The sequence below is a fragment of the Clytia hemisphaerica genome, unplaced genomic scaffold (genome assembly GCF_902728285.1).
Source record: "Clytia hemisphaerica strain Z4C2 unplaced genomic scaffold, Clytia hemisphaerica genome assembly, whole genome shotgun sequence".
Lineage (NCBI taxonomy): Eukaryota > Metazoa > Cnidaria > Hydrozoa > Leptothecata > Clytiidae > Clytia > Clytia hemisphaerica.
The window spans coordinates 498,869-643,047 of record NW_027104206.1 but is presented as its reverse complement, the minus strand read 5'-3'; the positions used below and the strand labels follow the sequence as shown (position 1 = coordinate 643,047).

The window sequence follows — 144,179 nt, the reverse complement described above, 5'->3', positions numbered from 1 at the left end:
ACGATGAACAAAACCTGTCAATCTTTTTTTTCATTATAACGTAGACATCAACGACAAATTCTTTCTTCACATCAAAATTCCCATACAGTACAAAGTAGGATGAGGTATTGATTGAATTATGATGATTTTTTAACGGGATCTCTCACTGTCAGTGGGCTTAACGAAATCTCTGAATTTTTGACATTCTTGTTGCCTTATAATGTGAATTTTGTCATTCTTTTTTAAGATGATGTATTTTAACTGATGATATTCTCATGTTCAAAATCATTTATCTGTAATAGAATAGTCAGTGTTTCGAACATTTGCTTTGTGAAGACGGAGCTTTGGTGTGTTTTTGTTTGATTTATAATTGGAAATGAAATTTCAATCATTAGTGACTGATAGCTGATAGACAGACGCTTCAAATTTGTTACTGTAATTTAAAGTATGAAGAAGTCTACGGTATTAGACATTTTAGCACTTCCATTGCAGATGCAAGTTTTTAGTTTAAAAGTTCAATAAATTATCAAAAAACTTGCTTTATTGGTTCGTTTCAAGAAATGCTATAAGCCTTTCCCAAGAAAGATTTAAATTGGCAACTGAGTTATTTATTTGCTGCTCACAGATACAATCATGGCCGAAATATATTGAGAATTCCGGCAGATTCCGGTTATTTTAACGTTTTTCAAGATTTAAAGTTCCGGCGAGAAAGTCGATTTTGGATCTCTTTAATTTAATCGAATATTTCAATTTGGGAGGGCTTGGCAGACTTCCAGGCTATAGTCCCAGGCTTTTAACTCAGAGGTAAAACTATACCCTTCCAACCTACTTTAGAACACTTACAAATCGATTGTGGTTTCAAAACTTCCTGGGGAATTTTTTTTTCTCATATATTATGACCTTGATTGTAGCTTTTTGTATCGCATTTGCTGCTGCCTACCGAAGGTCATATAGTAAAGGCAGTAAAGCGCAGTACTATTTACCATGTGGTTTTATTATCTGTTTTGCACAATCAATTCCTCCACACACTTGATTAAAGGATAATAGCTTGCCAGCAGTTTTTAATTAAAGCTGTTAATTGTTGTTTTTGCTTTTTGTAATGAATGACTTTGTGTTTGCGGATTGTTTGACAGAAAAAAGTTGTTGTTGAGTTTATGGATGGGTATGTGTCTTCTTTTGGTCTATAGCCAGCAGCCAGTTTTAAAGTAACGTCGACCATTTTAGTTGGAGTTCCTAGAAAGTCTTGCTGGTGTTACTACTTTTTGATTTACTCAAAGCTTTAAATTAGAAGATTATCAGTCAGAAGCAACCCAATATTTCTTTAGCCTTTAATGGGGGGGGGGCTCACGGTTGCCGGTGAATGGGAATCGGCCCTTTTTTTGAACGGAGTATCGGAATTAGTCTCTCTGTCGGAGACGGAGAATTGGGATATGTTAGTACAGAATAACGAAATTTAGCAAAAAGTTTCCCAGAATTACGGAAATTGTTGTTCTTTTTCAGATGAATTTAAAAAAATCGGGGAAAAACTGGTGGAACTGTGGAACTGTGGAACAGTACTACTGCCCCTGAACCCCCTCCCTTATAGGACTTTTGATGTTCTAAGCTTGATATTCGTCCAAAGAAGACTAGTACAGTCTATTAAAATTTCTTATAAAAAAAGACACCAATATGGTTTTTAATACTCTATATTATAAGTCGGATGATGTTTCATTGACAATACATGATTTTTTTCTGTAAAACGTCCTTTTAAACAAATTATGGTTTATGTGAAAGTAAAAGGGTTTTATATTTTAAAGAGACTTGATAATTTGAGATGATATGTGAGTGTAGTGATAAAAGAATTATAAGGTGATGGATTTGGTACACCAACAATACTTTAGGCTGTAAAAATTATTGCTTTAATCAAAGACCAAGGTGTGGTAAAAAAACTGAAACGAAATCTAGAATTCAACCTTAACTTAACTTTAATTTTTGTTTTTTTACAAAATTTAGTACGTATGTAATTCAAACACAATTTTGTCAACATCTAGGGCCGGCTCACTAAAGTGATGGCCAAGTGAAGAAATGTGCCAAAATTACTGGTCTCTTTTTGTTTTATTTTAATAATTTTAAACAAACCAAATTGTGTGTAATTGAGGCAGATTGAGGAGGTGCTGCTAAGAAAAGATTCTGACTGAAGAAAAGTTTATAGGAGGACGGTTTTTGACTAGATTTGACTTGGATGGTGATAAAGATAACGTAAAATTAGGAGCGCGAGAGTTAAATATTAACTTTTCTTAGTTGTCTGGCATTGGCTGTCTGTTTGTTATTTTCAAGGTTGTTCAAAATTGAAGTATGGTAATAAAAATGTTATAAATACATCTGATGATCGTCTCTGGCGTAAAACAGTCTGTAATGTTTTAATTTTTTAAAGAAAAATAAATTTTGAATTTAGCTCTACTTTGGTATAGAGCACTTTGTCAACATAAATTATTGATGTTGTTGAAATGTTTGTAATCCATGAGGTAATCCATACTTTTTCTCATGGATGCCATGTTGAATTTAGAAAATCATCATGCCACGTGCTTTTGTGAAACCAAAACTGTCGTGACTATGAGGAAATTGGTTTTTGTAAGAAGTTGATGTGTGGAGTGGATACTTAAGTGACAAATAAAAACAACATATTGGTTTCTTTTCGGTCATTCAGGAATTAGCGGATTAGCCTAGAAATCGTCACTGAAACATTCAAGGATGGAAAACGTGTTGTTTTCACGATATCAAGATTTGTATCTTTTTAAAGGAATAACTCGGAATAATAATTGATTATAACTCGGACTAAATTTTTAAAAATTTGAAATGACTCTGATTAAGTCGTTGAAAATTGGGAACAACTCGGACTAGAACGTTGTAAAGGTAATGTCAAGTGATTTAAGAGTATATTGAAACGATTGCATTGTTAATACTTAAGTAAAACTTTTAGTGTTGATTAAAACCATTATTTTTGAACTTTTCAACATAATGATCTATTTGTTCTTGCAGCATACAGAGCCCCGGCTTGAGCGCTGTAATGCGAATTATTGTAAATCCTATTGGCCTGATCATGAAAAATATTTTGAACTCAGATTATTGTTTTATGTAGTCTATCTTTAGTCAGCTTCAACAATAACTCATGGACAAACAACCGAGAAAATCTTCATTTTTATTGTCTTGGTAATAAAACGAGGGCACAAATTTGATACCAGAATCTGTTTCAGACTAATTCACAAGCTTTCTCACTGATGTTCCTACGTAAAGGTTGTTTTAAAACTTTTCAAACGTGTTTAATATGAAGTGTTTTGATAAGATTGATGACACTGTTTGTTTTGGTTTTCAAAAATAAATTTTTCTCTACTCTGATTTCTTATTCAAATAAGTTTGTTGAGCTCTAGAGCTTATAATACTTTGAAAGAAAGAGTCTTGTTTATACTCTGTGATGTTTTGTCAAATAGTAATGTGAAAGTTGTCGGATATCAAATCAGGAAGGAAATTTTTTAAATCTCTCTTTAATGGCAATAATTGCTCTCATAAAAGTTACAGTTGTTTTTGTTTCAAGAAAGAAACCTTTATCAGCTATAGGTAGTCAAGGAGTTGGTACCTCTTTTTACTCCTATAACATTAGAGCTATTGATGTTGCTTGAGATCCGAACATTGGTTCCTGCCTTACATTTTTTATATTTGACGAGGTATAGTTACTCATAATCAATGATTACTTTTCAGGAATAAACAAAAAAAAACGAAAATGATCAACTCCGAGATGATCAGAATGCTTTATAAATACATGGTCATACTCAGTACACTAATACTATACACACAAGCACAGACACAGCCTCGTTCCCAGCCAGAATACCACAGCGCATGCGCACCAGTTCTCTCATACGTTGAGACCAATCCAGATCACAAATTCGAACCGTTGGTCGTCAAACTTCATAGATGTGTCGGTAAAAACCGGGGATCGTCATCCCGGAAAGAATGCGTACCGGAGACTATGGAAAATGTAACTTTTTATGTTGATGATTATTCGGGAAGGTTTCCACCCCCAACGGCTATTCTATCGAACCATACATCCTGCAAAGAAAAATGTCGATTGAACAGTTCTGTCTGTAACGAGAATCAATCTTGGGACCAGTTTGATTGTTCTTGCACATGTGCTGTCCAAAGCCCTCCAAAATGTGAGGACCCTCTTTATTGGGACAGTCGCCATTGCGCATGCGTGTGTCCGAAACAAGGACGGCCCAAACAGTGTAACAAATTCAAATACTTTTCTGAGGATTCTTGCGGTTGTATTTGTGAACCAAAACGTGAACGTAAATGTCGCCGTCAAGGGCAGTTTTTGGATCCAGATACCTGTTACTGTACGCAATACCCGCCCTACGTTGAAGCACAGGAAGCGTTCGATTGTAGTCATGAAGGCGTGATATCTAAAGTTGGACTTGTACTACTAATCATATTTGAGGCATTTGCTATTGTCATCGCGTTCGTTATGTACCGTAAATATTGTGCTTCCCGCGCGCCTTGTAACCGCCCCAAACATTATCAACACGCGGACGATACCTTACCTGATGATAGATCGCTAGATGGGAACGAACATGATAAATACTCTATAGATACACCAACGATAGGTCTGCAATCAGGACAGATAGCTCTAAAACACAGAACGCAAAACACGAACAATAACAAATTATATATTAATAATGGAGGTGCTGGAAAAACGAGCTCTTCTTCTTATGATGTTTTGATTAAAGAGCAAAGTACTGAATATCTTCATGACCAAACTGAACCATATGATTGGAGACAGAGTTATAAGGATATGGTCAAAGTGTGATCACGTCGTTACAACGTTGTAAAAACTCTATTAGATTCAGTAGAAGGCTTTTCAGAAGTTCATTAAAATGGATGTCATATAGATAAATACTATTTGATAGAACCTAGACGTTTGATGTCAGATCGCCCTGATTGGTGGGAAAGTGCATTATATCCCGCGGAAATTGTGATCTTGATACAAAAAAACAGATGCTCTTAGAATGGCATAATGGTGAAAAAATGTGATTTTAGTACCCATAGCAAACACCTAAGAAAAGTAGAGTCGCTCGATACCTCTGTTAAGTAACAGCCTTTGTGGTTGGTCAGGTGACAATAACAAATTGTTTGAATGTAATTCATAGCTATTTGCAAAGGTCGAAATTATGATTTGATTTGATAACCTTTCCAACTAGTACACAACAATGCATTGGCATTAGAAACATGTGTTCTTTACGCTTTGTCCTAGTTGGGATCGAATCTCTCAATACATAAAGTTTTAGATTTAGACCTACCTAGTTGGTACTGTGGTACTGTACATGAGTTAGACCTCAATAATCATTTAAAAATCAACTTAGAAAATCAGTCAATTCAAAGATGACGTCTAAAGTAGACAGGCAAATGTATATACATTTTCTATCAAGTAATTAATAATGAAGACATTAATTATAATATACTCTGTAAATTTTACTAAAATAAATTATTTATTGAGATTATCATATTATTATAAATCAGTATTAGTGTAGTAATATTTTCATAATTTGATTCTAGCTTTTGTTCGGTTTGTATAAATTTTTTGAAACAAAATAAATATCAATATTAATTTAAGACGAGAGGTGTCCTTGATTTTACCAAATAGCACATGCAATGCAGTAGCTGACATTCTCTCTAATGGATTGGTGCTCATATATTACCCTCCCCACCATCCAAAGGCCTTTGTCGTGCGTAAGCAACACTCTACTCGGCGGATGCGAAGCCAAGTGACGGCTAGTATTGTTCTAAAACTCTTTTAAAACATATTCTTAAATTGTTCCTAAGTACCATCGTCAATTTGTGAGCATCTTGGTGTAGTTTTATAAAAGTTCTAAAGCATGCAAAGCCTTTCGATATTCTTACGATGTTCTTAAATTATTGACCTGGGAGCCTGATGTTCTTATATACTTTGCTTAAAACATTTTTTATAAGAACATGCAAAATTTATGAAGCCTTTGGATGTTTTTAACTTTTTAAGTTTTGAGGCTAAAGATTTTATAACATGTTCTTATTTTCACCATTTTATAAATATTTTTGTCAATTTTCCTAAGAAATAGGGTATTTTAGAGTCTGCAAAGCTTTAAAATGTTCATAACTTGTTTTTAGTATTTTGGCCATCGAAGCCTTATGTTCTTGTATAGTTTGTCCTTATAAAACAACGTGTAAAACGGGTACGGGTTGGCTTATTCGCAAATTCATGCGTACATTTTGTTTGTCCCGTTTGTTCATTTTTTTTCTGGAACATCTGAACGGTATCGGCAACACCCAAGGAAGGTGTGGTCCAAAACTCATGTACATTACTACAGAACTAAGTAGGTCTTAATCTAAAACTTATTTACTTTTCATTTTCAGATGATCTAGACGATCCAATCGTCTACACAAGATCACTAAAAAAGGGAATAGTTTAGGAGAGGCGTGATAAATTTGGGTGGAGTAAGTATTGGCGGAGATGTCTACAGTGTTCCAAGACTCTACCGCCACTTTTTTTCCCGTAAACCGCCCTGACTCCCTAACTCTTTCCCGAGTTTACTGGCCTCTAAACGGACGATAGCATCGTCTACAGATGATCATCTGATTTTCCCAACAGCCTGAATATCTAACACCTTATCTTTATGCGATGCTATGAGAAAATTCCATACCATCATACCAAAATTTTCTTGTCTGCGAATCCATTTTCTTAAAAGGAAATTCTTTGCATTCTTCAAAGAAATTAAATTCCATTGATTAATCGTTATGATAGGTAGGGATTATGACATCACAGTGCTTACGCGATCAATATCAAGATTTTTTAGCTGACTCACACAGGATACAGAAAGCGACAGACGGCAAAGTAGTCGCCCCCTGTCTTGGAAATCTCTACAAGAATGATTTTTCCTTCCCCAAAAGCTTTTAACTTTATTTGATTAAGGATTCTTAATTATTGATAGGGAAGAAGAACTTTTTGCCGGTCCCATAGGTCAATAGTAGCTTATTTGGGTATCGTCACAACAACAATTTCCTTCGATTACCGTTGGAAAGAAAAAGGCTTTTAGCGAAAAACTAAAGTTAATCTCATTACTTTGAAAAGTCTTACACTTTTTTACGCCCACAAGTTTTACGCCAACAAAGGTTAAAAAATACTCATAATCTTGAACTTGCTCATTAAATAAAAAAACCTAAAAACTTATCCTTCACTCGAGTATAGAATAATTGTAATAAGATGGAATTTCCTTGTTCATTCAATACCGGTTGTTTTTGCAAAAATAAATTAAGTTTTTAGATCATGAAAATCCCTAATATGCTTTTTAATTTACAAGTTATAAGCCATGTTCCGTTTTTTTTTGGCACACTTTTTGACAACTTTTCGTTAAAAATGGCTGTATTTATACCTCACACAAATCCTTTATCTTTAAGTGAATTGTACGAAATGACTAGAAAAAATTTTGATATGTTTGTCCACCCGGACAAAGTGAATTTTGCCCGCCCCCCCCCCCGGACAAGCATCAGTTGACCCTCCGGACAACCCAATTTACCCCCTGGACAAGGCAAATTTTGATGATTTTTCGCACCCCCCCCCCCTGGACAATATATCCTCCACCCCCATGTAAAGACATTTTCTGGACGAGCCCAATTCAGGGAGAATGGTACCCTTCTGGTAGATAGTTATCGAAAGAGGAACAATCGCAACTGGGGTCGTAAGAGTTGCCAAGATAAGTTGATACATCATACTTTTTCATGTTTTTTGTTTTCAGGTGAAGAACTATATCCTGCATGTTTAATGGCGTTTCGGTTACCATCACATCCTTCTCCTTGATATATCAGATGTTGGCATGTTTCCAGTCACAACTTCGCAATTGGCTAGAATGTGAAAATATCTGTCCGTGTGTGTCTGTCTGTGCCATAGATATCTTATATAAAACACTAGATAGAGCTAATCTGTATTTCCGAAGCAACGGCAGGTGAAGCAAAAAAAAACCTAAATGGTGTGAAGCGACGAGGCCAAAACTAGGCTCGATCAAGTTGGTGGCACCGAACTATGGTCTACTTATCAAAAATGGCGGATTATTTTGCTTAAGTTAGGAACGGAGTAGCTCTATCTAGTGTTTTATATAAGATATCTGTCGTCTGTACATGTCCAAAATACTTTAGGGCCGCCTAAAAACTCCAAGAACGGTTCGATCATGGTCTTATTTTTCTAGGAAATTAAGGACTCTTCCCTCGGACCAATTGCTTAGGATAGTTTTAGGACCTTGTAACGAGTTGGTGATTTGTAATGTTACGTCTCGTCTTGGACGCAGAAAAATGGATGTTTTCTAAATTTTAAGATTATCTCTTGGGTTAATTTTTAGGGACAGGAACCCTTTTTTTTGACTGGAACCTGTACCCTAGTGATTTTTTTAGGGTTAATTGGACCTACCCCGGTGGGGTGGAGGTCCTATAAATTCACCTCTGTCCGTTCGTCCGTCCGTCTGTCCGTTCGTTACCAGCTTTTCTCGAGATTGAATCATAGGAATCATCTGACTTTTGGTACAAAGGTGCAAAATGGTGGTGGCCAAAATGTGACGGAGCCCGATTTTCGGAAAAAAAAATTTTTGGGCCAATTTGGGCCAAGAAACGGCTAAAAAACGGGTTTTTTGGACTTTATGAAAAATTGGATCATTAATTTTTTCTGATTTTTTACATGAAAGTAGGGTACCATCATATGTAAAAGATGGCTCTAGCAGATTTTTGCAAAAAAATTTATTTGGCTTAAAAAACGCATGTTTATCTTTAAGAATCACTATTAATAAGCATACATTCATGTTCTTAGTCAAATTACTCAATTTTTTTATGAGATAGATGTTTTTTTTCTCATGAGGGCTTACCTTTGAAGCAATTATGTGTTTAGACATGAAATTTTGGTTGCTTGGCGTGTTTCTATAGAAAAACTGGCCAAATTCGATATTTTTTTATAAGCACATTATCAATTACTTAGGTATTAGCTTTTCTCGAGATTGGCTCTTTCATACTTTATGATTTTTTGCACAAAGATGCATAACTATAAACCCTCGAATGTGACGGAGCCCGATTTTCGAAAAAAAATGTTTTTGGGCAAATATGGGCCAAAAAACGGCTAAAAAAGGGTTTTTTGGACTTAGTGAAATATTGGATCGTTGTTTTTTTCTGCTTTTTTGCATGAAAGTAGGTAAAAGATGTGTCAAGCAGATTTTTGTAAAAAAAGAACTTTTCAGCTTAAAAAACGCATCTTTATTTATAAGAGTCACCATTAATAAGCATACAATGTTCTTAGCCAAATTACTCAATTTTTTGATGAGATGGATGTTTTTTGCTACCGAAGTCTTCAATATGAAAGAATAGTTCAAGAGCATGAAATTTTGGTTTCTAAACGTTTTTTTTTTATAAGAAACAAACGACTAATTTGTGTCACTATTTGTGTTCTGAATGATTGTTTAATGTTCATATGCTCACGTAGATATCAGTTATAAATGTGTTAAATGCATAACCAGGTAGGTCCATAAAAGTATCACTTGTCTGGACCTGAAAGGACCTAATGAGGAGGGTTTCGCTTAAAATGGTACGCTTTATTAATTGTTTCACACGGTCTTTTCATCTTTGACAATCTTTTAATCTGTTTCTACCAATCAAACATTGATATTTGTTTGAAATTTTGCTTCTTTGGTTTATCTTTGAAACCTGGAACGAGATCTTTATAGCCATCTAATGATACTTTACTCTTAGGTTCCAAATAAACGGGGGGGGGTTCGAATAAACGGGGGGGTTGGAAAATTTTATAGATTTTAATAAACGGGGGGGGGCCTAATTGCCGGGGGGTTGGAAATTGTACTTCTAAAACCCAAAAATAAGGTAAAAATAGGCTAAAATCAGGCTATTTAGAGCAAAATAAGGGGCCTTCTCTTTGACAGCTGAAAATATTCTTAGACATTAATAAACGGGGGGGGGGGGGTCTTAATAAGGTCCGGGGGGGGTTGGAAAATTTTCGAAAAATTAACAAGCGGGGGGGCCCGTTTATTTGGAACCTAAGAGTAATCGGATTAACTTTCTGCCGTTTCGCGAAATTAAAACTTGCATAAACACGCGAGATTCCCTACTTCCAGCACAAAATTTTTTTAATCGCATTTTCTGCGGAGAAACCAGTCCAAAGTCTCCATTTGTGGCAAAAATAGCTATTTTTCAGCTGTTCTCAGGCTTATTTGTGAAATGAAATCCACGCGAAATTCTTCAAAACTGTGACTCGCGAAATTAAATCCAGAAAATTTCGCGATTTTTTTCACTCGCGAAATTTCATCTCGCAGGATTTAATCCGAATAAAGTACTTGACGTCATCAAAATGATGTCTTGAAATTGATTAACCACTGAAACTACAACCTTGCCCATTTTTGGAAAACAATAGGGAGTCATTACCTTAAAACGGAAAGTTGGAAGTTTTCGTCACTTTCGCCGAAGTAAAAACGGATTTTTCTTCATTCTTCAGAACACAAATAAAAAAGAAAAAGAAATAAAAAAGAACATCAAGAAAAACAAATTAAAAACAGTTAAGATGGATTCAACTACGTTGGAAAGATATTTTGAAGAAGCAATGATTTTCTTTTCAAGGACGGACGTGGTTATAAGTGTTTTCACCACGTTGATTGTGTCATTTCTGACGTTGCGTTACTTGTCCAGTAAAGAGGGGATCGAAATCCAAGAACTGGAATATAAAATACGAGTAAGAAAGGTAAGTGCAGTATCGCTATTCCTTTAAATGATCATTGCACTGAGATGCATACAGTCATGTAAAGGTCACACCCAGCCGGTGGCGTACCCAGATCCACATGTACAGTAAACGCACGCTTATTCGAACTTCTACTATTTGAATCTTTCTAGAATTCGAACTAATTCTCAGTACTCATCGAGGAAAAACCCTCTTAAACACTTTCTATAGTTCGAATATCTCTGTGATTTGAAAAAATAAGGCTCTCGAGTTTGAATTAGCGAGAGTTAACCGTAAAAAGATTGCACTGAAATGCATACAATCAGGAGAACGTCACACCCGGCCGATGGCGGAGCCAGAACCACACATATAAATTTTTCAACGGGTGCCAACAGCGGCTTCACCCGTTTGCAGATTAGCTGCTCAGAATCAAAGATTCTTTATTTGCTAATTTTACTGGAACTTTGAGGTTGGATGAATGAATGCAGTTTTTATTAAAATTTCGATGAGATTGACAATTTATTTTTTGAATGAACATTAATCAGCAGTAACCCAGGATTGATTTATTATATATTATTGAGAATCCGTTGACCCAATTGTATACAAAACCAGCAATCATTTGGTACTATTTTTGCTATAGGTTCACCAGTTAACTCCTATCTCGTCATATGTGGAAGAAGTTCATTTGACTGATTTAAAGAAAGAAAATTCGTGCTGAGGATAAGTTTAAATAAGGCTCCCTTAAAATACCTTTTTTCCAATTTTCAGGATGGTGAAACTGAAGAAAATGAAGATAAAGACCAAGAAAATAAAGAGAAAGAGGAAGGTAAAACGAACCCCTGTCTCGTATAATATGAACTCTGTTTCAAACACCCATGACTGTACTAAACGAACCCCGTTGGAAAACCTCTGTTTCACCATTATTGAAAATTAACACCCATCATTATACTAACAAACAATGCCTGTCTCAACCACCCCTGTCTTCAAAGAACCCTGTTTCCAATAACCCTGTCTCCAATAACCCTGTCTCAAATGAGTCCTTCTCAAGCAAACCCTGTTCTAGATACCCTTAAAACGGCCCTTTCTCAAACGGTTTGGATAGAAATGATGAAATTCAGACGATACCTAAAAAAAGATATGAACAAAGTGTTATCCTTACCAATAAAGTATAAGCCCGAGGGGCTAGAATCGAATCTCCTTGGTAAGATTTGAAGCCAACAAATCCTACCAAAGTTGCGCGGCCTAGCGTGGCCTGCCTGGTTTTTACACAAATCGCAGATTGAAATGAAAATTTACTGCTAAATTTCGAAAAAAAGTAACACTCGAAAACAAAAGAATTGCTAGATTCAAAACTGTCGTCAAAAATACGGCGCATATAAGGCTTCACTTTTTCTTGCCTGAGAAAGGTTAGAGATTCGATTCTAGCCCTTCGGGCTTATACTTCATCGATCCTTACCCCACGAAGACATCAAAACAGTATGATTTTGGTTCAACAACATTAAAGCTTGTTAACAAGGAGTTAACGTGATAATTATTCTTTATTTTACTTGTAAAATTTCGAGCAATAACGATAAACAGAGGAGATCAAACGAAATTTTGAAAAGATGTTTGTTTATTTTGTTATTTTGACCCTTTGAGAGACTATTTTTCCGATGTTAAACTCAAAACTACCAGATTTTATGACCCTTTGTCGATTTTTGATACTTCGTAATTTTGGGACCCTTTCAGAGACTCATTTACTTTCAGAGACTTTCGAGGGTTTAAAAAAGGGACCCTTATATATACCTGGCACCCATTTTGCCCAAGTATCCCCCGGAGGAGTTAACGGTTATTCTTTTTTGTTCTCCTGCAAAGGCTTAGGGGGTAATGATGACGATATAGAGGAGATCAAAAGAAATTCGGATTGTGAAGAAGATAAAGAAGAAGAAGACGTGGAAGAATTGAAAAGACGCGTCAAATTGTTGGATTCTGATGACGTCGAAATGATCAAAAAAGGTACCTTATTATTAACTAATCAAGTATTGCACCCTAGTGCAATGGTAGAGCATCCAGCATAGCCCCCGGGGTAGGGGGCTCACTTTTTTGCCGAAAAAGGCTTTTTTGAAAACTTTCAGTTATTTTTTCATGAATTCTTTTCAAATTGACTCTAAAAAGGTCCTAAAAAGGTCCTAAAAAAGCGCTTTCCCCTTTCAACCCACTCAAAATTCAAAATTTACCCAACCGGTGGGCAACATCAATTTACTCCAATATTTAGCCCCCTCACTTCAGCCCTCAAGCTTGGGGCCCTGGCATTCGGCTACGGTGCGCAAGGAGGTCGTGGGTTCAATCCCCAGCCGGGTCATAATCAAAGACTTTGTACTTATTACAAAAATCATACTTGATGCCTCTCAACTTGATGCTCAGTAATTAAGAGAAAGATCAAGAGTAACATGGAGAATAAGTGGCGCCCTCTCCTACCTTCGGGTAAATAGCTATCGAAATAGGAGCCTTCTGGTTGCCTCTGACTGCGGTCGCAGACTTACTTACTAATCAAGTATTTAAACGCGGGAAAAATGAGTGCTGCAATTCATTGACGCGAAAAACAGAGTTTTCGAGAATTGCCTTGGCTAAAATTTTGTTACGGGAGTGTAACCAATTTGCGTTAATAACTTTTGTAGTAAGGTACCAAAGTGTAAAGATCTAGTTACTTCATTTTAGGCGGAAGGCTTTTTACCTTGTTTTCCCTCAATTTTTGACGATTTTAGCCCTTCCGTTCCCAATCGTTTCATTCACTGATAAATAAACTCGCTAGTCAAGACATGCGGTATTCCTGAAATGCTTCTGTCCGCGTTATTGATATCCTTTATATTGAGCGATACTCCTTTTGAAAAAGGTATTTTTTGGTTTTCCTTTGAGAAGATTCTGTCGTGAAAGAAGTTCTATTGCTGGCAGACTGAGAAGAAGACGGTTTTTCGATTGCTTTCGATTCTTCTAACCTTGGCAATCTATGTAACACCAAATCTCAACTCTAACTCATTTGACCAATTTCAGGTGCTCACCTCGACACGAAAGACCCGGCCGCAGTGAAACATTACGTTCAAGAAATGCGCTCCATGAGCTACAAAGGAAAACAACTCGATGATACTGAAAAAGAACGAGAAGAAGAGTAAGTTATTAGCAATGCTGCTTTTTGCCTCGCTGCATAGCAAACTAATCGATGGGAGCAGCTATATTCAGTTTGCTAGGTAACAGGTACGACAAAAGTGGAGGAGGAAAAAAAGGTTCTATTATATTCTATTTCACCCATTGCAACTGACATAATATGATATCGTAGTTTGCACACACCATCTCTGGTATGTTTTGGTATAGGGGGTGCGCAACGTGTAGAAAATTTCCGTTCGAGAGTCACACCCATATTGTGTTTTTGTCTTTTAGAAACTTTGATGTAAGTTTTAGAGGTCTTTTAATTTCATTAGGTTCGAATTAAAAATTTGAATGGCTAGAGGGTAACACAATCATTCAATCGTAACCTTTTTAAGAAAATTGAAACAGGTTACCACAGGTTACTCTCGGACGGGAATTGTAAATACACGATTAGCATCCCCTATATCAAAACATATCAGAGGAGATGCCTGCAGCCTAAAGAGAGCGCTCAATTTTCCCTTAAGAGTGCCGCGATCCATACCGCTCTGTTTTTAATTGTATCCCAGCCGAAAAAAAGTCCAGATTGGTATTAGTTTCAAAATAGTGAGAGCTACAATGTTCTTCGTGTGCACAGACTTGTTAGAAGCAAACTAACTTATTGAAATGTTCAATTAGGTCTATAAGATCACAAAAACGAGTGGTAAGAACATTTTTTGACAATTTTGATGGTCCCCATGCGACGTCATCACTTTTGTGAGGCTTGAAAATGAACGTGAAAATCAATATTTGAGAAGCTATAAAGGAAAATAGCTCACAATTAAAAAATCATCGAAATCGAAAAATTTTTGTTTCATTTGAAAGAGGAGCGGCTAGGGAACAAAAAATATCACTACGGAAAACCTTGAATTTCTCCTGGATGTTTTTAGAACATACTGTGGTGTCTCTCACTAAAAGGTTTGTCTATATACTGTAGTTCTAAATATTTTTTTCCATATTCTAATTCTAGAGTAAGACAACGTCAACTGGCGCAAATCTTTTCACTGATGAACCAACAAAAGGAGAAGTTTGGAGAGACCAGCATTGATGACCTCAAACAACAGATGAATATGTATCAATAATGGATAGTGGTGCAAGATATTTATTTGACTCGTTTAGTCGTAGTTGTAGACTATTTTCACGGTCAAAACTAATGACGGGTAATCAGGACCACTACTCTCGGGTACCTAATAGCCGGGGGGTTTGGAATAAGCGCGGGGGGGGGGTGGTGGTGGGAAAAAATGTCCTTGGTGGAAAATTTTCGAAACGGAGGTTAATACAGCAGAATTAGGGCAAAAGAGGGAACTTTCAAAAAAGTTTTCTAAAAAATCAATAAGCAAGGGGAGTTGGAATAAGAATGTCCTGGGTGGAAACTAAACATTTTCGTCAATCTAGCTCTTGGTAGCCCCCTAATTACTGTACTTTTAGATTCTGTTTCGAATTCATCATGGGATTTCACGGTGCGACTGTTTCAGCCTTAAGTTTATATGTTAACGTGTTTTAAATATTGTAAATACATATTATTGTTCCAAACATTTACTGTAAAAAAAATTTAAGCGATTTTATCTATTTAAATATTTTATTTTTCAAGTTGCAAACATGACTTCGGCTATGCTTCAATTATGTACACAAATTGCTTATTGTCAATGTTAAAACTTTGTTATAGGGGACGTAGCTGTCACCGACAGCAAAAATTGCAAATATCCATAATTATTTACAAAGTATCGACACTGAAATACACTCTGAAACACTGACAGCAAAAGGTCCTTCACATCGTCCAACCCGGCACGCACCCAACCCCCGGGGGGGGCAGCCAAGCAAAATGACTGACGGGTATGTGCGGGCACTAAGGGTGTATTTTTCAAGGCATCCGAAATGCACTGTAAGGGTGGGTTTTTTCCCGCCTGCGCTGTAAGGGTAGAAATTTCAGAAAATTTTTGAAAAATCTAGATATTTTGACCAAAAATGCTAGAATTTTGACCATTTTTTGCACGAAAAGGATAGAAAATTTTGGGGAAAATGCACTCTAAGGGTATGATTTTCACTGATTTTTGCTGCACTGTAAGGGTGCAATTTTAAAAGCCAATTTTTGGCCCGCACATACCGTCAGTCCGCAAACCCAGTGCCCCCCCCCGGGACCCAACCCCTTTATTACCAGACCAATGTTTTGACTTTGGTTGTCATATGAAAACGATGTAAATAATTCTTGTGTTTTCAAAATTGCGTCAAAACCATGAAAAAATGACGAATCTTCAATTTTCGTTTAACCTCACGTCACATCCTCGGCAACGTAAACACGGTTTTTTGTTATAGGAAATCGTATTAAATTTTTTTTTGGAGCCTTCGGAGGTTTCTTAGTTTTTTTGAGCTTATAAGAAAATACAAAATTTTTGTATTATGATTTCATCAAAAACACTATAAAAGGTCTTTTAAAACGTTTACACATCAGTAATTAATAGGTAGAAAAAGACTTGATTGCTTATCATTTATTTCGTCTTTTGTTCGAAAACTTTTTATTGTTTCCCGCGTGTTTTCTACTCTATAAATCATGGAACAATAGGCTTTTCACAGAGCTTTGAATGGCTTCATGAATAATAGAATGTTTTGATCACGTGATACAAGCTTTGCAATGTGGGATCTTCTATTTAGACCACGTGGCTCAAAATAGAATGTTCTGTGCGAGGTGTGCTGCAAAATGTCTTTAATAAATTAAATGTGTACGGTACAGTTTATGAACAAGCAGATAATAATGTAAACATTAGAGATAGGAAGGTATTACGTTGTAGAGAAAAAATGTGTTGAATTTATTATTAAAGAATTGGACTTTGTTATAAAGTTGGCACGCGCATTCGAGAGCTGCCACACTGGGATTTGTTTTCTATAGCTCTTCAATATTCCAACTGTGCTTTGATTTGGTTTTGTTTTGATAAGGAAATTCACAAGAGGGGCTCGTTTCGTATTTCAATGATTTTTTTTATGGTTTACATGCGAACTGTAAATATTTGACACTTCATTTCATGGTTTAGAAACAATAACAAAAACAATGGCTCAGCTTTGGTTACATTTCTACGAATTCATGTTCTTGTTTTGCTTATGTTTTCATGGTTTGTTTTTGTTGGCAAATGGAGCTTGTGTTCCTGGATGTAGATGCTCCAATTGGGATTTAAACACACTGAAATGTACCTCCGAAGTTGGGCTGACGGAATTTCCATTGGATCTTGACCCAACCATTCAGTTCTTGTGAGTTTCAATCATATTTTCTAGCTAGGAGATATCATCCTCCCTCCTAAAATCTTTATTTCTGAGGTGGTATATATTATGATGGGAGAGAAAGACTTTGATCCTGACTGCCTTTTTAAAGTGACCCATTTAATTGCACTGCTCGATTTTTTCGACCATCATTTTGAGCCTGAGATTGTATCTATCTATATATTTCGTACTAAAAGGTCCTAGGACCCATTATCCGTACATTTTAAAAAAAAGTTTAAAAAAGACTCATTTTTGCTGTAAAACCCTGTTTTGTTTGTGTGAAATTTGAGGAAAATTTGAACTATACTTTTGATTTTATAATGAAAAACAAACAATGAAAAATTCATGAAATTTTGTTTATTTGAAATCAAGGCAACAGTGTTTGCTCTTGAATAATTTTCATTTTCAATTTTCATTTTGCTTTTGTTTTCCTTGCGTGTGTAAATAAATGTGGGCCTTTCGAAATCAACTCTCAGATAGAGTGTAAAAAGTTAAACGAGTTTTTTTGTTCTTCAGAGTAACATTTTGAGTTTGATTTATGTTTATAGTGGTCATAGGAAAGGTCAAAAAAGGTGTGAAAAATATGTCTGGAGCGACATTTTTCTGAAAAACTCGAGCATGAATTTTCAATGCATTTTACACCTTTTGATTATGTTGCTTTTACAAAGTATACACAATGCCTCAAATAAGTTTCGCAAAAGACCATTGAATGATTGATTTTATCTTTATCCTGAAACTGATTTTCAAGAAATTTTTTGCTATTCATTAGATATTTAAAGATATATTTCCTCCTTCTTATAAAATATCGCTTCACATTCACAATCTATAGCAGCGCCATCGAATCTCAATGAGATAGAATAGGACTCATTCACCTTTCCGTTAACGTTATTCATGTTATTGAAGGCGTTTATCTATATTTCCCTTCCATTACTTCCCTTCTCACCCCCAAAAAATAAGAAAATTTCATTATTATTATTATGCCTAGAAAATTTCATCATCAGTGATAAGAAATTTATCAAAATTCTAAGTCATTGAAATTGATTTAACATAAATAATTCAGTATATGGGAACAAATCATTGATTCCCTCGCACTTCACGAGAGTGAAGACAAAGTAGAAATATCATATTTTTTTCTAGAAAATTGCTTCTAGAAGGTATAGAATAAAGTGTGAATCCTAGATATGCTCCTAAACATGATGTACAATCTCCAAATTTATACCACCTGCAGTTTAAAGCTGAAAGATCTCCTTGGTTATCAATAGATTTATCAATTTAAAAAAATTAATCCCATTTGCTGAAAGTAGAAAAAAATAATGTGAAATTAATTGACGTCGGTCAGCTGTTGATGTTCATTTAGAAATTAAGCAAATCCTGTTTCGATTTTACATATCCAATTCAATGACAGAAAGCCAAGTAATACAAAATGCCTGTCTACAGTATATTTGTCTTTCTAGTTAATAATGAAGATATTTTATATGGGCATACACGCTTTTTTTTATAAGAATGGTTTTTTTTCATTTCATCATGGATATTCTTGACTTTTTGGCGAAAATCATCCAAAAATATTCTTACGGTATTCTTAGGTTAATATCGAAATTGGCAATCTACAGGTTAAAATGCATTAAAAGTTGCATCCTTGCATTAAAAATGGCATTCTTGCATTAAAAATGGCATTCTTAGGTTCAGTTGCTAAATTCCATGATGGTGATATTCTTACCATATTCTTAATTTTTTGGCCATTTTCATCATGGACATTCTTATAAAGTGTATTCTTATATAAAAAAAGCGTGTAGTGTTAGAGGACTGGGCGTGAAGCTATATTTGAAAATGAATTCAAAAGTTTCTTTCCTCATCTTTCTTCCCATAATATTTTTTTAATCCTTTTTCACGCCAGGTTTCCGTTTTGAAAACACATCTGCTAAAGTAATATGGAATTTAATTTGCCTCTCTTGAAACCCAAAAACTTTTTTAATCCTATTTTGCCAACTTTCAAAGGAACCTTCGAGACTGGATTTCAATTATTCTTATGGAAAACAGGACTAGAATGATTTAGCTACACCTCTGTCTCGCTCAGGGGAGAAATGAATCATATCGCTAAAAAAGGAACGACGTACATATAGAAATATCAACGGAAGACCTTTTATTTCTTTCAAAATTGTCATCATTTATGGGCGAGAACCTGCCATCCCTAATAACACTATTCAACAAGTTTTCCTACTGGTCCATTGATAAACTACACGACTTCTGCTTTAGGGTATAAGAATAATGGTACATTGAAAATTGACTCAGTCAAGCAGAGGGAAAGGCAGTTAAATTTGCTAACAAAACTTTCGAATCCAGCCAAGTTTGCATTGATTTTGTTTGTATACAATTTACAATAAAACTGTTGTCTTTTGAAACAGCGGTTCCTTTGTACTTTTTCACATTTCAGTTTGTGAAGGTATTGATTTCCAATTCACAGTATCCCCAATTTTGCTTCTTTTACTACAATCAAACCGATATGCACACCTAACCCGCTCTTTCAAGCTAAGCATAGGAAACCCTGGGGCGCACGAATAAGAACATATTCACACCTGAATTTGGTGTCCATTATCAAAACTCGTGATGTATCGTTTTTAAAAGATTTATAACTTTCTCAATCGCCAAATTTTGTGGCTGTCTCAAAACTGGGGGTGGGTTTCCTTCCGATGACGTATATTAGTTCATTAGCGAATTGCCAGTAAAAGTTGGTTGAAAAGTATTTTTAATAAAGAGAAGATTGAATCTTCGTGATTCAGTTCACCGATTTCTTTTTAATCTTTGTTCGTCATCGAATGAACATGGTTCAATGATTCAGAAATTTTTTCCAGGGGTCTGATATGATGGCATAAATTCTTTTACTTGCGAAAGGATAAAGCTCAGGAGAATGATGGAATTAAAGTGAATTTTGCCAATGTTTCCATTAATTTTAACTTTCTCTGGCAAGGTCGTACTTACTCCCTTTCCTGTTTCAATTTGTCCTTTACGATTCTAAAAGCGCTGATGAAAATACGTTTGTACCACGCCCATAAATAAAATCTTATGAAATTTGCTCTGGGGGACGAGATCGTTTCTTTTCATTAAAATGACTCTTTAGCGAAGTTATTTAAGATGTCGTAATTTTTTCTTGTTGTTTTTTCATAGACGGTTTCCTGGGAACAAAATCGAAGAGCTACCATCAAATTTGTCATCCATCGTCCCTGACCTACAGAAATTGTAAGTTTCGCTACACATGTTATATTGGCCTTTTCCAGAAAAAAAATTCACCCCCACTGTTGAGGATATTGATTTTTCGAAGTATCGAACCCCTGGATATCCTACTTTATTAGTAAAGACTTAAAGAAAATATCCACTTTTGAAAATATGCTCAACCCCATGGACATCCTCTCTCCTAAAGATGCTTACCCCTGAATATCGTATTTTTTATTTGAAAAGACACTTTACCCCCTGGATATCCGCTCCCTTGTAGATATTTAACCCCCTGGATATCCAATATCCTCAATAGGGGGGCACAGACTATTTCTGGAAAATCCCATTCGTATGTTATGTAACCTGATTTGTTGACAAAAAACTTATAGCCATTATTGTTTCCATATTATTTCGACATATCACAAAATCTCAAAATGTCTAAGGTAAAGATTTGACGTCAGAATGAAAACTTTTACCCCCAAATATTTCTCATGGTCGTCTGTTTGATAACATAGATTCTCCAACTATCCAGTGTTGAGTAATTTGTCAATCCGGCCCAACGTATTAATTTTGCGGGCACATTATCGAAATGACTTTGATAGATCATAAAAAAATTATGGGTTAATTGAGCATTTTAAGAGCAATCAATTGACCTTCAATTAAAATGTGGTAAATTTACTAGTTTTGTAATTAGTGGCTTGCCCGAACAAGTTTGACTTCCATCAACAACCGTCAGCTAATGTTAGTCAAAAAAATTTTAACACAAAAAACAACTTGTATTAATTCTTCCTCCTTGACCCAGGAGTTGGAGTTGAAACTTTCAGTCGTACTTATGCTTGAACAAGAATATATAAGATATATTCTTGCTTGAAAAAGTTTGATACGCGCGGCTGAGATTTTACTTCATGAATTCGGGGTCTTTCTAGGTTAAGGCATAATTATTCAGCTTTGATTTTATGGAAATGTCAATATTAATTTTACTTGAATTTTTCTCAGGGATGATCATTTTGATTATTCTAAGTCATAAAAAAACAATTGTTAGATATATTGATACAGATTTATAATCCATCTTGACAAATGCACGAAAAATGCGCGTTGGTGGTATTTTTTAAGTGTTCGTGAGGTATTTTGTAATTTATTTAACACTGATGTGCGACATACCTTACAAAACTCGATTGATATCATTATTACGATATCCTTATCTATTTATTTCTAAGCATAATCTTTCATCGCGTATATTTTTTTAACGCACTTAATGAACATTATAACACAACCGCAGTAAGGCTACTGAACTCTGTACCTAAGCCTGAAGATACGTTGCGAAACTTGATTGATACACTTCCTGATAATCCGAACACATTCAGCTTCTCTAAAACCACCTACTCGGGCGTAAGAAAAGCAATCCTCTCACTCCGTAATGATTGCTCCACCGGACAAGATAAGATACCTTCGAAATTCTTAAAACTTTGTATTAACGAAATCACCAGTCCAATTTGTCACATAATAAACACTGCAATCGAGGAGAACGTTTTTCCAAACCAATGGAAAATCTCGAAGATCACGCCTATTCCGAAAGTCGATGAACCAAGTGAACCGTCAGATTACCGACCGATATCCATTCTCCCAATCCTTTCAAAAGTATACGAAAGAATTCTAATGCTTCAAATGGTCGATCACATCGAATCCCGTAAACTTTTATCCAACCACCAATCTGGATTTCGAAAAGGACACTGTACGATCACAACATGTATGAAAATCAAGAGTGATATCATCAAGGCGATGGATAGTGGTGAAGTCACTCTTTCTGTGATGGCCGATTTCTCGAAAGCATTTGACACAGTCGATTTCGAAATAATGATTGAGAAACTTCATAAACTTAACTTTTCAAAGTCTGCATTGCTACTAATGGCAAGTTACCTATCAAACCGTCTACAATTCGTACAGATCAATGACAAGGAATCGAACAGACCACAGTGGGCCCAGAGGTGGAAATAGGGAAAAAACGAAAGTTAAAATTTTGCTTTAATAATATGATTTATGGAATCTTGAATAAATTTCTGATAAGATGCCAAAGTTTCAAGTCTGTATCTGATCTGTAACTCAAGTTATGTGGCTCCAAAGTTGACTGAAAACCACATTTTGATGAAAAATCAAAAAAAGTGAAAAATGCATATTTTTGAAGATTCTGATCTAAATTCAGCTTGTAAATCAGTTCTTTTGTGTGATAACCTTTAGAGACATTATATTCTAAAGGGAAATTGCTTAAAAGTAAGTATAAATATCCAAGAACGAGAAAAAATTCAAATTTTCAGTCAAAATTCTCATCACGAAAATGCTTAAGGTAACCACAAATGTCCAAATATCTCAAAAACCGCTAAGTGTCACATATCAAACCATATATGTTTTGAAAACTACAGACGCTAACCTTTCCAAAAATGCTGGAGTTTCGATGTGACACTTAGCGGTTTAAAAGTTCAAATTTTGCCTGCATTTTCCAAGCTACAAATCTCAATTTTCATGAAAAATCTCAAAAGAAAGTCAAAATTTGAAGTTTACTATTTTCTAACTCATGTAATGTGACCCTAGAGCTCTACTAATGCCTTAATAATACAAAAAATGTAAGAAATACTATCTTGTTGTTCTCCCACTCCCTATTTCCAAACTTTTGTCCTTTGGGCCCAGTGTGCAGACTTACCGTACTAAATGGTGTTCCCCAAGGAAGTATCCTCGGCCCTGTTCTATTTAATATCTACGTTCATGACATGTCAATAAATACTGATGCGGAGTGTATGCAATATGCAGACGGCACCAGCCTGTATCGTCATACAAGACCCCAACACCTCGTAGAGTGCACTGAAAAAATCGACAACGACATCAAAGATCTCCAGAGATGGTCGAAAACCCAGAATCTTCTATTCAATTCGAAAAAGACGAAAACCGTGCTATTCTCGACACAACAAATGGCCAGACGACACCAGTTTGAATACGAGATAAAATCGCTTGACGAAAAAACCATCGAACGTGTCACAACATTCAAACTCCTCGGTATAACGTTTAGTGAGGATATGAAATGGAACGCTCATATAAAAAAAGCCACGTCTAAAGCATATGGTACACTCAAGTCACTTTGTCGTATCAAGCGCTACCTACCTTACCATCTACGGAAGCAGCTTGCAGAATCGCTTGTATTGAGCCAGCTCGACTACGGCAATGCTCTTTTCATCAACGCACCATCCTACCTCATCCAGCAGATGCAGCGGATACAAAAACGCAACCGCCAGTTTCGTGAGAGGCCGCTACTCAAACGTATCAGACGTGATCTCGCTGAAATGGCTACCAATACGCGAGAGAGCAGAATTTAGCATGGCTAAACTTGCATGGAAATCCATTAACTCTAATAACTGGCCAACTTTCCTTCCGACGGAAAAAATGACACCTCGAGAAGGTTTGAGAAACCCTGTTCACGCTGGCACAATGTTGGCTTGTCCGAATATTATTATGGGTAGTTTTGAATACGACTCTTCGCGTATATTCAATGGACTTCCCCAAAAATGTCGGGATGAATTAGATTATAACATATTTTGTAGTGAAACTAAAAGGCATTTTTTGGATCAAGGTCTCGCTAGGAGCCTTGTATGAATTTAAAGTATTTTCATGTCTTGAATCTCAAAGTCCAGCTATTTCCTTGGGATTTTACTCTGCTCATGACCTGATAACATAATAGACTTGCGAGAGTTTTAACTTTGTGATAACCAACTATGCTATTCTTTACGATCATCAACTATATAACAACATACTTTCTCACTTTTAATAAATATTTCATTATTTAGTATTTTTTTTTATATTGCTTATCGTTTTTAGCTGGGACGTTGCCACATCTAACTCCAAATCCTTTAACGCCTTGTATCTCTTAGTCATTTTCCATCGTATTGATTAACTATCCCTATTCCGTAGCCAGTAGCAGTAGTTACACTCTGGTCATTATTCTTTAGAGCAACTATCCCCTATTTGTTTAATTATTTGATTTTAATTAGTTTTGAGTTATTCTAATGATATTTTATATATTTACTACTCCTGGACATTCTGCAATTCCAAGTCATACTCTTGTGTCACTCTTACATCCCTCGTCAATCGTATTTACTCTACTAATTTCCTAGATCTAACAGCCTACCTAGCGTCCTGGTCTGGTTGTACTTTATTTTACTGTCCATGGAGGAATTAGTTCTATTAGTTGTTATCAATAGTTGTATCAATTTTGTAGTATTTTATAGCTTAATCTAAATTCAAACTTTGGTTTTACACCGGTCTTGCACAAGCCACTAGCACTCTCTCTACTTTTGCCTAGCTGATATTACTCTACAACGGTATTTGATCGAACGTACTTGGCTTTACCAACTTTTAGCCTTCTAGTCTCTAGTTACAACCGGTCTCAGTATTTTTAATGAACATCATATTTTTTATACGCTACATATATATTTATCATACACGTTTTTTTTTTTATTAGAACACTTAAAATTTGGCTGAGCCTGGATGTGCTTATTTTTTTAGCAATTTTCAGCCTTAAATGTTCTTAAATGCGTTCTTAATTTTTCAGACTACTCTAAATCGACAATATCATGCAAAATAAAGAGCATATAAAATTGGTACTATTTGGACAATATTTGACTCTCGATTTTAGAAAATCCATGCCTAAGTTGGGTTAAAACTGCTTGAAAAGAAGAAAAATTGTAGTTTCTTGTCATTTTTTTCCAAACTGAGGCTGGGCATGTTCTTACGATGTTCTTAATTTTTCGACGAATTTCAGCCTAAATGTTCTTATAAACTGGGTTCTAATAATAAAAAAAAACGTGTACTCAATTTCCAGGTGAAGAGCCAATTGTAAAACTTTGGAAATACTGTGAAATATATCGTTATTAATTATTATTATTATTATTATTTCTCTAACTTTCTCACTCCATTCAAATTCTCAAAAACAATTTTTATATAGTTTTCGCCGAAAATACTTCGGGCTAGAACAACAAGAACGACTTTAAAGCATTCGTAAGTAAGTAAGTAAGTAAGTAAGTAATTTATTTGTCCTAAAAAGCGAGACGAGCGACCACACTCATAGACATAAAGCTAAACTAAGGAGGTGGCCGCACGATATAATTACAAGAAAAGCTAAGAAAAATAAAGTTGCTAAGGTCTTACTAGTAACAAAGTGAAATAAAATTTTTTATAAAATAATTTTCGAAAAATTGGAAAAAAATAAAATAAAAAAAATAAAATAAAATAAAAACTAAAATAAAAAAAAGAAGAAACTATTGAAATTTAAAATCAAACTCGAAAAAGAGAGGGAAAAAAAAAAAAAAAAAAAAAAAAAAAATAAAATAAAAAATTAAAAGATTAAAAAAATTAAAAAAACAAAAACAAATCAAGTGTACGAGGAAAGGAAATATAATTTACTTAAATCTTTAAGACGATCCAATGCTAGTGTAGACGAATCATCGAAAGTAACGAAATCTTGAATTTCATTCCAAACCAAGATGGATTGGTATAAAATTGAATAGTTACCATAAGTCACTGTTTTTACTTCAGGTATTTTTAAAAGTCCAGACTTACAACGGATTACTTCATGACGGTCTGTATCATTTAAACGTTTGTACTCAAGAGTTTGTATGAGAGGAAGAGGTAATTTTCGATTCAAAAGTTTAAAAATAAAGAGAATGTTAAGGTATTTAACAAAATCAAAAAATGAAAGAAGTTTAAACTGCAAAAAGAGAGGAAAAGAATGAGCACGGAAGTCAGAAAAAGACATGATTCTGAGAGCTTGTTTTTGAAGAATAAGAATTCGGCGGGCGTGGATGGTTTGGCGTTGCCCCCAGATTTGCGCTGCATAAGATATGTGACATTGAAAAAAGAGAAAAATACATGAAGTTAATGTTTTCTTGTCGACATAATGCCGAAGTTTACTCAGAGCTCCATTAGCTCTCTTTAGTTTATTACAGACAAAATCGATGTGGTGTTTCCAGTTCAGATGTTCATCAATATACACACCAAGGTATTTTACAACTTTGCTTGGTCTGAGCCGATGCCCGTTGATTTTAATTTTCAAGTCGTATTCGATTTTCTTACGTATTGGACGAAATAATAAGAGCTCGGTTTTACTAGCATTTATAGAGATTTTATTAGCTTTGAGCCAATTCATAAGAAGCTTCAGATCAATATTAGCTTGTTTGGCGATCGGTTTCAAAGATTCATTCGCAAAAAAGAGCATAGTATCATCAGCAAACAAACTGACAAGAGAATAGCGAAGAGCAATATGAAGATCATTAACATAAAGGAGAAAGAGTAGAGGACCTAAAACAGAACCTTGGGGGACACCATGTTGCATGTGTTTAGAAGAAGAGTTTTTACCAGAGACTGAAACAAACTGTGATCTTTCAAAAAGAAATGATCGAAACCATTCAAGAGCTTTCCCACGAACCCCATAAAAATCTAGCTTTGTAAGATTTTGAAAATTCATTTTATTTCTTCTGCTTTGTCAGCGTAAGAGGCGCGCCTGCTTTTTAATTCTGAAAAAATTTGGAAATTACACACATCTGTGTATCTGAGTATTTGTAAGCTTTTGACCATAAACATGAACAAAAAAAGCCTTCTTTACAACCACCAAACCGTGCCGCTCCATTTATCACATGACCGCACTGTATTTTCACAAAATTAGATTTACGCGTGCGTCATGGTGCGCTAATACTAGATGTTTTGATAACGCTTGAACCAAAATCTTATCTTACCATGATGTAACTTAAATGAGTCTTTAAAATAACACAAGCCGTGGTAAAGATAAAGTATACTACCTCAAATCTTATTACTTTGATTTTTGAATAAAGCCGGTTTTGATTGCTGATCGGGGTTTAATACCCTTTTGGAACCAAAATATTATGTTAACGGTCTTGTTTTATTATTCATGACGCCTCATACCGTTCGTAAAGGTACTGTCGCTGAAATCATGTTCTTATATTTTCACCCTCTTTAAAAGTAATCACTCCTTTTTATAGGGATAATCTATTGTTCCCTGTTCATGAAATGGAAAATTTAACGTTAAAAATGCATCAGCTTGTTTGTTTGTATTTGTCATAAGAGAAATAACACATACCGAAAACCTCAGCAAATAAAAACACGAGTAGTTCGGATTTGTTGACAGTTTCCACATTACTCAAAACCACAACCTAATCGATCTGTTTTTACTCGCTAAATGTCATTGAAAGATAAAAATGAGTAGCCTCTTTAACACCAACTTCCACAGAAATTGATCGGTATGCCCAGTATGACAAGGATTTCCTTTATGTTTTATATTTTAGAGACTTGAGTAGTAACAAGATGAAAAGTTTGCCGGACAAAACTTTCGCTGGTTTGAAAAAGCTCAATATGTTGTAAGTCTCATTTACTTTGCGATTTATACCAAATTTTACTGTTCGTGTATTTTTTTATTTACGACGTCTAAATAAAATCCATGTATGAATGTTGAGACAACGCTCCGTTTCAGCTAGGAAATTTCCTGCAATGTTCGTTTAACCTAATTCATGATATGCACCACTGGAGAGTCTTCTCAGAACTTTTAAAATCTTCCACCCAATACGTCACTTAAACATACAATAGAAAAAGTGACGTAATGGTTGGAACAAAAACAGAAAAGTTGCATAACTTCATGAAGTCATTGCAGTGGTGCATATCATGAATAGGTACTGTAAATTCATTAATATCCCGAGACTTAAAAGGATTCCAGAGAAAGTTATCTTTGAATCTTACCGTTATTTTTTTCATTTCATAGATCATTAGCAGACAATGAATTAACAGAACTCGGACAAAACATCTTTGAAGGGAACGAAAATACAGGGAAATTACTTATGTAAGTACTTTGAATAAATCATTTACAGCCAAAACTAAATAAGATTCCAGAGAAAAAATTAAAAGAACGTGCCACTGGCATCATACGAGCTCACTCATCAATTATTTCGGTCATGTGCCGGTAAGCCTTGAACATTGGAACATTGCGACCCATGCCTCCCTTGACCCCGCCGAAATAATAGAGATTGGCTCAGATTGGCATTTTTTATTAGTTGGGACGCATCTGAAATGCATATGAAATTTTAAGTGGCATTTCATTGGTTAAGAACACAATGAAGGACGCGCACGTTTGCCAGAGTTCCATAAAGAGTGTCGCTCAAACTTTTTACATGGAGAGAGTGGAAATCATTTAATTAGATTTTAGAATTCGGAAGTTTGATCTGAGTTTAGCATTGAACGGGGCTAACCATTGCGCTTTGATCCCAATTTTTCGAACAAAACTTCCACGCTATTGGTCAAAAGAAAAATGAAACAATTCCATTGGCGCAGGTCTATGATGTGACGTAACGGTTGAAAAATATTGAAATGTATTCAACTTTTTTTTCGAGCGCGTGCTACATTTTTATTACATAATCTTTTTCCAAGCAAAAAAGATTGAAATCAAAAGGTGCGATCGCAGTGCGCGCAAATGGAGACCGGCTATTACAGCATCAGCCACATAGCCGCTTGTAGCTTGATCTTCTTTTTTGAGATATTTGTGATGATTCATGGACCTCAAACAATGTACATTGCATAGTATGAACCCCCCCCCTTTTTTAAGGGGGGATCCGAGTTTTCAAGGAAGGCTTTATAGGGGGGGATGGGCAATTTTCCAGTTAAAATGGGGGGTTTGAGCTTATAGGGGGGGATCAAATAAAAATGGGGGGGGATAGTAACTTGTTGTCTTATTTCTTATTTTTCCTAGTTTTACTATTATTAGTTTACTGTTTATTTGCTAGTGTTTTCAAGTTCATTGACTATTGGTACGAATTCACACTGAAAAATATATTTCATTCATCAAAATTCTTCCCCAATACTGGGAGTACAAATTATATGCTGGGGGCTCGGACCCCTGTAAATGGTGCGGGATCAAAAAAATTTAAAAAAGGGGGGATACCTTTATAGGGGGGGGATGAAATATTAATGGGGGGGTTCAGACCCCTCTGCACACTATGCATTGTATATCTTTTTCTTTTCATAGATTATTATATGGGAACAGGATATCGAAAATTCATCCAACAGCATTCAACGGACTTCAAGCTGACCTCACACTGTAAGTTGGCAGCAATTAGGGGCTTGTGTATTACAAAAAATAGTATTATAATTATGCAGTCAAGGGATAACTCAAGTCACTTTCTATTTGTGCCCTTGCCATGAGCAAGAAATTAGAGAGGTCTGGTATGGAATTATCTCTCACAAACATAAGTAGGGCCTTCTTTTGGGGGGAGAGATCATTCCATCCCGGCCAAGCCTACGCGACGTAGGCGGTCGTAAAACTTTATCATTATTATTATTATTCTTTAATTGCTCAGCCACTAAGTAGATGTGAACTGATATCCATTTGCTGACTATCTATCGCAGTTAAAAAATTTTTTGCATTCCATTCGTTCATTTATTCATTCGTTCAGACGTTTACAACAGAATTTGTTGAAAGAACTACATAAAGATACGTTTGCTGGCATACGTAATGTACATCACATGTAAGTTCACTTTCATCGGGGGTTGTAATGTTTATTTGTTTAAAAGATATCATTTGCTTACACATCATTTGCTAGCCAGTGCCTTCCCACAAACCAAATTTTTTCTTTGTTTTATACGATAAAAAAGCGGTTTTCGTCTAACGGATTAAAATCATTTGCTTACACAGCATTTTTTAAGCAAAAGAAAGGACAACTTTTTCTCCCATCCGCACCTCGCGAACATAAAATTTGAAAATTTTATTTTTTGTTTTTTTTCTGCTTTGTCAGCATATAAATGTGCACATCCTTCATAGTTTGTTAGTACCAGAAGTAATCTGACATAATTGTGTTGTAGATCTGGTCGTTCATCGAGTCGACTTAAGTGTCTAAAAAAATCTTTCTTGGGATGAAAATGAAAACCTAGTAAATGGCGATAAACCACACGCATAGAAGACATTATGTTTCTCGTAATCCCAGAAACAGTAAAGATTTCTATCCCTAAAATATTTGCTGTATTTTTCCCAATAGAAATCTCGGTGACAATGTGTTGGAAAGAATCGATCCAGGATTATTTCGAGATCAACATCATTTATTTTTATTGTAAGTCTATTTTTCTCTTCTATAATATAAATGAAAACCAAAAGTGCCGTCGGAATATTGAAGGTGGTGTTGCAAAGTTTATATACTCTCGGGTACCTAATAGCCGTCCCCCCCCCCGCTAATTAATTTTTCGAAAATTTTCCACCCAGGACATTCTTATTCCAACCCACCCGCTTATTAATTTTTGGGAAAATGTTTTTGAAAGTTCCTTCTTTTCTCCTAATTCTGCTGTATCAGCCTCCTTTTTTTCCAACCCCCCCGCTTATTCCAATCCCCCCGGCTATTAGGTACCCGAGAGTATGAGAGAAATGAATTTGAACTTTTAAATGTGTGCTAGTATTCTACTTAAAGGAAATACAGCAATTTTTAATGTTTTCCTTTATCATTGTTTCTCTCCTTTAGAGATTTAGACGGAAACAAGTTAACAGACCTGCACATAGACACATTCAAATACACTGAGAGCCTAGAAACACTGTAAGTTTACGCTATTAAATCTTTTTCGTAACCACGGATAATCTCGATGGAAAAGTAGACGTATCATTGTCCGTTACAGGAATAGAAAACACAAAAAATATCTTTATGAAGAATTTACAGATAATGGCTGAAGTGGGAGAAAAGTTTCGGGGTGGAGTTTTTAAGAAACTGTCAAACTTTACCGCTATAAACTTGCTCCAGCCACAAAGCAATTCTTAGACCATCTATTTTTTCTTATTGTCGTCGTAAAAAACATAAAATTGTTTTGACTGCGTCGTGTTAGATGTCAGTGTTAAAGCCATTCTATTGGTTACATTCAAGTGTTACGTCACTTTTAACCAATAGAGTGGCTTCATTCCGTTTCGGAGCTTAACGGAACCGTCACGTGCGAACATGGTATAAAGGTTTACGGCTCTATGCCTGTAAGGGTCTGTTTAATCTGCAAACCATCATGCTGGCGGAGTAAAAGCAATCGAAAACTGTCAATAAATCTATTCTTTTGTTTAGAAATCTGGAGGGGAATTTGCTGGCAACGATACCAGATGATTTGTTTCGAAATAATATTGCACTCAAAGAAATGTAAGATAATCATTATTCAACTCTGTGACATTGTTCGCTTAAGTTAAGTTAATGGACAAAATTTTAGTTAATGTACGACTCAACTTGTACCGTTCCGGGGGTTATTTTAATAATAAGCACCAGGCCCTGCCAGGTCACAAATTTCCGGGTCTTCAATTCTTCAAAGTCAAAAGGCATGGCTTGTTCACATTCGTCCAAATTTTTTGAAACCTTTAGATGTTCTTTTTGAGTTTTAAGCCTGAAAACGTTCTCAACATGTTCTTATTTTGACCATTTTGTGAGGATTTTTGTCCATTTTTCTAAAAATTGGGTATTTGAAAGTTTACAAAGCCTTAAATGCTCTTAACATTACGGCCATGGAAGCCTTATGTTCTAAAATAGTTTGTTCTGTTAAGTGACACGCACCTGACCGCGCGATTACGGTCGAAAAGGTGTATTGACGGTACAGTTTGGAACCCACTTTGCTTTCTTCTCATAGAAATTTACGTGATAACAAGTTCACAGAGCTCCCAATTAACCTTCATCTACCAGAGAAAGTTGAGACAATGTAAGCTACTTACCAATTATTTTCATTTATCATTTCATAAATGCTCTTAAAATGTATGTAGTCCGTGTTATATTATCTTTTATAACCATGTTTTTTATAAGAACATCCAAAAATTTTGAAGCCTTTTGATGTTCTTAACTTTTTGAGTTAGAAGCCTATGTTCTTAACATGTTCTTATTTTCGTCATTTTTGAGTATTTTTGCCCGTTTTCCCATGAAATTTCTTGTTCTAGAGTCCGCAAAGCCTTAAAATGTTCTTAACTTTTTGGCCATCGAAACCTTATGTTCTTATATAGTTTGTTCTTATAAAGAAAAACTAGTATGGTAAACTTTCATAGGCATTTTTCTCTAACTTAGCGTTTAGTGTATAATGTACATCCTCTCACAATCCTATTTAACTCTGTCTCAAAATAATTTGCGGCTGAGACAAAAAATGGCTGTAACTTTTGATAGAATTTGAATGAAGTTGCGATTTTGTGCTTGTTGAAAAGATATTTGTGAGTGGAATATTATCAAGCAAAAAAATTTGAAAAATAAAAAAATTAAAATTAAAAATACAGAAGAAAATCTACTTCTTGTAGAAATGTGGTATAATTACCATTTTCACAAGAGTGATTCTTCAATCTTTAAAAACCATTATCACTGTGAAAAAAATTTAAAAAAATATTTATTCAATCAAAAGATATCAAACAAAGTTTGTCATTGGTCGATTGACAAAAGGTTGTTTTTTTGTCGTTTTTACTACTTTATAGAGTCAACCAGCAATAATTTTTGTTTGATATCTTTTGATTGAATGAATATTTAAAAAAAATATTTCCACAGTGATGATGATCAAGATTGAAGAATCACTCCTGTGAAAATGGTAATCATACCACATTTCTACCAGAAGTTGAATTTTTTCTTCTTTCTTTTTCTTTTTTCTTCAAATTCTATCAAAAGTTACTGCCATTTTTGTCCCACAGCTGCAAATTATTTTGAGACAGACTTCAGTGTTTTCAAATGCCAGTCTTCGAAATCTGTATTTGGTGAGGCTTTCCCCAGACGAGATGATTATTTTTAAATTAAGGCCAATTGAGTTCGTTCTGCTTTAAAGATTTGGCAATTTACTCTCTTTTTCAATTTCTTTTCAGTTCCTTCTCAGGAAATCCTCTATTATGTGATTGTCCCCTAAAGAAATTATACCAGAACGCCGACTACGTTTCAAAGTATAAAGATCTTGATGACGCCATCTGTGCAAACGATCCCGACAGAGCAAACGTCAAAGCATTTTTGACGGCGCTAAATTGCGGTTAGTAGGGTGTTACTTGCAAGTTAGATTACTCGCCCCCGTGTATTCCAGGCTTTATTTACATCACACCAGAGAATCTTGGCGTTGCCTGATATGAGTTCTCCCTCTCAGCCTGGGGTCCACTTAAGGATTATTTTGATAAACTGGGTTATAAATTTCCAATAGCGTACCGCAGTGAATCTAAAAATGGTAAAAGATTTGCACAAATTTATTCGTTTGTACGACTTGCAGTTCCATCCTCATTTGCGTTTATTGCTCTTGCACGTTGAAAACCTATAATATCAAAAGAAAGTTTTAATAATTTTCACGGTTTTCCAATCATTCCGAACTGTGGGATTGGAACTCGTACAAATTTCTAGTTGAAATAATTATGACGTGTGAGACGCGGTGCGCTATTAAATTTGTTTAACAAGCTATTTTCTTTTGCTATAGAAACGACCACTACAACAACAACGACCACTATCCAGCCCTCCACACAACTCACCAACGGTACATCACCACCTGCCCCGATTCATGAGAACTCGACGACCAATGAGCGACCCATAACAACCATCACTAAGACAACCGTTACTCATGTCACCCTTGACAAAACATGTAAGTTATACGATTGATCTTTGCCAGTTTTGCCGATAATCAAAATAAGAAATGAAGTCAAGATATCTATATTGAAATCAATACATCAGTCATTTGACTACGTTAAGGGCAGAAACTTTTGCGATTATCGCGAAAGTTTTGCCAAGTAAGAAATTACACGAGAAATTCGTGAAAGTTTTTTTCTGCTTAAAAGTACACTTTTTTCGCTATTTTATACTCAGTTTTCAGTTTTTGTGCATTTTTATCGCTTTTTTGCCTGCAAAATGAAATTCTAAAATTCGCGAAAGTTATATCCGCTGAATTCGGTCCAAAAGTAAAATACTCGAAAGTTAGCATGGTGTCAGCCCCCCCCCCCCAGAAATCTGAAGGGCACCTAGGCCAGGTTAGTAGAGGGGGGCTTATGCCTTGCAATTCTTTGGATAATTCGTTGGACCTATTCATTAAGGGTACCTAGCTGTCCTGATGGAGGCTCTGGGGGTTGGTTATATTTTCCAAATCGAATATTTCAAAATATTTCAAATTATTGAATTTTTTTACCCCAGCACATAGTTTCCCATCCAATTTTTCTTGCGTTTCCCATCACGGCATCTTTTGCTATATTTTTCTAATAATGTGATTGTTTTTATTTATAGTCGCCATCTTTATAGCATAAAAACAAAGCTTTTCTCATGCGAGTGCGCTTCTCGTGCTACCGTGAGATCGGGTAACTTGCATCAGTGGAGGCTAACATGCATAGACCTCAAATAAATGACCTGGCTGGTCAGGGGGGGGTCAGTGTACTAGAAGGCGGCATGTATGTGTACTACAAGGTATTTTTCAAAACTTGACAGCCACCTACCCCTCAAGTACACCATACTACATGGAAAAATCCCAAAACCACCCCATACCCCCTATTTACTCCCGGGTAGGACCTGGAAAAAAACCAAAACCACCCCATACCCCATTTACTACCGGGCACTACCTAGAGAAATCCGGAAAATAAAGAAACTTTTTTCCGAAAATCGGAAAATCGAGTAAACATTTTTCCAAAAATCGGGAAATCGGGAAAACTTTTTTTCGGAAAATCAGGAAATCGGGAAATTGGGAAAACTTTTTTCCTAAAATCGGAAAAACAGGAAAAAATTTCTCAAAAATCCAAAATGCGTGAGAAATCAAACTTTTCAAAAATTACGCGAGACCATGTGGAAATGCATGATTCTCACACCCAATGCGTGAGAGTTGGCACCAATGTTGAATGTTTGAATTCAAATGTTCGAATGTTTACATTGACTCGATAAACCTTCATTTCAGTGGGATCTAGTAGGATTTCAATTCATTCCAAGAAGTTTGGAAGAATGATCTTGGACAAACTTGGATTGATCAATTTATAATAGAACAACTTTACATTTCTATTTTAGCAGATCATTTCTGAACCTTTTTGTTTCCACACTTTTAACATCGATTTTGGACCCAACACCCCTATTCTGGTACACAGGTAGTAAAAATCAAATTCGATTTTGGACCTAACACCCCAATTATAGTACACAGGTAGTACATGACAAATTTTTTTCTCAAACACCCACCCACCCCAGGATACATGCCACCTTCTGGTACACTGACCCCCCCTGGGCTGGTCATTAAAATACAAAGTTAAATCAAAACAAAAATGGTAGAGTAGAGCTGCGAGCGGAGCTGCGTAGTTGTATTTTAATGACCAGCCAGGTAATTCATTTGAGGGCTATACATGTCAACCTCCACTGACGCAAGTTACCCGATCTCACGGTAGCATAGAGAAGCTAAAACCTCAGGATAAGAGTATGCAAACATGGATAGCTAGTTGTGTTTTTGGCTCTGTTTAACCGTTTAACACTCACACTCATAACTGATTACAATCTTCTGGTATACAAAAGAACAAAAAGTGTCAATTCAAAAAAATTATCGGCTGAATGGGGGTACCTAACTCAAAGCAATTTCTCAAGGGGACCTAACTCCTGGGGGCACCATGCCTCAATGGGGGCACCTGAAAAGTGGGCTGAAACCATGGTTAAATTCCCCCGAAATTTCGTAATCTTGCAACCTCGTGAAAGTTTTTACCCGCGAAAGTTTCTGCTCTTAAAGTATAAGTCGGTCCTTCAAGACTAAACTTCAAGGGGTTATACACTCACTCACGCCCGCTTCTTAGATTGGGAAAAGCACACAATTCATAATATGCACTACAGCAATTTCTTCTGACATTACATCACGTACCCAATAGCTGATTGGTTGTAAGTGACGTATTGGTTGATTTTACGTCACTTTCAACCAATCAGCTGTCGGGTCCGTGGAAGACATTGCAATGGTTCACATCATGAATCTAGAGCACTGACCTTTATATACCCTGGACCAAGCTTCTCAATCCCAGTCAAGAAAAATCTTTGATCGGAGTTTTTAGAAAAGTGGTACCCTAATGGCGGCACTACTCGATAGCGGTGTAAATGCATCTTCTTTTACTCGAAACTTGTGATGATGTAGCGGCGTCAGACGTTAATTTTTAACATTGCAATGACTTCTTCTCGGGTACCAATTCCAAAAAAACTCCAATCAAAGATGGCGGATATTGCTTGGTCCAGGGATATATAAAGGTCAGTGATCTAGAAACTTGTTTGATTCACTTACAATGGTGAGAAAAATCCACTTCAATTTTCGATATCATGTTTTTTTTTTCAGCGAGTGACAAGAGCAGTTGGCCCATCGTGATTGGTTGTTTGCTAGGGATTTTAGTGTTGATCGTCTGCTGTGGCTTGCTACTGTATTTGTTCAGAGGTCGACTAAGGGAACGCTGTGTAGCGTAAGTTATTTTGTTTATGGATACATCAATACCTTTAGTTCAGCTTGGTCAGTTTTCTTCACTTCTACCTTTCCCAAGGCAAAACCAAGCTTGCTTAAAGCGTCAAATTGACGTTATTGGCCAGCGGGGTATCTTCAATCAAAAAATAATATTTGAATTTTCAACTTGAATTAACGTTATAATCAGAGCTTCGTTTTATATTCATTCTTCTTCCTACTTTTTCAGTGGTAAGCTTAAACTCCGGCGCAAGAAGCTCTCCAGTGCAGCCAGTGTGGAGGACTTCAAATACCACGACGCTGCTGGTTGGAAAGGTGCTTCAACGGCAATGCTGAAACAGACTGAGGGTAATGTCTGAATGTCTTTATAATCATTGAAGGAATCATGTGGTTTATACCCTAGAAAAGGATAAAAGGTGGAGGCTGCCTTTTTGAGTGGTTGTTATATAACCGTCTTTTTAACAATCTACCAAAACGCTTTTAACAGACGAGGGAGTTACCATAAGTTGTCCTGCTACTTGTACTCAATTTGTGCTCCTAATCGACTCGAAAAGGATCAGCTACACGAAAAGCTGCTTTCAACTACCTAATGATATCGTGTTCTTGAATCTTCATATTGAACCCGGAGGCGTTTTAGTCTCATTTTTATGTTGAATAGACAAAAGAGTTTTGAGAATCACTCCCAGCAGGCACACAACGTTGTTTCAACGTTCATCTAACGTTATATGGACGTTGTGAACGTTAGATAAACGTTGAAACAACGTTGTGTGCCAGCTGGGAGTCCGTTGATTGTCTTGATTTCGATGGGATTAACTATTCTCCCATACGAGAAACACATCATAAATATGGACGCGAACCAAAAACACTTAACAATATAATGCACCACCACCTACAACACATTTGGTCATCTGCTTCATACACACAATGCACCTAGAAAGAGGCAATAATACCAACAATGCAATGCAATCAATACACCAATACGCCTCAAGCTTGTTGTGTTACAAGAACGATTTGGGAATGAATTTGGAAGTTGGTTTTTACTTTTGAAAGGGATGTTGTTTTTTATCTACAGTCTGTCCTGCTGTATTTGGACTGTTGTGACTATTGGCAAATTATCAACAGTTTGGATGAAATTATTTTCGAATTTGTTAATTTTAGAATTGGTGGAATGACGATTTTTAACTAGCTGTTAGTTCTATGCATGAACACTGAATTATTTTTTGTCGTTTTCGTACCGTTTTGTTACACTTAATCATCATCATACTGAATGAAGTTTAGCGGCCCTATTTATGTCAGTCCGTTTTACATTGGCCCTTAATCCACCACAGGACATTTTATGAGCTTCCGCCGCAAGCCTAAAAGTGGCAGGTTTAGGTAACTAGCCTTTTAAGTACGGAACAATGACTGATTTATAACAACATGAAAATTGAGCACGGTAAAAGCGCTGACTTGCTGTCTTCCCCGGGCATGATATAGGCAAATCAAAAACCAACCATCTCTTCTGCTGAAAACATAACATATAGTAATTCGCCATGAAGAACCTGAGTAAAAAGGGCCGGTATGCATTGCCTTAAGGGAACAAATTTTAGCGAGGACTAATTTTCACAGTCAAAAAAAAATCGAAAAAATCGTATTTCGCGGGACACATATTTTGGACACATCTCTTTCATTTTCCCAGGATTTTTCAAAATTTTTGATGAAAAAAGGTTAGATTTGTAATTCATGGGTTCTAATTTTCCGGGAATATTAGTTCCCTTAAGGTAGAAAGGTTCCACCTGTGGTTCCATCAGGGTTTTCATTTTTTTAAATTATCGCTATTCGACCTAGAACGGGACATACAGTACTGCTAACTTTCCATAGTGGTTCCCAAAGGAAACAACCCTATTTATACGCACTGAGCATCGTGATAGTTGAACTAGCACTCAGAACAAGTAACCAATAGCTCGATAACCTTTCTATTGTAAAGATTCTTCTGTTAAGCACCAGAAATGGATCTTTATTCATTCATTTTATTATATTAATGGATTTTTGTTCAGTATTATTCTCCATAGTTCATTCAGGCCGGTACTTGGATGATTTTACTTTCATTGTAACTGAAAGAATTAGAAAAGTAAAGCCTCAGACGAAAGGGGAAAATTAACATTTTATGGACAAGCAAAGGAATTTTCTCAGGCGAACAATTTTTTTTAATTTTTTTACTTTTTCTCGACATGAGATTGTTTCCTCTCGACACACACAACATTTTCAACATCAGATTTTCAGCAATTCTTGTGGCTCACAAAATTAAATATTGAGGTAATGATTAATCCGATTTTGTCCAGTTTCAATGGGTTATTCCATTAAAAATCCATACAGGAGTGTGGACGAACCTTTTCAAGTCAAAAAAAGATATTCTTGAAAATATGTGGATACCCCCTGGAAAATGGCAAAATTTGCAAAGAAACTCTTGGAAAAATTCTTTTCGTACCTTGAATGTGACGGTGGGCGAACTAGAATTAATCTTTAACCCCCCTGGAAAATTGAAAAAACCACTCCTCTAGATCCCCTGGGAATTCTTCTCAGATTACCCCTGGAAATGTTCGTTCCCCCCTGTTTGGATGTAAAATGGAATGGCCCAAAGGCTACATCTTCTTTTTCTCAAGAATTTTATTTTTAGTTCACTGTAAATATGTTCATAATATTAAATGGTCTGGTCATTTCTAGTTAGTTCTAATAATTTTTCAATTTACAAATTAAAGATCGCTTATTTACCTTATCTCGTGTTCGTTTAGGTTAAAATGGAGATCCTCTTTATTTTGTATTCAATATTTTGGCAAAATGTTATGTTGATTAATCTTGCCAGAAAGCGGTTAAAGGGCTACGTATGGTATTTAAAAATCGTTAGTGACAGGCTCCAACCATACCTGTTTGAAAAATTTCCTTTTGCCTAACTATCTCCTACGCTTACTTCTCTCACGATACAACGTTAAACTTTCGAAAAGTTATATGTCACCTTTCGAGTACTAATTGCATTCTAATCGTCAGGCATTTCACGGTCGAAAGCAATCATAGGTAAATATAGGTGGCCCGGGGTCCGCTTAAAGCTTTTTTTATATACTACTGGATAGCGTGGTTAAGTGGCCCGGTAATATACGGTAATTTGCTTTTGTTTATACAGTCCGTCAGGTTTTAGTTCTTAAAAATGGACAAGGCAATGTTTTTGCTTCAAAATATGGCATTACAGCTCTGTTATTCATGGTTTTTTCATAATTATATTTTTCAAGGCAGTTTTTTCGTTATCTGGAGTTTTGGTGTTTTTCTTTCAAAATGGTGACCTCGACAAATACTTCTAGTCTACTTCACTGGACTCAGCGTCATAAAACTTATCAAAAAGCAAATCTCAGCCAGAAGTAGACTTGAGTATAGTAAATAGGTGACTGATCCTATAACCCGATTAGACGCAAAATCATCTCGGAGGGTAAGATAGTCTGAATCGCAGTCCTCTATAGATATACTTCCTATATAGTATATTCTTCTATAAGAAACTTTTTTCACTAGAGGATAAGCAGAAGCCTAAGGATAAGACAATTGTTAGTCATTCAAGTAAGCGAGTAAAAAATGATTATCTGAAAAGTAGAGTGCAATGTACAAGTGTTTATGTATTTGCAGTTTTGAAGACGGCGGAGTGACTGAGGTCATTTTGAATTTGAATTTAAACCCGTAGTTCTGACCCGCAAAATTGAGGACGGTAAAAGTACTGGTTCACCGTCGTCCTAAGTCAGTCAGGATATAGACAGATTAGAAGTTAATCTTTTCCGTCGCAGGGAAAAGATGTATAAACTCGCTACAATCACGAAGACGAACGGAAAATATAAATAGAGTAGTGAGTATCTACCAATCATTTTTCGTATTTTAGCTAGTCTATTCCATTTTCCGTTCGTCTATGCGAGTTACCGTACTTTAACCTCGCTACAGTCATCTCTCCAGAATTGGAACCTAATTTGAATCTTTCTCTAATTCGAAAATTATTTTATACCCATTTATGATCGAATTGGAGAAAATTAATTCAATCATCCTTTTCACCAGACAAACCACATTCAGAACATTACTGAAACATTCATCTTACACATTGGCAATTTATGATTCGTATTCACGACACGTCCTCTCCTACGCTACCGTAAGATACTTCTTTTTTTTGTAGAAAGAAAAAAATGAACTGAAAACTTTTTTTAAATTTTGTGACTCTAATGACTTTTCCCCAATCTTATTTTCTTTTTTACGAAATGCTTCGAAAAAAACATTCACGTAAACCTCAATGCGAGCCATTGGGGAACGCCTTCCTTAGGTACCCTGAGATTTCATCAATCTAATATTATTCTGTGATCTTATTTTTAAATTTCTCTTTTTGAAAACTTACTTTATTTACCAATTTTAGCAAGAGCTGATCTTGGCGAGTGATACGCCCGCCTTTAATTAACTTAATTGATTCTAGTGGGTGTTTTTGTCAAAATTTGGCGACTATTCGCCAAGGTTTAGTTCCCTTCAGGAGGACGGTTTTACTTTATGTAGAAATCTTTTTTCCAGACACACTTTTCGTATGTACTAAAAGCTTTCAACTTCATTTAAAATTTATTATTCTGGTATTTCTTTTTTAGGCAAATCTTATGACGTAAATCAAGAACGCTATGGGAAAGCTGTTTTCATTCAACTCTGAAGTATTGCGCATTCATGGATGCCTCTCTGTGTCAATCGTGAATTTTAACAACAATGACTATCTTTACAGCCTGTTAATACAGTGCTCTTACAACTCGAATGTCTCCTTAACTTAAAAATATTATGGTCTATTCGGTTAACCCGGTTAACAATCTCTTATACACCTTTTCGACCGTAGTCGCGCAGTCAGACGCGTCCCACTTTATTATATAATTATTCCCTAAACTCGATCCAATCCTTTTTTGACACTACTTTCTATTGTCTCGAACCCTTATAACTCAAATGTCTCCTTAACTTTAAAGGTTTTGTTTTTAAATAAGAATGAGATGGTTTGCTTACTCATCATTTTTAAATCCCAAGCTTTTTCACATTGGATCGATACGAATGTGGAGCAAGATTGGTCAGAAAGAGGAAAAAAACATTTTTTTGCTTTTTTTGCTTATTTAAGCATAATATAACAAAAGGTAGACACTGTCCCGATATGAGATATGTGTCTGATATGAAACAGGAACACTTATGTAAAAATAAAACCTTCAACAAATTTTATGATCTATTCAGTTAACAATTTCTTATTAACCTTACTAAAAAAACATCGTTCCAACGTTCCAACTTTCCACAAATAACTAGCCGGCGGTGAATCAAAAGCCTTGAACAATCATCGTATCATACCAACTGCGGAATGTATTAGCTGATCTAGTTCAGAAATTGTTAAAAAATTGTTTCTTATTTTGGGTGAATGGTATTCGAAATTAGTATATGTATTCACATGATAACGAATGCAATTTCGAAATAATTGCACATTCAGCGAATTTTTTGTTTTAAATTTTCCGAGTCCAAAAGAACGAGGAAAATTCGAAACAAAATGATCACGAGCTAATCTCACAATATATGACAATATCTATTTATTTTTCTTATTTAACATGCTTCGGGTTCCATATGAAACAATAGTTCTTATCCCTTTTAAAATACAGTAATGCAGTAGTAAAAAAGCAGTAGTTTTTTTTTTCTTGATGATATAAAATAAATATATTATTTAAAAAAAATAATTTATAGATTGTAACATACGCTCTTACTCCTCTAACTAGTTTGAAACGTGGCATCGATAAATATGATGGTCAGCCAGATCCATTTAAATTTTTGTTTGACCAGCAACCAGCCAAAGTTAACGAAATTTTCACGCGATTTCCTGAGCACGTCACCCTCGACTCCATGGCTTATCTAACCCCCTTACGCTATTGATGATTCTGATGGACGCGTTGACGGGGGATTTAACGATTCCTCCAATTTTACGGTACTGGCCTCTTTAAGTCGCAGAATCGTTTATCGGCCCTGGCTCGCAAGGGTGTGAGCACGTAGCCAGCAGCATAATTTAAACTCGCTGTAACTTTTTTTCATGTACTGAGATGTCTGTGAGTATACACTATTACAGTAGTTCACTTTAGAAAGGACTGGCGACTCTGGCAGCGTTTTCCTGACGTTGAAAGGTATAAATCGTTGGAAGTGATTGATCACTTGAAGATTAGACTGAGCAGATTTTGTTACTTGATTGATTTGATCTCTCCATGTAAGATTTTGGTCGATCATTCACCCAAAGGTTTTACCGTAAAGTCCTGTTTAATGGTGTGACCGTTTGGTCGAACAAGGTAGGATCGGTAAGTAGGGAGGGATAGAAACATGAAATTTGGACTGAAGTTGCACATCATTAAAAGGATCATTTTGCAAAAAGAAATTTTGAAATTTTGCCGACATCAGCACTTTTTTGCAAAATTTCGTATTTTGCTGATTTCTGCTGACTTCTACAGCAAAATTTCGAAAAGTTTTTTTTTGCAAACTGATTCTTTTAATGATATTCAACGCTGGTCCAAATTTCATATTTCTACCATTAGCCAAACTGGAGATATTTAAAAAACAAGTTTTGCTAACGTCAGCATTTTTTAGTTTTTGTGGCTTTTCGCGAAAATAAGGGCGTAAACAATTAGGTAACACCCCTACAGCAAAACTTCATCATGGTATCCGTCGTAGCAAATCATTGGTTACCTCATTTTCTGCCGGCTAATGGTCTTCAAAAATTATGGTAATTTTCAGGTTTTTGAGACATGTCATAACTTACCTGAGATTTAATTCTTTACGCACGACTGATGTAGAGTGGTGTCTTCTTATATTGGATGGACGGAGTTTCGATAACGGACGAAAGCTCTGCAGCAAACACATTGAAGAGGATTAGTCCATGGATGCTATGCTGGGGGACTCCAACCTACATGTTCTGGGCAGTGGATCGTCATCAACTCGAACTAATGGTTTTCAGTTTGACAGATGACTCACAATGACTTTAACGAAAGAAGAACCAAAGCTTGCGTACAATTATAATGTATAATTTTGAGCAGTTAATCATAACTGCAAACGTGATTTCATTTTTGTTCATAGATTTCTTCATGGCATCTTTCAGCTTAAGGAGAATGGTGGATGTTAAATGACCCTTCCGAAAGCCGAATTGCGTTTGATTGGGTGAATCAATGTGCTCTGCATGACGATGATTTTTTCGAAAACCTTTGACAATACAGATAGAATAGAAACGGGTTGAAAGTCCTTTGTCCTTTGGGATAGGACAGACACGTGCTATTTTCCACTTGTCCGGAAAAATACCGATTATAATTGAGTGTTGATAATAGGAGCAAGGGGCAATGCGATGTAGTCGCTGACCGGTTTGATTTATTTCATAAGTATTCCATCGTAGCCGCTTGAACAGTCGTTTTGGAGAATCAAGATTATCTTTGATGTAGCTATTATCATCTTTCCGACGATGAATGTTTACAAAGCCTTGGTTACACTTCTTACACTTTGGTAATTTGTTTATTAAGCAAAGCGCAGGTTTTTATCTATGTGAGCGAGTCCATCTTTAGAAGATTCTAGAATGTTCCCGTTGTGTACGTCTTCAGTCAGACGCCCACGCCATAAATTCCACCCAAAAAATATTCGATCCCGAAGCAGAAAGGGTATCGTAATACTTTCGCAAGGCGAAATTAATAATTTGATGTGAGAGTCATTAATAAAAAAAAGAGGATTGGAATGGAAAGGAATTTAGTTCTGCTTTAACGAGGCACAGGTTTCTCTATAAGAACAAACTATATAAGAACATGAGGATTCGATGGCCAAAATATTAAGAACAAGTTAACAACAATTGAAGGCTTTGGGACCCTAAAACACCCAATTATTTAGGAAATAGCACAGAAATACTCAGTCACAGAATGGTGAAAATAAGAACATGTTAAGAACATTTTTAGGCTTCAAATTCATAAATTAAAGAGCTTCCGAAGGCTTCAAAAACTTTGGATGTTTTTTATAAAAAATGTGTAAGTACAAAAGTTAGAGTATAGTAGCCAATAGCAACTTATCAAAAGACTAAAGAAACTCACTGCTATATATCAATACATTAAAGAAGCAGCTTTAATCAGTGGAAATAATAATGAACATTAAAGTACAAAATACATAGCTAATAATAGAATGCATAGCTAATTAAACCTCATATAAAAGATAGGATTGACGCATTAAAATTAAAATATCCATTCCTTTATTGACCAAAACATCTTTCTCATAAGAGTAAATAAATTCTTATTACGGCTTGGCTGTTCTTATCTTCTATTCACTTTGGTCGTCAAACTGTTTCTATCTTGTTCTTATTTTTGGGTCAAAATTAAAGTAATAGGTTTACCTTTTCAATGCTTATAATTTTGTAAATTTCCAGGCTCGGCATTAATCTTTTTTCTTAGCCTCATTGTTCTTATTAATTGTTCTTACAAAAATTAAAACGAATTGCATTTTGGGGGAAATTAGTCATGTGATCGATGCTAATTAATAAGGGGTGATCAACGAAGTTTACAGACAGATTTTTTTTGTTTAGAGGATGCCGTTTGTTGTGTTGTTGTGTTTGTTGGAGAAGGAATAATGATGTATGCTTAATTTTCTTTAGGATAAGTCCTGGGGTGAGTACTAGGTTTGTAAGATGACAGGTAGGTCCGAGCCAAATTTCGGGGAGACTGAATTTTAAAGATTGTTTTAATTTTTTTACGTTTTTTTCTTTTATGATCCTTTGAGGTAGTCAATTTTAGCCTTTAGTAACCTTGGAGCCCTTTCAGAGATTCAATTGCTTTTAAATGATTTATGTACCCCTTTGAAGGAATTTTGAGGGAGTGAAAAAAGGGACTCTTATGGATCGCACATACCCGGCCGGTACTCATTTTGCCTAAGTCCCCCCGGATAACTATACTGTTGATTGCAAAGTATATTCCAAAATCAAGAATTTAGAATAAATTTGAAATTTTAACAAGCCTATATGTATCCATCTTGTTTATTTTGTGTGGTTGAATGATTGGTTAGCTTAGTAATTGAAGTCTGTGTCAAAAAGGTGTGCAGCGTTATTAGTTCAGGCTATACTATCCAAGCATTTTTCGTATAATAAAATGCGCTTATATTTTCAAGTCATTTATTTTTCAAAATTCGTTCAAGAAAGTGAAGAAAAATGCGTTTTTTAATGTTTTTTTGTAGTCAAGCAGAGAAAAACTTTGTTTGATATCTTTTGATTGGATTATCACTTTTTGAAAATCTTTTTCAATCTAAGATTGTAGTTTCATTCTTGTGAAAATGGTAATTATAGCGCAATTCTACAAAAAGTTCTTCATTTTCCTTCACTTTTTCAAACAAATTTTAAAAACAAATGATTGGAAAATATAGGCGCATTTGAATATGTTTCCAACAATACACGCTTTTTTTATAAGAATAGTGTAAATCCATTTTATAATGGATATTCTTAACTTTTTTGGGGAAATCATCCTAAAAATATCCTTACAGAATTCTTAGGTTAGGGTCCTACTTCAGACTAGATTTAACATTTAGTACATACGTCTCAAAACTCGTCTCAAAATTCCATGATTATGATATTCTTAGCATATTATTCTTAATTTTTTGGCCATTTTCATCATGGACATTCTTATAAAGTGTATTCTTATAAAAAAAGCGTGTACATACATTTTACTATACAACACCCCTGTCTCAGTGCCCCGGTGGAACCTTTTTCCACAGTGGGGATGAAAATTTCTATCGAAATCCCAATGGGGATAGAAAATCTATTGCTTCCAGCTCAAAAATTCCAGTGGGGATGGTTTTGTGTCTGTGACACAGGGGTGTTATACAAAGTCATGGTCAAAAAGAAAAACACTGCACATCTTTTTCCGACACAGACTTTAGTTAAACGATTTACAACAACCTCGCCCCCGTGTATTCCAGGCTTTATTTACGTTGCTGGTTGACGCCAGAGAATACCCTGACGTAGTTGGCTGATACGATTTCTCCCTCTCAGAGGGGGAACTTCTCAAAACAATACGTCATAAAATATTCTGACGTTACAAAGTTACATTGCAATGCAACGACTTCAAAAAATAAGAACGAAAAACGTCAAATTGTTTTGTTTTTGAATTACGTAATCTTACACGTTCAAAGACCAGACAATGCCAGGGTACTATCTAGCCTTTACTAGACGACACCCGCGTTTTTTACGCAATTAACGTCTATTCCACTTTGCGACTTTTTCGAAAATGTTTTGAGCCCAGGTTTTCGGGCTCTAAACATTCGATTTTTTTACGTCACTTTTCACTTTTGAAGCTCCTGCAGTTGCAAAATAATCGAATTTGCGTCAAAACACTTGAAAGACTTCTATTTTTCGAAAATCGTCAAAGTGGAACTCACTAGCGAGATTATGTATCGGAAATATTTTACGGCTACGGTTGTGGGGCTGCCCATGCGGCGATACATGTCATTGTCTACTTTGCTCTGTACGGGAAAAACACCAAAACACCGTATAAGCAAAGTTGACATAATGCCGTACGTCAAATATCGAACTTGCTTTCACCCGCCATTACTTGCCTTACTCGCCATTTCCCTCGCCGCTTTAGCCGTAGCCGTAGAGAATTCCAGATACATAATCTCGCTACTAAGAAATGAGATGAAAAATCCTGGTTTTTAGTGAGGTGCTCGCTAGGGTATCATCTAGCGCTATCATTGAGCGTAAAAAAAGCTGACAGTACGCAGGGAACGAGGTTGGATTTACAATTATGTTTTATTTAAGATTTTTCATATAGAAATATCAAAAGTTACCCAAAAGAAATTTCAAATGGCGGAAGCAGCCACGCCCACGGCAACGCCAGGAGCAATGGCTGCAGTAGCCACGCCCACAGCAACACCTGAAGTGATGGCAGCAGCAGCAACGCCCACGACAACACAAGAAGCAATGGTGGCAGTAGCCACGCCCACAGTAACGCAAGGAGTAATAGCTGTAATAGCTACACCCACAGCAACACCTGGAGTGATGGCGGCAGCAACTACGCCCACGACAACGCAAGGAGCAATGGCGACACAACCATCAACATCAACAGCGGTTCCCACAGGAAATAATGGTGAGTTTAATTTGAAGTATATAGTTGTTATACAATCCGTGCCATAATATATTGGCACTTTTGGCTAATTTACCATTTTTCGAAAATTGAAGTTCGAGCGAGAATGTCAATTTCAGGCCTTAAACTTGATTTCATCGATTATTTCGATCTGGGAGGGATTTATTGGTTTCTAGGCTATATTTCAAGCCCTACTGTACCATTTTTGAACTTTTGGATCCTCAGATCCTAAGGTCCTAAGACTTAAGTCTAGCGTTAAAACTCAGAGTTAAAACTCTACCTTTCGAACCTACTTTGGAGCACTTTACAAATCGATTGTGGTTTCAAAACACCCCGGTGAATTTCCCTTTTGTGCCAAGTATTTTGTCACTGATTGTAGCTTATTTCAAAGTGGCAGCCCCCTGTCTGTTTTTTTTTTGGGGGGGGTGTGCTGAAAGGTATGGTTCACCGATTTTGACACTTTCGATTTTATTCTTAAAATACTACCGTGAGCACGATTGAGTTTCAAATCCGAAGGGCTAGAGGCGAAGCTTTAACCATTCTCAGGCAAGAGAAATTGAAGCCACTTATTTCCCATCCAAAATGCGCATAGAACGCACCGTAATTATGACGACGGATTGTATCTAGCGGTTCCTTTGTTTTGGAGGACTACATTGTTTGAATTTTATCGATAGATTTTAGTTTCAATCCGGCGTTTGTTTTAAACCTACGCGCAGCCGTCCTGGATGGGAAATAAGTAGTTTCATTTCCAATCCAAGGGGCTCGCCTCTACTTCGGGCTTGAAACTCAATGGTGAGCACAGTTAATCTTCCTCTGAAACTGTTGCGAAGAACTTTAATATAATAAATTTATTAAATATCATTTAGATAATCGAATTTGGAGAGCATATATCCTCGTTATAAGCTTTAAAACATTATTTCTATGTTAAGAACATTTAAGGCTTTGCCGACTGTAAAACACTTAATTTCTGGGAAACAAAAGTTAGAAAAATTGCGAAAATAAAAATATGTTACAAACATTTTTAGACTTGAAACTCAAAAATTTAAGAACTTCCGAAGGCTTCAGAAACTTTGGAGATTTTTATGAAAAAAAGAGCTCTCTTAAGGGCTGGCTGGACCTTTGAATGAACCTTTTTCTTTGTTGTGAATACATGAATTGAATTTTTGCAGCAATGGTGGCATCAGCTACGCCCACGTTAACGCCAGGAGCAATTGCGGCAGCAGCTACACCCATGGCAACGCCAGGAGCAATGGCGGCAGCAGCTACACCCGCGACAACGCCAGGAGCAATAGCGGTAGTAGCTACACCCACGGTAACGCCAGGAGCAATGGCGGCAGCAGCCACGCCCATGGCAACGCCAGGAGCAATGGCAGCACAACCATCAACATCAACAGTGGCTACCACAGGAAATAATGGTGAGTTTAATTTGAAGTCTCTAGTTTTTGTACCTCATTTCGAAGTGGCCTCCTGACTGTTGTTATTTTAGAGTGCACTGAAAGACAAGATTCACTGCTTCCAACGCCTTCGAATATTTCCTTGAAATATTTACTATCGGGTGCACCACAATTAATCTTTATCTGAAATTTGTTGTGACGAATTATGATAATAATTTCATTGCCTGTCATTTGATCTCAGCCATCTCATCCAGCCTACATTAGCATTTCTCATTTCACATTCTCACACAAACGCCAGATGGAAAGTAAAATGCATCGCTAGAATTCGCGTGAAATTGAAGTGAGCTCTATGGCTTCAGGATTAAACTCAATAAGAATCCTTATTCGTCGTCACAGTGTATATTCATACAATTTGATATTCGGGGGGGGGGGACTAATTGCTTTGGGAGGTTTGAGATTGTACTACTGAAAGTAGTAGTAGTTTTTATTTATTTGTCTATAACAAGACTAGTGACCACACGCATAGAAAACAAGTGATACTTTTATGGACCTACCTGGTTATGCATTTAACACATTTATAATTGATATCTACGTGACCATTAATCATTCAGAACACAAATAGTGACAATCTATTAAAATTCGTCGTTTGTTTCTTATAAAAAACGTTTAGAAACCAAAATTTTATGCTCTTGAAATATTCTTTCATAGTCAAGACTTCGTGAGCCAAAAAAACATCTATCTCATCAAAAAATTGGGTAATTTGGCTAAGAACATTGATGTATGCTTATTAATAGTGATTCTTATAGATAAAGATGCGTTTTTTGAGTTGAAAAATTCTGTTTTTACAAAAATCTGCTTGAGCCATCTTTAACCTACTTTCATCCAAAAAATCAGAAAAAAACAATGATCCAATATTTCACAAAGTCCAAATAACCCTTTTTTCAGCCGTTTTTTAGCTGAAATTTACCCCGAAAATTTTTTTCCTAAAAATTGAGCTCCGTCACATTCGAGGATTTATAGTTATGCATCTTTGTGCAAGAAATCATAAAGAATGAAAAAGCCGATCTCGAGAAAAGCTAATACCTAAGTAATTGATAATGTGCTTATAAAAAATATCAAATTTGGTCAGTTTTTTTTATAAAAACACGTCAAGCAACCAAAATTTCCTGTCTAAACACACATATTCTTCAAAAGTAAGCCCTCAAGAGCAAGAAATAACATCTATCTCATAAAAAAATTGAGTAATTTGACTAGGAACATTGATGATGCTTATTAATAGTGGTTCTTATAGATAAACATGCGTTTTTTGGGCTAAAAAATTTTTTTTGCAAAAATCTGCTTCAGCCATCTTTTACCTATGATGGTACCCTACTTTCATGCAAAAAATCAGAAAAAATTAATGATCCAATTTTTCATAAAGTCCAAAAAACCCGTTTTTTTAGCCGTTTTTTGACCCAAATTTGCCCAAAAAATTTTTTTTTCGAAAATCGGGCTCCGTCACATTTTGGCCACCACCATTTTGCACCTTTTTACCAAAAATCAAAAGATTCCTATGATTCCATCCTGAGAAAAGTTGGTAACTGACGAACGGACGGACGGACGGACGAACAAACAAAGGCTAATTTATAGGACCTCCACCGGGGTAGGTCCAAAAATCTAAAAGAGGTGGTCGCAAAATTGTTAAGTTACAAGAAATAAATCTACAGAATTTTTTATAAGAATAAGTACCTAAGATGTAAGATATAAGTGAATCTACGGCTATAATAGGTAATTCTATAAAAATAATTAGAAATATTGCGACAGGTAATATAATTTATTTAAGTCCTTAACCCTTAGAAGCCAGAATACGTATATATACGTTTTGAAAAGGCCATTTTACCGATACACAGTCTTTTGGTCATAACTCCTGACGACTTGAGATTCAGAGAAAAAAAATCTGCTATTTATTGTAGCTGATAGAAAGAGCTTTCCAACGATACCAAAGTTGATACCTGAATCGTTTGTCCTGGTCCAGAAATTGCCTTTGAAAGAATAAATTTCCAGAAAAAAATGATGAACTTTTTGGCCTTTTTCAAAAAAAGACAGCGGCTTCTAAAGGTTAATAAAAAATTTTTAAATCTTTAAAACTGGTCCAAACAGTCCAAAATGACTACTGGTACTAAGAGAAAGTAGATAAAGGCATTTTAAATGAAAAATGAAAAACAATAGAGTCTATGTTAACCCTTAGAAGCCAGAATACGTATATATACGTTTTGAAAAGGCCATTTTACCGATACACAGTCTTTTGGTCATAACTCCTGACCACTTGAGATTCAGAGAAAAAAATCTGTTACTTTTTGTAGCTGAGAGAAAGAGCTTTCCAACGATACCAAAGTTGATACCTGAATCGTTTGTCCTGGTCCAGAAATTGCCTTTGAAAGAATAAATTTCCAGAAAAAAATGATGAACTTTTTGGCCTTTTTCAAAAAAAGACAGCGGCTTCTAAAGGTTAATAAAAAATTTTTAAATCTTTAAAACTGGTCCAAACAGTCCAAAATGACTACTGGTACTAAGAGAAAGTAGATAAAGGCATTTTAAAAAATGAAAAATGAAAAACAATAGAGTCTATGTTAACCCTTAGAAGCCAGAATACGTATATATACGTTTTGAAAAGGCCATTTTACCGATACACAGTCTTTTGGTCATAACTCCTGACCACTTGAGATTCAGAGAAAAAAATCTGTTACTTTTTGTAGCTGAGAGAAAGAGCTTTCCAACGATACCAAAGTTGATACCTGAATCGTTTGTCCTGGTCCAGAAATTGCCTTTGAAAGAATAAATTTCCAGAAAAAAATGATGAACTTTTTGGCCTTTTTCAAAAAAAGACAGCGGCTTCTAAAGGTTAATAAAAAATTTTTAAATCTTTAAAACTGGTCCAAACAGTCCAAAATGACTACTGGTACTAAGAGAAAGTAGATAAAGGCATTTTAAATGAAAAATGAAAAACAATAGAGTCTATGTTAACCCTTAGAAGCCAGAATACGTATATATACGTTTTGAAAAGGCCATTTTACCGATACACAGTCTTTTGGTCATAACTCCTGACCACTTGAGATTCAGAGAAAAAAAATCTGCTACTTTTTGTAGCTGAGAGAAAGAGCTTTCCAACGATACCAAAGTTGATACCTGAATCGTTTGTCCTGGTCCAGAAATTGCCTTTGAAAGAATAAATTTCCAGAAAAAAATGATGAACTTTTTGGCCTTTTTCAAAAAAAGACAGCCGCTTCTAAAGGTTAAGACGATCCAATTCAAAGGTTGACATATCATCAAAGGTCAAGAATTTCTGAATTTCATTCCAAGATAAAATGAATTGATATAGTACTGAGTAATTGCCATAAGTTACTGTTGAGACCTCGGGAAGTTTTAACAGACCAGATTTACATCGCATGACTTCATGACGCTCAACATTATCAAGACGAGTCAAAATGAAGTGTTCTTGCAGAGGAGGTGGTAACATTCGATTAAAGATTTTGTAAATAAAAATACTATTTAGGTATTTTACGAAGTCAAAAAAGGTTAAAAGAGTATGATCCAAGAAGAGAGGTGAGGAATGTGCTCGAAAATCGGAAAATGTCATAACTCGGAGAGCTTGCTTTTGTAGTGTTAGAATTCGACGGGCGTGAACAGATTGGCGTTGTCCCCAGACTGTAGCTGCTTACGAGAGATGAGAGTGAAACAAAGAATAATATAATGCTAATAAGGTTTTCTTGTCGACATAATGCTGAAGTTTACTCAGTGCACCATTCGCACTATGTGGTGCTTCCAGTTTAGATATTCATCGATATATACACCAAGATATTTCACAAAGTTACTAGGTCTGAGTCTGTGTCCGTTGATTTTTATTTTTAGGTCGTAGTTTATTTTCTTTCTAATAGGTCTAAAGATAATAAGCTCAGTTTTGTTAGCATTCAGAGATATCTTGTTTGCATTCAACCAATGCATTAGAAGTTTAAGATCGATGTTAGCTTGCTTGGCAAATAAATTCAGCAAATAAATTAACTAAGGAATAAGGAAGGACGATATTCAAGTCGTTAACGTAAAGAAAAAATAATAATGGTCCAAGAACAGAGCCTTGGGGAACACCGTGAAGCATAGGCTTAGTTTTAGAAATAATGCTAGAAATAGACACAAATTGTGATCGATCAGATAAGAAAGAGTGAAACCAATCAAGGGCTGTCCCATGAACCCCATAGAATTCTAGTTTTGAAGTTAAAATCTCATGGTCAACGGTATCAAAAGCTTTTTGCAAGTCAATGAAAATGGAGCAGCCATATTCACCTTCATCCAGTTGAGATTTGATTAACACAATATGGAAGTGCTGTTTCTGTAGAGTGTTTTGCGCGGAAACCAAATTGGAGTGGATACAAAGAGCCTGATTGATTAAGAAAAGTCATAAGACGTTTGTACATAAGTTTTTGAAAGATTTTATCAATATTTGAGAGCAGAGAGATGGGCCTGTAGTTTTCAGCATCAAGTGGAGAGCCTTTTTCTTTAAAGATAGGTATGACTTTGGCTTCTTTGAGTTAGTTTAAATAGAAAAATACCAGAATAGAAAGACAAGTTGATAATGTCAGAAAGAATCAAAGAAAAGCTTTGTAGATTTGAATTGATTATCGGATAGGGTATGCTACTTGGACCCGTGGATTTGTTATCACTTAAGGACTTGAGAACAGCAGATACTTCATTAGGCGTCGTGGGAACAATGAGTTTGCATTCCGATTTTCGTCTTTCAACCACTCAGAGAAACGATGACGAGTAAAAGGGATTTTGGAACGAATGCTACCTGCGAATGTTACAAAGAAGTCATTAAAAGTTTTAGAAACTTCTTTGGGATTAGAAGAGAGGGTGTCGTCAATATTAAGAGAGATGCAGCTAGAAGATGAGGAAGAGGATATAATTTCACGAACGCCTTGCCATAACTTACGAAGATTTCCTGAATTATGAAGGAAGAATTTAGAATAGTGAAGTTTTAAACGACAGAGAGAAACGATTCGGTTACGATAAAATTTATAACTACCAGGCAAGAAAGCCTTCAGATCAGGTAGGTTTGTGTTTAGATAGTCACGAAATAAGCAATCTCTGATTTTCATCGAAGTGAGAATACCTCTAAAGATCCAGGGTTTCAGAAGAAGACCTGCTTCACGTCTAGTAACTTGTTTAAGAAGTACATGCTTTTCATATAAAAGAGCAAAACGAGTATCAAAAGCATTAAGAGAAGACTCAACATCCCCTTTGTCAATATCGATCAAGCGTTTCCAGTCAATGCTATCAAATTCACGTTTAAAGACATGTGCACGAAATTTAGACCAGTCACGACGAAAGGGCAAATGGGGCTTGAGTTTTGAATAAGAAGTATTCAGGATTAAAAATTGTGGTAGATGATCAGTTAAAGCCACTGTAAGATTCCCAGATATCGAAGAACAGTCAGTAGTTGAGATGAAAATGTCGTCGATGAGAGTGCTGGATGGATGTGCCGGTTAGCCTACTAGGAAGTGTGATCGATGGAAGAATTTGATATGCACCAAGTGTATCAAGAAACTTAGAGTTAGAGATTTCAGTATGACAGGTAAGGAGATCAATATTAAAGTCACCTAACAAAATGAGCTTTTTATTTTCTTTGCAGGCTTTTTTTCAAAAGAGGTGATAAATATTGTTCATTAAAAAGATCGATTTTGAAAGAAGGATGTTTGTAGATGCACCCAATGATGTAATTTTTTCGGTTTTTAAAAATTATTTTAGCAAAAGTAGATTCTAGATTGGCACTATTAGAAGAGATGATTTTAGAAAGGTCTTGGTGAGGTTTACTATCGAGAGATTCAGAAATATAGAGAACAGTACCTCCAACTGAAGAAACAGCTGGTGTGAAAAAAGATTTATAACCCTTGATAGAAAGATTTGCGTTTTTCGAGTTTTTGATAGAAGATTTTAGTCGTGTCTCGCTGATACCAAGAAAATTAAAGCTATTTTAGATAATATTGTCATGAGATTGTCATGGTGTTTATCTAGAGAACATATGTTAAGATGAAAACAAGAGAGTGAATGTTGTTTGAGAGGAAGAGAGCTAAATTCCTGAGTACTGTAATATTTACAGTTAAATTTAATCACGTGGTCATTATAGTCATACCCGTTAATCTGGTCGTCTTTTTGCGAATCAAAGTTAGAAAAGTATTCGAGATAGAATTCAAATGCTCAAAATATGATTGCCACCGCAGGAAGCCTAAAATTTCCGAGGATGGTATTCATAGCTTCACGCATAAGGAAGTTGGGCAAACATCTCATAATTTTGCGCGCGTTTTTCAGTATTTTAGCTCCGGTTAAATGGTGTACCGGTAACATTCTTAGCTTGACTGTATTTCTATTGTTTTATCATCATTAAAAACACTTTTCCGGATTTTTTTTAATCTGATTACCTATTTTCAAACCTCTATGTCTTTTTTTATTACCTCAAGGAGTCAAATTAAGGGAAATTCCTCTTTTTTGGGAAACTCTCTATTTAAACCACAAGTAGTTATTAACCGCTCTGAGCAACGGAAATTAGAAATTTTTATCCTTTCAAAAAGTTGTCGTTTGACTATTGCAGTAAAATGGCAGTTTAGTACAGTAGCGTTTAGTATGATATAAACAAACCATAATATACCATTATTTTGGTAATAAAAGAGATGAAAAAAAAACAGATAAATAACTTTAGGTAGAAAAAAGATGTCGAGCTCAAAATTTTACCAGAGATTTAAATTAAAAATAAACCAGCCGAGGCTGGAAGGTCAGCCAATAGAGCTTAGCTAGATAGCTTTAATAAGTGGGTTAACAGATGTAAGAGATGCACTGAAACAGAGTAGACTAAATATGTTGAATAATGTACAAAATGTGAAACATTTGATAACTTGATTTAAAATTATGTAAAACAAGCCTGAGAGCTCCTCCAACCCCCCCTCCCCCACGAGAAGCTCAAAGTATACTTCTCTTTAGCATTGTCCATATAGTACGTACGCAAAGATTTTCCAAATATTTGACACCCCCTCCCCCCTTGTACGCAGAGAACAATAGAAATGACTTTGTTTAAACAATAGATGTACGCTTTTGCTGAACTCCCTCTCCCCCCTTCACTGTGTACGTACTATATGGATGGCCCCTCCAGTCTTGGTAACCATCAGTAACCATCAAGTTACACAACATGCACACAACCATCTTGAAGACTTGCTGGTCACAAATGATAATCAAAAGCAAAACTTAAAATTCATAACTATGCGGGGAAGCTCATTTTTCCCCCGTTTTGCTTTAAACTCGCTTTTGATTGGTCTATGAATTTGGGCGATTGATTTACCGACTTGGCGGAATAAACACACAACCATATAAATAAATTCAACAGGGCAGCGGTGTAGCAATTAATTTCAACTGGGAGTCCTCTCTTCTGTGCCAAGCACTGGCAGTGTTTTTTAAACTTTAAAACAATGTTAAATGAAGACCAGATTGATCTGTTTGTTATGGCTGTGCAAGTTGTGACGAGAGTGTGCATGTTGTGTAACTTGACGGCAGCCCGCTTTCGGCAAGTCTGATAAGAGATATTTAAACTGTTATCGCCATTCATTCCATTCCATCATTCAGTCAAAATGTGCGCCAAGGTTAGAAAAGGTTAGAAAAACACAATCTGCGTCCGGAACTGCGTGAAAAATAGTTTGATCAATTTCAACAAGAACTGTATATATTAATATTAATATAAATGATCAAATTCTAAAGACCATTTGTCATAATTTTGCAAGTCCAATAATAGGAGATGTGATGTCATCATTTGGTTCCCGTCATCTGATTTACGGTCAGCTAGCTAGGTAGAGCTGGAGAGTCGGAAAGCTTTTCCGCTGCCTTGCTGGATTTCCACTGTCGACCACTGCACGCTCTGTGTTTAAAAGTTTTCAAATCGAAGTAGAGAGCCGCATGCTAATGGAGAGTAAACCGAAAACACCAGTTTATCCACGGTTTCTCAATTTTAAAATTTGGATCAGTCCACACGAATTCCCTTTCAACAAGATGTATAGCTGCTTCTTAACAGAAAAATATTTTCGACTGACCGGCCGAACGACTCCCACTTTTTAAAGTAGAAATGACGGGAACCAAACAGTTTTTTGCAATTCGCCTTTATCACAAACACGTCCAAGTCCAAAAAAGCACGATTGCATCCAGTCTTTATATCAAATTTATACAGTAGCTGTACTTTTGTCAACTTTATCAAATCCCAATAACATTATAACACCATCAATCCACCCTAGAGGCAAACAAGAAAAATATGTTTTTATTGCAAAAACTAATAAAAAGCAGCAATAAATATCAGAAAATTCAACATAAACAAAAACTTGAGCAAACGCCTTTAAACCTTCAAAGGATGTAGAAAAAGAATCCCCTTGATGAAAATCATGTGTTTGATTTGCCGAGTTAAAAAAATAAATGACAGAAATTGAAGCTTGCAACAGATTTACACTGGAAATACTTTGGTACAACACTGACTTATCACATCTGACTATCGCTTGAGCCGCCATCTTGAAACTACATTATGATCTGTAAAAACAACGCACGCTAAAAGTACCCAAAAAAATAACCCGATCGGAAAAAAGTTTAGAAATCAAAGTGGGATCAGAAAATCGGATTTTTTTTTTGCCGTCTTATGGAAAATTTTACCTATTTGAATGCTCAGCTTAGGCTGACCAATAAAAAGCATTCTAAATCGAAATTGTTGATATGACGTCAGCATTTTTTCGCAAAAATGGTTTTTCAGCTATTTTTGCTGACGATTTTTTTTTCCAATTATTTTTTCTACCTGACTTATTCAAGTTTTTCTGTCAATGACGTCATCAAAATGGCGGATTTTGCAAGGATTTCCCCCCGGGGGGGGGGGGGGTACTTAGGCAAAATGAGTGCCGGGTATGTGCGAGCCATAAGGGTACCTTTTTTCATTCCTCAAAAGTCTCTCAAAGGGGTACAAATTCTAAAGTTAGTCTCTGAAAGGGTCCCAAAATCACAAAAATCAAAAATTTCTCTCTCAAAGGGTCACGATTTCCAAGAATTTTGACCAAAATTTTGAAAAAATGGACCAAAATTTAGGAAAAAGTCTCTCAAAGGGTCCCAAAATCACCAAAATTTTGTCTCTCAAAGGGTCGATTTTCGATTTTCGGCTCGGACATACCCGTCACCTCGCAAACCTAGTACCCCCCCCGGGGATTTTCCCAATGTTTACGAGTTTGGTGAATTATGGGACATCTGACAGGACACATTCATGACGGCTAAATTAAGCTTCTTCAAAAAAGCCCAAAAATAGGTATGTTTATGAGGTGGAAGTACATGCAGTTTTGAAAAAATCGAGAATGAGCTCCTTACGACCGTTGAGTAAGAAGATATCTATGAGATGGACACAAATTGCTAATATTTGTAGACTAAATTTTGCTTCAGATGAAATGCCATTCTAACAGAAGTAACGGCTATCAGTAACATTTCTTTCCAAATTCAAAAATTTATTTGATCGTTCTTCCGCGGTGCGTCAACTCTGCAAGTCTTTTGCACTTAGAACAGTAGTGAGAATTTTCGATTTTTAATTTTCTAGCGCATATGGAGCAGGCTGCTGTCTGCATAGGTATAGAACAACCTAGCCTGGATATCCAGGCTGTAAACTATTTCACAGTCTAGTTTTTGATATTTTATGTTCTGGTTTACAGCCTGGTCTCCCTAGAGCGATTTGCATTCTCCATATGAGAATGCAGTCCGCTTGCTTGCGCTCACCTCGCTAAAGCCGTAAGGGCTTCAATCTACACAGCGCGGAACATTTCTGAAGCAAAAATAGGATAGTCCTCCACTTGCTGGTAAAGATAGAGCTTCCTGTTACATGAAAACATGAAAAAGAAGAAAACAGAGGTAAGTTTATTTTCCAAGAAAACTAGGTCTGATGTTGGTCATGATAATGCATGCAAACTTTTTCATGGACTCTGGTGTAATCTTTGGATGTCTTAAATGATTTTAGATCTTGTAAAAGGCTGCTTTTATTAAATTATATTTTGCTGCCCTGGGTTGGCTAAGAAAGTTTCGGAAACACGGGTTTGCACTTTCATTCTCTAGGGAGACCAAGCTCTATAATTTTAGAACTTTGTATGTTGAGGTAAATTTTGTTTTTTCTAAAATTTTGAGCTTGGATATCCAGGCTAAGAACAACCAAAAAAATATTAAAAAAAAAAACAAAAAAATAAACACAAAAATAGACTTACGGAAAATATATTAAATATATAGAGTCTTATGAACGAAAAGAAACAAGGCATACCTCAAGCCTTACACATACACAAACCATCAATATTAAAATCAAATGTCAAACATTATTAAGAATAAGAACTTTGCGTGATGCTATAAAATAATTTCATATAAAAGCTAAATCGAGATTAGTTATAATGTCTTTTGGACAAAGATAATCACAGTTTGGAAATTTTAAAATAAGGAAGGATTGTCATTTTCATTAATCTTTATATGAATGTTTCCATTGAACGACCAAAACTTATGACTTTGATTATCTTTCAACAATGCTTTTGATTTCCCCCATAGTAAACGATTATAGTTACTCGTTGCTGTTTATGAAAGTTTTGTCAGATAAATTAGCTTTTTCCTGTATTACTATTTTGTGACACGGGTATTTTATTTGGGTATGAAAAGGCTGAATGTCCCTAATTCTTCCTAAAGTGTCACGCAATCCGAGTTCGAACAGGTAGCTTTCGAGCTTTCGCACGATATATATGAAGATATAGAAACGCCAAGACACAAGAAAGTTCTTCTTCTTTTCCTTTCTTTTTCCGTCTTCTTTCCTCCTTTTTCTCAGTCATGATTTTGGGTCCTTTTATATCATTTGTCTGATATGCAATTTCACAATGGATTGTCGTTAGGACCCGGACGGAAGTCGTGTTGTGTAATATATAACGTCGTTTATGGGGCCTAGCGGAAGTGTCGTTAGCCCCCAAATTGATTTCCTGTTTTTTTTTGCAATTAATGTTTCTTATTACATGAAAACGCTTCATCACAGTTTTAGGAAATTCTTTGCTGGAGCGTAAAAGAGCTTCACAGATTTTTCGATTTTTAAAACGAACAATAGTTCTCCTTGTGCCTTTCTCGTTTTTTCTTGGCTTCAATCTATGCACAGCTTCAAAATCCCTTCGCTTGAGATGTCAACATTAACAGCCTTTCCGATGTCAATAACTGCACTAGCCTGGATATCCAAGCTCAAAATTTCAGAAAAAATAAAATTTACATCAACATACAAAGTTCTAAAATTATAGAGCTTGGTCTCCCTAGAGAATGAAAGTGCAAACCCATGTTTCCAAAAACTTCCTAGCCAACCCAGGGTAACTTAATAAAAGCAGTCTTACAAGATCTAAAGCGATTTAAAACATCCAAAGATTGCACCAGAGTCCACAAACAAGTTTGCATGCATTATCTAGACCAACAATCAGACCATGTTTTCTTGGAAAATAAACTTGCCTCTGTTTTCTTCTTTTTCATGTTTTCATGTAACAGAAAGCTCTATCTTTACTACAATCAGTGCCATAACATATTGGCACTTTTGGCTAATTTACCATTTTTCGAAAATTGAAGTTCGAGCGAGAATGTCAATTTCGCGCCTTCAACTTGATTCCAACGACTATTTCGATCTGGGAGGGATTTATTGGTTTCTAGGCTATATTTCAAGCCCTACTGGACCATTTTTGAACTTTTGGATCCTCTGATCCTAAGGTCCAAAGACTTAAGTCTAGCGTTAAAACTCAGAGTTAAAACCACAGATCTGTAAAGCCCGAAGGGCTAGATTTGCGGCTTTTATCGAAAAGTGAAGCCTAAGTTTGGAAGGATTTCCTACCAAAAAGTCACGTGACTAAAATATGCAATTTCACCTGAGGCTCAAACTTCTCATTACTACTTTGCCTCCACGTATCTTGGCATTCTCAGAACATTTTGTTTAGCCTTATGCTCGTTACTCTTTATCTCGATAACCTAGGCTTTGTCCTCAACCAAACATACTTAGATTTTTTTTTTAGAATTAACAAATTTTCACATATTTATTATTGAATAAACGATACAAACATTTTTTATTATTAAACCAATTTCATTTATCTTATTTTTGTTAATGCTTTTATATGTAGGGAGAACAAACATTTATGTTGTTAACTACTGAAATATATAGATAGATAGATATCACCGGTTTGAGAGATGTGAAATAGCGTTTGCCGCCTACTTTTTTTTATCTTGCGCTCCGAAAACATTTAAAATGCTAGATCCTATCTATCTGCACGAAATTTAAAAAGTCAAATTTTTGCTTCACTTTTTTGGGCTGGAGAAAGCTTAAAGTTGCCTAACTAGCCCTTCGGGCTTTATAGATATCTGTGGTTAAAACTCTACCCTTCGAACCTACTTTAGAGCACTTGCAAATCGATTGTGGTTTCAAAACACCCCGGTGGATTTCCTTTTTTTGCCAAATATTTCGTCACCGATTGTAGCAAGTGGTTTTTGCTTCAGAATAGCTCCGCGCCGTGTAGATTGGTCCTTACGACTTTAGTGAAGTGAGCGCAAGCAAGCGGACTGCATTCTCATATAGAGAATGCAAATCGCTCTAGGGAGACTTGGCTGTAAATCAGAACATAAAATATCACTAGACTGTGAAATAGTTTACAGCCGGGGTATCCAGGCTATAACTGCACTTTCAAGATCATCATCTTAGAATGACTCAGGAAGATTACAAATTTCAACATTATTCCTTCTAACATATTGTTGCTAATCGACTAATTCCCTCTCAACAGCAATGAAATCTGTTCTCTGTTTGAGACAAATTGACATACCTTTTGCAACTTTCTCTTTAAAAACATACAGTATATGGCCCCCAAAACGGAGACGGCCCCCAAAACGGAGGTTTTCATTAAAATGAAGATTCTGACTTGTACATTTATCAGAATTAAACGATTTTTGTTTATTTTGAAAGAATGATGGTTATACTTAAAAGTGAGCATGTTTTTCCTGGTTTGAGACAGATTCAAAATAACATATTTGCGTCTAAAGGACATATTTTAACACCAAAATTAGATAAAAATTGCATATAACTCACTCTAGATCTTTGGATATTGAAAATAAGTTATGAAAACGGGGTATAGGAAACTTTCTACACCTAATGCCGTTCAGAAAAAGCAAATACATCTGTGACTTTAGAGGCTGGGTAAAAGATATAGCATCTTGAAGTTGAAGGTCAACCAGTATTTTGGAGCCCTAGAATCAGCATTGACAAAACCGAAAATTCTAAATATGAGAAAAAGCAAAAAATCTTGGAATTCTATTCCTATCACTTTGAGTTGATAGTTTATAACAAAAAATTAACATTATATATAAAATTTTTCGCTGAATCAGCAAAAACAGCAAATTCTGTCATTTTTTTGCAAAATAAATGAGAAAAATATCTTTAAAGCTTAATATTTTTGTTTCAGTTAAGCTTTTTTTCTAAAATTTTCACAGCTTATTCCATACATGAATGGAACTATTTTCAAAAGAGATTTGTTTTCAAAAACTTGATTAGGACGTTGTTAAATCAAAATTGTCATTTTGAAAATTTCTAAATTTTCAGTTTGGACTTTGCAATATCGAAAATCTTGAAATATTTCACAAAAATCATAAATTTTACATCCATCGGCTTGTAAATTTAAGGGAAAACACAAATATGTTCATAGTTTTTCCTTCTATTACCACTGGGCTTAATAATTTGATTTTAAGTACACCTCCGTTTTGGGGGCCCCAAACCTGCATTTTGACAACCAGGGGTATACTGTAAAAATTTTATCAAATAAATCTATGCCCAAAACCCTCTAAATCATATTTCAAAACTATGGTCAAAATTTTGTATTCATATCTTAAAGATATCTCGAGAAATCGCTAAAATCTCAAACCTCCGTTTTGGGGGCCACTAGAAAAAAGCTACCTATCTTTAAGCGATTGAAAATATTGTTGAAATTGAAAATTTTGAAAAAGAACTTCCAGGAAATAAAGAAGAGATGTTAAAGGTTTTCATGCAGTAAAAATTTTTGTAAAATCTCTTTTCCTCTAGATTTGAGAGAAATTTCAAATTTGATCGTCGTTTTGGGGGCCACATACTGTAGAGGTAATAAAAGTTAGATGGAGTAACAACTTTTCTGTAATAGCCAGAGAAGTCATAAAACTCTTTAGAAATTTCTTTCAAATCGGCCTCCTTTGATTACCAATCCTTGATAGCAAAAATCAGTCAAAATATAGATTATAAGAACTAAAGTAAAGTTATTCTGTCCAACGAAACCTCGTATTTTTAGGTAAAATGCGAACTTTTTTTCGAGTAATAATTTCTTTATAGTTTTTATTTTATCGGGAAACTTTCGAGAGGTAAACTTCTTCAAATTTTGCGAATTCTTTGTTGTTTGTGGAATAGGTTCTTTGCTAAAAATATCTTGAGATCTGAAATAGCAGCTGCCTCAAAGTTTTGATAGAATATAGTTGAAAGATTGGCATTAGTAAATATGTAAAAATTGACAAAATTTGCCGAGGATTCCTTGAGCAGCAAACATTTCAAATTCGATATTATGTGCTTATTCTTGCAAGGTTTTCTTTAGCCTGGATATCCAATCTCAAAATTTTAGAAAAAACAAAAATTACCTCAACATACAAAGTTCTAAAATTATAGAGCTTGGTCTCTCTAGAGAAAGAAAGTGCAAACCCATGTTTCCTAGCCAACCCAGGGCAGCAAAACAGAAATTATAAAAAGCAGTCTTACAAGATCTTAAACTATTTAAAACATCCAAAGATTACACCAAAGTCCATAAAAAAGTTTGCATGCATTATCATGACCAACCATGTTTTCTTGGAAAATGAACTTGCCTCTGTTTTCTTCTTTTTCATGTTTTCATGTAACAGAAAGCTCTATCTTCACTAGCAACTGGATGACTATCCTATTTTTGCTTTAGAATTGCTCCGCGCTGTGTAGATTGGCCCTTACGGCTTTAGCGAAGTGAGCGCAAGCAAGCGGACTGCACTCTCTTAAAGAGAATGCAAATCGCTCTAGGGAGACCAGGCTGTAAACCAGAACATAAAAAATATCAAAAACTAGACTGTGAAATAGTTTACAGCCTGGATATCCAAAAACTGTCATCACACAATGAATAACAAATTAAAAATGTAGCGTGATTTCATTCAAATTCTCTTCGAATCAAGTATTCCCATGAGCGAAAGCAAAATTAATGGCTTTTTCTCAAAGCAACAAAGCAACAGTTTTCTATCAACGATACAATACAATAGAATAATAGGAGTGGTATCTCCATCTATATTTTTATTACCTCATTACATGCTCTATCTAAGCCTGGTCGGAAGATGTGAGAACTAAGAAACAGGAAAGAAGAATATAGGGAGACATCATAATACTTACGTTTACATACAAAACTTCTTCCATAAAATTAACCATACCACAAATAAGAATCACAAAAATAAAAGTCAATTTCCATACTAAGTAAATTTAAAGTGACACCCTTACTATTCAGAATATGAATACAGTTGAACTCATGTAATTCGAACTCCTATAATTCGAAAACTCACTTAATTCGAACAGATTCTGTGGTCCCCTCATTGAAAACCTTACAAGAAAACTCCTATAATTCGAACCCATGTAATTCGAATCCACTCCCATCAAGAAATATTAATCATGTAATTCGAATTTTCGAATATTTTGAGTTTTTGAAGCTGTGACAAACTCGACATTTTGTCAATCGAACGTTTTCAAAATGAGATTAACCACTCGATCGAGACTCTCAAAAAGATGACCCTTTTCGAATCATCGAACGTCATCTCACTGATTCAGAAGATCTCCGAAGAGATTTCCAAGAAACGAGAGCAGAAAATGAAACAATCAACAATCAAAGACTTTTTTGAAAAATTATGAATTTTCCCATTATGAATTTAGTATTTCATTATTCTAACTCGAAAATACAAAAAAATGGTTCAAAATTAATCCTGGGAAAGACCTTTTTCATCCAATTAGGTCAAAAATACGAAAACTCATCTAAAGTCAATTCACTCTAAGTGTGCACTCTTTTTTCATTTACCTATAACTTTTGAAGGAACACTTCAATCTTTATAAATTTGGTATCATTGGAAAGATATTAGTGAGTGGAACAATTTGAAATAATCACTGAAGTGAATCCTTAATCATCGAACGTCATCACTGTGAAAAAGATTCTCAAAAAGAATCATTCAGTCAAAAGATATCAAACAAAGTTATAAGCTGATTGAAGTCTAAAAACGCTGTTTTCTGCAGTTTTTTGCTGTTTTTTGGGTTCAATCACATATTAACTTTGTATCATAACTTTATATTGAATAAATATTTTAATGAAATTTCTTCACAGTGATGATCTCCTAAGATCAAAAAATCTCTCCAGTGAAAATGAAAGTTATAGCACTTTTCTACAAGATCTTCATTTTTTTCTTCTTCATTTTCATCTTCGTTTTTAGAATTTTTTTAAAGACTTTTTTATTTCAAATTGTTCCACTCACTAATATCTTTTCAATGATACCAAATTTATAAAGATTGAAGAATTCCTTCAAAAGTTATAGGTAAAAGAAAAAAGAGTGCACACTTATCGTGAATAGACTTTAGTTCGAAACTCATGTAATTCGATGATAATTCGAATTACACGAGTTCAACTGTACTAACATATCTAGTATCAAATCTTCAACCGAATTCAAAAGTTAGCTCATAAATTAGCTCTTTTTCTCTATAATAAGATAATAGTAAAATCTCGACCTCGCTAAAGTTTGCACAGAGCAAATTAAATCTGACGTTCTCATTTTGTATTACGTAATTTTTTGCATTCGAAAACCAGACAATTTTAGGGTGTATTGGGGAGGTTAAAGGTTTACGGTGACACGGTATCGGCCTTTTTTCAGTCCGGTATTTCGGTACTTAAAGAAAGGAAGTACGGTATTCCGGTATTTGAAATGCTGCCGGTGACGGTAAATTGCCTAAAAATGGTTCGGTATCTCGGTATTTACTCGTAAAACTTCGGTATTTCGGTAACTTTAAAATCTTTCCGAACTGTTTTCTTCATAAAGTGACTGCCAAAAATCACCTGCGGCGCTAAACTTTCTTAAATTTTAGAAAACTACACCCATATCTTCTAAAACAATCAGTTTTGACACAGTATGTATGTACCACTTTAGCTCACAAACAGCAGCGTGGTGGCATGGGGTCAGAAACAGCTCCTCCTCTAGTCAGTCTAGTGACAACCTTTTTATGGTTATAGTCCAGCAACTATCCTTTAAATAATGAATTTTTACAAAAAAAGTGGTACCTTCTCTCAAGTACTTACGTCGTTTTTCTTGGTTAGAGTAGAATTTGATCCAAAGGAAAATGAACGGACTAAACCAATCTAGAGTCCCTTTCCCTAATTTCACATCTCAAAACACATTTTTAGCCACAATAGCGGACCTGTAAATTAGCACAAACTTTTCGCGCTCGCTTTGCTCGCATTAACCCTTTAAATGCTAATGTCGTATATATCAGACATGGGCTATGTAGGAGAGCAAAGCCCTCCTGTAATGCCTAGTTTGAGTTTGAAATCGTCATTTTTGGTCCAACTAGTAGTAATCGGATTGGGCTTCATGGCCAAGCAAAAAAAAATCTAAAGTGAGTCTTTTCGGCGACATTTTGAGCTAAAAAGTCAAAAAAATGCAAAACTTTGACAAAAATCCACTTTTTTAAGATTTTGATTGTTTTTTGACCATTTTTGGTCAACGAGTGATCCAAGAACCTCCAAATTTGGCTCTGATTAACTTGATTCTGTCCTCCAGCGAATTAGTTTGAAGTTGAACCACTCGGCACCTTTCTATCATAGTTCTCCCAACCCTTGCAAGTTGCCTTTTTTTGATTTGCCTCCCCTTTCTACCGTGAAAAGCACAGGCCAAAATCATATATTAACCTGTGCTGACCAATCGAGATTCTATTCAGCGCGCAATCAACGCAGAGAAAAGTAACCATGACTACCATCCAAGATCTTGGATGAAGTTCAAAGTTGATATTTTTATTCCCGTCGTTGAAAACACAACTCAAAAATGTCATCAATGCTTTTCAAAAAGAGTTAGTGATAGAGTATCATAACATAAAAATCTGCCTATTATTTCCATTCCATTAAAGTAACATTACCAAAACTAATAGTTTAGTAATTACTGTTATACATTTGGGAATCATGTAAAAGATTTCTTTCGATAGAAGCTCATTTCAATTATTACATTTGGAAGTTTCTGGGGGAATTTGTAAGTAGTAAACTGCATACTGATATAGTCTGTTAGACATTAATATGGTACTCTTGTCTCCCGAATAGACGCCCCCCGCTAATTATTAAGAGAATTTCTTCCTCCTTTCTTCGGTTTCTTGTTTAATGTGGAGATTTTGTAAAATATGAGAAATTAGATTTATTGAATTTAAGTGCCCTGATGTATCTTCTGTGTGCACCAACAAAATTTTGCTTCATAAAACTACATTTTGATGCTTGAATTTGGACTTGTATGAGTGTATAATTTTTTACCACACTGGATTCGTTGATCACTTTGGCTCCAGATAATTGTTTTGCTAGTTCTACAGATATGTTGCAGATTATTTCAAGGTATTCTAGTTATGTATATACAGTACATTTTGGGGGTCATACTGAATATTTCTGACATTAGTTCTTTCATCGCGCAGAATTGACGTTACAGTTTTTGACATCAAACAAATCCGGGGGTTTTGACGTAGATTTTTGACGTCAAAAAATTAGAAGTTGCAAATTTCTTAATTTTTCCTTCCCCTTGTTTATTACACTGCTTCCTGTGTATAATGTTTTCAGACATAAATTTGATATTTTTGAATCACTGAATCTGTCCTCTTTTAAGAAATACCAAACTTGCTTAGATTTGTAAGTTTGTAAAAACGTTTGAAGCGATAATGTAAAGGTTACTTTATTTATATGTTTTTGAAAATTTGACAAATTTAAGAGAGCAGGAACGATACAAGTTGAGTAGCTTTCAATTTCCCACCCCTCTAGAGAGAAAGTTTAGCCCTTTTTCTTTTCAACGGTGTATAAATTTATGTATCGATTAAGACAATTTCCATCGACTTTTTTGTCCTAACCTAAAGATAGGCACTGTCACTCTGACGAAAAAAAATAAAGGCTGATAAATTCTGACGTTAATGACAAAAATGATGACAGAGATTTAAGTATATTTGGACAATTTTCCCACCCATCGCAAGTGAAAGAGGATAAAAAATGCTAAAAAATGATATATAAAAAATTACATGTTGTAATCCAATTTTCATCGATTTTTTTGCCTTGAAGTTATATCTTTTTTCAAATGCTGTAACGTCAATTTTAACTTCACGTTTCAATGGAAGCGCAATTTCGAAAAAGAAATCCCTTTATTTTACAAATCACCGACACATATCTACTCATTCTCTTTAGCATTTTTTACCTCTAAAATAAATAAAACTTACTGGTTATCCTTGGGAGTTTTTGATGTCCAAAAATGAATCACCATTAATAAAAACAAAGTTTAGATAAATAAAGGCTCCCATCGAAAACTGAATTTCGAAAGTCTTTTCAAAATATGAATAAGATCACAATATTTTATGTTTAACTTTTAGAAAATGTTTTCTTCTCAAAACCAAACTCACAAGAATTCAATGTTTTGATTGCAACATTTTCGAGTCTTTCGAATGCGTGACGCAATTTGATTGGTAGAAAATAGAACTCGCGCGAAAAACAATGCAACGACTTCATTTTTTAGATGACAAAAAGTGCAACATCAATTCTGCGCGATGATGATTCTACAAAAGGGAGTGTTGTATTGTTGTTCCTTCAACAAGGGCCTTTAAATGTCAAAACAAACAAGAAGCCGGAGCGGCGTGAAGGTCCAGCTAAACGTGGCAATATAACCGAATGTCGTTCGTACCGGGTTCCTTAAGTGACGCAAAAAAATTTCCTTCCCATCCTCCACTCTAAGCTTCTATTCTTTGACACTTTCTTTGTATCGCTAAGTTTTGACAGTTTTTGATGCATTTCCCGAAATTTCGAAACTTTTGCCGCTGATGGGATTCGAACCCACTATATACAAAGCACCTATGATTAGAACGCCAGCGCCTTAACCATTCGGCCATCGAGTCACAGCTGCATTAAGGAGTTCAAAGTTGCTTACAAACATGGTATTTACTCCAAACTCTACCCGGGGGCTAAAACCCTAACCAGGGGTTAACTCCCATCCCCAACCCTAGCCCTAGCCCTACCTGAAACAACCCTTTAATCTAACCGGGAAATTTGACTCTACTACCAATTCAATCCAAAACATATGTCAAACATCGCGCGGGTAGGCGGGGCAAAAATTCTAGATCGGCGGTAGGTTTAGCCTGGACTTGTTAATTTATTGCGCGCACAGGCCCCGACAAAGACAAAATCTTTTCGATCAGTTGCTTTTTAAAGGTCCATTTTGCTGCGCGCTGGACCAACAAAGAACTTTTCTTCAGCTTTGGCATTTCACTTTTTAATACTGTGTGGCCTTTGTATCTTTTCAGGTACTTAGCTTCAATTTTTTGAAGAGATTGGAGTGTTTCTGGTTGTTTTCTTTCACTTTTGTGTTCATATTTGTATTTTTTGAGCTTCGACCGAAGAGCTGATGGAAAAGTTTTGATAAATTTACAGACCAGATATCTTACAAAAGCAAAAGTCAAAATAAATCTACAGACTGTACATAATGCGCGCATCAGATTGTTTTTTATCTTTTCTCTGTTTTGTTTTCCTGGTTTGGGATTCGAATTTCGAATGTAAACATTCCATTGAAAACGTTCGAAACGATCGTTTTTGCGTGCACATCAATGTCAATCAAATTATTAACTAGCCAAGATTTCCTTTGCAAACCGGAAAGCGGTTGGTAGATCATTAAGCAGACCTATACTACCTGGGGTTTTGTAGAGGTCTGCGATTCCGACTAACTTCCATCCGCCTACTTTTATTTCGAAATCCAAATATATTTTCCAATCTATGATTTGGTGCCTCACAGAAAATTTAAACATTACGTAATGTTATATTTGTAGACACTCGCCAGCTAAAAATGTCTTTAGCCGTATATCGGCTAAAGGCGGCAAATCTCTGGACAAAGGAAATATAGCTTATTAAGCATCCTCTATAAGGAGTACGAATCCGTTAGTGGATGCCAGCAGCCTAGTGCTTTTGACGTCTCATCCAACAATTTTCAACTCGCTACTCGCGATTTTATTTTCTTAAAAGTGCAACTCGTAACTCGTAAAAAGTAACTCACAACTCGCATATCTGATATCAACTCGTAACTCGCAAGACCAGCTCGCAACTCGTATATTATCAATTGACTTTGTTTGTATCTTTTTTCTGTTTTTATTTTTAAGGTGATCAATTGCGAACAAGACACAATCGGAAGAATAACCTGATTTTACAAGAGCTCGTTGACATGTCAGAGTGCACAAAACGTGATATTCTACACACGCTCTTCCCAAGAGACCCTAAAGAGCTTTACAAAGCATTCAACAAGAAAAGAAAACAAATCAAAAAGCTTCGAAGCCAAGGAAAACTCAAGCCAAAGACATATTTCCAAATATTACCTTCAGGTATGCCCTAGTTTATTGCTTTTCTGAAATTATCTGGTAAAATAAAAACATCCCTGTCTCAATGACTTGATGAAAGTCATTAAGGGGAACTCAACAAATTTTGGATTTTTTTGTTTCTATCCTGAAATGGTTTGTTTCAACGATAAATTTCAAAATTTCAAGGTTGCAACTCTCCTTTCACTCTAAAAATTTGTTTTATGAGTTTTTAAAAAGAGGCTCCCCTCTACTAAAATGAAATTGTTTATCAAATAAAAAAGACGCACTTTAAGCTGTTTTATGACGTAGCCGTATTCAGAAAGAGGAAGATGCTTATCTTCTCAGGCTAAAAATCAGTGAAGACAGGCCCTTCAGTAGAGGGTTTGTGACTCAATTTTTGTGTTTCTTGTTGGAATTTTTATTGTTATTCAGCTAAATCACCCACAATTTACCAGGAATACTTTTCTATGTATTTATTTCTTATTTAACACAGAACTGTAGTCATAACTGAATTTGTTCTGTTTTCTGAATACTGTGACGTCATAATCCAAAGAGAAGTCGATCTTTTTTAATAAGAAAGGGGGTGATTTTTTTAACATAATTTTAACTGAAGTTAAGAGAGATTTTTCATGATTTTTATTTGAGAGATCGAACATATATACTTTCTTTCTCATTTTTTACTTAATATTACCAAAAATCAGGAAAAAAATAAAAATGTCAAATTTGTTGAGTTCCCCTATTATAAGGTATTTAGAGGCACTATGTCCACACTCCAACTACCAACCCACCCCCTATTGGTTCTCTGTTCCTACAATCAACGTAGGATCCATTAAAGTACATTCACCCAGGTCAACCTATGTCATTTGAAAAGAATGGAGGGGTAAATCGCAAAAACAGATCTCGTGCAAAATGACTCAAAACTCAAACCAACAACTGATACAAGCTAATATGCTGCGAGACAATGCTAATTAAGTACATTGACTTAATAGTGTGTGTTTTTCCGTTAACCATAGGAAATTCCCTAAAATCAAGATATGCACTCATTTCACTAATGTAACTATGAATTGTCCTGTAGACTTTGGAAAATACTCAAATGAATTCCAAACTAAAATCGGATGCAAGCAGAAATGTAGAATGTGACCGAGGGGAATGGTAAAGGTCAGCTTTTAGAGGATTTCCCTCTACCTGTTTCCAGTTTTGGTTCGGGTTCTATTCTTTAAAGTCATGCACAAAGCACATCAAAATTGCCAAATCTTGTTATTATGAATATTTATTTGAGATATAGCAGATAGGCAAAAATCAGTCAATTGTTATTCCAGTGTCTACGATAGTTCCATGCTCTGCCACATAGAAACCACATGCGTGTATGTATGTCATAAAATTAGTCCTACTAAGCGAGTAGGTGAAACCATGACAATCTTCTTCCAAGCAACTCTGTTTTGAGCAATTCATTGTTCGTTAGATCGCTGTCCTCCATGATGATGGATTTGAGAGTTGAACATGGCCGTCCAACTTTTCTCTTTGAATCTACCATATCAAAATTTGGGAGGTAGGCTCTTCTCGGTGTGTGACAGGCGACGCTTTCGCACTATAGTCGAGATTGGTGGAAGTTTCTCGTACAGACTTTTGTTTGATATGTGCGTGTAGTTGGAGGGTCATTACAAACGACTCTCGTTATTTTAGTATACTTTCCACCAAGTGGATTTAGTGAGGGCCCAGGATTCAGAACTATACAATAAAATCGACTCAACAGTTTGCTTAAAGACTTCCACTTTGATCTTCATTGCTATATCCGATATCCATAATTTTGTTGATAATAACTTGGTAGTAGAAATGAAGGTTTATAAAACCTGAATGAAGAAATGGAGATTTGAAGAACTTTGTCGTAGAAATGAAAATTTAAAGAACCTGATTGTAGAGGATAAGATTTAAAAAACCTAGTTAAAGAGTTGAAGATTTCAAAAAACCTGATTGCAGAAGTGGATATTTGAAGAACCTAGTTGTAGAGTTGAAGATTTAAAAAAACCTGATTGTAGAGTTGAAGATTTAAAGAACCTGATAGAGAAATGAATATTTGAAGAACCTGGTTGTAGAAATGAAGATTTGAAGAACCTGGTTGTAGAGTTGAAGACAAAGAACCTGATTGTAGAGTTGAAGATTTAAAGAACCTGATTGTAGAAGTGGAGTTTTGAAGAACCTGAATGTCGGAATGAATATTTGAAGAATCTGTTTGTAGAAATGAAAATTTAGAGAACCTGATTGTAGAAATGAAGATTTGAAGAACCTGGTTGTGGAAATGGTTGAAGAACCTGGTTGTAGAAATGAAGATTTGAAAAACCTGGTTGTAGAAATGAATATTTGAAGAACCTGATTGTAGAAATGAAGATTTAAAGAACCTAGTTGTAAAAATAAATATTTGAAGAACCTGGTTGTAGAAATGAAGATTTGAAGAACCTGATTGTAGAAATGAAGTTTTGAAGAATCTGGTTGTAGAAATGAAGATTTGAAGAACCTGGTTGTAGAAATGAAGATTTAAAGAACCTGATTGTAGAAATGAATATTTAAAGAACCTGATTGTAGAGTTGAAGATTTAAAGAACCTGGTTGTAGAAATGAAGTTGTAGAACTGGAGTTTAAAGAACCTGGTTGTAGAAATGAAGATTTGAAGAACCTGGTTGTAGAAATGGAGATTTAAAGAACCTAGTTGTAGAAATGAAGATTTAAAGAACCTAGTTGTAAAAATTATATCCTAATTTGCTTCGCTCAAACGGATATAACTTATTTTCTTTTTGAACAAACTAGGGAATCAAAGTATTCAATATGGATTGCCGTGTATTTCGAAAGCACTGAACACGAGTAATTATAAGTGACTAGAAATAATAGAGTATACAAATAACTAGTATATTGGAAGCAGAACCTTTCCTGATATAAAGAGAAATCAAATGTCTGTAAAATTTTACAATCCTACAGGCGTCGTTAGCTGAATAGATCTTTTTGCTAATAGACCGTCTTCACCCCGGATGAAAAACCTGTCTCTCCACGTAGGCGGAAGTTGGAGTTCTCATTTTGAGCTATTTTGACAGGGGAAAACCGTAAGTTTGCTAACGTCCTGTTAAATATTCCTATTCAAATAGTACAAGTGTTTCAACTGAAGAAAAATATAAAATGTTAAATATTTTGCTGATTATCAGAAGCTACTTTCGTTTAAGACTAGAGATTAGGGTGTGTCAGTGAACTAATACACGCACTGATAATCTAATTTTTTGTTGGTCATTTATCTTGTATGAGGATACGGTTCACTGATTTGATACGATGAAAATTAGCTGTTAAGGTACCTCTGGGAATTATATATATATCTATAAATCAATATAACTTATATCCATGTGGGACTACTGTATTGAGAAATCGTGAGATCATATAGTTATTAAGGTTCCTTGGAGAATATATATTATCTGTTAGCCATAAAGCTTCTATTCATACGGGAGTAATGTTAGAGAGAATTAGCTAAAATGTTTGTAACTATTCCCTAGTGTATTCATAAAAGAAAATACATTAAATATTTGAAGAACCTGGTTGTAGAAATGAAGATTTGAAGAACCTGATTGTAGAAATGAATATTTAAAGAACCTGATTTTAGAGTTGAAGATTTAAAGAACCTGATAGAGAAATGAATATTTGAAGAACCTGGTTGTAGAAATGAAGATTTGAAGAACGTGGTTGTAGAGTTGCAGATTTGAAGAACCTTGTTGTAGAAATGAAGATTTAAATGACCTAGTTGTAAAAATAAATATTTGAAGAACCTGGTTGTAGAAATTAAGATTTGAAGAACCTGATTGTAGAAATGAAGATTTAAAGAACCTGATTGTAGAGTTGAAGATTTAAAGAACTACCTGGTTGTAGAAATGAAGATTTGAAGAACCTGATTGTAGAAATGAAGATTTAAAGAACCTGGTTGTAGAAATGAAGATTTAAAGAACCTGATTGTAGAAATGAAGATTTAAAGAACCTAGTTGTAAAAATAAATATTTGAAGAACCTGGTTGTAGAAATGAAGATTTGAAGAACCTGGTTGTAGAAATGAAGATTTGAAGAACCTGGTTGTAGAAATGAAGATTTGAAGAACCTGGTTGTAGAAATGAAGATTTGAAGAACCTGGTTGTAGAAATGAAGATTTAAAGAACCTGATTGTAGAAATGAAGATTTAAAGAACCTAGTTGTAAAAATAAATATTTGAAGAACCTGGTTGTAGAAATGAAGATTTGAAGAACCTGATTGTAGAAATCAATATTTAAAGAACCTGATTGTAGAAATGAAGATTTGAAGAACCTGGTTGTAAAAATGAAGATTTGAAGAACCTTATTGTAGAGTTGAAGATTTGAAGAACCTGGTTGTAGAAATGGAGATTTAAAGAACCTAGTTGTAGAAATGAAGATTTGAAGAACCTGGTTGTAGAAATGGAGATTTAAAGAACCTAGTTGTAGAAATGAAGATTTGAAGAACCTGGTTGTAGAAATGGAGATTTAAAGAACCTAGTTGTAGAAATGAATATTTAAAGAACCTGATTGTAGAGTTGAAGATTTAAAGAACCTGATTGTAGAAATGAATATTTGAAGAACCTGGTTGTAGAAATGAAGATTTGAAGAACCTGATTGTAGAAATGAATATTTAAAGAACCTGATTGTAGAGTTGAAGATTTAAAGAACCTGATTGTAGAAATGAATATTTGAAGAACCTGGTTGTAGAAATGAAGATTTGAAGAACCTGGTTGTAGAGTTGCAGATTTGAAGAACTTTATTGTAGAAATGAAGATTTAAAGAACCTAGTTGTAAAAATAAATATTTGAAGAACCTGGTTGTAGAAATGAAGATTTGAAGAACCTGATTGTAGAAATGAAGATTTAAAGAACCTGATTGTAGAGTTGAAGATTTAAAGAACTACCTGGTTGTAGAAATGAAGATTTGAAGAACCTGATTGTAGAAATGAAGATTTAAAAAACCTGGTTGTAGAAATGAAGATTTAAAGAACCTGATTGTAGAAATGAAGATTTGAAGAACCTGGTTGTAAAAATAAATATTTGAAGAACCTGGTTGTAGAAATGAAGATTTGAAGAACCTGGTTGTAAAAATGAAGATTTAAAGAACCTGATTGTAGAAATGAAGATTTGAAGACCCTTGTTGTAGGAATGAAGATTTGAAGAACGTGGTTGTAAAAATGAAGATTTAAAGAGCCTGATTGTAGAAATGAATATTTGAAGAACCTGGTTGTAGAAATGAAGATTTGAAGAACGTGGTTGTAGAGTTGCAGATTTGAAGAACCTTATTGTAGAAATGAAGATTTGAAGAACGTGGTTGTAGAAATGAAGTTTTGAAGAACCTGGTTCTACAATCAGTGCAATAACATATTGGCAATTTTGGCTATTTTACCATTTTTCGACAATTGAAGTTCGAGCGAGAATGTCAATTCCGGGCCTTCAACTTGATTTCATCGATTATTTCGATTTGGGAGATATTTCTTGGTTATAAAATTGTTTGTGGTTATAAAATTTCGTGGGGAATTTCCCTTTTGTGCCAAGTATTTTGTCACTGATTGTAGAAATGAAGGTTTAACGAGCCTGATTGTATAAATGAAAATTTGAAACACCTGGTTGTGGTGATCTTGATAATGTGTATGAGGATTTTGTGATTCTTACCATAGATAAATTTTCTCTTGTTAGATAATTGTTCTTGTTCTGGCGATTCTGATAATGATGATAATAGCGAGTTTTAGAAATCTGATGATGTTGTTAGTTGATAATCATTCCTTATGTTTTGAAGGTAACCATGATTGTGGTTTTTTGTATCTGAAAAAAGCTAATTAAAATTCAGACACACACATGTTAAGCTTAAAGTAAAAAACATATAAATGAAAAGTGAAATCATTTCAACAATTCAGCGCGACAACGACAAAAGTGGCAAACCAATAAATCAACACAGAGGCAAAACTAAAAATTAAGAAACCAATTAAACAAAACAAACAATGAGACAATCCCACAATTGACAATTGACAAAAATCAAATTTAGCAGAAAGAAAACCGGTACTCTTGTCTTCCGAATAGACGTCCCCCCGCTAATTGTTAAGAGAAAAAAATCCATCCCCCGCTCTTATTAAGACCCCCCCGCTAATTGAATTTGAATAATTTAATATTTTATCACAGTGTAGATAGAGCTTAAACTTGTTAAAATTTCCCTTTTTTGTTGAAATTGGTTCTTATTTTACGTGTTCATTTGTTAAAGTTTCTTTTTTGTTGTTGAAATTGATATCAATTAAAAAAATCTTGTTCCCAAATTACCCCTCCCCTCTTATTCCACCCCCCCCTGCTTAATAGAATTTAGAAAGTTTTCCTACCCCCCTACTTATTCGGACCCCACCGTCTATTCGGGAGACAAGAGTAAGTTAATAAAAAATGGTCAGGAATAAATGGAGTGCGGATAGATGAAAAGCAAATTCTGGCATCAGTTGGCAATGAGTGGCCATGAGTAAACATACGCCAGCGTATTAATAAGTCTGGCGATGATTGTTCTAGATATTTTTGTGGTTGTGTTGATGATTCTCATGTTTTTATTGGCAGTGATAGTAGATCTAGCTAAATCTGTTGATTATAATGGCCAATACTTTTTTCAGGTGTTTCCAATGTTTACTGAAAAGTGAAAATAGTTCTGTGTGCCATCCCATAAAAACCTAACTATTTTAAAAGCAATTTTCTACTTCATGCGAAAACTTAAAATTTCGTGGATGAGCTCATACAATCAGAAAAAGTTTAATTTCTGCTAAGATTTACCCACTTAAGGTTACAAATAGGGCTTCTTTGAAGAAAATCTTTTTTTTATATCAAAAATTTTTTTTCTGCTGTAAAAGATTCAAAATTTTACGGACCATCAAATAATGCATCTCCCTAAATCTAAAAGTGTATCAAAATTGCAAAAAATGCTAAAAACATTATCGATGTATAATCCCTATTGATTGAGCGTTTTATTCGAATTGTAAAAGAAAACTGTAAAGGGAAGTTTCAATGGAATTCATCAAAATGAAAAACACTCTCCATCGTATTGTATGGTCTTTTCAATACAAGAGGGGAATTTTTCGGTAAAGATAAAAGATTTTAAATTTTGAAATATCTCAGAATCACAATTTACTCAAAAATATACGGCATAACGGATAAGTGGGATGGGGGAACCTGGGAACCTAAAGTGGGAACCTAAATAAACACCTGAAAAGTGGGGGGGGAAACCGGCTAAATGGGATGGGGGAACCTGGGAACCTAAAGTGGGAACCTAAATAAACACCTGAAAAGTGGGATGGGGGAACCTAAGTGGGAACCTAAATGAACACCTGAAAAGTGGGATGGGGGAACCTAAGTGGGAACCTAAATGAACCCCCAACCTGAACAAAAGTGGGATGGGGGAACCTAAGTGGGAACCTAAATGAACACCGGAAAAGTGGGATGGGGAACCTAAGTGGGAACCTAATTTTTTATTTTTTTTTATTTTTTTTTTTTTTTTTTTTTTATAGCAATATATTTCGCACGTCTATTGACCTCCCCTGAAACAGAACTTTTAATTTTACATTTTATAAAGTTTTTTCTCCCTTTCTTTTATCAAACGCTCTTTGAAGACTTGTAAGGATGGTGCTTCAACAATATCTTCTTCTAGATCATTCCAAGGTTTCACACTTCTGTAAAAAAGAGAGTTGCTTTGGTAGCCTCTCATACCGTCATTAGCAAAGTTCCTTTGAAGCTCGTAATCATGCTGACGTCGTGGTTGTGTTCGAGGAGTAAATTTCTCTGATCTTATAGACTCGTCATAAATGTGGAGGTTCTTGAAAACTTCCACCATATCACCAACTTGCCGCCTGGTCTTTAGGCTAGGTAGATTGATGAGTCGTAGCCGATCTTCGTATGAGTAGTTTCTATAGCAACTAACTAGCCTTGTAGCTCTTCGTTGGACGCCCTCGATTGCATTGATATGTTTGATTAGCCTTGGAGACCATACTACATGTGCAAATTCCAAATGGGGTCTGACAAATGCAATGAAAAGCGTTTGAAACATATCTGGTGAGAGAAATTCGAAGCTCCTGCTAATCAAGCCAACGATATAGTTAGCTTTCTTGATTTTACTGAATATATGGGCTTCAAAGGTCAGGTCACTATCGATTATCACTCCTATATCTTTTTCTTGGTCAACATGTTCTATAACAGATCCTGATAGGGATGGACATATTTGATGTTCCAAAATTTACCCAGTGTTAAAACATGACACTTGTTCGGATGAAATTCTAAAAGCCGGACTGGCTTTGACCAAATTTTAAACCCTTAGAGTGCGCTTATTCTCATTTTTGCTCATTTCCACCTTTACAGTGTACTTTGGGAAGCTTGGAAAAAAGGGCCGCACGTACGGTAGGTCGTTTACCTTGAGTGCCCCCCCCCCCGTGGATCTATGCTTATGTGTATTGAAACGTGGCAAGCCGTGCAATATTTTCTATTTTACTATCAAACATTTTTAATTATTGAAGTGTATTCACACGCTGTACTGTTTGGTTGGTACAGAAAGAAAAACGAGCTAGAATCCGTTAAATGCTAAGCGACCCCAGCCCTGACCCGAAAATTGGAGCTGCTAATAAAAAACAATGTGTATTGCATCAAGAGTGAACAAAAACTAGATCGTAAATAATGTTTTACTAGATTCTGTATTCAAGCAAATTAGATCCGTGCAAAAGAAAGAAGAGGCTCTAAGTTATCCATCGAGCTATGAACGAACTTCTAATTCCTTCTAGATTTGAAGATATGACGGTTTAAAGTTTAAAGTTTAAAGTCAATTAAGTCAATTTACTAAAAAGAACCTTTCAAAAAGATGCACTATAAAACTGCTGATAAATAAACATGCTTTTTTGAGCTAATTGAATAAATAAATTCCCTTTTGTTTTATTTTCAACATTATTGTTTGCGAACCGTAATGTAAAAAGTAAATAAACTGGTGTTCTTATTATGATAAAAGGTTTTTTCTTTCCTTGCATGTAATATCTTTCTTATCTTTATGTATTTCTTTTTAAAGAAAAATATTTCAATTTCTATTAATAATTAAAAATTTTAAACAACTTAGGTTCCCACTTAGGTTCCCCCATCCCACTTTTCCGGTGTTCATTTAGGTTCCCACTTAGGTTCCCCCATCCCACTTTTCCGGTGTTCATTTAGGTTCCCACTTAGGTTCCCCATCCCACTTTTCCGGTGTTCATTTAGGTTCCCACTTAGGTTCCCCCATCCCACTTTTCAGGTTTCATTTAGGTTCCCACTTAGGTCCCCCCATCCCACTTTCAGGGTTCATTTAGGTTCCCACTTAGGTTCCCCCATCCCACTTTTCAGGTGTTCATTTAGGTTCCCACTTTAGGTTCCCAGGTTCCCCCATCCCATTTATCCGGTATGCCAAAATATACAGTGTACATATCAACTTTGAAAGGTTACTCTACAAGATCTGATTGGTTGATATTTCTGAAACCTACGTCATTCTATTCAGAAAAGGTTGAATAGCGAAACCATGCCTCCGATTGTTGATTTGAGGTTTTGTTGTGGAGAAAACTCGCTTTAAACGTGAATAACCTGTTTTTTAACATCGCAAAACATGAAAAGTTAAATATCTTTTGAATGGGGCGTGTAAATGATAAAGCGGAGCACAGTTTTGTAGGGGAGAACAAGGGCTTTCGAATACAAAAGGTTTCATTGAAAAATATTCAGTAGATTTTGAAGAGTAACTCGTCAAAGTTCGTCTTTTGAAATCGCGTCATAATTCTAAATTATATAAAAATATTTCGAAAGAGTAATTACATTTTTAGAAAGCTATTGAATTGCACTTTAACCACTACAGTCCAATTTCATCAAAAAAAAGGATGCTAAACAATTAATTATACTTTTAAAAAATAATCAAATTGGCCTATCTGTAACCTTAAAGTCATCATCTATTAGCACAACCCGTCTCTGAAGAATGGTATCTATTCCCCTCATATGACATAGGTTGACTTGATGACCTCTACTTTCCGAGTGAAACATAGTGAAATTTTGGGGTAACTTGTAACCACAAGACGGAATTCAACGAATCACTATATCAATAGGTTTTGATTTTTTTATCCATCCTTATTTTTATACTTGATTATCTTGATTATTATAAAAGGTGCAAACGTCTAAGACACCTATTCATATTTTACAACAGACAAAAAGGAGGTCAATTCAGATGAGCTTGATACAACAGCAATGGATGATATCTTTAAAAATATTTGTCCGGAAATTGATCCTCCACTTAACGGATGGGAAAGTACACCAGATGACACCGATGTCAAACAAGGGGCTCATTTGCGATCATTAAGCGTGGACCGTAATAACACACAGCACCGCTTCTATATTCGAGATGATGAATTTAACGTAATCTACAACAGAATGAAAAGAAGGCTTAAAGCGCTTGGCCGTACTGAGAAAGATTTCGAAGATTTGCTTCCTCCTGTACGATATGGTTATACGAAACCTGTATCGACCTTCAGAGGAAGAGAAAAAGTCTTAAAAGAGATCAGTGACAAGGTTGACCAGAATGAAGATCTGAAGTTGGTGATCCATGCTGTTGCTGGTACTGGTAAAAGTGAAATTGTTCGAAGATACTATGAGCTAAATGGTGATAAATTCGAACAAAATATCCTGTGGATCAAAGCAGATACTGAGGATTCACTTAACTCTTCGTTTATCGATATTGGTGAACAACTTAGACTTGAGGTGAAGGACCAAAATGGACATTACAAAGGGATCAACTCTATTGTCGATGGTGTTTATCGATACCTTAATGACGTTCAAATGCTGTTTGTTTTTGATGATGTCACTGACCAGAGAATGTTGATGAAATATCTTCCGTCGTTCAAGAAGCAGACTGTCCTGATCACAAGTCAGAAGAGTGAATGGATTCAACCAGACTTTGTATCCATTCGACTAGAACCATTTGACGAAGCCGAAAGCAAGAAAATGATTCGTGAAAAATCAACAAAATCTTTGTCTGAAGCCCAACTGAACGAAGTCACACAATTGATTCAAGGCCATCCCTTATCATTACAACAATTCGTTGCAGCTATTAATCGAACCAGGCTAGATGTAGCAGATTTCGTACAATACTTTAAAGCTGAAACAGGCAAGACGTTTGAGATGCCATTGTTCAAAACTCCGTATGCTCATTCAGCAGTGGCAGCTATAAAAATCAATATCGAGCGTCTCATTTTTGAAGACGATGAAAGTCAACTCGCTGTTAAATTGTTAAAAAGATTGTGTTATATCGAATCTGAAGAAGTATCTATGTCAGTTGTGAAAATAATATGTCGTGACTTCGACGAGCTGGGCATTGATTCTGCTTTGTTTCTCCTTCCAGAGCTTTCACTTGTTAATATACGAAACTTGTCAAGAGAGACGATTGTAAGCATTCATTCCATGATTCGGGAAACCGTTCTCGTTATCAACAATGAAAACGAAGAAGAACAACTGGTTACGTGTTTAACGAACTTCTTACAAGAGATTGAAGTCGAGAAAGAACGTATATCCGCTGATCATGCAGATTTTGGTAAAATATTCATTTTGCATTTCATTAAACTTATTCAGTCCCAAACCGAAAGTAAACAATTCCAAAAAATACTTGTAGATGAAATCGGACAGATTAATCAATTAATGACGGTGAGAGGGAGAAATCAGGTGATTATTAACGTTTGTCAAAACGTCTTAAAACTATCCAATTTTTCTGATCATGATCAAGCATTCTTAACTGTAAATACTATCTTGGCATGTGCATACCAATCAAAAGGTGAACACGATATAGCAATCCATTTGCACGAGGAGACACTTTCTAAAATGAAAACCGTTTTTGGAGTCCAGCATATCGATACTTTATCGTCCATGGATAATTTGGCAATAGCGTACAAGGAGAAAGGAGACTATAATCAAGCAATCAAATTACACGAGGAGACTCTTTCTAAAAGGAAAACCGTTTTAGGAGTCAATCATATCAATACTTTAGGGTCCATGAATAATTTGGCAAACGCGTACCAGGAGAAAGGAGACTATAATCAAGCAATCAAATTACACGAAACGACACTTTCTAAAATGAAAACCGTTTTAGGAGTCCACCATATTGATACTTTAGCGTCCATGAACAATTTGGCAAACGCGTACCAGGAGAAAGGAGACTATAATCAAGCAATCAAATTACACGAAACGACACTTTCTAAAAGGAAAACCGTTTTAGGAGTCAATCATATCGATACTTTATTGTCCATGAATAATTTGGCAAACGCGTACACGGAGAATGGCGACTATAATCAAGCAATCAAAATACACGAAGAGACTCTTTCTAAAAGGATAACCGTTTTAGGAGTCCACCATATCAAAACTTTAGCGTCCATGAATAATTTGGCAAACGCGTACCAGGAGAAAGGAGACTATAATCAAGCAATCAAATTACACGAAGAGACTCTTTCTAAAAGGAAAACCGTTTTAGGAGTTGATCATATCGATACTTTAGCGTCCATGAATAATTTGGCAAACACGTACCAGGAGAAAGGAGACTATAATCAAGCAATCAAAATGCACGAAGAGACACTTTCTAAAAGGAAAACCGTTTTAGGAGTCCACCATATCAAAACTTTAGCGTCCATGAATAATTTGGCAAACGCGTACACGGAGAATGGCGACTATAATCAAGCAATCAAAATGTACGAAGAGACACTTTCTAAAAGGAAAACCGTTTTAGGAGTCCACCATATCAAAACTTTAGCGTCCATGAATAATTTGGCAAACACGTATCGGAAGAAAGGAGACTACATAACATCCACTCGTCTATTTGAAGAAGCTTTAATGAAAATTAAAACGAGCGTCAGTAATGATCATCCGTCGGTTGAAATGATAAGAAGAAACAGAGACAGAAGTAGGATGCTACTTTTATCAAATAATTCCTAAATTTTCTAAATTTCGAGTGCACCAAAAATAAGGATACATGTTTGTCAAAATATTGAGAGTTCATGGATAAGAATTTTACGCTTGATTTTTTTGTCAATGTACAGAACTGTACAGAAGAAAGCTAAACTTAAATTTTAGTTTATAAAACTTTAAAATCGATCCAGACAATCCAAAGTCATCACGATATTCATAAAACACAGTGAGCAAAAATTTCTTTGTTAATTACTCTTGTCTCCTGAATAGACGTCCCCCCGCTAATTGTTAAGAGCAAAAAAAATCCATCCCCCCGCTCTTATTAAGACCCCCCCCCCCGCTAATTAAATTTGAATAATTAAATTTTTTATTACAGTGTAGATAGACCTTAAACTTGTTAAAATTTTCCTTTTTGTTAGTGACGGTTCTTATTTTACGTGTTCATTTGTTATAGTTTCACTTTTGTTGTTGAAATTGACCCTATCAGTTAAAAAAAATTATGTCTTCAAATTACCCCTCCCCCATCCATCCACCCCGCTTATTAGAATTTAGAAAGTTTTCCTACCCCCCTGCTTATTCGGACCCCCCGTCTATTCGGGAGACAAGAGTACCACCTAAACAGTCGAAAACCCCTGCAAATGGTAAACTATAATAAGTTGCAGATTTAAAGTTTCTGGTGCTAAAGCAGCACCCTTTTAGAAAGCACATTTTTCTGTTAAAAGTTATTCCTCTTAGGTGGCTAAAAATGCAGAGAAACATCCAAAATCTAAAGAAATGCTATGGATATGCTTAGTTCTTATCCCTCAGAACACTTGATACATTTACTAGAACGAATGAAGAACAATCATTTATTAATACTGTTGAATATACAATATATCATATCATAATCCTGTGCTCATAACCATTATATATGAAACACGGGAAATTTTTAGAGAAACTCTGCCGCAAGAACTTCTTGCTTTCTCTTTCCAAAAGAGAATCCCCCCAAATGCTGTGATACTTCGATGCCATTAGTTTAGCCGTACACCTTTTTGATTCATTCTTATATGCAACGGTATTGTAAGTGCCACAAAAAGCATAAGAACAATATTTCCCCTAAAACAATGATTTAAAAGTTTAATTTTGGTTAAATTACCTTAACAATTGTATGAATTTTTCATTAAATATTTGCTGACTGTTTTGAATGAATAATAACATTTTGGGAAGGTCAAAATTTTCGTGAAACCTAATTAAGGTCTGTGCTATGAAATAAAAAACCAATGGAAAAATCTTATCCGCAAGCCCAATATCTTGACAAATCGATTTACTTACTTTGGCGCACCCGGTATAAGAAACTTGGAAAATGATTGGGCGGGAATATTTTTTTTCATCTTACATTTACATTTTGAGTCTGATTACTTGTTTTGCTAATTTAGAAGAAAAAATATCTTCTTAGACCAAACTTTTACCTAATTTTGCAGGCTGTTCATTTTGATACTGAAGGTATAAAATTATAATTAAAAGTGAAATCTCAGTGGAAAGATAATCTCAAGTGTATTATTGTGGCTTTAAAATCTATCAAAATTTTCCAAAAGAAAGATTTGGGACAAAAGCTTTTCATTTATTATGAATTCAAATACTTTTTTATGGTCAAATTTATCTAAAAATCTTTTGTTTTGTTTATCTTAATTATTAATTTTCAATATTTGTAATCATTATTCATATCATTAAACATTTTTTTCTTATTTTAAGAACAACACATATCAAACTTCAAGCAAAGATTTTATTCAAACCTGGAGAAATAAAAGTTAATTTCTTTTTTCTTTGGTCAAAAACTGACACCATGGAGGCTATCATACTTTTAAAAGAAGAAATTATGAAAGATATTTGAAAATGACTTTAGTATGAGACGATTTTCTTTTATCGAGCTTTTTCTCACTTTTAGTGGACTAAATAGCTAGCGCACCAGTATTTTAAAGAATATATTTTAAGTTTATTGACTCTAATCAAATTTCGTATCTATTTCAAATTATTTTGGTATATTTTTAATATTTCATTTAATATTTTTGGTCATTGTTTAATCAACCATCTCCTTTATTACTTTTGCATACTGAAATTTAATAACTTTATCAAATTCACGGTATGTCAACTTCGAATGAAATTTTTTCGACTTGACCAAAATGACTAAAATTGGTCATTATTGAGTTAGTTGGTAAGCTCTTTTCATGGTCTCTCTTTTTTCTATTAAGACCTTGGTCAAGATTTTCAGCAGCCAAAAGAATCTTTCATAAATGAAGAAAATTTAGCTTTAAACCCTTACTTATACTTATACACTTTTTGACAGTCTGCATATGTTGATACTGACGAAATAAAACTACAATTAAAAGTTGTACCTCATTTGAAAGATAATCTCGAGTGCATAATTGTGGATTTAAAATCTATCAAAGTTTTTGAAAATAAAGATGAACAATGGAGTCTTAAGGTTTTGGATCAAAAGTTCATCATTTAATAAGTAATTTTTCATGATCACAAATTTATCTAAAATTCTTTGTTTTGTTTATTTTAATAATTAATTTTTAGTATTTGCAATCATTAATGTATATCATTAAACATTAATTTTTAAGAACAGCACACCCAACTCCAAGTATTCTATATCAATCTACAAGCAAAGATTTGATTCAAACCTTTTTGAAAACTTTTTTTCATTTAATATTTTTGGTCACTGTTTAATCAATCATTTCCTTAAATACTGTTGCGTACTGAAATTTAAGGACTTTTTCAAAGCCAATGAAGAAAATTTAGCTTGTACCCTTTTTTATACTTATACAATTTTTGGCAGTCCACACATTTAGATACTGAAGAAATAAAATTACAACAAAAGTAGTTTCTGAATGGAAAGATAATCTCGAGTGTATTTTTCTATGGTGGATTTAAAAGCTGTCAAAATTTTTGAAAATAAAGATGAACAATGGAGTGTTAAGGTTTTGGATCAAAAGTTTATCATTTATTATGAATTTATGTAATTTTTCATGATCAAATTTATCTAAAATTCTTTGTTTTGTTTATCTTAACTTTTCATCACAAATTTATCTAAAATTCTTTGTTTTGTTTATTTTAATTATTATCTTTTAATATTTGCAATCATTAATGTATATCATTAAACATTATTTTTAAGAACAGCACACCTAACTCCAAGTATTCTATCAATCTACAAGCAAAGATTTGATTCAAGCATTTTTGAAAACTTTTTTTCTTGGGTTAAAGCTAAGCTATAGAGGCCATCGTACTTTGAAAATAAGAAATTTTGAAAGATCTTTGAGATTGACTTAATAAAGTAGGACCATGGAGGTATAAAGAAACAGGAGAAGTATGCTATTGTAACCATGCTCGCCCTACGATTAAAAATATTACGATAGGTATGCATGCTCATAATCTCATATATCGTGCATTTTTAATGAGCTCCTTTTGTTGATAGATAAAATCTTATTGGCTAACTTAAGTGTTGGAAATAAAATGGGACGAGATTCATTGTTTCTGACATTGGTGTAAGAAAATATTTGGATTAAAAAAGGGCCTGTAAACTTTGCAATCCTTCATCAAATGACAAGATTTTTCGATCAACATTTTCTTCAAGGTGAACTCTATTGCTTAATACTTTCCTCCAAAATTCTCCAGCGACTTTTTGTCTACAAATTGGGTCTGAAATTTGTGTGTGCTTATAAAGAACTTTTCATTTTCTGGCTTGAGTAAATATCTTTTCAAAACAAAATTTAATGGATGACAAAATTGAACGCAAACTTATTTCGTGGAGCTAAATTTTATTTTATTCTCGTATATTAGAAGGCTGGAAATCTTCGATGATGATAATAAGAATGTTCAGAGCAAACTTGAGTTCTGCTAAAAAGTCGTATTTCATCGGGCGAGCCTATAATTTCTTTTGATTTATTACATAAAAGAAATCAAAAGGCTTTAACGACCAATTACCGACAAATTCATCTCCCGTCTTTCTTTATACCTCTATGGTAGGACGCACCTGACCACGAAACTACGGTCAAAAAGGATAAGTAGAATCAACGATGTAAAAATAATAGATAACCAACTTGCCTTGATTCTCAAAAAACATCCGTGTTACGGTTGTAAAAATATTAATGACATTTTGCATCGTAAAAAGTGCAATTAAATAAAAACTTGCTTCATTTGCAACCTTCTATTGGACAGAATCGATCACGTGATGTATATTTTTCCAAAATTTGGGTTAGAAAAAGTGTATTTTCCTATAGGCAGCCTCACAGAAAAAAATTTTAATTAGATATTATTGTTCTATAAACATTCATCTGTTTATTTTGTATCATGCAACCTTGGTTGGTGTTAAGAAATGGGGAAAGATTTTTTTGAAAGTGATTTTATTACTCGACTATTGAGAGAAGTGTACAATTCTTCTTAGAAGAAAATTGTTTTCACCAGTTAAGAAAATGATTCTTAATTTGAGTTTATTTTTCTTATGATTTAAGAGTTTTTTCTTAAGATTGTTTTTCTTGTTTTCTTGATCAATAATATTTTTCTTGCTCCGCGGAAGAGAAATATATTCTTCTCTGAGGTTTTTTTTACTTGATAGAAGAAAATTATTTTCACCAGTGAAACTGTAACCGTTGGACCAAAATATAGCCCCAAAATATTCTAGATCTCTTAATCCGTTAAGACGCGATCACGTAAAATTGCGTAATCCAAAATCTCCCAAATGTTGAAAATTGAGTTAGATTTAGTTTCGAAAAATGGAAAAATAGGGGGCAATTTTCGGGGGGGCAATTTTCCTAGGGGGCAGTTTTCTAGGGGGCAATTTTCTGGGGGGCAATTTTCCTGGGGGGGCAATTTTCTGGGGGGCCGTTTTCCGGGGGGCAATTTTCTGGGGGGCAGTTTTCCGGGGGGCAGTTTTCTCGGGGGCAATTTTCCTGACACCAACCTTCATGCACTTTTCATACGTGAGATATCGCATTTCAAATCACACATATATTTTTCAGATAGCAGCATTTTATGAGCGTTTATTTATCCAGATGAAGATTAAGTGGTATCAGGCCGATCCGTAGTCAATTTGTCTAAAAATTTGCAGTAAATATAACAATTCAATTTTCTATCAATTCAGTGGATGTCAAAAAGTGTGTCAAAATCTAGCTAAAAGCATAACACGCACTGCACACAGAGCTTTTTAATAGAGTGCTCATTTCAATAGGAAAACAATGGTTGTTCTCTTGGGAGAAGTGCCTTCTAGAGGTAGTTGGTTATCTATTATTTTTACATCGTTGGTAGAATAGAGAGTGAAATGATGGCGATTTTACCGATAACAACGGTGTTGTAAAGTAAAGGGCATTAATAAAGGCTTCGACTCCTATAAATGTACCAGAATGTAGTTTTAATTGCAAAATCAGACAGACTTTTGTATATCTACATATCTAACCATACCCCCTTTGAGCAGAAAAACCTCTCACCTTAGTCCATTGGAATATAGCAATCGATCATCGAAGATAAGCATGTCCAGCACAAATTTACGTCAAGTCTTTATTCCAATTTCTTTTCTTAATTTTTTAAATTTTCTTTTCACTACTGTAAGAAAAAGAACACCAATAACAACTGTCTAAACAGAAAAAAAAGTCCATTTGGGCTTTTCCATAAAAAATTTATCCCCCCCCCCCCCGGACAGCAGGTCTAGCCCCTCGGATAAGCATCAGTTGACCCCCTGGACATTCATAATTACCCTCTAACAGATCTAAATTACCCCCAAACTGAGTAGGTTTACTCCTGGACAAGGCAAATTTGGTAGATTTTTTTACTACGGACATTTTCTGGAAGAGCCCATTATAAGGATCATATAGGATAGTGAAGAGATGTTCATTTAACATCAAGCGATACTTCGATTATCAGCCGGATTGAGAGAGAATGGCATACGAGGATAAGGCTATCACTGTGTCTTACCAACATTCTGCCGATTGGTAGTGTGAAGGTTTCGATCACAGACTTGCATCGCAGTGAACAGGGAAATAATGTTTTAGGGAAATATGGTGACAGATTTTCTACCTTCTCACAAGAAAGACAATTGTAAATGTAAGTACATCTTTCATGAAATTATACAATATAAAAAATTTAGACAATTAAAAATTAAAATTCGAAATTTATTCAAATATAATATTTAAAAAAATAATATAATATTGTTAAACATTATTAGCAAATTCTTGGCTATACAACGATTTAAAACTTTGCTCACGTAGAATACCAAAAATATGAATGTCAAAAAACCATGACAAAACAAGTTTATTTTAGAAAACCATTGGAGTATAATATCAATCATTGCTGATGAACCAGAATCAAGCCGAACTTTTGTTAATCAATTTGAAAAAGACGAGGATAAAGGCGAACAGGCGTCCATATTCTTTCAAGGTTAGTGATATCATTTCGTTCAATCATTTAAAAAGTTTAAATACCAATTATTTACTAATACCAACAATGTTAAATCTTTTTTCCCATCAAAACTAAACCCCCTTCTCACAGACCCACTAGGAGCCCTTCCCAGTGGAAAAATTGGCCAAAATATCGTCTCCGGTGAAAAATTATCCTCCAATTTTTGTCCCCACTGAAAATAATCAAATAAACCAATCCTCGCTGCAGAATATTTACTATTTTTCCTATCCCTACTGAACTTTCTGACTTGAAAACAAAAGAATTTAAATCCCCGGTCATAAAACATATGAGAATATTAATCTCCATCGAGTTTCAGTCCGTTATTTTTATCCCCACTGGCTAAAAGAATCCTACCGAGTCTGTGAGAAGGGAGTGTACAACTCAATCCAAAAGATAACCGAATACATTCAGAGGAATGCAAAATAAATCACCAATCACGGTCAGGTTGTTAAGTTCTCATTTCCAGGTCTATGTTCTGTGTTTATCATTATTTTATTTTCTACTCATTGTATTAATCCACTTTCCCCCAATAACTGATTTTGATTCGAAGAATAAGTTAAGATAGTGATAATCTTTCTTTGATTGCCCCATGGCCAATGGTGGTTTTATAAGGATCATTCTGGGTCATTCATTGCCTCAGGGCCAAAGGTGGTTTTATAACGACCACTCTTGATCATTCGTTTCCTTTACTTTACTACCTTACGGGTTTTCTCTTTCCACAGGCAATGGAGGCCAGAAAGTAGCAAATTGAGAGCCTGATGCATGAAGAGGATTTCACCACGAAAAATCATCAATCAGAATGAATCATCTATAGTGGTCACCCAGGGTGGTTCATTCTCTTTCAATGTTCGATCTTCACATTTTTCCACCGCCAATAGAGGCCAGAGAGTAGCAAATGTTGTTGAGAGCCTGATGCATGAAGAGGACTTTCACCACGAAAAATCAATAATCAGAATGAATCACCAATCAGAACGAATCATCTATAGTGGTCACTCTAGGTCGTTTATTTTCTTTTTACTTTGATTTTCTATTTTTCCAAAGCTAATGGAGGAAGAAGGTTGTTGAGAGCCTGATGCATGAAGAGGATTTCACCACGAAAAATCATCAATCAGAATGAATCATCTATAGTGGTCACCCAGGGTGGTTCATTCTCTTTCAATGTTCGATCTTCACATTTCCACCGCCAATAGAGGCCAGAGAGTAGCAAATGTTGTTGAGAGCCTGATGCATGAAGAGGACTTCACCACGAAAAATCAATAATCAGAATGAATCACCAATCAGAACGAATCATCTATAGTGGTCACTCTAGGTCGTTTATTTTCTTTTTACTTTCTGATTTTCTATTTTTCCAAAGCTAATGGAGGAAGAAGGTTGTTGAGAGCCTGATGCATGAAGAGGATTTCACCACGAAAAATCATCAATCAGAATGAATCATCTATAGTGGTCACCCAGGGTGGTTCATTCTCTTTCAATGTTCGATCTTCACATTTCCACCGCCAATAGAGGCCAGAGAGTAGCAAATGTTGTTGAGAGCCTGATGCATGAAGAGGACTTCACCACGAAAAATCAATAATCAGAATGAATCACCAATCAGAATGAATCATCTATAGTAATCACTCTTGGTCGTTTATTTTCTTTACTGCCCTTGGGCTTTTTCCCTAACCATTGATTTCGATTGGAAGAAAAAGATGACGCAGAAGTGGAGTCTTTCGGTGAATTCTTTTCGAAAACTGATCGTAATAGTTCTCGTTTGTTCTCGTCACAAAACAATCTCATTTTCAATGATGGTTTAGCTGGTGTGGGTAGTTTATCATCATCGTCGTCGCTATCACTATTCATATTCGAACAATTGCCTGAAAAAATAAAAAAGAGCTTTACAAACTTGATTATTATCATACCTACCAAAAAGAGAGGTTGTTTTTAGGATATCTCCTGCTAATAAGTAGACTGTTACATTCAATATCAATACAGAGGGCAGCAGGGGGTGGACGAGCCTTCTCAAACCAAAAATAACTCATGAAAATGTTCACCTCTCTAAAGTAGCAAAATAACAAATAGATTCTTCGTCATACCTTTAAAGTGAGGGTGGACGAACTAAAACCAGTATTTTACCCCTTAGAACAATTTAAAATACACGCTTTTTTATAAGAATGGTGTAAATCCATTTCATCATGGATATTCTTAACGTTTTTGGGAAAATCATCCTAAAATATTCTTACAGCTCATTCTTAGGTTAGGATCCTAATTCATAATAGATTTAACATTTAGTACATACGTCTCAAGCATAAAATGGCACTTTTGTAAAAGCAGTGAGTCTAACTTGGGCCTAACTTGGGGATAATTGATAATTTATAATTGGAAATGCTCTTAAAATGGCATTCTTAGCTTGAGTAGCAAAATTCCATGGTGATATTCTTAGCATATTCTTAGTTTTTTGGCCATTTTCATAATTTTCAAAAAGCGTGTACTTTCCTTGGACCCACTAGAAATTCTTCTAGGAAATAGTCGTATAACCTGCTGGAAATGTTCGTTCACCCCCTGTATGGATATTAAATGGAATAGCCTAATTGAAAGATTTGTTTTATATTGCTAGCGTAGTCTAGACGACTAATTCAGAACTAGCAGGAATTAAACAAAGGAGCAAATTATATAAGTAAGTCTATCCTGAAGCTTTGTTTTGCCTAGTTCATAAATGGTATCTTGGAATTCTGATAGGTCGCTTCAACAAGACAAAAATACACAGGTGTCAGGAAAAAATCATAATATAAGGCGAAAATAAAAAAATTTAGTGTTTCCGGAAAATTGAAATTAATTTCAACTCATAGGATTTAACAAATATGAAATCAAAGTGTTGCTGCAAAGTTGAAAAGAGCTACGATACTGATATGATCTGATATGATTTAAATTTAACAAATATGAAATCAAAGGGTTGCTGCAAAGTTGAAAAGAGCTACAATACTGAGGACGTGGATTCATAATCTTATAAAATGAATAAAACTGTCATTCTCAGAATTGAATAAATAATCGATCAAGTGGATTCAAAGACACATAATTTTGCAATCATAAGTCAATATTGTTTATTGAGTTTATAGGAGAGTGCGACGAGAGTTTCAGCATCATGTGAGGTTTTTTTAATACTTACGGAGATGTAAGCAAAAATGTTTTATTATGATAGATTTATTTTTTAGGGTTTAAAGTTTTGATACAGCATTAGCATTACTCTTTTGAAATGTTATATTATTTGAATAATTTACCGGTTTTTGGACTCATTTTATAAAAAATTTATATTTTTGGCACTTTCAGCTTAAAATTTTTCTAATTTTAAAAACCTAAGTTTTTCAGGTTTAATATCCTATTTTAACCCTTAATTCAGCCATTCAAAGCTCAACGTTGTTCTTAAACTGTTTTTATTTTTTGAAAATCTGAAGCTTGAAGCCTCATTTCTCTTATAAAAATGGTTTATATAAAAAGGAGTGTATTATTGCTACACGTTTATTTTATAGAAGGAACACGTTTATATAGAACTCGAGGCTGAAAATGGTCCAAAAAATAAGGAATAGTTAAGGAACTGCTCAGGCTGAGAAGAAGTTATACTTATAAAGAAGTTAAATATTTTGCGAATCCAAACTTAGCAGCTTTGTAAATAAGGAACTCGATAAGGAACTTTGAGGCTGATGTTCTCTGTAAAAATAAGGAACTCCAGGCTCAGAGCAAAGTTAAGGTTCCTTATAAAAAAAAAAACGTGTAACATTGTTTCTTTTAGCAGATTTTTAAAATGGCATCAAGCAAAGAAGTACGATTTGCATCTGAAGAGCAGCAAATTTTGGGAGCATGCGTAGTAGACTGTCCAAAATGTACAATTTGTATGACACCTGTCACAGACGAAAACAATAAATGTCAGACGTGTCTTGAAAAGATGAAATTGTCACCAACAGGTTTTCAATTTGAAGTCGATGGCCCTGATCGTAAAATGTTCGAATGCCCGATATGTTTATGTATTATGAGGAAGGCAACAGAACTACCTTGTGAACACTTAATGTGCCATGATTGTCTGTTTCATTATGAAGAGGGACAAAAAGAAAAAGCTAAAAGGTACGACATCCATTTAGATTTATAAACTGAGGTTTCGCATATGGTTAGGCAAAGCTTCAGTGTTTTTAGTTTAAAGCCTGGTGATATGCTTCTGTCTTCAGCTTATTACATGTGTTTTTTTATAAGCATTGCACTTATAAGCATATCTAGGCTCAGATATGGGGAAAATTTAAGCATATGGCAAGCATTACTTGGGCCTACGAAAAATGTTTTTTTCCTGATTCAGGGGGGGGGGGCACGCAGTTACTACAAGACATGATGTGTAGTAAGTGCTTTTTCAACACTTTTTTTCAGGACCACCACCCTTTGCAGTCACTACACCTTGGTAGTAACTGTTTTCAGAAAAGATTTCCATGTACCACCCCTGTTTTTGAGTGATATCATCAAAAAAATGCTCGAAATTACCCTAAATTGTGATTATTTTTCAACCTAAAGCCATTTTTGTGCTAGATTTTCTTTTAATTTACTTGGTTAACAGCTGTTGAGAACATTTTAATGATAATTAGGGAAAGCATAATTTCAAAGTTGGGTCTGAGAAAAATTTCAATTTTTTTTTCGTCCATTTATAACAAAAATATTTTTTTTAACAAAGAATTTTTTCACAAAAAAAATCATTTTTTGTGAAAAATTTTGAAACTTTTTTAAAAATAATTAAAATATAAGCACTTACTACACCAAAAGTGCTAGTTTTAGTGTTCGGCACCACCCCCAAACAGCAGTTACTACACTGTGTAGTAACTGTTTTCATAACTTCTGAATACAGTACCACCACGGTAGTAAGTGTCATACTGTCTTGTAGTAACTGCGTGCCCCCCCCCTGCCTGATTTTGGCTTTTTTTGGCTGGAATTTTACGGATTTTCAGTATTTCTCTGAATTTATGCTTTGGATTTAAGCCTCCCCTCAAGCATTTTTCAGCCTTATTAAGCTTTCCACCTAAGCATCTCTGAGCCTGTTTTCGGATTTTTGTATGCTTATAAAAAAAACATGTACTTCCTTTTTGTGTCTTGTGCATTCCTTGTTTTTTATTTTTTCATTTTTTCTTCCAATATGTATATTGGGCTTTTGTTACAGATTGTCATGGTTAGTCGCTAGTTTGTATTTTCTTCAGTGTATATAAATTCACTACGTTTCCCTCTAAAAAAATGTGTACTCTCAACAAACATGCTAGAAAAAAAGAGTACACGTTCAAAAGGGATTGGAGTACACGTTTAAAGGGATTGGAGTTTAGTGTTTATCTTACTAAAAAGGTGAGTTAAACATGATCGTATTTTTTATGTTACCATAGAGACAGGGAAGGAGAAAGAGCATTATTTTACTGCAGCATCTGCCAAACCGCATACGACCCAAATAAGGTAAACATTAATTTTATCCTTGTATACTGTCAAGCGATGGGGTTATTAAGTGTAAAAATTTTTGTGGTTTTTTTCTCTTGTCGTTTTCTTTATAAAATAAAAAGCAAGCGTTTACCCTGTCCCTTAGTTCGCCTACAGAATATACCACGCCCATATATGGCCCTCGTCACCGGGGAGCTAGGAGAGCTATGGTCCTCTCACCTTTTTTGTTCCGAAAAAGATTATTTTGAAAAACTCTCAACTATTTTTCCATTAATTCCTTTCAAACTGCCTCGAAGTGGGTCCTGAAATAGCACTTTTATCTCCACAAAATTAAAAATTTTTCTCCGTTACTCAACCGGTGGGAAACGTCAATTTCCTCCAATATTTGGCCCCCTAAAACTTCAGCCCTCAAACTTGGGGACCTGCCATAAAACGCCAATAGTAATATAAAAAAGCGGTGAAAATTAATTAAATCAAATTAAATTAAACTAATTAATAATCCTCCTCATTAATTTTTCAAAGATAATTTCAACTTCTTTTAAATTGATTCATATTTGACAGAAATATCACGTCAAATCTACAGACAGAATGATTCAAACATCACTTCCAATTAAATGTCTACAGAAAGATTGTGATTGGGTCGGTTGCATCCAAGATTATCAGGTATAACTATTCCATAGTACTCTAGGGTACCTAATAGCCGTCCCCCCCTGCTAATTAAATTATCTAGAATTTTCCACCCAAGACATTCTTATTTCAACCCCCCCCCCGCTTAGTCGTTTTTGGGAAAATATTTTTGAAACTTCCCTCTTTTGTCATAATTCTGCTGTATTAGCCTCCTTTTCAAAAATTTCCCACCCAGGACATTTTTATTGCAACCTCACCCCCCGCTTAGTTTTGAGATGTTTTCCAACCAAGGTGATGGCGTGATAGGGACTTTTTTCTAGCGTGATTACACGATTTAGAATGTTTATTTTCGTGATTACGTGATCAGAGGTCAAAACGTGATCGTGATTTGAAGGATTTTTGAGCCGTGATGTGTGATTTGGACTTTTTCAAAGTGATGCATGATTATCAAAATGTTTTGCTGAATTTGCGTGATCGTGATCGAACACAAAAAATTGCAAGATATCGTGATCAGACTTACCGCTTGGGTGGGCCTCCTTAATCATAAAGTTCTTAAGCATAACTCTTCCCATTTATTAACACAGGAACACGAGATGAAATGCGATTTCGTGATAATACCATGCCCTTATGCTGAAATTGGGTGTTTCGCTAAGGTAATGATAATTTTTTTTAACTTTTAATTTAACTTAATTGTAGTAATACAAAATATTTAAAGCATTCAATTTGTGGGACAAGCTAGAGTTTTTACAAGCTCTTATTTGAATTGGTTGGTCGTTAAGATGTAATAAAAGAATCTTATTATTTTTTCTAAAGAACGCGTCATCTCTATCACTTTAAATGACCAATTAGTGAAGTATCTTGTAAAAACTCTTGCTCATCCCCAATTTGTTGGAACTGTTTATTTCTGCTTATTATGACTTTTGAAGGATAAGCAATAGTTATCGCACGGTACCGAGTGCAATATGAGATTTTTTTCGAGTTTTCGTCTTCTAAATTAATGATCACTTCGAACTTGAGGAGTTTTGAGGATTTTGAGTTATATTCTATATATACATTTTTTTCTATGGATACACTGTAATTAATAGATCATAGCCATCTAAACTTCACTATATCCACTTTTTACTGACGAGAAATATTTCCAATTTTACAAAGATTCTCTCTGCTACCAGCACTTCAAGCAAATCTCATGGTTTTTCAGGTCAAACGCAGAGAGCTACAAACACATATGGTATCCGAAAAATCTACCCATGATATTCTAGTCCTAAAGTCTCTCAGTCTTTTCAGTCAAGAACGAGTCAAGTATCAACATACGATTGATACACAAAGCCAACAAATTGCTGACTTACAGAAGACAGTAAAGCAAAATGCTAAGGACATTGAAACCGTAACGAAAACGAATATTGCTATGAAAACCAAGATCGATGCTCAATCGAAAGCTATCGCTACAAATGAGAAAAAAATTGAAGTATTGTTAAAAGAAAACCTTGCCCTTAGTGGAAGGATTGATGCTGAGAACCTTAGAGTTGACGAGGCATGTGAACAATTGACCAAGACAGAAATTAACGGCACCATCACGAAACTGATAAAAAAAGATTTAGATAGTGTGGCAAAAAAGTTGGATACGGTAGAAGAGATGGTAACTAATGATCTTACGAGTGCATTGAGACAGTTATGTGATGATTTTCAAAATCGGGCGAAGGATCTATGTGACCTCCAAACATTTTGCCACAGATTGTGTTCGCTAAATAATTTCTTGGCACAGCACCGTGTATTTGACAACAAATTTGCTCTGTGTACGGTATTTAAACAGGCCGACCTTGATCAAAATGGGAAAGAGCTTAAATCTTGCCACGCAGTAATTGAAGAATTGAAAAACGAGAATCAAGAGGAATGTCAGTTACTTCAAAGATTGAATAAAATAATGGTGCTGTACAGTGATGTTATATACGGTATAACATGGTCTCAAAGGCTTGTGCGCATGTCCGAGAAGATGCAGCCTGGTGAATTTTTAGGCAAATATATCAAGTTTTATGGATACACTAGGGATCGAATAGGTGTTAAAATATACAACGATGTTGAAGTTTTCAACAAGGCGACAAGTCGAGAGAAATGGTGCAAATATGAATATGACACAGCTTGTAATTTATCGACGGATGAAAAAGATCTGTGGATTGCTTTATGGATACCAACTGGTTTGAAAAACATTTGTCTCCTTAATTGGACGGAAGAGACTAAGAAGAAACAATTACCTATTGACATGAGCGTTAAAATCGAAAGTGATTTTTTGTTGGGAGGTTATGTTATCTTAGAAGTTGAATGGGATCCTTTTGAAGAAAGCAGTATGTAGTAGTACCGCTTTTAAATAACCCGGAGACCTTCGAGACCGAATGACAATAAAGTAGAAAATATCACCAAAGGCGATTAAAAAAAAGTTGCGATAAAAAAAACAAAAACAAGAAAAGTGATTCCCAGTTTGTATAAAGTAAAATGTGTACTTACCAGCTGAATTGAGAGTGGAATTTTTCGCATCTTCTTTCATGAAGTCCGGTAGATTAATCGGATTGAATGTACAATTTCTTCGATGAGTTGCCAGTAATTCAAGCTTTCCAACGTGTACGCAACCTCTTGATCGGAAAGGACAAGCAACCTACAATGTTGTAATGTAAAGTATATTTTTATCAATAGCAGTAAGGAAGAATTCAGGCAGATCGACACCAAAGTGGCATGAAACTACCAGTAGCAGAAAAAAAGTGTCTTTTCTTCCTGATTGACATATGTATCGAGCACTGTAAAAAACTGCTCATTGCTCATTGTATATAGCCTCGATTTATTAATTATCATCAATGAATACAATATACAATTTTTTATGTAATACAAATCAAATTCAATTAACCTCATGGTTCTTTCAACCCAGAGTTTGGTAGTTTTTTCATAAACCCAAACAATGGTTGGCAAGTGTATACTCTTTTTTTTATAAGCATAACGTTTATAAGCATACTTAGGCTCAAATTCAGTAAAAAATAGTAAAAGCATAATGCCAAGCATACCTCCAAGTTGAAATGAAATAATAATCGTGCAGCTTTTCTAAAACGCTGACCTTTTTAAGGCTACTTTTAAAGCTGTTTGAGCTTTCTTGGCTTTCTTTTTACCTGCGGCGCCAAATCACAAAAAGAAAACTTTCATTCTTTGAACCGAATCAATGATTTGACTTAAAAATTCGAAATTTTCATGAACCCAAAGAAAATCAACAAATCAAAGTCTAAGTATGTAAATAAACATAAATTAAGATTTTCCTAATAAGCACATTGAGCCTCGATCGGATTTTTCCGAATGCTTTAAAGAAAAAAAGAGTGTCTTTCGGAAAAGCAACCTAAAAATGGCTAACCATTTGGTCCCCTATAATGTTCGCCAAGATAAAATCGTAATGCAAATCTTTCTTTGTGACCGTTCTCCTATAATAGAAATATTAAAAAGCGGTTTTTACTGTCTTTGTTTTCTCAAATACAAAGTATTTTATTAAAAACCATAATAACACGAGATCATTTCTGGAAAAGTCCCTGTTGCCTGCTCTTGCTGAAAAGTATATAAATAATTGCTGTTGCAGTTGAGTGAAAAGTTATCTATCTGACTAAGCCAAACCACTGATGATTATCCATGTGTTTAAGGCATAAATTGAGGCTGAAAATGAGATTTTCCTAAGCATATTGAGCATCGACCCGATTTTCCCGTACGCTTATAAAAAAAAAAGAGTTGATTAAATTTTTTAAAAGATTTCAACCTTGCGCTCACGGTTCCTGTATCTAACCAAGAAACATTTTATTTTCACTCTCTTCCTAAGATTTCTCTGAACCAGGAAAAAATAGTAAATACCTGTCTTCTGGGCATGTCTTGCTCTGACTCAACCATCGAAAAATGCACTAAAACAAAGAAACAAGAAAAATCGAGATAACAGATCGAACACCAATAACAGGGGCAAAATAAAAAGTTTTTAGTTTTTTTCATACACGATTCAATTACACGATTTACTTTTTCATTATTAGTATAAACTCGTATCGTTCACATGTATTCTTTCCATGAACCTGGCCATAAGAAAGTTTTGCAACTAAGAGCTAACTAACTAAAGCTTGATGTGGGCCACCTTTTTACCTTTTTGCATTTCATAGAATTTCAAAGAAGAGAATTTTAAAAGCCTTCACTGTGTCTTTTTTTAAACATGGAGATCCATGCGAATAAAATTAATCGATTAAATTCCTTAATCGTACCACTGTTTTATTTAGGTCCACTTTTTTAGAGAAAGTAGTAAATACTGAAAATCGAAACAGATCGATATTAGAGTCTCCCTTTGATGATGGTAAGGGAGTGGTCAAAAAGTATCTACTAGGGAGGTGGCGGAGGATTCCAGGGGGTGTCAAAATGCCTCTAGCAGCTGCTATTATTGCAGCCTCAAATCATACGTTTTGAGAGGTCAAAGAACATTTTAAGTGGCCTATATTAGGAGGGTCTTGAAATCGTTTTGAGGATATCAAGGGAAGGGTGTGAAGTGTGTCCTAAATGGACCCAACATCAATCAGATTTATCATACCTCTTTGCAAAAGCTATGCCCACATGGCGCTCTTTGTGGTTCATTGTAGACATCTTGACAAATTGAACAGAATAAATGTTTGCTAACTGATTCAGGATTCAAAAAATATCTGAAAAAATATAAAGGATCATTCAATTAAAAACATTTATCAAAATATTTCATTTTCGATGACGTAATAATTTCAAGTGCTATAACTCCTGATAACTCCAAAAATATTGCTCTTGAGGGACAAAAGATAAAATCAAAAGTAGCTCTTGTTAAGGAAAAATGATTTTGTGTAATTATAACTCTTGATCCAAAAAAGATACGAAAAATCTGAATACATTTTTGCCTAGTAGTCATTTCTTTCTGTAAATGTTCGAAATAATCATTACCCTCTATCCCTATTTATAACCATCCTTAAAAAGTCAAAGTGTAAAAAGAATTGTCTTTTCTGATTTTGTTTTATAGAAAGAAAAATTCAAATAACGGGCTCCTCCAGAAATGTCTGTATATGGGGGTGTAGGATATAGTGTCCGGTGGTAAACTTCCTTTAGTTTTGCTCTGTTTGAGAGTAATTTTGATTGTCCATGGGGTCAACTAATGCTTGTCCGAGGGGTTAGAAATGCTGTCTGGCGGGGGGGGGGTCAAAAGTCACAATGTCTGGGTAGTAAATTTCCAAAAAAATGTTATATCCTCCTCCACCCTCTAAGTTCATATTTTTTCTGGAAAAGCCCAATACCAGGAGGACTTTACCTTTGCTCATTCATCGTGATGAAAATTGTTATTCAAATTGCTAGTTAATAAATAGTATGTATTGCATTTATTGTTTACTCTAAAAAAAACAAAAAACAATATGTATCACTCAACAGCTCAAAACAAATTTTAAATTCAGTATCGATTGTGTATATCGAGCATCAAATTGAAGATAGAATAACCAAAGGTAATATATAATAATTCATTGATTATCAAACGTTTCTCTAACCCCTCTAACTAGGGGGGCTTTTTTGGACCACCCCTTAAATTTTGAATAAGTTGGTTTTTTTGAATGAAATTTGGCACACAAGTCATGAATTTAATGTAACTTTTGACGAAAAACTTTTTTGACGACGTTAATTATCATGTCTAAATTGAGAAAAAGTAAAAAAATTCCCTTTGTTGTTCCAAAGCTTTATAAAAAAGTTTAAAAAGCCTTATTTTATCTTTTAAATATTCAACAAATACTGTTTGAAAAATTTATTTTTGACAAAAAAATAAAATTGTACCATGGACATAATTATATACTATTGAACTGATTAAAATGCTGGTAAATGTGTGAAATTTTATGAGACCTTACTGTCAGAAATTAATAGTCATAATTATTCTGAAGGTGTAAAAAATTTTAGGTGTTGAAAATAAATTTATTATGAAGCTACATAAATAAAAAATTAACAGAAAATTTCAAAATCTCAAGCTTTATTTTAGGCGTTATAAGTATTAGTAAGCACAAAACAGAAAAAGCTCCTCCCCTAGTCGAATAGGGTTATTTTGATAATGATAGATAGCCTTTGTAGAATGAAATGTCATGTTAAATGAAATTAAAGAATTTTCATGAAATGAAATTAAAAACTAGTCATATATCCAGCATCAAAGACAACGATGAGAGGATAGTTAGTTATGTTATTGAGAAAAGAAAAGGAAGGTCTGTAATCTAAAGGCTATTTATTTCCTTTTCTTCCTCAACCTCTAACACATGATCAAGACACACTGCAGTTTTCAAAAACTTCACAGACTACTTTTATTTTTAAATTTATTAAAGGTGTACAGTGTTTTTACTTTTGGTCTTCATTTCAAAATTTCCAACCCAAAAAGTCTAGTTTTCCAATCGAAAGAGTTTCAATTTTTCACAAAAGTGTAATTTCCACATGGATTTTTAATGTTTTCCAAACTGTTTGGAGAAACACAAATTTCCTTAACCCAAACGACCCAAAAGGTCTAGTTTTCCAAGGAGGAGTCTCAATTTCACAAAAATATAATATCCACAGTTTTCCAAAATGTTTGGAGAAACACAAATTTCCAACCCAAAAAGTCTAGTTTTTCAACCCGAGGTATCAAATTTACAAAAATATGTATTTTCACATCGATTTTTGAACTTTTTTTCAATTCCCAAACTGTTTGGAAAATAAAAATTTCCCACCCAAAAAGTCATGTTTTTCAACCAGCTTTGGAAAATTGTCATTTCTACATTGGTTTTATTCACTTGATTTTTCAAGGGCATTGGTTTATTCTACAAAACCTATGGGTAATTTACGTTTTCCAAATCAGCAAGGTACTTTTCGAAAATTTTCCAACTCCCGGACCTTATTAGGACCCCTCTCCCATTTATTTCAGCCTATAATTATTTACGTTATTTTGGATTTTGGATTTGCGATGTTAGCTTTTTAGGCTTATGCAAATAAATGGATAGAAATAGAAATATTTTGGGTTTTCAGAAGTACAATTTCCAACCCCACGGCAATTAGGTCCCCCCCGTTTATTAAAATCTCGAAAATTTTCCAACCCCCCCCCCCCCTGTTTATTTGGCACCTTAAGAGTAATTGCTCAAATTTCCAACCTTCAATTATAAAACGAAAATTTCCAACCCAAAAATATTGAATTTTCAACCTTGGAAATCGAAAAAATTTTCCTGTGTAAGGCTCAAGACTAGAACCCCCAATACGAGACATTTGGCTGAACAAAAAAAAATTATCATCATCAATTTTGTCAATTGTCAAAATCGTTTACTCACCAGGGGGGGGTCATGCAGTTAGTACCAGACACGTTGGCAGTTAGTACAGTGGTGGGTCATTTTCATTTTAAGGATTTTGCAGTTAGTACCTACTGGGTACTAACGCTGAAAGGGGGTGGTATCTCAGAATTTAAAAAAAAATCAAATAGTACTTTAGGGTACAGTACTAACTGCTTGAACATAGTGGGCACCCCCCCTGGATTCAGGGGGGGGGTTGAGGATTTTCAGATTTTTAAAAATAGGTGGGGGTTGGGTTGATGAGAAATTTCAGGTGGGGGTAACCCTATGTAGGTGGGGGTAACATTTTTCAGGTGGGGGTTGTCAAGTTTTCTGTATTTAACTTCGTTTGATTTTGTACTTTTTTGTCTTTTTCAACTTTCCACATACTATATATATATATATATATAAATTTACTATTCCCTATTCCTAGGTTGAATAGGATGCAAGTCCGTCTTGATATCAAAATAGACTTGCATCAAATTCTCGTCAATAAATAAATGTAAATGTAAATAAATAAAATTCTGGATAACCCAGTCTCATCATAGAAAATAATATCTATCTATCTATCTATAATATCTATACTAGATAAAAATATAAACAAATGACTAATTTTAATGAGTGAGTGTTCAAACAAAGCACATCTCTTTATATCCATTACCTATGACATATGTTTCCTAAAGGAAAAAAGGATAAACTGAATTTTCAGGTGGGGGTTCGAAGATTTTACAAATTTAGGTGGGGGTTGCTGAAAAAGGTGGGGGTTGGGCTGATATGAGATTTCAGGTGGGGGTAACCCTATGTAGGTGGGGGTGACCTTTTTCAGGTGGGGGTTGGAGGGGTGTTGCCCACTATGTTGAAAATGGGTTGCTGTCTAAAACTGTCTGCCTTTTAAAAAAAGTCTCAGCTGAAATATTTTGACATTACTCACTCAAATGTTTTGACCTTACAATGAATGTCTTCTAATTTTACAATAATGAACAATATATCATATTGACTTTGCAATGACTTCTATTCACAGGATGAAAGACACACCCCACACACCACATTCGAATATTTGAAGAGGTCTTATAACTTTTAGTGAAGTTAGAGATGTTTAAATTCACAATGCTTTAAAAACCTTCTTTACCTCCCAAACAATTTTGTACACAACGGTGGAGCGCACATTTTCTCGGGCCATTTCTGAGAACTTTGAATTACGGGCAAGGTGTGTATAGACCTTTTTTTAATGAGGCCACCCTGTTGAATAATTATGTAGTCCAGCATAAAAACAATGATACAGCCATGCATATTTACTGTTTCATGCATGTTATAATAATTATGCATGGCTATATCATTGTTTTTTTTGCTGGACTAAATAATTATTCAACAGGGTGGCCTCATTAAAAAAAGGTCTATTCCACATAGCTAACTGATTTATCAAAATTTTGAAAAAAGTATTGGAAATTCCAGATATTTCCACTAAAAAATTGATTTTGTATTGGAAATCCAGGAATTTCAAAAAAACATTTTGCCTCAGAATTTTGCCGTCAACACCCCCTGCCCCTGGCCCTCCTGCTGTCCTGCTGTGTAGACAAACAGACTTTAACTCTGATCTGCTGGAAGAACCCATTTGGTCAGGGATTTTTTGCAAAAAAGTACAAAATTCTTTTAAGAAAACTGCCCATCTTAATATCTTATGGACTTACGAATAGCCTCGATATCGACACCTCTATGCCTAATTTTTCTTCTTCGCTTTTCCTGATGCTACCTCCATGCCACGCTTTTTCTTCTGTGCACTGTGGTCTGCTGCTTGGACAGTCAGGTACATCCTGGCAAATGAACGGGGTATTTTTCACTTGCGATTGGTGGCAAATGCAAGGGGTCGAAAACAAAAGTGATGTAATAGCACTGAATACCCCACGCAATTGAACCGGGTTGGAAATATTTTGCTTCATTTCAAAGAACTGCACAGGCGGTCATCGAAAAAATGCTCTGTTCGCGTCGCAACGGGTGTTAAAAATGCATGCGGCGGACGGGCGGTCAAAAAACATTCCCGGTTTTTTTTTAATCACGCCAGTAACTCAGGGGCGTGTGGTAACGCGAGCAAAACAATTTTTCGATGGTCGTCAGAGTAATTGAGTACTGCACTACTGCTGGCTGCTTTTGTGGAAAATAGACCTTTCTTTTTTCAAAGAGGACATCCTGTTGAATAATTATGTAGTCCAGCCATAAAAACAATGATAGAGCCGTGCATGATTACTGTATCATGCATATTGTAATAATTATGCATGGTTTTATCATTGTTTTTCTGCTGGACTACATAGTCATAATTATTCAACAGGGTGGCCTCTTTGAAAAAAGGTCTATATAAGTACATTTCGACAACCGTTTGGAGAAATATGGCTAAAAGTTAAAAAAACTGCACACCTTTTTGACACAGGCTTTTAGGTCAATCAGACCCATCCATCAGACAAGACGAGACCAACATTTTTAAAATTCCTTGAAAAATATTCTAGCTTTTTTTAAATCTTTCTCACTTTTAGCGCTTTTTTCCAAATAGCCTCGATTTTACGATTTTAGGATACTCTAGCCTTAATTCTTCTCTGGACCCCGGGCCTGACGCCTGGTCTGACCGCGTCGATCGCCGAGCGAGGTGCCGATGTCTCGCGCGTCTTTTAAATTTAGTCGCCTTTTTCAAAACCGGCTGAAACCGGCTGACACCGGCCCCTCCCTACCGTGAGTATCACAGCGCGAATTAATATTTTCTCTTTGAAAACTTGACCTCTGATACTCAGGGTAGCCCCTCTTTGTTTCGATCTTGGTCCCTTGAAGATTTGTGACTTTTCTTCTAAGCAAAATGAAATTTTCCCGTCCGCCCTATCCCACACGGCCTTTTACGCAAGCCAAAAATGCGACCTATGAAAATGCGCATGCGCGAAAAAACATTCGATTCGAACCAAAACAGTTTCGGGATCAGGTGACGTTAGCGTGGTCGGTGTCGTTTAAGTGAACTAGTATATTTTACAAGTTCACTTAAGCGACACCACCAAAAATGATAGTATTTCAGAAAGTGGGCCACCGTCTAAGATATAATTTACTGACCAGCCAGAATTCACTAGTTCACTTAAGCGACACCAACTAGTTCACTTAGGCGACACCCGCTAGTTCACTTAAGCGACACCCACTAGTTCACTTAAGCGACACCCACTAGTTCACTTAAGCGACACCCGCTAGTTCACTTAAGCGACACCCACTAGTTCACTTAAGCGACACCTACTAGTTCACTTAAGCGACACCAAACTTTACAAGTTCACTTTGCTGGCTTGGATGATCTGCTGGCTTACCCAAGCCTCGCAGCAAGTTTGGCTAGTTCCGGACCATCGCGCCGTGTTCATAGCGGCTATATCGTCCAGGATAGATTTATTTCTCTGGCAGGCTTGCAGCTGCACAGTTGCACCCAAATTTCATATCACTGAGATGCTGTTTGAGATGTTGTTACAAGGGAGTTTTGTACAAGCATAAAGTCAATAAAATCAAAATGCAATGCAATGCTTCGCCGCCAAGAAAAGAAGGTAAATCGTAATTACCATTCACACCTATCAAATATAAATGAAATTGACCTCCTTATCTTGAGGTCGAGATTTCGTTGATATAGCATTATATTTTGGCTTTTTGCTATAGCATAATTTTGCTGGCTCAGCAAAAAAGGACATGTTTGCTTATTTGGACAAAATGAGAAAATGTATTTAAGCTTATTTGCCACTGTTTTTGTCTAAGAAAATCCAATTTCGCGAAAACTAATTCCTATGAAATAAGTCAATTTTAATGATTTGCAAAATTAAATTCCATCAAAACACGCGGATTTTTGCGAATGGACTGATTCGCGAAATATTTGGACGCGAAAATTTCTGATATTAAAGTAGCTTACATCCACTCCACTCCAATTCACGCTGAAACTCTAAAGATGGAGGCCGGTATCCCACCGGAGAGGAAATGATAGTCGGTCTCAATTTTTCTTGTTGCAGCAAGCCAATAATAAGGAGTTGGACCTGATAATCCCCGAAAATCAGAATTGGGACCGGCGGGGCCTCATTCTGCAATGCCTCATTCCGTTGTTAGATCACTTGAACTATAATCCAAACCTTTCAGGTTTTTAAACTCTTTCTAACAGTAAGGAATTCTACATCAGGTGCCAGATACCTTATCGGTAGAAAATATGTCAGCAAAAAAATTCCTCTTTTTGCCAAAGAATATTTTTCCCGGTGAATTTTTTACCGATAAGGTATTGAGTAACGTTAGGTTTCCAGAGGAATGGAAAACGGTAAAACACCAATAAATAAATTGAATAATCATTGCGGTCATAAATGTTTCCCTCGGCTCCTGTCGGGTGTTTTTTTTGTCTTAAATAATGGTACTGAAACCGTATTCAACAACCACGCATTCGGAATTCAGCAAAAATGTTGGGGGACCTCTTAGTTTCATGTAAAGAAATCGTACCGTATAGAGGATAGGCTTTGAAAAAATTTCGTTCGTCATCGTTTCGTTGTCGTTTCGTTGTCTTTCCCTTTTGATGGGTACGGTGAAGGAGAAGCTGAATCAAAATTTTGGTTACCGCCCCCCACCTTATATGTGTGGTTTGCAGGCAGCCCTTATAAATGATAAGAGGCTAGCCAATAATCAAGGCCAAAACCTAAGCACTACGTTTCCGATCTTTCTTGGCTAAAACCCCCTTCAAAATATTATGCAAATTAGAAGTTAAATTAGTAATTTATCGCCCCTTACTAAAAAACGTTTGTGTCGAAACTTTGTCCAAATTTTGAACAATTCTCCTCTTTTTAGGCTAAAAACTTTGTGAGGTAAAAAAGGGCACCAAAATTAGTGTTCTGAGGCGCCTTTTGGCACCCCTTCCTTTTCGGCACCCCGTAAAAAATCGGCATTGGGGGACAGTTGCTTCCTGCCCCTTCCACCTGTCACCGCTACTAGTCGAACAAGGTCATAAAACGCTATAGAACTTCACGCTGGTGGTTAAGGTAAACCCATAAGAAGGTCACAAAAAATAAGGTCACAAAACTTTACAAAATCAAAATTAGCGCATGAATACGTGAATTAGCAGAAATTTGTACATGAATACGTAGATTTGGGTTTGGTTTGGGGGCTCTTTAGTTCTAAAATAGGAGATTTTGTCGAGAAACTTTGATAATCGCTTCGCTTGCATGGATTTAGCAAAAAATAAAAAGGGACGCCAAGTTAACAATCTTCCCGTTTTGACTCCCCTTTGTTTTACATGCCGACATATTACTGGATTTTTCTCAAGTAACATTCACGACTTTTATGACTTCAATAAGGGCTAGAAAGAGCACATATCATTTGCCTGTGTCAAGGGAAAGAAGAAATGTTAGTGAAAATTTTTCATTTCGTTTGCTCTTATCTTTTTTCCGTTTAACAAGATACTTACAAGCCTAAAAAATCATAAAGCTTCAAAAATATCTGCATATTGATCTCTCAAGATCAACAACAAAAAATCCTCTAGGTCTTCTCTTTGACGTGTGGCGGATATTATATTCCGCCACGTATCCTCCTACCCTATGGCATTGGATTCCCATGTGGGGTCCTAGCACTTCCTTTTCTTACTTCACTTTCCGCACCACCAATAAAAAGCTCCACATGTTTCTCTTTAATGACGTCTCAGCTGGAGCGGGGAAACAGATAGTTTTAAGGAAAAGGTCTTTCCTAGATAACCGGATCTGTTTCCCAATTTTTCGAAAAAAAAGCTCTCTCCTGGAACAGGGAAACAGATATTTCGGGGGAATGGGCTCGTTGGCTGCTTCTGGAATAGCATGGTATTCTCGGGTAATCTTCGTTTCATGAACATTTCAAATTAGTATTTATATACAGTAATATTTGAAATGTTTTCAATGAGCCTCGGGGCTATTAATACCGAATAACCTTCCAAATCATGTTATTACTAATATTTACCTCTATCAAACGTATTGCCCACGCAAGCTCGGTCAATATTTTACGGTATTGCCCTCATAAATAGTTAGTATAGGATTAGTATAGAAAATGGCTCTTCTTACTATTATAACGATAGCGTTCAGTTTGAGGTCGTTGTTATTATTTTCTGCCCGCGTAGTTTGATTATTCGCCCGATAGTGTCATTTGGGCCGGACGCGAAGCGGAGGGCGCAAATGGCATTGGAGGGCTAATAATCAAATTGCAAGGGCAGAATTAATGACAACAAACGAACGAAAACTTAAGGGCTCTGACCATAGTGAATTTTTCATAATTGCCGTTTTTAAAATGTGTTTTCTGACTGATGTAACCAACAAAACTATGGCATGTTATACATTTTCTGTTAGACAAACTATTCCTGAATCTGAAAATTCAAAAATTGCATTGAAAAAATTTGACAAAGAAGAAAATGAAGACTTTTGCGAGGAAGAGTATTTCAACTTTGAAGAGCTTAGTTTCGGCGAAGAAAAAACATTTTGAAAAAATTTTCGCAGTAGATGGTGCATCTTTTACCGAACAATAAAAATTTTTGCGGAAAATTTTTGTAAATGCTTCTTTGTCTCGAAATCTTCAAAATAGTGGTTTTTCATCAATTTTTCATCTGGATTTTGCTTAAAAAAACAGTCATAACTTTTGACACATCTTTTTAGAAAAATTTTCCGCAAAATTTAAAATAGTTCAATTCTTTGCAGACAGGGTAAATAAATTTTGAAACAAAAAAGTTAATTACCCATTAAAACTAAGCACTTTTTGTAAAAGAGGGTGATGCAACATATTATTAACATCTTTTTAAAGTTCATAACGTCATTTTTGCAATTAAATTCTTAGTTACCCTTAAGGGATTCGATTAAAAAGCAATTTATAAAGGCAATTCTTTGTTAAAAGTGTTAAGGAACCTGAAATATAACTTTTATGTTCAAATACCAAAATCAATTTTTGGACTATGGTCAGAGCCCTTAACGCTTTTACTATTATTATCCATATCGGACATTCAAACAACGTTTTTTTCTAGCGTCAACCAATTCTTTTCGCTTCAATGCAATGTCTTCAACAAATTTTTAGCACCTTGCGAGCGGACTGCAAATGACCAAAAAGTGTTTTTTTCTGACGTTAGTTTAGTCTCTTCGCTTCAATGCAACGACTTCAATCTAATTTTTAGCGGGCCGCAAATGATGTTATTGCCCTATAACCCGAACGGTTGATGATATTTCAGCCATCTGAAGCCTGGCGCCTTATTTTCCTCACCACGGGTATGACTATAGCGAGGTTAAGCACTGGTTTATTTTGACCATAAAGTGCGATACCGTAGGCCTGTACATAACTTGCCAAAGTAAACCATGCAAGTGAAATCTTATGTACAGGCCTACGGTATCGCACTGTACGGTCAAAATACACCAGTGCTTAACCTCGCTTATGAGTCAGAAAACCTTTCAATACTGCCCACCGATAGAATCTTTCATGGCTTACTTAATGACCGTGATATGGATAATAATTACGATTTACCTACTTTTTCCTGGCGGTGAAGCATTGCATTGCATTTGATTTTATTGACGTTATGTTTGTACGAAACTCCCTTGTAACAACATCTCAAACAGCATCTCAGTGATATGAAATTTGGGTGCAACTGTGCAAATGCAAGCCTGCCAGAGAAATAAATCTATCCTGGACGATATAGCCGCTATGAACACGGCGCGATGGTCCGGAACTAGCCAAACTTGCTGCGAGGCTTGGGTAAGCCAGCAGATCATCCAAGCCAGCAAAGTGAACTTGTAAAGTTTGGTGTCGCTTAAGGGAACTAGTAGGTGTCGCTTAAGTGAACTAGTGGGTGTCGCTTAAATGAACTTGTAAGGTTTGGTGTTGCTTAAGTGAACCTAGGTGTCGCTTAAGTGAACTAGTAGGTGTCGCTTAAGCGAACTAGTGGGTGTCGCTTAAGTGAACTAGCGGGTGTCGCTTAAGTGAACTAGTGGGTGTCGCTTAAGTGAACTAGTAGGTGTCGCTTAAGTGAACTAGTAGGTGTCGCTTAAGTGAACTAGTGGGTGTCGCTTAAGTGAACTAGCGGGTGTCGCTTAAGTGAACTAGTGGGTGTCGCTTAAGTAAACTAGTGGGTGTCGCTTAAGTGAACTAGCGGGTGTCGCTTAAGTGAACTAGTTGGTGTCGCTTAAGTGAACTAGTGAATTCTGACTGGTCAGTAAATTATATCTTAGACGGTGGCCCACTTTCTGAAATGTGCCATCGTCACTTCGGTACTATCATTTTTGGTGGTGTCGCTTAAGTGAACTTGTAAAATATACTAGTTCACTTAAACGACACCGACCACGCTAACGCCACCTGATCCAACTTTCGTTTTCGCCCGGAATTTTCGAGCAGCAAAAATCACAACACACCTCTAAGAAAGTGCTTCATTTTGAGATTAAAAAGGATAATTTGGCCATTTCTTTTGAAAAATTAGTTTCATTAAGACTTTATCTCCCCAATAACATAAAAATCTGCTTATTTAAAACATTTCCCACGTCAAAAACAAGTGAATACATCCCAGCGGCTAGGTGGGGAAAAACAGGTGTTACCACATCAACATCTAAGTCTAAAATAAAAAGATTGCGAATTTTCCCATGAATGGTATTAGTCTCCATGAAAAGAGGATGCTTTTAGCTTTCTATATCTATAAAATCTTTTTGTTCTAAGCATCCATATTGTCAAAATTGACCTCTGAAGTTGACCAATTTTTGTGCTTGAGTTTTACGGCTGTAACCTGCTTTAGGGGCGGGATATGCGATAAATATCACTGTTAGAGTGCTTGGAATCTATATCCTATGTATTTATTTTGAAAATAATTTCCAAGGGGAGCAAAAGGCTAGCTGGCAGTTCTTTCCCCCCAATCTGTCCCAGATTTTTCTTTCAAGGAGACTGTCATTTTTTGTTTACATTCAAGAGGACTAGGTTCGAAAAACAAACAGCAAAGTGTACAATTTTCCCAAAATCTTTTCCTAATCATTGTTATATGATGTTGCATTCAAGAAACAATCTTCTTTTTTATTATTTTGCCCAAGAACAACTCTTTCAAATATAGCTAAGCCTTCCTCAAAGATAATATTTAGGTACCCCTAGAAGCAAACTAAAGAAAACATCTCACTTGATCATCCAGCCCTCCTCCAGCCTATAGGTCATTACTTAGAGTCTGTTTCTATGAAAATTATGTAAATAAATGATAACGCGGGAAAAAACAAACACTTCTATTGCTCTCCAAACTAAAACAGATTTGAGGAGTTGATTTATCAGAATAATGTCGTTATCACATGCTGAGATTTTAGAAAGGCTTTGTAGAGTTTGTGGCGGTGTTCTCGACCAAAACCGCAAAAGGCATTTTCTTTTAGCGAACTATTTTGAGGAGTTAGAGGTAGCTTTTTGGATTCGTGATATAAAAATTGACCAAGCGGATATTCACCCAAATGAGTTTTGCCTACCTTGCTACAAGTCAATGAAAAATAAAGAGAATATTTTGTTCTATGTAACGGCTTTTTTTGCGCGTGCGCAGTTCTTAATGTCACTCTGCAAAAGGCCGTGCCCAAACTAAAAATCCGAGTCCCCTGGACTTTCTTTTTATACTCCGTCGTCGCAAATAACGCCGGTTGCGATACTGAACGCAAGATAGCTGCTATGCTATCAAAATAAAATGATAATAATCTATGTCTAGCCGTCACCCGGTGTCACACCCGCCTAAACGGGTAATGCTGAAAGTATCATAAGTCCTCCTATGGATAGTAAATGTGTGAAAACATGGATTTATAGGCCGAATATATAACGAAAGATTATCACTTAAAATATCTTAAAACTTATAAATAAGTTGTCTGTGACTTGTCCTTTTGTTTTGCGGGTTTTGTTCTCTGTGTTCCCATTTGAATAGTTGAACTTGAAGCTTTTACACCTCTACGTTCTAGACTATTGCAAAACTACTTAGTCTAGTGTTTTATGATCCCCAATGACGTCGTCTGAATTAGCGGCCGAAGACCTGAATCACTACTAGGTGATGTCTGCGCCCGCTGCTGACGAGAAAAAAATGTGTAGGGGCGCCAACAAAAGTTGGAAGAACGATCTTTGGAGAGACTGGATTTCGAAAGCTTTGCTCCTGTATAACGTTTTTACGACCCTTTCTTTATTGACCCAAATTGTCAAAAGCGACGTTTAGAACTAGTTTTTTTGCGATAACTTGTACATATCATAAAACTTCGCATAAGTTATTAGAATTTTTGCTTTATATAGAAACTTGTCCGCTTTTTATAGGACACACTGCTGTATAAAATAATAGAGATACGCCTGCAAATCAGACTATGTTGATGAAGTTTTTTTAAGATGAAACAAGAAGCCCGTTGGGCGTGAAGGCCCAGCGAAAAGAAACGTGTTGAAAACGAGCGTGTGAAATAGCAAATGTATGACCCTGTTGACATGGATTAAAGTGAAGACAGGAAAAATCTTTTCAAAATTACTGCGGTACTTCTCATTGGTTAGGCGCTTGAAATTTTATTAAATGGTCTCCTAACCAACCGGGTCTATAGGCGCAGGTTCAACCAGTTGAATACTCTCTGGTACCTGATAGCTGGGGGGTTTGGAATAAGGAATAAGCGGGGGGAGGTTGGAAAAAATCTCAAAACTTAATAAGCGGGGGGTTGGAATAAAAATGTCCTAGGTGGAAAATTTCCATAAACTATGCGCGCCCATAGAAAAATATTAAAAAAAACGCAAAAATATAGTAAGTGGGCGCTTTTTAACCAATTAGGTGCACTCACATGCAGGGAGAAATATCCCTGCAGGCATGTTAGTTGGATCAGAGGCCATCAGACTGTAAACCAGATAAATAATCTTTAAAAAACTAGACGGTGAAAGAGTTTGAAAAATCAAGCGGCCGACCGTTTAATGTGACAGATCCAGAAATTTATTTAATATGTGTAGAATCATGAAAAAGTCCCAATCTTGTTCAAATATACACACGAGCTGCATTTTAGTCTCCATTAACATAATTTTCAAATCAGCTTACTTGAAATAATTTTGTGTTGAGTTTGAAAAATCAAGCCACCAATCGTCAAACGAGACAGATCCAGAAATAACCATTTTCACGCGTCGTAACATCATGGAAAAAGTTCTAATCTTGTTCCAATTTACACAATGAGCTCCATTTTAGTGTCCATTACCAAATTCCAGAATCAGTTTACTTGAAACAATTATGTGTTGAGTTTGAAAATCATACCGTGAAGTCGGGTAACTTTGCATCAGTGGAGGCAAACATGCATAGCACTCAAATTTCAAAACAAATGAACTACGCAGCTCCACTCGTAGCTCTATTCTATCATTTTTGTTTTGATTTAACTTTGTATTTTAATGACCAGACAGGCCATTCATTTGACGGTATGCATGTTTGTGCCTCCACTGATGCAAGTTACCCGACTTCATGGTACCACGTCCCACTGTCACTGACCGTTGTTTTGTTAACAGCGACAGATCCAGAAGTGACTGTTTTCTTGTGTAGCAACAAGAAAAATGTTCCAATCTTATTCAATTTTACACATCAGCTGCATTTCAGTTTATTTATTTCTATATCAGAAGCCATTAATAGCTATTTCCTAAAAATAAAGTCTTTTGAAAACAAGAAACTAAAAATGAAAGTGATTTTAAGGTAGAATTTTCACTCATAAAACTTTATGAAAACTTGAGCAAAGACTATAAGATATGGCAGAATGTTGAAAAAGGTTTATGAAGAAAAATCATTACAAAATTTCTTTGGTTTGAAAGTCTCTTGACCACTAAAGAAAAGAAAAAAAAATGAAAATGTTCAAGAAAGTATGAATCAACCTCCTCGCTTCGACCGCCATCTTGTTTTGTTTTGAAAATTGTTTTGAAGGAGCGCGGAATCAGAAAATATATCTTTTATAGCCAGTATCCGACTTTAGCAAGTTTTCCCTCTCCAGGCGGTAAAATTAAAAAGTGTGTTACTGGTTTTAAGCGCCGTTTCTACCAAAACGGACGGACAGACAGCGGAAGGACGGAAAGTTGCAAATGAAAGGCCCATCACTAGCGCTGGGCCAAAAATGGCTCAAGTGACTTTTCTTCTCGAAGATTATAGCTGAAACTCAAACAGTAACAGACTTAGATCAATGCTGAAATATGAACACATGTAAGGAACTCTTTCAAAACATAAGGCAAAGTTTTAGATATTTGTTCTCTCTTTTCACAAATAATTTGAAATATCAACTAAATATAAAATAATGAAAATCTAAATAAAAAAAGAACGACAAAAGATCTTTCAACCCTAATTGAGAAAAGCTGCCTTAAATGGATCGGGTCTAAGTCTACCACGGTTTAGATGACGTCAGAAGTTTGAATCAGTTGCATGGATACGTTTACAGAACACATAGACGGTCATGACGAATTGTATTTCTTTCTAAAGTCCTGGTCAAAAATGGATTGCAGTGTTTTAGTTTTTGGTAATTGATTATTTCGTCACTTTTCCCCGACGAAGTTTTCCCCGATAAGGTATTTGGTCGGTACGCCGGTATTTCATTGAAAAATTACCGGCATTCTGGTAATTTGTATCCTAGGAAGCCACCCACTAAAAACACTATAAATTGCCCTAAAAATATAAACACAAGATTGAAAATCCTACAAAAAAAAGAAGAGAAGAATTGCCAAGAAAACATTAAAAATCTAACATATCAAATTAATCTAATAGAATTGTTGGCAGAATCTTGCACTGCTGTAACTAGAAAAGGGGCAATATATTTTTACTTTGCCACATTTATTAGGCGAATTCTGCACTTGTTTTGTGAGCTTTGTATTTTCTTCTCGCCGGAAAAATTTCGGGTAGAAGACTTGCTTGCAACAAAAAATCAAACAAAATCAATATTTTAAGACCTTTTTGTAAAGAAAATTGCCATAACTGTCAATTGCCGTATGCTTTTGAAACAGAATCATAATTGTACATTCTAAAGAAAATAATTTGGTGAAACCAATCTCAAAATGTTAATATTTTTCTCACCGGACGGAAGTATTCAACCATATATTTGATCCAAGTTATTTCAATATAAGATCAATTTCTCCTATCTATCCATTTCCACCAAACAATAACGCAACGAGTATCAAACATTTTTGGCATAGTCGCTAATCCACGTTATCTTTGACTTAACCAATGCAAGGGGCTTTTCCAACCACAACAACGCGTTCCATCGGCACTTTTAATTTCATCACACTTTGTCTTTATAATGTTTTAAACTCTTGTGTAATGTTTGGAGAATATACGTTGGTTCTAGTTGAATGAGACATTTCTACAGAAGGTTATCACCAGATTTATCACCATTTTTCAAATCTTTGGACTGCGAAAAAGAAAGAAAACATGACGTTACTGCAGGCAAAGTCAACGTAGAAAAGAAAATCCACCGTTTATGTGACCAGTTAGGGCTCCTATCTATACGCAAATCAATTTGTGTTAAAAATTTGATCCAACAAGGAAGAGTGAAATTTTGCAAATATAAAAAATTTGACGTAGTACAGGTTTTAAGTGACCACCAGGAATATATACTTTATTACACAAATATTACTAGTCATTTTATTAACACAAATTGAAAAATTTCGTGTTGATAAAAATCCCCTTAATTAAAACCAGCCGTGGTTTCCTTGAAAAAACAAATAAAATTCGTGTTAATTTTTTGCGTGTTAATTTCAAGGCCGTTCAATACTTGCCTAGTAATATTCGTGTAATAAGGTATCCCCTAGTTCAAAAATATTTCAGCTTCAGGTGTTTAGAACAAGACTTGCATACTAGAAACGCTTAGAAAAAACATACAACTGTTGTTTTAGGTAGCTCAAAAAACCTAATACTATACCCGAATACAGTTAAAAGAATTAGGTGACCCTTATGCCACTTGCTTCCTTCTGGTCTCAGACTTCTAACCAGGTTCCACCAGCTGCTTGAGTTTTTGGGGTTAAAAAGCAATGTGAGAATAAAACCCTCCCTCCGTTTACCAGAATAACAAACCGCTTTAACTTTTGAGATGAGCTAGAGTTTTTAAAAGTTACTTCACTAATTGGTCAGTGTTGAAGTAATAGAGATAAAGCGTTTTTGAGAACAACTAACAGAATTGTTTTATTATAGGCTAACGACCAATCAAATCAAATAAGACCTTGTGAAAACTTCAAAACTTTTTGAGTCCCAGCAATGTTACACCTCAGAGTACAACCCTGGATCCATTCACCAGAAAGAAAAACTTACATTTGTTCTTCGTTTGCTGTAAATCCAGTAACCAGCGATCCCGATGATAATGATAAGGACAAGCACCAATACGACCACGATCACAATATATTGCGATCCACCTTCTTCTTCTTTATCGTCTACACAAAAAAGAGTCGGGAAAATAATATTAAATTTTATCGGTAGAAAAATCGCCGGTCGGAAAATTTGTCAGCTATAAAAAATTCGTGGGTAAAAGATTTCGTCACCAAGTGATTTTGTGTCACTTTTTGGTACCCGCAAATTACGTCACTCACAACTAATCAGCTACTGGGTCTAATGATGTCATGTCAGAAGGTACATGGGAAAATTAGAAAGTTTTCTCTGGACTAGAATAAATGAATTACGTTGCTCAGTCTTTATTGAAAAAGGTTGTTATAAATGTATGGGAGAGAGACCTGACTTTAAAAACACAAATAACAAACAAAAGCGAACAAACCTTCACAAGCGCCATCATGTTTTTTAGTGATCATTTGCTTCATCGTACAAGAGTTTGTTTTCAATGCATCAAAACTATCATAGGTTTCACCATTATCACCACAAACTTGCTCAGACGCGTTGAAAGGCTTTGTAATGTTTGGACATTTCATTAAACAGACTGTGTTCTCGCATAACGAGTACGGTGGACATCTCTCACTTTCACATGCTAGTTTCTTTGTAGCTGTACGAAAAAGAGAATTGTAAGGGTAAGAATAGGCCATTTCATAGTCGCAAAGCTTGATGGGTAATCAGGACCACTGCGCACTAATGACGGCTTACTATTGATCCAAAGTTTTGAAAATTTTAGAAGATTTTTGCGTTTAGCCAACAGGAATTCGTTACTAGAGCGCAACCAGTCCTGATTACTCATGATTCATTTCGACTGTGAAATGGCCTTTAAATGAAGATCATTGACAGACTGTCCAATAATTTTGGAGATGGCGGGAAATTTATCAACAAAAAGGATAACAAAAGGCTCCAAATTCTAAAATGCTAAACTTATTTTCAACCACAACAAACCCTTGAAAGCGTTTACTTGAATACCTTAAAGGGAACTAATTTTGAAGTAAGAAGTCACAGAAATTCTATTTCTTTTACAATTTCTAAAATAATTCAACATTTTTATGTTTAACAGTTAGAAACTCTGATTTTTCTCGTTACTCCCCAAAATAATTTCCCTTAAAGACAATATAAACATACCTTTAGTAGAGGATGTAGTTGTTGTTGGCATCTCAGTGGTCGTTGTTGTAGTTGTTGTAACAGGTAGTTGTGTGGTTGTCGTGGTCGTTGTAGTGGTGGGTATTTCTGTTTTTGGTGGTGGTGGTGGTGCTGTTGTTGCGTTTTGTGTTTCATTGGCGGATGGCGGTGCGAGGGTGGTCGTTGTAGTGGTGGTGGTAACCGGGGCGGGCGCTGCAGTTGTGGCGTTCAAGGATACTGGAAATTAATGAAATAGAGAATACTTTTGATTTTAAGCATAGTAGGGAGGTGAGGGGGGATTCAAAATTAATTTATACCGAAACAATTACAATGGCATCTCCATAACACGAGCGTGCACCGGGAATACAAATTTGTTGGAGTTAAGGAAAATTCGAGTCATGGATTAAGGTTTTAAAAGGCATTGTTAATTGAAGGAACCATGGAACTTGTTCGAGCTCAAGACATTCGAGTTATAGAGGTGAGAGTTAAAAAGACTCTGCATACTACGTTCTGCATTACAAACCCCTCCCCATCGACTGATTCCACTGATTTAGAAGCCAAGTGGATTATGATTTTTGTTCCAAAAAGTGGATTCCAAAAGAGTAAGTATCTTTACAAGTTAAAAAACGACATTCATGAATGTGACTTAACATCTTTTATGAGGGGGATGCCACAGAGGTTTACAGTAAGTTAGAATAGTAAGTAAGGAAAAAAAGATCTTTTTTCTAATCTGTTACTGGCAGTTTCATGCCACTTGGGTGACAATCTTCAGGCAGTTCGAATAGAATGTCCAGAACGTTCGACACCTCGAAAAATCAACAGCAGGGTAGAATTCTTTTCCCATAAACCAATGGGACTCTGAACAAGAATGTAAAGACAATTAGAAAAAGGACTAAACCACTTACCGGTGGTGTTTTCTTGGCACAGGCAGCCAACCACCATCAAAGAAAACAAGATTGTCAATTTCGTAAACATCTTTTTGATTAGAATTATTACTTTAGTCTTAATCTGAAAAAATAATGTTTTATAAATGTTTTTTTCTATTCTAGACACTACAATCAGTGACAAAATATGTGGCAAATTCTTGAAAAATCTCCCCCCCCCTAATATCAGTGTTGATGATGTGAGCTTTTTCTGAGCATTGTGGCAGCCTTTCTACCCATCAACATTGATACTAGGGAATTCTTGCCACAATATTTAGTCACAGATTGTAGATAGTGCTCCAAGATATGAGCGAAAGATCTCGTATATGAATGGTTTTTTCCTTGTATGAACATTTTACAAGGATTACCACAGATTACCATTTATTTATGAATTGTGACAAATAACTTTGGGCGTTATTTTGCTTAATTTCTCTCGTGATTTACACTTTTCGCAGAAATTTTAGGGTCAATGTGTTACGTACGAAAGTGAAAGAAGGAACAAATACCAAAGCGGTTGCTTAATTCATAAAAGCACTTGAACATTTTGAAACAAATATACAAACATGGAACTTTCACCCTCATGAGAAACGTGAGGCGTGCAAGAGACAAGGACTTTCCTTTCCCCCAACAAAACATCTTTACAATGTCGAATGTTGACAAAAAAGGTGATATTAAACTTATCGAAAGTAATACGGACCTAGAGTCACATAGTTTTTTATAAGAAAAAACTATATAAGAACATGAGGCTTCGATGGCCAAAATATCAAGAACAAGTTAAGAACATTTGAAGGCTTTGCGGACTCTAAAATACCCGTTTTCTTAAGAAAATGGACAAAAACATCCACAAAATGATAAAAATAAGAACATGTTAAGAACATTTAAAACTAAAAAAGTTAAGAACATCCAAGAGATTCAAATTTTGAATGTTCTTATAATAAGAAACGTGTAAAAGCGCAAAGAAAAAAAATCACGAGTGCAATTTTCGAATTGTATGAGTTATTATGTGATTACGAGCTAATCGCACAATGGCTTTCACTACTTTTCCCAGTTAGGAAAGTAAATTACAGAAATTACACTGAGAGTTTTATATTTTTCTCTTCTCTTTATGTCTTTCTTTTATTGTTGTTTATTGATTTTCTTTCTCACAAAATAAATTTCGAATGCAATTAAAACGTTCGATGCAAAAAAAATGTAAGAAAAAACATTAAAATCAATTTTGTAAACATTGGCGCAGCATTGGAGAGTGTGATTAACGATTAATTGCTCTCTACAGGATGCAATTAACGATTAATTGCTCTCTTTGAGGGCGTGCCAAATAAGAAAAAATAACCCATCGTGCGATTAGAGATGTAATTTTACCAAAATGGTGATAATCTTTTTACAATGACCTCTTTTAAACCCCCAGATTATCCAGATAGAAAAATTAAAGTTATTCAATATGTCTGTCAAAAATTCCACTTCTTACAAAGCAATGTCAGTGAAAAAATATGCATATTCCTTTTCAGAGCGACTCCCTGTAAAAAGTAAAAAAAGTTTGATTATAAAATATATCAAGTTTTGCTCGATAGTGAGAGAAGAATCTCTCGAAACGTAGCCAAATGTAAATCTTGATCCACAAGCCACTATAAACTTGCAATATGTATATCAAGTTTCTATCGAACTAATGAAATACATGACATTATGCTCTCTTCAGAAATTATGTCATTATTGACAAATTAAGTAAACACGTTTAAGTGTGTAAATAGTAAAGCACTCTAAACACATACAGTAAAGTGATCTCTTAATCAGTGTGGTGCATCTATTAATGACAAAGCTAATATGATTTAAGTGGGTGTACTATTTTTAACAAAAGAAGGAACTGCAAAATGACACTTTTTCCGGTCTAGAGGTAATTAAAAACCAATCATTTGTACGCTTTCTTTCTAGGAGCATCCAAAATTTTTGAAGCCTTCGGATGTTCTCAACTTTTTGAGTTTTGAATCTAAAAATGGTCTTAACGTGTTCTTATTTTCACCATTTTGTGGACATTCTTATTCATTTCCCTAAGAAATTGGGTTTTTTAGAGTTCGCAAACCCTTAAAAATGTTCAAGGTTTTATTTTAGTCATCGAAGCCATATGTTCTTGTATAGTTTGTTCCTTATAAAGAAAATGTATCCGGAAGCCTCTGACAAACACTACGGACGGAACCAGATAATATGACAAAGAATACACTTCTCTCATTCACCTTATCATCAATCACCACTCGAGGTGTCGGCCGCCACAACACGCATTTTCATGTATCCTGTGTTTTTTTGCGGCGGAGACAGCTGATTCTTTAATCAACTTTATCCTGACCTATTGAGGACGACGGCACCTGTAAAATCTACTCTTTTACCGCCTTTGATTCTACGATCAAAATATTTGTAACTGTTCTGAATCCTCAAGTCATTTTTCCCGTCCCAAAAAGACTGGAATCGAGCTCATTTGTATGATAATCCCACCCTCCAAACATCACCACAGCTTAGAAACTGTAAAAACAATCTTTTCCATACAAATAATTCAATAAGAACAACGAGGCTAAAAAAATGAGAACAATTTGAGAACAATCTTCAGCTGTACTTGGAGTCGGAGCATCATGCAATTTAAGAGTCAAAGTAGCAATAATTGGTCATGGGGCCTAAAATGCATCGATTTCGACCTAAAGATAAGAGTCAGATAAGAAAAATTTCATACCCAAAGTAGTGAATAAGAACAGACGGGCCACAGCGAAAATTTCCCCTTCACCAAAACTTTTTAGTAATTCAAAGAATATTTTTCACATAACAAACCAAAAAACTTGGCAACCTCAAAAGCACAGGAAAAGTGTCCAGGCTTTCGCATAGCACAAATGGAAAGTGATTTTACGCTCGGTTAAGCTTCCAGAACAATCAATCAATAAAACGGTTAACAAAACACGACCTTTCGTTTCATGAAACAGCTCTAAAACGAATGTGACCGGTAACAGAAACTACCCTAGTCAACTTCTCAAAGCCAACAATGATTATGATGGTGTCATCATTTTAAGAAAAAAGGTATCATAGGTCATTTTCAACTCTCGTTACTACCTTCAATAGATGACGTCTCAAGAATCATGCTGAGACTGAACCTGTATTTAGACGTGGGAGTGTTTATACAAATAGGTTTATTATTGATTAGTATAGAATATATATACCATCAATTATTTACGATCATAGAGATTATAGAAGACCGTCATCAATAGCAGTCACTGTATAAAGATTTTTTAAGATTGTGACCTTATTAATAAGGTCATCATGCTAAATGACCTTATTTGTCTAAATCTTATAAGATTAGATAAACGTGTATCATATCCTAACAGCGATATACTATCTGCTACTTTGCTTTGAAATGATCACCATTTCTCTGTAAGAATTACCTGATCAGCCCTATCTACGCCGGCCTTGACTCAGCACCGGCCCCTACTACGCAAAAGCTCAATTTTCCCCATTTTTAACCCGGCCAGCCGTAATAACGCTAGCGACATAAAAATAACGCCAATAAAGGCCGGCGTCAAAAGGGCCGATAAGGTAATTGGAAATTTCAAAGTGCCAGTTTACAATCGGCAACTACCACCCCCAAAGCGGCCGATTGTATGGGGGCGCCGAGGGCTACAAAAAGGCGCCTACATTAGACTACTAATTTCAGCGCCCCTTTGCTTTTTTACACCTTAGAATTAGCAGTTTTCAGCCAGAAATAGAAAAAAAACTTAACAATTTTCGTGCGCGCTGCGCTCGTGTGATTTCGAAAAGCTATTTTTAATACGGGGCGCCAAAATCCCAACTTTAGAAAATTGCTTCCCTATTTTCGCCAAGCTTTGGTCAAACCACAACGCCTTTTTACACTTTAAGATAGCTTCAGCTAAAGTTTCAGAAGTGCAGGTAGCAGGTACAACTCGAATCGAATAAAAAGGAACCAAGTACAAGACAACGAGCTGAAAATCATACCAAACAACAAATTTCCACCACATATTGAAAGAAGAAACTCCCTGAAAGAGTACTCCTTTCTGTACACAAGTCATTAGAACAATCAACAAAACACACAATTTGGCATACGCAAGACAAACAAATTGTAATTATACATGCTCTCTAATTATACTCCATCTATTGAGAACGCCATCAAAAAGAAGCGCGTCATCGCATCTTTTTGACCAATTACGGTCATGGGAAATAGCGAATCCGGAAGAAGCCAGAAGAAAACGGAAACGACATATTCATGTTTTTATATTTTCTAATCTTCTATAAGAACGTTGAAATAATTTAAAGAAATCAGATGCTTTAACTGAATGGGTTTTAAGGCTAACATTGGGCTCTTCCAGAAAATGTACATGGGGGGTGGAGGATACAGTGTCCGGGGGTAGTCAAAAATCTACAAAATTTGCCTTGTCCGGGTGATAAACTTGCTCTGTATTTTTTATAACTGTGCTCTGTTTGAGAGTAATTTTGAATGTCTAAGTCCAGGGGTTCAACTGATGCTTTTCCGGGAGGTTACACCTGGTGTCCGGGGGATATATCCTCCACCCCCATATTCAAATCTTTTTCAGGAATTGCATGTTTAAATGTTCACTGTATGTTCTCAACTTTTGTTCTTTAAAGACTTTCATATACTTGTTCTTATAAAACAAAAAAAATCGCTTTATCATACAATACTACAATCGGACGTACAAAAATAAATGGCAAACCACGTACTTTACTACAACAGCTCGATTATTAAAATGAATGGCTCAATTTTCATACGGTAATCACTTCCTATTAATAATCTTTCTCATTTGTAGAAATCTAATGCTTCGGGGCAGGAATGTAATAAATCAAAGGGCAAGGTACGTTTCTTTGAAAAATTATCAGCCTTACACTCGGGATACTAGCAGCATGGATGACGTCATTATGTACAGTTGACTCTCTCTTATTCGATCTTCAAGGGAGTTTGTTCGAATTAGAGAACGATTCGAAATTACAGAGAGTTAACTTATACCACTCCCTAGTTGAAAGGACCAAGATTTTAGTTCGAATTACAGAAAGATTCGAATAATAGAGGTTCGAACTAGAGAGAGTTGACTGTATGTGCAAACTTGCTTTCTTGTCTTTAGTGTAGCATAAAACACAACCGATCCTGATAAAAAACTGTTGCGAAAAAATCAAAGTGAAAGTGGATATTGAAAAACTTACCAAAAATGAAATGAGGGATTCTGTCTCTGTTTGATTTCTTGACCTGATTTTCTGTTGCTTGTTTAATTAGTATTTAATCTAAAAAAGGAAACAATCAAATTGAAAAAGTGTACCAAGTTAGGGTTCTTACTGCGGTCAGAACACCGTAATACCAACGTTATTCTTCTTTAATCTAACACCGGCAAAAATTACTGAAGCCCTTATTTTCCTCACACCATGACAAACTTGACTAAGAAATACTACCAATTTTTTCCTCAAAAACCAGAAAGAAAAAAAGACGACAGAAGAAAGGGCTACCGTCACACTATGAAATCCGTACCATCCGTACGCCCCCGCTACAAGTTTCAACCAATCTGATTATTTTTTGTCTCCAATCTATAGGCTGGCCCAAATTTTTTAGACATTTTTTCTCCCTAAATCGAACAGAAAACAAATCTTTATTGCACTACTGTATCCTGCTTTTATACTCAACCAACTTTGGTGTACAACTCCTGGATAAACAGTCCACTATTTCTGGAATCACAGTATACCCCGTATACAACCTTCCCTTAACTTGATACATAAATTTTCATTCCACTCCCCTGCCTTTATATTCAACTAACTTTGGTGTACAGCTCCTGGATAAACAGTCCACTATTTCTAGAAACACAGTATACCCGTTTCAAAACCAAGTAACACAAATTATTGCACTAAATTGGTCCGTTCAAGACATTAAACTCATATCTCTCAAACTTTGACACATGTTTGTTCAAAATGTGAATCATTATTCAAGAAAATTTGAAAATAATATGAACTTAACAAGAAAGATATTTTTGAAGTATTGATGACGATCCGATATGTAGGAATGTACCAAAAGAAAATGCCGACTGAATGGACGCTCTCAGTTGGTAAAGAGTTATTCATCAAAAAAAGTTCTGAAAGAAAGAGTATAAATAATGAAATTTTGATTAATGAACTTCAATATTTTAAGTCAATACTTACCACTCGGTATTGCAAAAGGTAATTTACGGTGGTTAAAAAGGCTGCAGAAAATAATTATTATTTCCACCTTAAATAATTGAAAGATTTGTGGCTTTTCACTGAAAATTCACCCAAAAAACTCAGGAAAATCATGAATTTTCTTTAATTTTTTCCTGTGTTAGCTCAAACCATGAAAAAGGGTCTTCATTTTCATTTTGAACTCGTCAATAACTCGTAAACATTACTACAAAACACAACCACAAACCATGTAAAAACGAATTCCACCGCTTGATGCATTCTCCTAAAGGCTCAAACAACAACTAAAAGGAGCCAAGCCTCTCTAGTCTTTTTGGAAAACTATCACCACACAAAAGGTCACAGACAGCATCTTATATAAACTTATAATTACAAGCCTATGAAAAACGTGCTCAAGCCCTTCCTTCTATTTTTACAAATCGACAGAGAAGAAAATGGGTGGGCCGTATGTACAATGTTTAAACTAAAAAGCTTCATATAGAACTTCTAAGACAAGGCTTTTCGAAACAAAAAGCTAAAAATGATGGTAATCCTATTAAAACTGTTAAGCTGGTCTGGATTTATATGAACGTTTTAATCAATCAGCAGCCCGGTGGTTTCTCTTGATAGAAACTGATGATTCATGATAGCCATAGTCTACACAATAGACAGCTCCAGGATTTTAGGCCTTACTTTCTCTTGGTCTACAGGCACGAAGAGTAGATGTTGTACGTTCGAAACGAATGAAGATAAGACGTAGCTTATGATATAGCCAGTATTCAAAAAACGGAGTTTTTGTTTCACATTTTTGATGGATAGTCGATTTCTGCATTGTTCGGAAGTTTTCGATTATGAGATAAGATGTATAGGTTAGCTGAAAAGGAAATCTGTCTACTATGTATGTAACAAATTTCGACGATGTATGATTCGAGGGGCTCTCATAAACCAAGAGCAATACAAATACATGGAAATTTTACAATATTTTTCTTAAGTCATACATTACAACCTAATTTCCTCTACCTTTCGAGTTATGACTTTAGCAAATTCCAAATTCCTCGTACAATAATTAAAGGGCAGTGTAGATAATAATCTAAAAGAAGAAGACTATCATCTGAACTATAATATCCACTAACAATAAGCCTAACAGTAAAACGTCTTCTGCAGAACTTTGAAAAAAAACAACACAATATCCGTCTCCTAGGTACCTACAATGTTTTCTCTTCAGAAAAACAGTGGAACTTCCAAAAAGTTACTATACTATCTCGACCAACATATACGATGATTTTTTGCTCTTTCATACAAAGCTTTACGTACATATTCCACACTGAGTTGTATACGTTTTCCAGGAAAAACGCGACGAAAACTTGTTTGTACAATTTGAGTAAACAAAATGCTTTGGCGGTTAAGATGAAGAAGCCTGTACATAGCTGGTGAATATTTTCTGCATCATTTTTTGCACTCTTTTTATAAGAGCTATGAATTTTACTTGAGACTCGTGTTATTTCTGGTTATTTTAACCTCGCTAAAAATTTAAAATCTAAATTCAAATCCTGCTTCTGATTTTTTAGGCTAATGTGGCTTTTCGACAAGATTACAACGATTTCACTAAAATTTACTTGAAAAAAAGCTCACTAAACATGCCAGACCAAAGACATTTTGAACCCCCAAACTGATGTCATCGATTATTGGTTGGTTGGTCCAACCTAAAAATCTAGAACTATCTGCCTTAGGGTCAGCTAACCGCACCGAATTTCTTGATACCCCACTGAAGTGAAATGAGGATAGCCCATCCAACCCAACCCACCAGGGAGCAAACAGAACAAAAAACGATCCCCCAGACAGAATAAAATTTCAAATCTTGCTGATGCTGATACAGTTTTTCATTTGTAGTTGCTCAATCGCAATAACTCCAAAAAATATAACCCGAGATTTCCCAAAGATAGGATTTCTAACAGGGTTGATCAATATTTTCTACAAATTTGAGGATCTTTCCAACGGGGCTTCCGCAAGGGCTTTGACAGGGGGCACTGTACACTACCTATGTACACTACAATTGGTACCCAATCCTAAAGAAATGTTAAAGATCCCTTATATATGAAGCTTGAAACTAATTCGACTAGCAAATTAATAAATAAAATCTCAAATAAACCTTAGAAACTAAAAATAGGCTAAATTAGGTTTAACTATAAACTTTAACAAAAAAATAACTCAATGTAATAAAGTAACCAACTCAGAAAAGCTATCCATATATAAATTCGCCACCATCAAAACTAATCTAGAAAATTAAATATTCCATAAGTCTGATCAAAGCTTAATTTTTGAAAAAGTATCACTTGACACCCGAAAAGTTGCAGAAAAAAACAAACTGGGCCAGACAAAAGCTAATCTAGAAATATAAATATCCCATAAGTCTGAGGTCAAAATCTCTTGAGCCAGAAAAGTTGCAGAAAAAAAAAACTGCGTCAGACAAAAGCTTAGCTCAACGAAGCCCTCGCCATCACCAGCCAAGGTCTCAGTGTGAACAAAGCAAGCTCGCATCTTCCAAATAATAAACGCGCCTATAATTTCTTAGTTGAAACGTTTTTTTGTATAACTTTATTAAAGTAAAAAGAAAACGATATTATAAAAATCGCCTTAATAAAAGAGAAAGAACCTATGAAAATAAAAAGTAATCAATAATCAAATTCACGTGGTCTTATTTCCAGACTCAAATTTGAAAAATAAGGTTTCTGTAGCCAGAGAGTACTTACTATCAAAATTTTGAAAACAGCTCTCTGATTGGTTAAAAACACAAAAGAAAAATACCCATTTGTAGACTATAATCCAATCGAATCGAAATATTAAAGAAAATTTATCTGAATATTTAGAATAAAAACTGTAAACATTTTAAAACTATACGTTTAAAATTCTTTTATATAATTAAAAAGCAAAAAAAAATCGTTTGGAAATTTTGATTTCAAATCCAGACAAAAATTTTGAAAAAAAAATTATACAAAGTTTTCAAAAACAAAACCTTGTGGGCCTGTGAGTACCCGACTCTATTGAATCTTCTTAAGACCCTATCTACACGATTGGAAGAAGAAACAAGACGACTAGAAGTCGAAAATTTCGCTTTAAATAAGACGAAGAAGAAAAGAACATTGAAATCTTTGGAAAAATACACACAATTAAATCTTGAAGAGGAATGTGGAAAATTAATATAAAAGGCAAGGCAAGGTAAAATTTTACGTCATTTCCGGTCGAAAATATCAAATATTTTGAACTTGAAAAGACAAGACTCGAGATTCCAAGCAATTCGTAGAAAAGTTTTCTTTCGTTCTAGCCGAAAATCTGCCTTCGTTTTTTAATGAACAGGTAAATACAGGTTAGTACAGGGGCAAAAACGGGTAACTTGAGTTTGGATTTCATGAATCTAAAAATTATATTTCCAAGTATTCGTAATTCCAAAATTTCGATAGTACATAGCTCATAGAAAATAGAAAATAGCTAAGCAATTTACAAATTTACAAGTATTGTGCAAATTTTGCTTTTTTTCACATCCGGTGGATTTCCGGCTTCCAACAAAATAATAAAAATTAGTTTTCAGTGTTTCGTTTACACAAATGTCACATTTCGAGTAATCAAACCATACAAAGTTTACATACCAAAACGTTTTTTTTTTTTTCCAACAGGAACAAATCACCAGACATTTCGAAGATTGAGGTCAAGTCAGGATACGTACGTCGAAGAAGTCACAGTGGAATCATGGAAATCGCGATAAGAATTGTGTTATTTTTTGTATTATCAATGGTCGGTTGGTGGCTGAGCGCGACAGTTGATTTACTATAGAAATGCTGAAAATCATAAAATTTAATGTTTTCAATGAGCAAATACAGCATATTGTGGAAATCGGATGAAACGATAATATGATACAATGACTTTAAGCGCATATTTTGCAGTATCGGTGTTGGCGATTGTATCGAATGTTGGTGATTGTAATGAAAATTTTCGAAACCATTCGACTCTTTGTTAATAAAGACTGAAAATGACGACGATTTAGGATATTTTGAGATTCAATGAATTCAAGCTGCATTAGGATAAGCGATTACATCAATTGTAATAATTCCAAAATAGAAATATATATCCACTTATACCACTATTCAACGTTTCAATAATTATCCTTATAATATCAACCAAAATGCATACATATATAGATGAATCAATTCACTTGCAATGTACTTCCATATTTTTTCATTCCATATTTTTCCATATTGTCTATTTTTTAACTCTGTGACAGTCTTTTTGATTTTTGAGTAGGCAAATGAATAACAGAAAGAATACAAGAAAATAATAAAACAATTAACAAAAGCCTATTAAAAAATGGTAGAAATATTACTTTGTTCTGAATATAATAATTTTAAAAAATCTAATAATTATGAAAAACAGAAGAAAAATGATAAATATAAAAAATAGGAATAAATAATATAAAAAATAGGAATAAATAATATAAAAAATAGGAATAAATAATACAATAAATAAAATAATACATTAAATGCCATACCAATATGTATGTAAGTTTCCTGACGAGATAGTAATCAAAAATGAATTAATGAAAGGCATCTTTAAACTAATTGTCCTTTGTCTATAGATTTTCTACCATAGACCATCCATAAAAGACACTCACACATATTTGACCCATTTCTCAGACCCTCCCCAACTACATCTGCAAATGTCAAATTCAACAGAGCCCTCCTTTTGGTTAATGCAGAAAAAAAGCCTTCCTCCCCAGAAGAATAAATGTCTTTTAAGAATAGTCTTTAAACGTCAGAAAACTTACATAAGAATGGACGGGGTGGTGGGATGACCTTAATTGCATATTTCCAACATAGTTAAGCTTCAATCCTTAATTACAAAGTTAATTTTATCCAAAATCAAACATGTACTGATATCATATTAACAGATTTTCGATAACATCATTGCTTTAAAGAGTATTCCTGGTTTACTCAGTCTATCACAAAAAATTTCCTTTGATCAATTCAAACTGTTCATAAAGAAGCACCTATGACAACATAAGCAAATGTATCTGAATCGTTGGCTAATTTTCTGATGATTAATTTTTAAGTTAGGTAGAATTTGCTATAGGAGAAAAGGGATACTATACCCTTTTTATTTGAGATAATTTTTTTTACTTCCTGCAATTTTGACCACTCAAAACTAATCATCAGAAAGTTGAGATCATCCACCACCCCAGTTTCCAACCCCCCCCCCTTTGTCCCGCCGGGAATCGCCTCTGACGGGTATTCTAAGCTAGCAAAGTCAGCGATAATTTGATTCCATCATGATCGGATAAGTTCACACATTTACGAATAACTTCAATACCATACTCGTGCACCAATTCCTTATGTGTCCAAATTTGATCAAGCATTTTCCCATCGATATGTGTTGGAAAGTTCGGAACTAAATCATAATCTTGGAGAATGTCAGCCAACAATTGATCATGCTCCATTTCAAAGCCGTCCATGTTGAAGTCTCCTAAAATGATATCAATTGTGTATCTTTCAATAAATTGAGCAAGATTGTAACAGAACACATCACGTTGAATTCTTGAACTTTTTATAGAGAACCAAAACACAAAAATTCCTTTTCAGTAAATTCAGCTTTTCTAAATTTTACAAGAGAAAAGCATGATGAATGATCATACTCATCAATGTCAATAAAAGAAGGAGAATGACAGACAGTAACACTGTTTGAATTTATGCTGGTCAATATTATGACTAGAGAATATAATAAGGAAGTTTTTCATGAATACTTGTTTGTCTTCCTCAGAATGCTCATAACTCATCTGTGTCTCTGTCAGACATAACAAATCATTTTCATACAAAAATCTGTCCTTTTGAATATCAACTGCATGTCGTTTTAAAGATCTTACATTCAATAGGCAAACATTTAAATTAGAACTGCATCTCATAATATCTGCAACTCTTTCAACTTTGTTCTGACGCAATCGTGTGTATTCTTCACTAACTTTATCACTACAGACAAAAGCACTACGTCGATATTGACCAGTAAAGTACAAACCATTTAAATTTTTCACTCTGCTCATTGCAACATACATTTGACCAGCATTGAACTTTCTTTGCCTTGCAAGGTCAAAAACTAACGACTACTGAATCCAAAGTCAATCCTTGAACTTTGTGCACTGTACAAGCATAAGCTAGCTTAAGAGGAAATGTGTCCGAGAAATGATAGGTGAAGTGTATGGGGTTTTTTTGTCAAAGGGAAAATTTACCTCACTCTTTTCAATAGGAAACAGTTTCAGTGGCCTTAGCATATTGGTCTTTACTTTGAGCTTTTATTCCAGCCGTCTTAATCGTCTAGTTTAACATAAATTAGCTCTGCTTTATTGTTTCTGAATTTTACCTCAGTGACGGTTCCAAGTTGACCATTGATCAACCTATCCTCTATATCAATATTACTAATTAGCATTACTCTTGCACATATTTTCAAATCAAATAGAACTGATAAGCCACCTGTATCGTTTAAGTGGCAGGTTTTTTAAACCTTGGTAATTTGAGATTCAGTAAAATCCCTTGGATAAACGTCCATAGCTTCTACATTTATTGTTCCTCCGAGGGCAGAGTATCTAATCTTTGAATATTGTGAAGATGGACTGAAGCATTTTCTGCAAACAAATGCAATGATTCTATTGGATAAATCAGGGTGTTCTCGTGTTATCAGTCTAGATTTAATCATACTTTCATCATTACTATTCAATTCACCTACTCTTACATTGTTCAAGAGATCAATGAAGTCAGAGTCATCCTTTTGACGCATAATCTCATCTAATTCAGCTAGTTTGAATAGGTGCCATAATTTGAATGCACCTAATAGGTCCCTCAGTTGAAAATACTGGACTTTGAAAAATTGGAGGTAATTGAAAGAAAGAGGTCTCCACAAACAATGATACTTTTCCCTGCAAATGGTGTGTTGTCATTTAAACCAAAAAATTTCACATAATCTTGTATGGATGTTCAAAAGCTGTTGCGAAGAAATCATAGATATTTCATCAATTATTATCAACTTTACATGATGTAATTTATTTCTAATGGCAGTCCTTTGTTTGTCAGCCATATTTCTGAATTTTCCAACTGGAATACTCAATCCTGTGTGTACTGTGGTGCCAGATATATTGATAGCTGCTATTCCAGTTGGGGCCAATTTAATAATACGTGGCTTCTCTAGCTCATCACTTTTATATGCTAGGACTTTTGACAAACAATTGTAAATACATTTAATTAAGTGAGATTTTCCTACGCCCGCACCACCTGTTAAAAATATTCTCAATGGTTCTAGTAGTACAGGATTATTGGACTTGGAATTTTGCACATACATTTTTCCCCAACTTAGTACTATATAAAAAATATCTCTTTGCTTAGAATTTAAAGATCTTATATGGGTATTGATTTGGTCATCAGTTTGCAAGCCATGGACTGTTTGAGTAAATGGTGCAAAATTTTGTTCAATATCATGACTTTCATCATCATTTTCACTGTCTGATGAGTTGCTCATTAGGTCTTGTACTTCATCATTTTCTTGTTGAGCAAAGGCATCTTGATTATGCATAAGGTCATTGCGATAGTTTTGAAGTACTAAATCAACAAGATGACCATCAGGTTCAAAAATTGCTTGTTCTCGTTAACAAACTGCATTGACTTCATCTAAATTGAGCTTCAACACATATGAGCCATCAAGTTTCAAATCATTCTCTTCTGATCTAAATGGGTAAAACAACATTAGAATATGGTGGGAAAATTTTTTCTGGATGTTTGTTTTTGTTAGGAGTGTAGTACCCCCTCAAAAACTTTTGGAAACTTTACGAAGCTTAAGTTTTTCCTTACTGTTGAGTAATTTGGCTGATTTTGGGAAGTGTTTGGGGTTCTTGCTGATTACTGCCTTGTTGAGTCATCTAATACAGTAGGCTGCCAATCATTTCATCCATTTGTATTTTTTTTTGTGTCTAATGTATAGTTTGCACAGAATGTGGCATAACACATAGTATTGAATTGCCCTGTGTTTGGGCGGTCAATATATCTGTTTAACATATTTCGTTTGAAAAGATCATCAGAATCCTCAGGCAATTCCTCAATTTCTTCTTTTGACTTGAAAATTCTGTACCTTTGATCAGGTAAGTTAGTGTTAACAAATGAAATAGCAGGAAAGCATTTTCTAAGCCACAGTTCAGGCATTGTTAAGTAAAACTGCTTCCTGGATTGAGCATTCTCTATTAGAATTGAAAACTTGGCAATTTAGACATTTTCTCAAACTGACTGTCATTTGAATCTTTGGCCTGTTTTAATGCTTCTTGCATTGCAGTTGAACACTTATCTTCACTTTTTGAAAAATAGGCACACATGTATGTAACTGCCTTGTATGCATTAAAAACTGGCTGAATATCGATATTGGCCTCCCCATGCTAGGAGGCCTTCTGCAAAATAATGTTGACAAAACGAATATTCACGTTTTAGAAAACAAATGCTGATCTTTGTCTGGTTAGATATGATAAGTAAATTTCGTAGTTTCATAATTTAACCCTAAAGAATCCAAAAATTGTATCAATAGATCCAATTTCAATATACTCGGGCTTATCAGGATCCAGAATGTTTCTCTTTTTAGGATGCAAATTTGTATCTATATACTCTTGAACAGTTTGGATCACATTATTTCTAGCAACCAAAATATCATGTTTTTCAGTTTCAGGTAACCCTTCAGGAAGCGGTTCAGACAAAATAGTGCACTTGCAGAAAAGTTTTCCAAATTGAAATCGGCATTCATTTTTGCGATATTTACTACACGTTTCTAGAAGGGAGTGTATTTGATACTTAGTGACTAAATTCCATAATTCAGGACTTCTTCCTCTCAGGAACATTAGCAGAAATAACACATATCTAATGTGTTCAATATACTTTTCTTTTCCAATCTTCAAGTTTTGGGACATCTTTAGCCCAAAGCAAACAATGATCATGTGACTAACCCCTGAAAGTAAATTCTACGCTGAGAGCAAGTATGTAATTTTTCCAAGTTGGCCATCCATTATTATCTCTTTGAAAAACAACTCTTTTTCTATATTGATATTGACGCCAAGCACAATAGGATTGCTATTAAGTAGGGCACAATCTAGATTTGGTAATCAAAAGTTCATGATCAGTATCAGCATCCCCGCTTAATTGTCTGATAATGGTAACAAATTCCTCCCACCGTAAATCTGCACAAGAGAGAGTCATAAAGTATGTTGGGACACCAAGTTGTTTAACCATTGCAAGAACATCAGATAACATATGTTGCCAGTATGCAGGGGTTTTTTATAGTACTCATAAACTTGTATGCATTATCAGATGCTACACAATTTTGAATTGTATCATTAAAAATTATTAGCTAATAGTCCCGCAGTCAAGTTGGAATTTGAAATTCTCATTGCGATCTTGATTCTTACTTCTAAGGTTAAGCTGTAGTAAAGTTTTGTGAGCAAAAAAACATGTAATCTGAATCCGAAGCAAACTTTTGAGTGTAATTTAAAAGACGCTGATTAAAGTACTTTGTTGGCGACAATTTTATCTCGCTCTACGTTATAACCAAATTTCCCAGTAGGAAAAAGATGAGGAGGGGCTAGCTCTTCACAGAACTCATCTTGTGTTAATGAATTGGGGATTTGACCTTCACCTGGAGCTAAATTTGCATTTTCATCATCTAAATAATGTTTGGCACTTCTGATACAATAACTGTTTCACATGTTTGGTGTCCGATACGCACTGAGTGGATCATCAGAATCAATTCATTCTCTAATTGCTCTTCAAAAGGCTTAATTAAAGTAACTGTTGTACTCATCTACAAATCTTATATCATTGGAAGAAGCACTTGATACGGAATCATTATTTGATAAAAACCCTTCAACATATTCATCATTAGTTACTTGGTCGATGATTGACATATCAATATGTTATATCATGATACAAAGGATTATTATTCACTAAAAGTCCAAAGTTTCAAAACTTTTTGTCGTCTTACTTGCTGCGAAAATAACAGGGTTGTTTTTGTAGGATATCTTTCTTTTTAATTCAACATTTATTACCCCACTACTATCACTTCCTCTGGGAAGTACTTTGCATACACCTGGTGTTTCAATGGGAACATTGCATATTGCACCTTGTAATTTAGGGAATTCTCCTTTACGCATTATCATAACTTTAGAAAATAAAATTCTTTGAGCCACTAAAATTCTTTCCAGTTTTCGTATATCATTTAGATTATCTGGGAGATTAAAAATTTGAAGCTTGTTAGTAACAGACTGGCATGGGATTTCTCCCTTCATTAATTTTCTATGACAGGTTGTGCATACGTAGAAATTACCATCAAACGAGGTGACAGGATTAAAATTTTCTATTTCTTCAAAGTTGATCGATGAGAACTTTTGTTCATCAAAACCAAACACAGATTTTTTAAACATACAGCGGTTACACATTACACAGATGTAAGAAGGGCCCTCTTGTTTTTTCTGCCTGAAGTTGTCAACCCTTTTTCCTACATTAAGTTTCTTGTTAGCTTTATAGACTTTACGCTTTTTTTCTTTTTCTTTCTCATGTTTTTCTGATCCTTTATTTAATTCCCGATGCTTACGTTTTAGTTCTTTTTCTTGATCATGTTTTTCTGATCCTTTATTTAATTCCCGATGCTTACGTTTTAGTTCTTTTTCTTGATCATGTTTTTCTGATCCTTTATTTAATTCCCGATGCTTACGTTTTAGTTCTTTTTCTTGCTCATGTTTTTCTGATCCTTGATTTAATTCCCGATGCTTACGTTTGTTCTTCTTTACCTGTTCATGCTTATCCGTGCCTTGGATTTTTTCACGTGATCTTTTCTGAGCAGCGTTTTGTTTTTCCAATAAATCTTTATATTGATCAGTACCTTTAATCTTTTCAACTGATCTCTTATGTGAACAATTTTTTTGTCTGCGTGACAATTGCCTTGATACAGTACTTTTTATACTTTCCTGATCATGAAAATCAGTTTTGAGATAAATGATATTGAAAAGATTTATGTTCTTATACTCAGATCTTATATACTGTTTAATTTCTTGTAAGTTGTCAAACTTTAAAAGAACTGAAGTTCCAATACTGCCTTCAACTTGATGGCCTTCAGAGTCTCTGCTATGCGAGTCAAAAAAAAAGTAATTTTTGTTATAGTGCATCACAGCTAAGCAATTTCCAGCTATCACTAAAACTGCACCAGAATGTTGTAATAAGAGTTCCTCTGACAAAAATTTTACTGAAATATTACCAGTCTCAAAATAGCCTTCAAAAATGTTGAAATTCAGTGCACAAGTGCTATCTCCTATGTCAATTGTCTTAGAAAACTCTTCAACAAATGGAGACTGTCCTGTGATTCCCAACCTTTTGAAATTCAAATCGCCTTGATCTAAAACGTAATCCAAATCATGAGTCTTCCAAAGGGATAATTTTCTTAACTGAGCATAGCAAATAGCAAAAAAACAATTTGAGGAACATTGTATACCTGCAGTCTTACCAAATTTACTATTGCCCTGGTGAAATGAACCTTGAACAGTTGGGCCTGGGTTAAGTTCTATATCGCCTGATAGTAGAAGCGTGTAATTTGCTTTAAAAAAAATAAGGTTTGGATCTCCCACTTTGTACACTACGTTGTTGGGATATTGAACAAAAATTCCATTTTTTGAAAGATGCAGAAAATCTAAAGGTGTGTAAAGCTCTGTTAGCTCAAAGGACTTTGGGATTGCAAAACAGAACAGGGTAAAAAGTGCTATAAAACGAACAGGTCTCAATAGTTTTAAAAGAGCATTATTGGATAGGTCAGAACCAACAACAATAGATTTAGCTATACATTTCACGTTTCTCTGAGCTGTAAAAGCAAAACTTCCTATCCGTGCACGATATAATGCAATAGATATCATCTTTAAAACACAACGCAGAAAAACTACTCTGACTGAAATAATCTCTAGTTAAGTGTTGTTTATAAAGTATCTAGAATCAAATAATATATTGTTTTCAAAATTATATTGGTAAGAGCTGACAGTGCAGCTTTGTATATTTGAACTGACAATGCAGTTGAATTGTTTGAGAGCTGTCGATATCGCACAAGCTCGATACGGTCGCAGGCACAGGATCTTACCTGCCCTGGCCACGGGTTGCCGCAATCAGATTCAGAGGTGAGTCTCGACCTTGAATCTGAAGGGCGGGAAAAAAAACCACAATCAGATTCAGTGCAGTGAATGAATCTGAAAAAAAGTGGCAAAAAAAAAAGAAAAGATGCCTCAATCACTTTTTAGGTGAAGGGCAAAAAAGGTGCTTTAAACAGATCCACTGGAAAAATAACTCTATGTGGAACTGGAAAAGCAGAGTTGAAAGTCTATACTTACTATTTCTTAGTTAACAATTTTTGCTTTAAGAAGAGTGTAACACAAGGAAGTTACTCAAAATCGATGGATGCAAACCTGCAAACGCTTCTAAAAATGAAATTCCTCCTTGCCTTCCAGAAGTATGGTGCCGTACGCGTCAGATTGTGGAGCTAATGATACAATAAACAAAATGAAGCTGATCATCTCATTACCTCCACAATACCAAACTAGTATGAGCTAATATGAAAGAAATGACGTAATCTTAAAAAAACCCGCGAAAATTGCCGTGGTTAAACGGAGCGTGCAAGTTTAAATTAAACTTAGTGAGTTCATCCACCGTATTGAGTACTTTCGTTTTCTAATTTTTTTTCCGATGACACCGCCGCCGCCGCCGCGAAAGGCTATCGTAATACTTTCGCTAGCGAAATTAAAAAAGCACACTATAGGCATTCTATAGTATATCAAAGAATGAAAGACTCTTTTGAATTAAATAATTGTAAACATTACTATCGAAATCACTATTATCGCTATTATCAATAACCAAAATTACGAATATAATTGCGAACGACGTAACAAACACCTTATTTTCTATCTACATCTAATCCTAAGAAAACTCAAAAACCAAAGTTAGTGTAATAAGAGTCTAAAATATGAAAATGAAACTTCATAAGATAAAATCAACTTTAATAAAATCTAAACAAAAGAACAAAAGTCTACAAATTTTCCAAGGTCAGAAGGAGGAAAATAAGAGTAAGCTTTTCCACGTGAGATGAAATTATAACATTATATAACAGTATATTTAATAATAAACCAACGTCTATTTGGAAAGCAAAAGGAAACAGTAAAACTAAATATTAAAATGATTAAACATTTTTCTTTTTTGTAAGAACAAACTATATAAGAACATCTTCGATGGCCAAAATATTAAGAACATTTTAAGGCTCGACAAGACTCTTAAAACATCCAATTTCTTAGGAAATCGCACAAAAAAGAGTCACAAAAATAGTTAAAAAAAGAACTAAAGGCATCAAAAGTTTTGTATGTTCTTATAAAAAACGATGAAATATGATGCTTAAGAATAAAATAGTTTCGTAAGAGGATTAATACTGGAGAAAATATTAATAAACAGAAATACTAGACTATAATCTTATTTAGTGATGATGTCGTCACAATGCTACTAATCAATTTTCTTTTCGGTGACATTTTGATCCTAGGAAATTGACTTGACATAGAAAGAACATCATCAGCCAGTCGAGACTTTTCTATTGTTGCTGACCCAACTTGTTTTTGTATACACGTTTTTTTATTAGAACATCCAAAACTTTTGAAGCCTTCGGATGTTCTTAACTTTTTGAGTTTTAAGCCTAAGAATGTACTAATTTCACCATTTTAAGAGTATTTTTGGTCCATTTTTCTAAAGAACCCTGTTTTAGAGTCAGCAAAACCATAAAATGTTCTTAGCTTGTTCTTAAGATTTTGGCCATCGAAGCCTTTATGTTCTCATGTAGAACAAAAACGTGTAGAGCAGGTCAAGATAAAACAAACACTCCCAATCTAAAAAAAAATAAGACTTTGCAATTGCCTGGTAAGCACTTTAATATTCGGTTGGTACACGTTTTTTTATAAGAACAAACTATATAAGAACATAAGGCTTCGATGGCCAAAATGTTAAGAGCAAGTTAAGAACATTTTTAAGGCTTTGCAGACTCTAAAACACCCAATTTCTTAGGAAAATGGGCAAAAATGCTCGAGCTCAAATTAAGAACAAAAGATTTTTAGCCTTAAAAACTCAAAATGTTAAGAACATCCGAAGGCTTCAAAAATCTTGGAAGTTCTTTGGTATTTAAAAAGAAGAAAAATAAAGTATAAAACATTGCGTTTTTTCATGTTTGATTTTACAAAAACATTTATAAAATCGATCAGTCCTTTGCCAGTTGGTGAACAAGAGATAAACAAAAAGCACCGATATTGAAACACTGATACTCGTTGTATTTAAAATCACGCCATGCACATAAAACAAAAAAATTTTAAAATGAAACAATATTAAGAGCAGACAGGCATTGGGCTGTCCGATCTATAATATCCATAGGGGGGGGGGGGGTGGACAAACCTTTTCAAGCAAAAAAATATTCCAATAAAATAGAAATAAAAAATAGCAAAATTTTCAAAAAAACCCTTGGAAAAATTCTTCTTCATACCTTAAAAGTGAGGCTGGACGAACTAAAAAAATCAGTCTTTCACTTTTTGGAAGTTTTATGATAACTTTTTTACCCTTGGAAAAATAAAAAAACCATTCCTTAGGCACTCTTGGAAATCTTTCTTTGAATTGCCTCCTGGAAATGTTTGTCTTCCACCCCCCGTATGGATATACTATGGAATGACCCATTTTTATGACTATAAAAAGAATGTCTTTTTAGGGTTATCTTTTTTAAATCTAAATAAACTATAAATCTTCATCGTAAAACACATAAACTTTTTAAACTTTTTTTAAACAAGGTAAAATAAAACTATGAAGAAAATAAGGATTAAAAATATAAACTTTTAAGAAACTATATCAAGGGTTGTGTATAAGAAATACAAGCTTTTCTATTGTTCTTATTTGTTTTTGAATTTTCAGGCCTAAAAAGAACACCATACTTAGTTGCTTGGTTGCGGAATTAGGCTAAAGTTTTTTTAAAGTATAAAGCTATTCGAACTTCTAATTATTCGAATCTTTCTGTTATTCGAACTTGTTCTCCGTTTCCATCAGAAAGATTACCTCTTAAAATACTTTCTATCATTCGAATCTCTCTGTAATTCGAACAAAAAGGATTCCCCGTCTGAATTCGAATTAACGAGAGTATTCTTGGAAATCCGAATATTGCAATCATTCTGTTTTTAGGTTTTGACTTCGTTTCAGTCTTGTTCATTTTCTCATAAAATTGTAACTCATAAGAAATGGAAAATAAAAGAAGCTTAGACCTCTCTCCATGGGATTAGAGTCGACTCTCTCTAATTCGATCTTTAAGGTACAAAAATGTTCCACGAATTAAAGAAATATTCGTATTACAGAGAGTAATTTAAACCACTTTCCAGCTAAGGGGACTTGTATTTTAGTTTGAATAACGAAAAAATGTCAATAGTGGAGGTTCGAATTAGAGAGAGGTTCGAATAATGTACATAATTTTTAGTTCACCACAAACAGGAGCGCTGGGAAAAAAAGCTTGTTCAAGAATTTTCAGAAAAATACATTGACCACCAGCGTTATTTTAATTTGAAAATTTGATATGAAGTCATATCTTCCTCTTATGGACTTATTAAGTCAGTTATATCAGCCATATTATACGCATTGTTTCCTACAATTTTACAGTCAATGTAAAATTGCGTGGTATAATATCATCAACCATCACATGAGATTTTATATGCTATACCATCCATCTGAATCTACTACCATTGCCCCTTTTTGAAGTTGAGGAGCCTTTTAAACAATGAAGATATGGTAAAATATCAAAGTGATACTTAAGGTAAACCGAACCAACCATCATTTTTATAATACCAGCCAAAACAATCGTTAAAATTCGCACCATCAGTGTTGAAACTAGCATCCATAATTTCATGTCAAGTTTATCAGCGTTTTGATCCATATTGCAACTCATTGCCATTAGCCAGCAATTTAAAAAAAATAACGCAAAAAACAATCGGAAACAATGTACAAGGAAATTATATCTACATTTTTTGCATTAAAAAACAAAAGTGATTATCTGACAATAAAAACGACAAAATACGAACGACGACCAAGAAATAAAATTGAATCAACCAAACAGATGCTGGAACTCGGAACAACCAATCAAACCAGCTGGTGGTGATCAAACAACCAATCAAAGAGCCAGGAGTGAGCTAAAAATCAGTCCAATGACTAATTGATGAAAATGTTGATTAACGAATCAAGGATAGCTGGCAATGATCAAGTAACAAATCAAAAGAGGTCATACAAAAACTGCAAATTATCCAAAATCTACAAGTTGAGAATACCAATGCTCAAATAGTGAAAATGAAAATTGGCGATGATCAATTATCCGATCAAAATGAGCCATACAAAGAGCTGTCAATCAACCAAAAGCTGTTAATCAACCAAAGCTGTCAATCATCCACAAGCTGTTAATCTTGGTTAACCATTCGAAAGCTTGTTGAAAAAAAATTCTCAAGTGCCAAATTGATAAGGTGTGAAAATCCATCACTGAACGTTCGAATATTAAACAAATGGTCCACAAGAAAGTAAGTGGATACGAGCTTGTTCTTTACATTCTTAATTCGAACATTTAATAACTTTTTATGAAATCCACCAAATTGAAGCCATCCATGCATTATAATGATTAATTGCAGAAAATCAACCATATTTCAATGCATCCATACCCATAAAAATAATTCTGAGATCGGTTTGGTAATCGGTAACAATGTTCTCACTGTATCGTTGAAATGGAAACTTAAAACCTGAGCTCTCTGCGAAAATTGTATAGCCAGAGATGAAGAGCTTTATTTAATTTCCAAAGCTGTCATTTAAAAAAAAAAGGTGTTCAGTCTTGTTCAATTTCCAAACTCTTCTTCCATACGATTCTTTGCCGTAATAAACGAAAGCTAAACAAAAACCTTTTTACGTAGTAATTGAATAACTTTCATTAAAACGAACTGTTGTCACGCCAAGAAAGAAAAGTTGGCGAAAAGTTTTTCTCGATTCTTCTTTTATACGATCGATATAAAATTGTAAATGCCATTGAATTTTGATCATATATCAGCTCCTTGTAAAACTCAATATAACTAGAACTTCTTAGAGTGGTTTATTGAAATTAGCTGCAATCTTGGGTCGGATAGTGCGATGATTAGCGTTAGAGAAAGGCGCATGAGGGTCCGTGAAAACATCACCTAATAATTGAGTATATGGGACATTATCTGTCCCAACAGCTGCACTTTGCTGGTGACTTGGTTTGATAGGTGAGAAAATGCTGTAAGTATCGGAGATTGTGCTGCTGGTGGTAGCTGCCATCGCCTGCTGCTGTGGGGAGAAGATATCAGCAGGGGAGGGGCAGCGACCAACCAACATTCTCATCAAGTCAGGCTCCTGGGCGGTTGCCTCACCACTGAATAAGTGATCGACGAAATTATCTGAAGAGCTTTTATCTCTTTGTTTGAGTTCGCCGTATGAAAGCTGGTGCGGGGGTGGAATAATAGGCGAAGGAAGGGTGGAATCATCAATCCCGCCCTGGCGTATGACGTCATCCTCATCGTCGAATTCCGTGAAGGAGATGAGGTCAAGATCGAAGTCAGGATCAGCGAGGAAAGATTGTTCCGGTTGGAGAGAAGGCTCCGGTAAGTTTGGATTGTTATCGAGCATCATCCACCATTCTGACGATAGAGACTTATTGTTGTTCAAGGAGAGGGGGTTGTCTTGTTCTGATGGAAAGAGTAGCAAATCTAAAATTATAA

At 35.1% G+C, this 144,179-nt stretch overlaps 8 protein-coding genes across 9 annotated transcripts in view; 5 read left to right on the top strand and 3 right to left on the bottom strand.

Annotated features, from left to right (window-relative positions):
- Nucleotides 1-3,460: 3,460 nt before the first annotated feature.
- LOC136815337 (uncharacterized) lies at nucleotides 3,461-5,622 on the top strand. Its single transcript, XM_067071778.1, has one exon. The coding sequence runs from the start codon at nucleotides 3,737-3,739 to the stop codon at nucleotides 4,817-4,819; it is 1,083 nt and encodes a 360-aa protein (XP_066927879.1). The 5' UTR covers nucleotides 3,461-3,736; the 3' UTR covers nucleotides 4,820-5,622.
- Nucleotides 5,623-10,524: 4,902 nt separating this feature from the next.
- LOC136815336 (matrix-remodeling-associated protein 7-like) lies at nucleotides 10,525-15,120 on the top strand. The gene is made up of 5 exons (XM_067071777.1): nucleotides 10,525-10,762; nucleotides 11,507-11,564; nucleotides 12,593-12,733; nucleotides 13,769-13,883; nucleotides 14,868-15,120. The coding sequence occupies exons 1-5, from the start codon at nucleotides 10,586-10,588 to the stop codon at nucleotides 14,977-14,979; spliced, it is 603 nt and encodes a 200-aa protein (XP_066927878.1). The 5' UTR covers nucleotides 10,525-10,585; the 3' UTR covers nucleotides 14,980-15,120.
- Nucleotides 15,121-16,651: 1,531 nt separating this feature from the next.
- On the top strand, nucleotides 16,652-41,737 carry LOC136815342 (phospholipase A2 inhibitor-like). Its single transcript, XM_067071783.1, has 15 exons — nucleotides 16,652-17,137; nucleotides 20,309-20,380; nucleotides 27,694-27,765; nucleotides 28,164-28,241; nucleotides 29,421-29,492; nucleotides 29,848-29,919; nucleotides 30,427-30,498; nucleotides 30,901-30,972; nucleotides 31,480-31,551; nucleotides 32,030-32,098; nucleotides 33,228-33,385; nucleotides 33,818-33,979; nucleotides 36,665-36,785; nucleotides 37,011-37,129; nucleotides 41,416-41,737. The coding sequence occupies exons 1-15, from the start codon at nucleotides 16,941-16,943 to the stop codon at nucleotides 41,472-41,474; spliced, it is 1,467 nt and encodes a 488-aa protein (XP_066927884.1). The 5' UTR covers nucleotides 16,652-16,940; the 3' UTR covers nucleotides 41,475-41,737.
- A 5,871-nt stretch (nucleotides 41,738-47,608) lies between these two features.
- On the top strand, nucleotides 47,609-83,996 carry LOC136815363 (uncharacterized). The gene is made up of 3 exons (XM_067071804.1): nucleotides 47,609-47,919; nucleotides 49,086-49,331; nucleotides 81,229-83,996. Exons 1-3 carry the CDS (start codon nucleotides 47,637-47,639, stop codon nucleotides 83,994-83,996), a joined length of 3,297 nt encoding a protein of 1,098 aa, XP_066927905.1. The 5' UTR covers nucleotides 47,609-47,636.
- Nucleotides 83,997-91,332: 7,336 nt separating this feature from the next.
- Nucleotides 91,333-101,854, bottom strand: LOC136815335 (uncharacterized). The gene is made up of 6 exons (XM_067071776.1): nucleotides 101,770-101,854; nucleotides 101,035-101,143; nucleotides 100,323-100,369; nucleotides 99,838-99,904; nucleotides 98,952-99,099; nucleotides 91,333-92,251 (listed from the first exon to the last, which is right to left on the bottom strand). The coding sequence occupies exons 1-6, from the start codon at nucleotides 101,781-101,783 to the stop codon at nucleotides 91,989-91,991; spliced, it is 648 nt and encodes a 215-aa protein (XP_066927877.1). The 5' UTR covers nucleotides 101,784-101,854; the 3' UTR covers nucleotides 91,333-91,988.
- Nucleotides 93,379-99,335, top strand: LOC136815334 (uncharacterized). 2 transcript variants are annotated; one of them, XM_067071774.1, is made up of 6 exons: nucleotides 93,379-93,546; nucleotides 94,162-94,490; nucleotides 95,777-95,843; nucleotides 96,387-96,488; nucleotides 97,037-97,105; nucleotides 97,651-99,335. In XM_067071774.1, exons 2-6 carry the CDS (start codon nucleotides 94,174-94,176, stop codon nucleotides 98,797-98,799), a joined length of 1,704 nt encoding a protein of 567 aa, XP_066927875.1. In that variant the 5' UTR covers nucleotides 93,379-93,546; nucleotides 94,162-94,173; the 3' UTR covers nucleotides 98,800-99,335. The 2 variants fall into 2 exon arrangements, with proteins under 2 accessions (XP_066927875.1, XP_066927874.1); XM_067071773.1 differs by lacking the exon at nucleotides 93,379-93,546 and having other exon boundaries at nucleotides 94,086-94,490.
- Nucleotides 101,855-116,577: 14,723 nt separating the features above from the next.
- LOC136815333 (salivary glue protein Sgs-3-like) lies at nucleotides 116,578-120,256 on the bottom strand. The gene is made up of 5 exons (XM_067071772.1): nucleotides 120,125-120,256; nucleotides 119,223-119,456; nucleotides 118,483-118,704; nucleotides 118,026-118,144; nucleotides 116,578-117,129 (listed from the first exon to the last, which is right to left on the bottom strand). The coding sequence occupies exons 1-5, from the start codon at nucleotides 120,192-120,194 to the stop codon at nucleotides 117,082-117,084; spliced, it is 693 nt and encodes a 230-aa protein (XP_066927873.1). The 5' UTR covers nucleotides 120,195-120,256; the 3' UTR covers nucleotides 116,578-117,081.
- A 23,046-nt stretch (nucleotides 120,257-143,302) lies between these two features.
- Nucleotides 143,303-144,179, bottom strand: part of LOC136815362 (meiosis regulator and mRNA stability factor 1-like) — a gene marked incomplete in the record, with an annotated part of 34,919 nt that continues 34,042 nt past the window's right edge. Inside the window, 1 exon segment of the mRNA XM_067071803.1 lies at nucleotides 143,303-144,167. Coding sequence (XP_066927904.1) covers nucleotides 143,524-144,167 — 644 coding nt within the window.

Coding starts and splice junctions, on each gene's coding strand:
- LOC136815337 (XM_067071778.1), top strand. CDS start 3,737: ATGATCAACTCCGAGATGATCAGAATGCTTTATAAATACATGGTCATA.
- LOC136815336 (XM_067071777.1), top strand. CDS start 10,586: ATGGATTCAACTACGTTGGAAAGATATTTTGAAGAAGCAATGATTTTC. Junction 10,763..11,506: donor ATAAAATACGAGTAAGAAAG/GTAAGTGCAGTA, acceptor TCCAATTTTCAG/GATGGTGAAACTGAAGAAAA. Junction 12,734..13,768: donor CGTCGAAATGATCAAAAAAG/GTACCTTATTAT, acceptor GACCAATTTCAG/GTGCTCACCTCGACACGAAA.
- LOC136815342 (XM_067071783.1), top strand. CDS start 16,941: ATGGCTCAGCTTTGGTTACATTTCTACGAATTCATGTTCTTGTTTTGC. Junction 30,499..30,900: donor CAACATCATTTATTTTTATT/GTAAGTCTATTT, acceptor TCTCTCCTTTAG/AGATTTAGACGGAAACAAGT. Junction 32,099..33,227: donor CCAGAGAAAGTTGAGACAAT/GTAAGCTACTTA, acceptor ATTTCTTTTCAG/TTCCTTCTCAGGAAATCCTC.
- LOC136815363 (XM_067071804.1), top strand. CDS start 47,637: ATGGCGGAAGCAGCCACGCCCACGGCAACGCCAGGAGCAATGGCTGCA. Junction 47,920..49,085: donor GGTTCCCACAGGAAATAATG/GTGAGTTTAATT, acceptor GAATTTTTGCAG/CAATGGTGGCATCAGCTACG. Junction 49,332..81,228: donor GGCTACCACAGGAAATAATG/GTGAGTTTAATT, acceptor ATTTTACAACAG/ACAAAAAGGAGGTCAATTCA.
- LOC136815334 (XM_067071774.1), top strand. CDS start 94,174: ATGGCATCAAGCAAAGAAGTACGATTTGCATCTGAAGAGCAGCAAATT. Junction 95,844..96,386: donor CCGCATACGACCCAAATAAG/GTAAACATTAAT, acceptor CATATTTGACAG/AAATATCACGTCAAATCTAC. Junction 96,489..97,036: donor GTTGCATCCAAGATTATCAG/GTATAACTATTC, acceptor TTATTAACACAG/GAACACGAGATGAAATGCGA.
- LOC136815335 (XM_067071776.1), bottom strand. Junction 100,370..101,034: donor GGCATAGCTTTTGCAAAGAG/GTATGATAAATC, acceptor TCTTTGTTTTAG/TGCATTTTTCGATGGTTGAG. Junction 99,100..99,837: donor ACATTATAGGGGACCAAATG/GTTAGCCATTTT, acceptor ACAACATTGTAG/GTTGCTTGTCCTTTCCGATC.
- LOC136815333 (XM_067071772.1), bottom strand. CDS start 120,194: ATGTTTACGAAATTGACAATCTTGTTTTCTTTGATGGTGGTTGGCTGC. Junction 118,705..119,222: donor AACTACATCCTCTACTAAAG/GTATGTTTATAT, acceptor TTTTTCGTACAG/CTACAAAGAAACTAGCATGT. Junction 117,130..118,025: donor ACAGCAAACGAAGAACAAAT/GTAAGTTTTTCT, acceptor TCTTTTTCGCAG/TCCAAAGATTTGAAAAATGG.